Source organism: Ursus arctos, unplaced genomic scaffold (assembly GCF_023065955.2).
Source record: "Ursus arctos isolate Adak ecotype North America unplaced genomic scaffold, UrsArc2.0 scaffold_14, whole genome shotgun sequence".
Classification (NCBI taxonomy): domain Eukaryota; kingdom Metazoa; phylum Chordata; class Mammalia; order Carnivora; family Ursidae; genus Ursus; species Ursus arctos.
The window spans coordinates 3,357,867-3,464,787 of NW_026622808.1; the positions used below are offsets into that span (position 1 = coordinate 3,357,867).

General features: G+C 39.5%; 3 protein-coding genes and 2 long non-coding RNA genes across 11 annotated transcripts in view; 3 read left to right on the forward strand and 2 right to left on the reverse strand.

The window, feature by feature from the left end:
* Positions 1–4,876: 4,876 nt before the first annotated feature.
* ZNF624 (zinc finger protein 624) lies at positions 4,877–43,891 on the reverse strand. 6 transcript variants are annotated; one of them, XM_026521055.4, is made up of 6 exons: positions 43,812–43,891; positions 35,462–35,550; positions 32,907–32,972; positions 22,988–23,114; positions 22,168–22,263; positions 4,877–10,984 (listed from the first exon to the last, which is right to left on the reverse strand). In XM_026521055.4, exons 2-6 carry the CDS (start codon positions 35,546–35,548, stop codon positions 8,766–8,768), a joined length of 2,595 nt encoding a protein of 864 aa, XP_026376840.2. In that variant the 5' UTR covers positions 35,549–35,550; positions 43,812–43,891; the 3' UTR covers positions 4,877–8,765. The 6 variants fall into 6 exon arrangements, with proteins under 6 accessions (XP_026376840.2, XP_044247730.2, XP_057167288.1 ...); XM_044391795.3 differs by lacking the exons at positions 22,988–23,114; positions 43,812–43,891 and having other exon boundaries at positions 35,462–35,482; XM_057311305.1 differs by lacking the exons at positions 35,462–35,550; positions 43,812–43,891 and having other exon boundaries at positions 32,893–32,971.
* Positions 43,892–44,048: 157 nt separating this feature from the next.
* LOC113271248 (uncharacterized) lies at positions 44,049–69,059 on the forward strand. The gene is made up of 4 exons (XR_003322097.4): positions 44,049–44,265; positions 61,421–61,591; positions 65,998–66,183; positions 66,959–69,059. It is a non-coding gene; the product is annotated as an uncharacterized LOC113271248 (long non-coding RNA).
* ZNF286A (zinc finger protein 286A) lies at positions 67,230–85,508 on the reverse strand. Of its 2 annotated transcripts, XM_057311308.1 has the most exons (7): positions 85,448–85,508; positions 84,813–85,050; positions 83,557–83,645; positions 80,105–80,219; positions 78,831–78,923; positions 70,278–71,532; positions 67,230–69,376 (listed from the first exon to the last, which is right to left on the reverse strand). In XM_057311308.1, the coding sequence occupies exons 2-6, from the start codon at positions 84,847–84,849 to the stop codon at positions 70,301–70,303; spliced, it is 1,566 nt and encodes a 521-aa protein (XP_057167291.1). In that variant the 5' UTR covers positions 84,850–85,050; positions 85,448–85,508; the 3' UTR covers positions 67,230–69,376; positions 70,278–70,300. The 2 variants fall into 2 exon arrangements, with proteins under 2 accessions (XP_057167291.1, XP_026376838.1); XM_026521053.4 differs by having other exon boundaries at positions 67,230–71,532.
* Positions 85,509–99,217: 13,709 nt separating this feature from the next.
* LOC130543663 (uncharacterized) lies at positions 99,218–104,154 on the forward strand. Its single transcript, XR_008959163.1, has 3 exons — positions 99,218–99,306; positions 102,743–102,831; positions 103,815–104,154. It is a non-coding gene; the product is annotated as an uncharacterized LOC130543663 (long non-coding RNA).
* Positions 104,155–106,196: 2,042 nt separating this feature from the next.
* Positions 106,197–106,921, forward strand: part of LOC113271246 (zinc finger protein 501-like) — a 2,179-nt gene continuing 1,454 nt past the window's right edge. The window contains exon 1 of the mRNA XM_026521050.4: positions 106,197–106,921. This exon is cut by the window's right edge and continues 1,454 nt beyond it. Coding sequence (XP_026376835.3) covers positions 106,296–106,921 — 626 coding nt within the window. The 5' untranslated portion in view covers positions 106,197–106,295.

Genomic DNA, 106,921 nt, shown 5'->3' on the forward strand with positions numbered 1-106,921 from the left:
ACCTTAATCACATTTGCAAAATCCTTTCATACAATCACTGAGATTGGTGTTTAACTGAATATCTGGGAACTGCTTGTATATAAGGGGCTGGGCATCTGGGGACCATTTTAACAGTCTGCCTACCACACCATGAAAACACTAACCAAAACAAAATTGTTTTCACTATATTAATATCAGAAAAAGTAGAATTTATGGCAAAAAATTACTAGAGATAGAGAATGATATATAATATAAGGGTCAACTCAACAAGAAGATATAACAATGCTAAGTTTATATGTATTGAATAACATTAACTTCAAAATATATGTCAAACACTGATAGAAATAAAAGAAGAAAGAGATGAGCACAATCATAGTTAGAAATCTGAAGACAACATTCTTTTTTTTTAAGATTTTTATTTATATATTTGACAGAGAGAGAGACAACCAGCGAGAGAGGGAACACAAGCAGGGGGAGTGGGAGAGGAAGAAGGCAGGCTCCCAGCAGAGAAGCCTGATGTGGGGCTCGATCCCAGAACGCTGGGATCATGCCCTGAGCCGAAGGCAGATGCTTAACCGCTGTGCCACCCAGGCGCCCCCTGAAGACAGCATTCTTAGTAGCTGATACAACAAGCAGAAAAAGTCAGAATATAGAGTTGAAGAACACTACTAACCACCTTGATCTAATTAATATTTATAGAACATTATATCTAACTGCAGGAATTTCAAATGAAAAATACTTATTTCCACACAATTTTCATGTGATCATGGAGCCTTTGCCAAAATAGAGCACAGGCTGGGCCATAAAGTACCAACAAATTTCCAACAACTGAAATAATACAGTGTGCTCTTTAGTCACAGTGGAATTAAACTAGAAATCTAAAATAAACACATAAATAAACAAATAAATCCACAAATTCCTTAAAATTAAACAACACATTTATAAATAACCCAATTGTAAAGGCAGAAATTATACTGACGCTTACAAAATATTTTTAACTTAAGGATAATAAAAATACAACATAGCAAAATCTCTACACAGAAAAATTAATTCAAAATCAATCATAGGTCAATATATAAAATCTAAGTCATACAACTTCTAGAAGAAAACATTGGAGAAAAAGCTTAAGGACCTTAGGGTAAGTGAATATTTCTTACATAGGACCCAAGAAACATGGCCCATAAAAAAGAAATATTAAACTAATATCCTTCAAAAAATAATCTGATCTTCAAAAGATACCACTAAGAAAAATTAAAAGGGAAGCCAAAGGCTGGGAGAAAATATTTATGACACATATATCTGACACAGGACTTATATCTAGACTATATAATAATGATAATACTTATAACAACATTATTATTATTATAATAACAACCTAATTTAAATGGGTAAAAAGTTGGGGCACCTGGGTGGCTCAGTCAGTTGAAAAACCAACTCTTGATTTCAGCTCAGGTCATGACCTCAGGGTTCTGAGATCGAGCCTGGCATCGGGCTCTGAACTAGACCTGGAGCCTGCTTGGGATTCTCCCTCTCTCTCCGCCCCTCCCCCCTCCAAAAAATGGGTGAAAAGTTTAAACAAATACTTCACAAGAGAGAGATATGACCATTAAACACATGAAAGATGTTCAACACAATCATAGAAAAATGCAAACTAAGACCACCATCAAGTATTACTACACACATTAGAATCTGTAAAATTAAATAATGAAATCAAAATAAAATTAAAGAATGACAATGCCACAAGTCGGTAAGTCTAGGAGTAAACTGAAACACACATACATTGTTGGTGGCTTGCAAAGTGCTACCAAGTACTTGGGGAAACAACCTGGTGGTTTCTTATATAAAGATATACATACACTTACCATATGACCCAGCAATTCCAAACCTAGGTACTTATATAATAAAAATGAAAGTATGTTTACACAAAAACTTATGCATGAACGTTCATAGAAGGTTTATTCATAATCGTCTCAAACTGGAAACAATCCAAATGTTCATCAATGGGTACACAAATAGTGATATATTAGTACGATGGGATGCAACATAATACACAACATAAATAAATCTCAAAATTTAAAGCTGAGCAAAAGAAGGTAGGCACAGAATAGTACATACAAGGTAATTCCACTGGTACGAAATTCTAGAAAAGACAATTCTCATATACAGTGACAGAAAGCACATTAATGGTTTCTTGGAGTCAGAGATGGGGAGAATTGTCTGGGAAGGGATACAGGAAATTTTTGGGGTGATGAAAATGTTATACTTCTCGATTTTAATGGTAGTTCTATTAAGAGCGTATATTTACCCAGACTCATCAAAAATGTAAAGTTAAATTTAGTGCAACTTATTATATATGAATTATGTCTCAATAAAGGTGATAAAAACCTCTACTGGATGCAGTGAAATGGGTTCTTAAGAAAAATTTAGATTGTTAAAGAAAATTTTAGCCAAAAAAAAAGGTTGAAAAAATCAATTATCTAAGATTTAATTTCAAGAAGCTAGAAAAAACCCAGTGGATTAAATTCAAATAAAACAGATAGAGTGTTTCATGTGTTTAATGGTCATTTATAACTCTCTTTTGTGAAATATTTGTTTAAAAATTTTGATCATTTGGGGCGCCTGGGTGGCACAGCGCTTAAGCGTCTGCCTTTGGCTCAGGGCGTGATCCCGGCGTTATGGGATCGAGCCCCACATCAGGCTCCTCTGCTATGAGCCTGCTTCTTCCTCTCCCACTCCCCCTGCTTGTGTTCCCTCTCTCGCTGGCTGTCTCTATCTCTGTCAAATAAATAAATACAATCTTTAAAAAAATTTTTTTGATCATTTAAATTAGGTTGCTGTTATTATAAAAAGCATGAACCAGTGAAAAAGAAATCAGCTATATAGTAGTTAAGAGGTGTCCTTTTGAAAAGATTACTCGAGTGTTAAGTCCCTAGAATGCCTAATCAAGAAAACAAAGAAACTACACAAGTTACCAATAGCAAGACAGAAAAGAGAATATTGCTTTAGGTTCTCCAGATATTAAAAATACAACAAATGGAAACAAATTATTTAAAGGTAATAATTAGATATTTCAATGAAATGATATGGATAAATAAAAAAATACCAACCAAAATGGACACAGGAGAGAAAATATCAATAGTAGTATGTCTATCAAAGTAATTGAATCTATAATTTAAAATTTTCCTATACAGAAAACTCCTGATTCAGATAGTTTTACTGATTTTTTTTAAAGATTTTATTTATTTATTTGACAGAGATAGAGACAGCCAGCGAGAGAGGGAACACAAGCAGGGGGAGTGGGAGAGGAAGAAGCAGGCTCCCAGCGGAGGAACCTGATGTGGGGCTCGATCCCATAACACCGGGATCACGCCCTGAGCCGAAGGCAGACGCTTAACCGCTGTGCCACCCAGGCGCCCCTTTGCTGGTGATTTTTATAGGAAACACTTATGGAAAAATAATACCAATATGAATAATGCACAGTTTTACACACACTCTTCTGGAAACCTAGGACAGTCCTGCTCATAAACCCAACTACTTTGGCACAGAACGGTAGCTAGCCTATCCCTTGATGCGTTAAATCTTGGTACTTGCTTCTCTTTCTAGCAAATGTCCTTGGTGGCATTTTCTTCCCCCCAGAGTGGGACACTTTTGTCTGCGTTAAAAAACTTCTCCGGCTGATATTCTTTCTTCTCAATGATTTCCTTAATGTCTGGAAACTAATCTGCTGCTTCGTGGTGAGCAGAAGCTGCTTCTCCTGATGACATTGTAAAAGCCAAACCTCTAGAATTATCAAACCAGCCATTACTGGCATTAAATTCTCCAGCTAGATCCTTCATCTTCCTTTTTTCTTTTAATTTTTTTATTTTTAAAAGATTTTATTTATTTGACAGCCAGCCAGAGAGAGAGGGAGGACAAGCAGGGGGAGTGGGAGAGGAAGAAGCAGGCTCCCAGCGGAGCAGGGAGCCTGACGCGGGGCTCGATCCCAGGACCCTGGGATCAGGTCCTGAGCTGAAGGCAGATGCTTAACGACTGAGCCACCCAGGCACCCCCTTCCTTTTTCTTTTAAAGTTGCCATATAGACTTTGGTTTTTCTCAAATCATTGAAGTCTATAGGTATGCCTTACTTATAAAAGCTGCATTTTCAGTATGATAAAAAGGGTATTTCACAAAAAGTCCAAAGTTTTCACACCTGCTGGCTTAGGGGCAGTGGTGGCTTCATGAATTTTTTTTTTCTTTTTTCCAGTGATCCTTATACTGGATTCATTTATCTTGAAATGGCAAGCAACTGCAGCTGCAGACTTCAGTCTATGGTACATATCAAGCAATTCAACGTTTTTCTTATAATGTCATGACTTCTGTGCTTTTAGGGAGCACTTCCAGCATCATTAGTGGTACTTCATATGGGTCCCATGGTGTTATTTGAGGTTTACAGTATTTCACTAAACATGATGAAAAATACACAAACTGTGAGAGATGACTTTTTACTGTAATATACAATGTATCGGAGATGAACTTCTTAGTGACCACCAGTGTCATCACTGTCACACAGCATGTTAAGTGGCTACAACACTTGAACTTAAGACAGTAGCAGCAGGTGGCTACAAAATTATTACAGGAGTACAGGATGTACTATAGTTAATATACAGTTATCATTTACTGCTGCATCTTTTCCTTTACATTTGTCTCAAGTGCAAATGGTGTCATGTATGGTCTGCTTGTGTAAGTTTTGATAGATTTTAACTTTGTATAATAGATTTGTGTATATTTTACGGTAGTGATAAAAGAGACTATTTTCTACATGTATTTTGTGCATGCGTGATATACTTTGCTTAACTTTTCAATATTTCTAGCCTACATGGTTCATCTGTGAGTTTTTCAAATTGTCAAAAATCTTCAAAACATTTTCCGATATATTTATTGAAAACAAAAACGTGTGTAAGTGGACCTGCACAGTTCAAAACTGTGTTCCTCAAGGATCAACCGTATATATTTGATATATATTGGCAGAAATCTGTAAACTAAACCAGATAATAGCATTTACAACATCAAAACATTAAATACATAGGACTAAATAAAAATGTTCAAAATTTCTACATTGAAAAAATACAAAAATTGCTGATTAAAAGATGTATATAAATGAAAATGTGTAGCATGCCCATAGACTGGATGTCTCAATATTGTTAAAGTGTCCATTCTTCCAAAATTATATATTTGATGTAATGCCCATTAAAATCTCAACTTTTTGGTGTGAAACAATTGAAAAAACATCATTCAAAGATGTATATGAAAATGCCAAGGACCTAGAATTGCAGTGACAATTTTGAAAAAGAACAAAATTAGAAGACATATACCACCAGATGTCAAGAGTTACTCTAAATCTGTTTACCCTAAGAACATTGGGTGTTCAATGGAGTAACAGAATAGATAATTTAGACACAGACCCCCATATATGATTATCTGATTTATCATAAGAATACCACTACAACACAAGGGGGAGGGGAGAAGGTGGTCTTTTCAATTAAATGATGTTGAATAAATTGTATATTCATATGGAAAATATTAATTTGACCTCTACCTCACACCACACATAAAAATTAATTTCAGATGGATTGCAGACCTAAAAGTGAAAAGTAAAACAGTGGACATGCAGAAGAGAATGTAGGAAAATATCTTTATGACTTTGGATTAGGAAAACATTTCTTAAACTGGGCACAAAAAACACAAATCATAAAAGATTGATTAGCTGTTCATTAAAATTAAAGGCTTCTATTCATCAGAGGACATCAAGGCAAGCTGGAGATGGAGAGTTGATGTTTGTAACACAAGTATCTAAAAAGTACCTTGCACCCAGAATACAGAAAGAATCCTACAAATGAACAAAGAGTTCCCAATTAAAACACATGGGCAAAAGTCTCGAAAAGGCACTTCTCAAAAGAGGATATTAAAAAAGCCAATGAGCACCTGAAAGGAGATTCCATAACATTAGCCACAAAGGAAATACAAATTAAACCTATAATGAGACGCTGCCACACGCTAGAACCAGGCTTTGCCGCCTTTCCTCGCCATTGACATTGCTCTAGGAAAGGTGGCCGGTGTCATCGCCATCCCCTAACCCTGTGGACACTCTTCACTTATGTCATTTGAGCCTGCTGACCATGCTCTTCTTAAAGGCTTGGCTCTAAGGAAGGGAATAGGGTTTCATGTGTGGTGAGGGTTAGGAGGTAGAAAGGAGCAGCTAACAGGTAGACATCAAGTAGTGTCCACTCTTTAACAGCAGGGTCTTTTAAGGGTAGTATTTCGGGATTTAACTCTCAAATTTTCCAATCAGAAACTGGTATATTACATCCAAAGGAGGTGTGTCTCTTGGTAACAGGTCTTAAGTTCCACTAGTAAAATTCAACCAGAAATGGCCATTTTAAACGGTGTCAAATTATTCACTTGTAATGGGAGGGAGCTCATATCATTTGTCCAATATCCCCTTTCCAATATTAAATAGATACATATTCTAACATAATAGCTCCTGTCTTGTCCTTTTTGGGTATCAGGTCCATGGTCTGTTAGGGTCTTCTGGTATGAGGGCTGCAGCCTCAGTTCTCATTTTTGTTCCAGGACTCTTAGAATCGCCAGAACTTCCAAGACTTCATTTATGGACTTAGGTATCTTTGGCTCTTTCCCCTCTCTATAAGTCATCACGCAATGTTCTGTGAGGTTGTACATGGAACTTTTCACCATTGTGACCTTTTCTTCAGTGCCATGTTGAAGACAGAACTTCTCTTGAGGCTTGCAGACTTCTGGTCTATAGCTGGACACAAGTTCCGGATACTCTTGGGTATGTTTTTTGTCTCAAATTACTACCTCCTCCAAATGAAACCAAGAGAATACGGGGAATGAGGTGCTGGGTAACTTCTTTGGAATCTAGGCTGCATCAGAACCAATTAGATCCATGACTGCCTCTACCCTCCATGACTACCCTTACCCAAGGGTAATTCTTGGTACATAACAGATGTCCAGTAAATTACCTCCACAAATAAAATAGGTTTTTCCTGTTTATGTAAATATTACATGCTCACTGGAAAGAAAAACTTATGAAATACAGAAAAGTGCAGAAGTCAGACAAAAAATACCGGATACTCCACCAACTCTAAAACAATCATCAACTTTTTGGAGTCCATCCTTTCATTCATGGTTCTCAGAAGTTCACACAAATAGTTTTACATTGAGTTTTATACCATGCATGCTGCACTTACATAAAAAAAAAAAGAATTCCAGTCCTCTCCCCCACTTATCTCCCTATTTCTCTTCTCCCTCTCTTCAAGGGAACCAATAACAACAGCCTGGTATATATTCTTCTGGTATACATACTTGTTTCCATGCTCATCATATACACACATATATACATAAATGGGTGTGATCATTAACAAATGAAATCCTGTACACATAAAGCTCTGTTGTAAAGCAATTAGTTATTAAAAATTGTGGAAATACCTTGAGATCAACTAGTGTAGATACAACTAATTTTAAAAAATCACTCTCATGCTGTTCCATAGAATGGCTATATCACAATTTATTCAACCGTTCTCCCATTAATGGGCAGTCACTTTGTCTCCACGTGGTTTTCTACTTTGCCTCTACAAACAACGCTTCAACAAAACTCTTTATATTTTTATGCATTGATGATGTTATTTCTGTGGGGGCAGATTCCCCAAGTGAGACTGCTGGGTCAAAGTATTTTTATTTTAAAATTTTATTTAAAAACATTTAAATATATATTGCTGAACTGCTGGTGGAAATATAAGTTGATATAACCTTTTTGTAAAAGCAGATGGTTTCCCAAAACCTGCTAGCAAAAGATCTCTTAATTTTTGCCAACGCCACAAAGTGGAAGTGACATCTCATCGGTTGTTTTAATTTGCATTTCCCTGAGTACTTCTTAGGTTCCTAACACTTTCAGAGATTAATGGCCATTTACTCTCTATGACTAGCCATCTAGTCCAGACGGATTAAAGACTTTAATGTAAAAAATAATCAAAATCTTAAAAACAAATTTAGGAAACCATTGTATAAACCTAGGGATTAAGGAGACCCTTTTAACTAAGGGAGTAAATTAACAGTCCAAAAAGGAAAATATATAAATATCTTACTATGAAAAATTAAAACGTTAACTTCTTTTACTATAGAAAAAAGCATAAAGACAATCACCAGATAAAAAAATTTGCAACACACATGAAAAACGATTAATATTTCAAATATATAAAGAGCACCTCCAGATTTATAAGAAAGACAAACCAATAGAAAAATAGGCAAAAATATATATAGGCAATTCATTGAAGATGATTTGTTAAGCAAATAAAGTATGAAATCTGGATGAATACTTTCATTTGTCCATCATTTTTCGCTATTGTGAATTTTCTTAGAACTTCTAAGATTTAATGTGACGTATGCTTTACTACATTCTCATGTTTCTAAAGTATCTCTCTGTTTTTAAAAAGATTTTATTTATTTGAAAGAGAGCATGAGAAAGCACGAGCAGGGGGAGGGGCAGAGGGAGAATCGGGCTCCCTGCTCACCTGATGTGGGGCTCAATCCCAGGACCCTGGAATTATGACCTGAGCTGAAGGCAGATGCTTAACCAACTGAGCCACCCAGGCTCCCCCTCTAAAGTATCAATACAAAATAAAGTGTGTATTTTCTGGCGAATTGCTCCTGGAAGTTTTCTCACATTCATAAAAGACACAGTTTATGATTCTTTTGTGGAGTTGGCATCTGGATGAATGATTTATTAATCTTTATATTAGCTGAGTTTCTCTTTGATGTATTCTTTGATGTACAGTAAGGCTTGAGCTACTCCTAAAGGCTTTTCCACATTCATTACATTTATAGGGTTTTTCCCCAGTATGCATCCTCAGATGTACAGTAAAGTCTGAGTTGGTTCTGAAGGCTTTTCCACATTCTTCACATTTATAGGGCCTTTCCCCAGTATGAATTCTCTGATGGAGAGTCAGCTGCGATAGAGTAATACAACCTTTCCCACATTCCTTACATGTATAGGGTTTTTCTCCAGTATGTGTTCTCCAATGCACTGTAAGGTATGAACCCCTCCTGAAGGCTTTTCCGCAGACATCGCATTTATAGGGTTTCTCTCCACTGTGGATTTTCTGATGTTCTGTGACATGTACCATCTGGCTAAATGCTTTCCCACAGTCATTACACTTGAATGGTTTCTCTCCAGTATGTGTTCTCTGATGGGTATTAAAGCCTGAGTTACTTGTGAAAACCTTCCCACACTCATTACATTTATAGGGTTTTTCTCCAGTATGCCTTCTCTGATGTACAGTAAGTTGTGATGTATTAGTGAAAGCTTTCTCACATTCATTACACTTATAGGGTTTTTCTCCAGTATGTGTCCTTTGATGTACAATAAGGTATGACTTAGTCCTGAAAGATTTTTCACAATCATAGCATTTATAAGGTTTCACTCCAGTATGAATTTTCTGATGCTCTTTGAGATTTACCATTTTAGTAAATGCCCTCTCACAGTCAGTACATTTATATGGTTTCTCTCCGGTATGAATTCTCTGATGTACAGTTAAGTGTGATTTTATTCTGAAAGACTCTCCACATTCATTACAGAGATAAGGTTTCTCTTCAGTATGAATTCGCTGATGTATAATTAGGGAAGAAGAACGCATGAAGGCCTTTCCACATTCATTACATTTATAAGGTTTCTCTCCTGTATGCATTCTGTGGTGTACAGTAAGGCATGAATAATTAATGAATGCTTTTCCACATTCATTACATTTATAGGGTTTTTCTCCTGTGTGAATTCTTTGATGTTCTGTGAAATTTGCTATACGATTGAATGCTTTCCCACATTCATTACATTCATAGGGTTTCTCCCCAGTATGAGTTCTTATATGTACAATAAGGCTTGAATTGCTTCTGTAGGCTTTCCCACATTCATTACATCTAAAGGGTTTCTCTCCAGTATGAATTCTCTGATGGACATTAAAAATTGTGGTATTCTTGAAAGATTTCCCACACTCATTGCATTTGTATGGTTTCTCTTCAGTGTGGGTCTTCTGATGTACACTAAGATATGACTTGTTCCTAAAGGCTTTCCCACAGTCATTACATTTGTAGGGTTTCTCTCCATTGTGAGTTTCCTGATGTCTTGCAAGTTTTGATTTATCACTGAAAGCTTTCCCACATTCACTACATTTATAGGGTTTCTCTCCGCTTTGAATTCTCTGGTGTTGATTGAGGCGAGCACACTGGCTAAAAGATTTTCCACAGACATTGCACTGATAAGGTTTCTCCTTAGTATGAATTCTCTGATGTACCATAAGTGATGAAGAGGCGATGAAGGCCTTTCCACATTCATTACATTTATAGGGTTTTTCTCCAGTGTGAATTTTTTTATGTTGACTGAGATATGAAGGCTGGCTGAACATTTTCCCACATTCATTACATTCATAAGGTTTTTCTTTAGTGTGAGTTCTCTGATGTTGAATGAGTAGTGACCTATAACGAAAGGACTTTTCACATGTACTACATTTATAGGGTTTTTCTTTATTATTGTATTTTTTCCCTACAGTAAGTTCTGAAGTAGGCCTTATGGCTTTGCTGCCTTCTGTATCCTTGCAAGTTTTCTTCCCCAGATGGATATCTGTAATCAAATCTAAATTCTCAGTGAAATTTTCATGTGTTTGGCATTTGCTGTGGTGTTCTTCTGTGATAACTCCTGCTTCAGGAAAAAGAATAGATCCAAATCTAAAGCTTCTTTGACAAGAGGGAATTTTCTTGTGAGTAACTATTTTTTGATTCAAATGATTTTCCTGACTATTTTGCAATCTCAATATCCTTTCATTCCATTTCCATAATCCTCCCATTTTGGAGTTCCACAGGCCATTCTCTGTGAGTTTATCTATTATGGTCTCTTGTGATACATCTTCAGAAATACCCTCTGTTGATACAGCATTCTTGGTTGCAGGTTTGGTCTCCAACTCTGGGGGAAAAAAAGATAGAATCAAATCAAATGACTCCTATTTCCTAAGTTAGGAGGATCTCAGTAAACAGGATAATAAAAGGGAAACTTCAGCTGATAATGAATATAAAGATTTAACTGCTTGCAAATTGGCCTTGTTTTCTAAGAAGAAAGAGATAGGTTTGAGGGAGGCAGGTTGAGCCAAGAACCAAAGTAGTAAATTCATTTTTCCCCTACTAAAAAAATTCATTCATGGTAACCCTCCTAGAATCTAAATATCTCGAACACTTCTTTTCTCATTTCCTTTACAGTCAATTTTTTTTTCAGACCATTCTTCCTAAGTTGTGACTACTTTCTTGCTTCCCATTTACTCTACAAACCAGGCATTTGTTCCCAACCATATCTTCTCTTTGTTCTCATTCTTTGTTTGCTAGCTTTTTGAATGAGGGCGTTCTCAAATTTCCCTGTCAGAGTAGCTTATTCAAGTCTTTTTATGTACTTTCTAATCAAACGTTAATGGAAAAAAAACTTTGATTTTTCAGAAAGTAGACTGAACAGCAAATTAATCAAAATTAATATTTTTACTTATTAATATTTCAAATAGTGATAACAATTATCAAGGGTAGTTTTGCAACTTTTTATGTCTTAAAAACACCCTAAAAGTCTGCCCCCAAAAATTGGATCAAAACTTACACCTTGAATTTTAAAGTCATGAAACATTCCACTATCCACAAAAAGTTTTGCTCCAATTTGTTTTTAAACATTTAGAAATAACTGCCTGATGGGGCACCTGGGTGGCTCAGTCATTAAGCATCTGCCTTCGGCTCAGGGCGTGATCCCAGAGTCCTGGGATTGAGCCCTACATTGGGCTCCCTGCTCTGCTGGGAGCCTGTTTCTTCCTCTCCCACTCCCCCTGCTTGTGTTCCCTCTCTCGCTCTTTCTCTCTCTGTCAAATAAATAAATAAAATCTTAAAAAAAAAAAGAGAGAAAGAACTGTCTGAAAATTAATTAGAAATTTAAAACAAGTATAAAAGTGCAGAGCACCTGAGTGGCTCAGTCAGTTGAGCATCTGACTCTTGATCTCAGCTTGTGTTTTGATCTCAGGGTTGTGAGTTCAAACCCCACGTCAGGCTCCACGAGGAGCCTACTTAAAAAAAAAAAAAGTATAAAAGTGTTTAAGGGGCGCCTGGGTGGCTCAGCCGTTAAGTGTCTGCCTTCAGCTCAGGTCATGATCCCAAGGTTCTGGGATCGAGCATTGGGCTCCCTGCTCGGCGGGAAGCCTGCTTCTCCCTCTCACACTCCTCTTGCTTGTGTTCCCTCTCTCACTCTCTCTTTCAAATAAATAAAATCTTTAAAAAAAAGTGTTTTAAAAAGTAAAATATTGGGGTGCCTGGGTGGCAGAGTTTTAAGTGTCCAGCTCTTAGTTTCAGCTTAGGTCATGATCTCAGAGTTGTGAGATTGAGCCCTTAGTCAGTCTCTGTGCTGTGTGGAGTTTGCTTGAGAGTCTCTCTCCCTCTCCCACTTCCACTCATGTTCGCTCTCAAATAAATAAATAAATAAATAATTTTTAAAAAAGTAAAATATTGAGGGGCGCCTGGGTGGCGCAGTCGTTAAGCGTCTGCCTTCGGCTCAGGGCGTGATCCCGGTGTTCCGGGATCAAGTCCCACATCGGGCTCCTCCGCTGGGAGCCTGCTTCTTCCTCTCCCACTCCCCTGCTGTGTTCCCTCTCTCGCTGGCTGTCTCTCTGTCACATAAATAAATAAAATCTTTAAAAAAAAAAAAAAAGTAAAATATTGGGGCACCTGGGTGGCTCAGGTGGTGAGTGTCCGACTCTTGCTTTCGGCTCAGGTCATGATCTCATGGGTAGTGAGATCGAGCTGTGCATTGGGCTCTACACTCAGCGGACGGTCTGCTTGAGGATTCTCTCCCTCTGTCCCTCCCCCCAACCTGTGCATGCATGCTCACTCTCTCTCTAATAAATATATCTTTTTAAAAAGAGTAAAATATTAAATTGTATTTAAAGCAAGTTTTAAGACCACCACCCCACAGTGTAATCTTTTTTAAAAAGATCAAGATCTGAGGGGCGCCTGGCTGGCTCAGATGGTAAGCCATGCAACTCTTGATCTCAGGGTTGTAAGTTCAAGCCCCATGTTGGGTGTAGAGATTACTTAAAAATAAAACGTTAAAAAAAAAAAAAAAGGACAAAGATTTGAATTCAGGGACACCAAAGAGGACAACCCTAGAACCCAGTTCACTTAAATGTCTAACTGAATTAAGGTAACTGGGGACGGTTACAGCCTTTATCCTAGCAGTCCACCAAAGCAATTAATTCTCTATGAAAAAGATTACACAATCCAGAACCTCAAATTATTTTTACAGGTTCTCATATCGATGCTTGACAATGAAAAATAACAGGCATACAAGAAGACAAGTCTCATTAGAAAAAAGTCAAGAGAGGGGCACCTGGGTGGTGCAGTTGGTGAATATCTGATTCTTGGTTTCAGCTTGGGTCATGATCTCAGGGTTGTGAGACTGAGTCCTGTGTTGGGCTCCACACTGAGCCCAGAGTCTGCTTAAGTTTCTCTTTCCCTCCCTCAACCCTCCCCTGCTCTCTTTCTCTCTCAAATAGATAAATCTTAAAAAAGAGAGAGAGAGAGAAAAGAAAAAAAGAAAAAAAAGTCAAGAGAAAAAACAGATAATAGAAACAGATTTAAAAGGTATCCAGACAGTTAAGGTCTCAGACATAAACTTAAAATAATCCTGATTAGTACATTCAAGAAAATAAGACAAGACCAATAATTTCACTAAATAACTGGAAACTATAAAATAAGAACCAAATGGCAATTCTAGAACTGGAAAATAAGAACTCAAGGACTAACAGCACAGTAGATATGACACATGAGAGTGTTAACAAAATGGAAAATAGGTCAGTAGAAAATATGCATATTGAAATACAGAATGATGAAAAACTTGAAAAAATTATTTTAAAAAAACATCATAGAGACAAACAGGATAGAATGAAAAGGTCTATCACAGATGTAACAGTCCCAGAAGACTAGAAAGAGAAGTGAGACAGAATGAGATGAAATCAAATTCAAAGACATTAACACCAAAGCATTTTCCAAAACAGATAAAAAATATCAAGCCACAGATATTAGAAGCCAAATGAATCCCAAGTAGGAGAAATACAAAGGAAATATAAAAGAAATGGAAAGATTTCCATTAAGGGGCAAAAATCAGATCAAAGGTGCAAACTACAGCCAAATCTGTTCCACTACATGTTTACGTATGGCCAGTGAGACAAGAATATACAGTTTTTAATGGCTGAAAAATATATTAAGAAGATAATATATTGTGACGCATCAAAATTATATGAATTTCAAATTTCAGTGTCCATAAATAAGGTTTTAGTGGAGTATAACCACATTCTTTGGTGAACATTTTGTCTCTGGATGCTTTTTTTGCTTACAATTGCTAAATGGAATAGTTGCAATAGAGCTATCATGTTTCCACAATGCCTAAAATATCTACTGTCTTACCTTGTACAGAAAAGGTTTGCGGACTCCTGAATTAAACAGATGGTTGACTTGTCAACAGATTAGATGTAAGACAGAAAACAACGAATGATACCTTCACAATGCTGAAAGAATGCCAACCTAGAAGTCTGAACTTATCAAAAATATTATCCAAAAATGAAGATTAAAAATATTTTTCCATAAAAAGAAAAATGGAGGGAATAGGATATGGGCAGCTATGAATAAAATTAAATATTTAAGAGTATTCTTTAAGCAGAAGAAAAATAATCCTAGGTAGAAGCTTAGAAATGAAGAAAAAAATGAAAAGAAAATATAGGCAAAATTGGAGGTAAGTCTAAATGAATAGTGACTACACAGAACATAGTCTTATAAGATTTGACATATAACTAGGATTAAAATACATAATTTCAACAACATATAAGTTAGGTTAAATAAGTTGTTCCAAGATCTTTGTGCTGTTTGGGAAGAGAGAAAATCTAAGACTGCTGAATCAATGATGCATACTTTAATCTTAAAGTTAATCACTATGCAAATAATTTTAGAAATTTATAATTACCAAGTGATTAGAGGGGGAAATAGAAAAATAAAAGATAATAAATCTAAAGGCATAAATGGGGAAAAAGAGAATATAGAACAGGCAAGACACTTTACAGTTAGATGTAGATAACACTAGATCATAGATAAACATTATGTAATTGTATCATGTAAATATGAATTAAATACTCCAAAAGATACAGACTGTCCCTCAGATTATTTAGAAGTAATTTTGTACCATCTGGGTTACAAACAAAATCTGGTTAAGACAAAAATCTAACAATTGGTTAAAACAAAAATTCAACAATATGCTACTTATAAGAGAAACAGAATACAAGGATATATAAAAGATGACAGTGAACAGAATTAAAATGAGGTACCATATAAACAATAACCAAAAGAAAGATGCTATAGTGATATTTGTACGAGGCAAAATAGACTTCAAGGCAAAAATGATTACGGAGATAAAGAAGACACTTCAGAAGAATAAAAGATCCAATTTAACAGAAAGATATAACAGTTATCGAGCTGTACTACAAAGCTGTGATCACAAAGACAGCATGGTACTGGCACAAAAACAGACACATAGACCAATGGAACAGAATAGAGAGCCCAGAAATGGACCCTCGGCTCTTTGGGCAACTAATATTTGATAAAGCAGGAAAAAACATCCGGTGGGAAAAAGACAGTCTCTTCAATAAATGGTGCTGGGAAAATTGGACAGCTACATGCAAAAGAATGAAACTTGACCACTATCTCACACCATACACAAAAATAAACTCCAAATGGATGAAAGACCTCGATGTGAGACAGGAATCCATCAAAATTCTAGAGGAGAACATAGGCAACAACCTCTACGACATCGGCCAAAGCAACCTTTTTCATGACACATCCCCAAAGGCAAGAGAAACAAAAGATAAAATGAATTTATGGGACTTCATCAAGATTAAAAGTTTCTGCACAGCCAATGAAACAGTCAGAAAAACTAAGAGGCAGCCCACGGAATGGGAGAATATATTTGCAAATGACACTACAGATAAAGGACTGGTATCCAAGATCTACAAAGAACTTCTCAAACTCAATACAAGAGAAACAAATAAACAAATCAAAAAATGGGCAGAAGATATGAACAGACACTTTTCCAATGAAGACATACAAATGGCTAACAGACACATGAAAAAATGTTCAAAATCATTAGCCATCAGGGAAATTCAAATCAAAACCACACTGAGATACCACCTTACGCCAGTTAGAATGGCAAAAATAGACAAGGCAAGAAACAACAATTGTTGGAGAGGATGTGGAGAAAGGGGATCCCTCCTACATTGTTGGTGGGAATGCAAGTTGGTACAGCCACTCTGGAAAACAGTGTGGAGGTCCCTTAAAAAGTTAAAAATTGAGCTACCCTATGATCCAGCCATTGCACTACTGGGTGTTTACCCCAAAGATACAGACGTAGTGAAGAGAAGGGCCATATGCACCCCAATGTTCATAGCAGCAATGTCCACAATAGCTAAATCGTGGAAGGAGCCGAGATGCCCTTCAACAGATGACTGGATTAAGAAGTTGTGGTCCATATATACAATGGAATATTACTCAGCTGTCAGAAAGAACGAGTTCTCAACATTTGCTACAACATGGACGGCACTGGAGGAGATAATGCTAAGTGAAATAAGTCAAGCAGAGAAAGACAACTATCATATGATTTCTCTCATCTATGGAACATAAGAACTAGGATGATCGGTAGGGGAAGAAAGGGATAAAGAAAGGGGGGTAATCAGAAGGGGGAATGAAGCATGAGAGACTATGGACTATGAGAAACAAACTGAGGGCCTCAGAGGGGAGGGGGGTGGGGGAATGGGATAGACCGGTGATGGGTAGTAAGGAGGGCACGTATTGCATGGTGCACTGGGTGTTATACACAACTAATGAATCATCGAGCCTTACATCGGAAACCAGGGATGTACTGTATGGTGACTAACATAATACAATAAAAAATCATTAAAAAAAAGATATAACAGTTATAACTTTGCATTTACCTAATAACTCAGCCTCAAAATACATCAAGAAAATATTAAAGTAACTAAAATAAGAAACAGACAAATATACAGTCTTTGGGAAACATTAAAAAAATCTTTCTCAATAACTGACAGAATAAGCTGACAATCAATAAGTACTTAGATTTTAGCAACACAAAAAACTTGATATATGGGGGCGGCCTGGATGGCCCAGTCAGCTAAGCCTGTGACTCTTGGTTTTGGCTCAGGTCATGATCTCAGGGTTCTGACACTGAGACCCGCATCGGGCTCTGCACTTGACACAGTCTGCTTGAGATTCCACCCCCAACCCGCAACTTCCCTGTTCCCGTGCTCTCTCAAATAAACAAAATCTTAAAACAAAAACTTGATACATCTAACACTGCACTCAATACCTACAGGCTACACATTTTCCAAGTGCACACAAAATGCTTTCAAAATTGTCCATGTGGTGAAGCAAATTTTAAGAAATTTGTAAAGACTGAAATCATACACAGCACCTCTGACCACAGGAAAAATTAAGGTAACAAGATTACTAGAAAATCCCCAGATGGTACAAAATTAAGAAAAATACTTCTAAATAACCTGAGGGACAAAGACATCACAATGGACGTTACCAAATGCTTTGAACTCAATAATTATGAAGTTGCTACATAAAACAAAAGGGTGTGATGTCGGGTATTTTTGTTTGTTTGTTTGCTGTTGTTAAAAATTTTTTGGGTCTTTTATGGGTGTGGTGCAGTCTAGATAGCCTTAAATAAGTTATAAAAAAAGAATGGCTAAAAATCAATGATATAAGTATCCAACTCAGGAAGTTAAAAAAGATCAGCAAATTAAATGCTAAAAAGGTTAAAAACAATAAAATAAAGAGAAGAAAGTAATGACACAGAAATCAAACACACAAAAAAGATTCTTTAAAAGTCAAATAAGATTGATAAACCCTAGGCAAGACTGATTAAGATAAAAGACAGAAGACAAAAAAAAAAAAAATCAATGTCAGGAATGAAAAGGGAGACATCACTTCAGATCCACACAGACATTTAAAAGAGAGGATAGTATGCTAATAAATTTAAATTTTAGATAAAATGGATCAATTGGACCCACTGGATAAACATATCCAATTGGATAAACATAATTTACTAACCTGAAACAAAAGGAAATAAGAAGTATTAATAGTCCTATAACTACAGAAGGAACAGAAGTTATAAAACACCTTCCATAATAAAAGCATCAGGCCAACATGGCTTCCCCAAATGAAATCTATGTATCTTAAACCATGTATCTTTCCCTCTCTCCCAACTCTTTCTTCTCCTCATGGCCTTGCTTCATATTTTACCTTCAATTCAGACGCTGTTATAATAGAATGCCTTGACCATCCCATCACTGGTTGACCTATTACCTGCACCTGCCTTCTCCACCCCTCCTAGTGCTATAGCAGAAGAGGTGGCCTCTCTGCCTATCAATGGTAAATCCCACCTTTTCCTTTCTTGAGTTTATTCCCTTTAACCTTCTCACACACTTTAGTTTTAGTTTTCATTGATCCCATCTTGGTCTTGCAATGTCAATTTCTCCCTCTCCATTATGGCATCATTCTTACCAGCACTCAAATATGCCATAAAAACTCCCATCTCAAATATAAAATAAAAGAGTTTTGTTCTTCATTTAAGACTTTCCTGTAGCTACTGTCCCATTTCTCTTTCCCTCTTCATGGGGGGGGGGGCGCGCCTTCTCTAAAGAGTCATCTAAAACTCTCTAATATCTACTTTTCATTCACTTTTTAAAAAATACGTAATATTTTCAACATTCAGTGTTAATGAAAAGGACTAAAAATGACACAAACAAATGGAAAGATATTCCATGCTCATGGATTTGAAGAACCAATATTGTTAAAATGTCTATACTACCCAAAGCAATCTATAGATTCAATGTAATTCCTATCAACATACCAATAACATATTTCATAGAATTAGAAAAAATAATTCTAAAATTTATATGGAACCACAGAAGACCCCAAATAGCCAAAGCAGTCTTAAAAAAGAAGAACAGAGGTGCTTGGGTGGCTTAGTTGGTTAAGCTTCTTACTCATGATTTTGGCTCAGGTCATGATCTCTACCCCCTTTCTAAAAAAAAGAGAGAGAGAAGAACAAAGCTGGGAGTTTCACAATCTCAGATTTCATGATATATTACAATTTCATGATATATTACAGTAACCAAAACAATATAGTACTGGCACAAAAAGAGACATAAATCAATGGAACAGAATAGAACAGAGAGTCCAGAAATAAACCCATGCTTATATGGTTAATTAATTTATAACAAAGGAGGCAAGAATATACAATGGGGAAAAGACTGTCTCTTCAAAAACAGTGCTGGGAAAACTGGACAGCTACATGCAAAAGAATAAAACTGGACCACTTTCTTACACCATGCAGAAAAATAAACTCAAAATGGATTAAAAACCTAAATGTGAGAACTGAAACCATAAAATTCCTAGAAGAGAACATAGGCAGTGATTTCTTTGACACTGGGCATAGAAACATTTTTCTAGATATATCTCCTCAGGCAAGCAAATCAAAAGTAAAAGTAAACTACTGGGATCACACCAAACTAAAAAGCTTTCTGCATAGCAAAGGAAATCACCAACAAAACAAAAAGGCAACCTCTGAATGGGAGAAGATAATTGCAAATGTTATATCTGATAAGGGCTTAATATCCAAAATACATAAAGACTTAACACCCAAAAAACAAATAATCCAATTGAAAATGGGCAGAAAACCTGAAAAGACATTTTTCTGAAGACACACAGAACAGCTGACAGAGACATGGTAAGATGGTCATCACTACTCATCAGGAATATGCAAATTAAAACCACAATGAGATATCACCTCCCACCTGTCAGAAAGGCTGAAATAAAAAACACAACAAGTAAAAAATGTTGGTGAGGACGTGAAGAAAAAGGAACCCGCATTCATTGTTGGTGGGAATGTAAATTGGTGCAGCCACTGTAGAAAATAGTATGGAGGGGGCGCCTGGGTGGCACAGCGGTTAAGCGTCTGCCTTTGGCTCAGGGCGTGATCCCGGCATTATGGGATTGAGCCCCACATCAGGCTCTTCTGCTATGAGCCTGCTTCTTCCTCTCCCACTCCCCCTGCTTGTGTTCCCTCTCTCGCTGGCTGTCTCTATCTCTGTCGAATAAATAAATAAAATCTTAAAAAAAAAAAAAAAAGAAAACAGTATGGAGGTTCCTCAGAAAATTAAAAACAGAATTATCATATGACTCAGTAACTCCACTACTCAGTATTTACCCAAATAAAACAAATCTGAAAAGATGTATATACCCCTATGTTTATTGCAGCATTATTTACAATAGCCAAGATATGGAAGCCACCCGAGTGTCCACTGACACAATGGATAAAGGAGATGTGGTGTGTATATACAATGGAATATTACTTGGCCACAATAAAGAATGAAATCTTGCCATCTGCAACAACATGGATGGACCTAGAGGGTATTATGCAAAGTGAAATAAGTCAGTCAGAGTGTAATATAGGAAACAAAACAAATGAACAAAGAAAAAGAGAGATAAAAAAACAAAAAACAAAAAACAACCCAGACTCTTAAATATAGAGAACAAACTGGTGGTCACCAGAGGGGAAGTGGGTGGGGGATGGGTGAAATAGGTTAAAGGTTAAGAGTACACTTATCTTGATGAGCACTGAGTGATGAATATAATTCTTGAATCATTATATTGTACACCTGACTCACATAAAACTATGTTAATTATACTTGAATAAAAAAACCTATAATAATGACACATTAAAAGAATATATGTAATACATATTGACTTACAGATGGCATCATGATAAAATTCTCAACTGAACTAGAATCCATTTCTTTGATTCCCTCTCCACTATCAGCTTAACCAAAGTTATCATCTCTGCCTAGACTATTGTAACCACCTCATTACCTGGTTTAATGCCCTCACGTTCAATTTCCACACACAGAGTTATTTCCTAAAAATACTTGACTGAAGTCTTGTCAATGCCTTCACACTCACTCCGATTAAAATCCAAATAGTTACCATCACCTACAAAGCTCTGAGGAGATAGGCTGTTGTCTAACTCTGATCAGTCTCCCGGTCACTTAGGCTTCAGTCAGAGCAGCCCCCTTTTCATTTCTAGAATACATTTCATTCTTTTCTGTGTCCGGTCCTTTGCCTGGAATGCTTCTCCTTTCCTCTTCCCTTGGCTGGCTGCTTCTGAGTCTTCAAGGCTCAGCTTTAACGTCCCTCTTCAGAAGCCTTCCCTGACCATACTCTCCGAAGGAGGAACCTTCATCTCCATCCCAGTTACTCTTTCATATCCCCCAATTTATCTCATAACTGAAGGTTGTTACAACCATTATGTAGCTTTTTTATTTATATACTTGTTAATTTCTCAAAAATTTTAATCTTTGTGGTGGCAGGGACCTGGTCCATCTTACTCATTGCTGTAGCCCTAGTGCCTAACCCAGCACACAGAATACAGATGTCTAATAAATACCAATTAAATACATAAATAAATACTGCATTTTGATTCTCAACTAATTCCTTCTTTGTATTTTCAATTGGCAAAGAACCTGGAGGAGAAGAGGAGGGCTCCCCCAAAATTTCAGCAGGCTTTCAGGTGAAGAAAATTAAGTAATGAGTAAATAGGTTTGGCTTAAAAGAAATCAGTGGTGACCCTTAGGAAAGCATTTTCCAGAAAATTAATGAAGAACAGATGTCAGAAAATGGTTAAACAAATGAGAAAAATGTAAAGTTAACTGGAGAGGACAGAACTGAAAGGGGTGCTTCACGCATGTTTGAAGGAAGGACTAATTACGAAGATCATGTCCTTAAGAAAGCAAAGTAGGTTGAGATGGGAATCAAAAGTAGAGAATAGAGAGAGAAGGAGAAGCAACAGGAGAGGGAAAAGGAGAGAGAGAGCGAGGGAGGGAGAGAATCTCTTCTGAGATTGTTTTGAGCAAGGATACTACCCAAAATATTTCAGATGTTCTGCTCCAGCCATAACCTATGAACTTAAAATAAATCCAATCCTCCTGGTTCTTATTAACTCACCTGGATAGGGGGCTCTTGCAATTTCTCTCACTACCACCCATGGTCCTTTTCCATCCTCCAAATGAGATATCATGTCTGGTTTGGAAACTGCGAGCCCTGTTCAGAGAAAAATGAATAGGACTTGACTGTGTCTATGAGTAAGAACTATTGCCAAATTCAGTCTCAGCTCTTCATCTTCTGCGCAGAGTGGCTATTATGGGAAGTTCCAGAGATGCACTGTCCACTACGGCTGTCAAAAGCCACATGTGGCTATTTAAATTTGAGTTTAAATTAGTTAAAACTATATAAAATTTAAAATTCAGTTCTTCAGTTGGACGAGCCGGATTTCAAGTTCTCAGTAGCCTCAAGTGGCTAGTGCCAGCCATATGGGACAGAACATTCCCAGCACAACAGAACAGTCTATTGTACGGTGGTGTTACAGATGATTACAGAGGAGCTCAACACTATGATCCCAGATTTTCTGGGATAAGAGAACATGGCAGAATCTGAGTTTAGAAAGAAAATGAACGCATTTGTTCCCTTCTTTCTGGAGGTACTGATAACTCCCATTTAGAAAAGTGATCAGAAAAAACTTTAGTCCTAAATCTGGGGGACTGCCAACGATCTCCAAGATTCCAATGAAATATGTATTTCTTACTCTGCAATGGACGGGCCACTTAATTAAGAGCAAGGGATAGCATGACTTCCAACAACATCCCCCTAATATGAGACTTTAATGTCCAAACTCTAACCCCAAGTTCAGTTAAGTACTTTAGAGGCTCTATACCTTCAGCAAACCTGATCAAGTGGGTATATATGGGAACACAGACGTTATCCTTACCCAGGGAGACAAGATTCCTATAATTCTCTAGCATCACATCCTTGTGTAGGTTCCTCTGTGAAGGGTCCATCAACCTCCACTCTTCTAATGTGAAGTCTATAGCCACATCTTTAAATGTCACGGAATCCTAAAATAAATATACTGTGATCACCCAGGGACTATACAATGAGACCTGTTGGGGAGAATAATACATAAAAAACTGGAGGAATACTCCAGAAATCAGAATCATCAAATGACCACTTAAGTCAACCAGCAACCCTTAAAGGATGAGTGAATCTCTCCAGTGATAAGAACTTAAAACTACAAGAGGAAGCCCATTCCATTTCCTGAGTTTTACTGGAAGCAGGATTTTCTTTTCAGACTAATTCAAAGCTGGCTTTCTCTAACTTTGAAATATTGGTCTTACTATATTATCTGGAGTCAAACAGTGTGGTTTCCTCCTTCCCTAGAAAGGCTTAACATCTGATAACAGCTAGTGGTTTCTACTCAAATCATCCTTTCTCCCTCAAAACCCTGGCTTATCAATAATATCTGCTCTTCCTCAGTTCCAAATCTACAGAATATGACAATAAAAGATATAGTTATTCAATCAGACTGTGGATACAGAATATTGTAAGCTCTGTCTTTGAGCAAGAAAAATAAGAAATCATGGGGACTTTGGAGAACTTTTTTGGTCAGGATATGAATTATATATGTGCTCTTATAAAAAACGTAAGAATGAGCCATAAAATTCTTTTAGTGGTTACCTGTTAGAGGAAGGAGGGAATAGAGAGAGTGGAGAGGACTGGAATTAGAAGCTAGACTCTTTTGAGTATTTCTTGTTTTGTAGATTTTACTTTTTTTTTTTAAAGATTTTATTTATTTATTCGACAGAGATAGAGACAGCCAGCGAGAGAGGGAACACAAGGAGGGGGAGTGGGAGAGGAAGAAGCAGGCTCATAGCGGAGGAGCCTGATGTGGGACTCGATCCCATAACTCCGGATCACACCCTGAGCCGCAGGCAGACGCTTAACCGCTGTGCCACCCAGGCGCCCCTGTAGATTTTACTTTTGAACCATGTAAATGTATTAGGAGAAAAATTAAAATTTAAAAAAGTCATCCCTAAAATTTAAAAGAAAAATGAAACCACTTTGAAGCACAGACATTCATCAAAGATGAAATATTTTAACTGACTTTGAAACATAACATGTATATCCTTTGTGAAATATATACCCCAAGAAGAAAACGAACAGCAAAAACCAAAACCAATGTTTTCAATAAATAATCATACTGTTGCTGGTAGTGCTGTGTGTGTAGTGTTTGGTAAAGCAAATTAGTATACTGATGCCACTGAGAACAAATACATTTGGCATGACGGAAAGAAGATATAAATGTAATATTGATGAAATTATGCAATAACTCCATAGATCCAAATTTGAATTGGAAGTATCAGTATGAACTCATGAATTATTTTAGTTTTAAAGAAAAAAAAATATTTCCTAGCTTCATCCATGGAAAAGGCCTAAAAATAAAAACAATAACTAATAAGGTAACATTATACAAGCTAGACTGTGGCCTCTAAGTATTACTTTTCACTAAAAGGAACCAAGGCCTGGAACATTCTGTGATAGTAAAAGGCAAGGAAGCTATCAAAGACTACTAAGATCATATCTAAGACACAGGGGACAACTTGAAAAAACTCCCACTCGTTAATAATAATAAGACAATTTGAACATCAGTGAGGATAATAAATGCAATGGGTTTCAAAAACACACATTTAAATTCATGATTTCATAATACTACTATAAAAATACTCCTTGATTATTTTTGGAGGATGCCTGGAACCTGGTAGATAAATTGTTCCGATGTAAAACACATAAAGCTTGTATAGTAATCAAGTGTGATCACATAGTTGATGAACAGAGATTTCTCTTTATGGAAGGATCCCAGCTAATACATGAAAAGGAACAAAAAAATGAGAACATCATCGTTCTGCAACCTCAAACGAATTAAAGGGTCATCAGTGGCTGCTAATATACCAAGGAGGACTCGGCTAGGCATTATGTGCCTTCCGGTGGTATACACCAGGTATCGGAGACACTACGGCCAAAATCACTTTGAAAAGAATTAAATCAGAATCTAATTAAGCGTCTAGATCTAACCAACAATATACTGGACATACAGGAGACAGAGAAACATCTTAAATAACCCTTACTTAACAAACAATAAAATCCATGTTGAATGAAATTCTAAATCAATAGTGTCCAATGGAAGTATACTGCAAGTCACATATGTAATTTAACGTTTTCTAGTAGCCCCATTAAAAATAAAAGGAAACAAGGGGCGCCTGGGTGGCGTAGTCATTAAGCATCTGCCTTTGGCTCAGGGTGTGATCCCAGTGTTCTGGGATCAAGCCCCACATCGGGCTCCTCCGCTGGGAACCTGCTTCTTCCTCTCCCACTCCCCCTGCTTGTGTTCCCTCTCTTGCTGGCTGTCTCTCTGTCAAATAAATAAATAAAATCTTAAATAAATAAATAAATAAATAAATAAATAAATAAATAAATGGAAACAAGTGAAATTATCTTTAATATTATTTAGCCTAATATATATATGCAATATTATAATCTCAATATGCAATCAATGTAAAAATTATTAATGAGACACTATCTTTTGTACTAAGTCTTTGAAATATGACGTGCAGTTTAATTTTACAGGGCATCTCAGTTTGGACTACTTACATTTCAGGCGCTCAACAGCTACATGTGGCTAGTGGCTACTATACTGGGCAACACAGCCAGAAAGTAAAATAACTTGGGTTTCTTCAATGAATTATTACAAGGACAAAAAAAGAGGGAGGGGGCAAACTCTAGCCTAAAATTGACCTAAGAGACAATGTAACATATGAATCAACTGGGGAAACAAATACCAAGTCAACATTTGATGATATTAAGGCTTTCTGCTTGTTTTTAGCTGAAACCATGGTAATATATTCAACATTTAAAAAACATGTTATAGATATATAATATTTATAAATGAAATTATATAATATCTTGTATATGCTTCAAAATAATTAATGAGAGAGGGTAAGATTACAAATGAAGTATGATTATCCAGGGGCTGATAATTGTTGAACACAGGCATTAGGTACAAAGGGATTCATGAAACCACTCTCTGCTCTTTTGTATACATACAGAGCATAATATTTGCCAGGTACTGATCTAAGGCCTTGTAATGACTGAATCCGCACAATAAGGAAGGTGCTAATGAGAAAAGTGAGGCATGAAAACGTTCCATGTCTTGCCCAAGTTCTCAGAAAAGGTAAAGTCTAGATTCAAATTCAGGCAGTTTGACTCCAGAATTCGAACTCATAATCACTAAGTCTATGATCTAATAAACTAAAAATCCGATTAGCTGATCAGTCAAAGGTCTCAACTTAGATTATGTCTGGCTAAGATTTGCTCTATATGAGAAGAAACAGATTTCCTCTGGGGTGTTTTCCTGCCACACAGATATGTATACTTGTCAACTGTTTAAACCTCTTTATTTGTACCTGAAAGTCCATGAAGCAAACTTTTCATTCTGCTAATAATAAAATAAGCTAATATGGGAGATAATGACAGTACATAAACTTTATTGCTAATCACTTCACACGTCACTCCAATTATGATGAACTTACCAGGTTTTATTTTCTTTTTCCCACCAAGAGCTAAGCCCCAGGAAAAAATTAAGAAGGCCCTCAGCTCTCACCTTTGGCTTACCTTGAGGGTCTGTGAAAGCGAGAGCTGTAAACTCCTACTTAAAACTAGGAAGAGAAGGTATGCCCACCACATACAAAAACCTTTTGACAAATGCTAGAAGACCTGCTGGTTTAAGGCATTTAAGGAAATCTGTGTCCAGTCATTAACTAATTACTATGTTGACCAAGAGAGATTTCAGAGACTGCACAGGACAAAGAATACAAACGTTACTGAATTAGTCCAGAAAAGTCACTAAACGAACAGAACAGCGCAGCAGCATAAGCAGCAGCAACAAACCCTGGGGAATGCAGAATCTGATTTCCAGAGGTGCTGCATCCGTTTATTTAAAATATGTGTTTTGAAGAAAAGTTACAAGATACACAGAGAACCAAGAAAGCATGGGCCACGGTTAAAAAAAAAGTCAATGGGGGCGCCTGGGTGGCACAGCGGTTGGGCGTCTGCCTTCGGCTCAGGGCGTCATCCCAGCGATCTGGGATCGAGCCCCACATCAGGCTCCTCCGCTATGAGCCTGCTTCTTCCTCTCCCACTCCCCCTGCTTGTGTTCCCTCTCTCGCTGGCTGTCTCTATCTCTGTCAAATAAATAAAATCTTAAAAAAAAAAAAGTCAATGGAAAGTGTCCTTAAGGAAGCCAAGAAGTTGTACTTACTCAATGAGGACATTAAATGAATATTCTAAGTATATTCAAAGACCTAAAGAAAAGCAGATCGAAAGAATTAAAGGAAATTATGAAAATGGTATCTCACTAAACAGAAATTCTGTAGTTGAAAAATACAATAACTGAAATAAAAAATTCACTAGAGAGGTTCAATGAAAGGAAACAGCAAATTGCGCAGTGGTAGAGTGTGAATGTTTGTGTCTCCTCCCCCCCCCCTTTATATGTTGAAGTCATAATGCCCAATGTGATGACATTAGGAAGCGGGGCCTTTGGGAGATGCTAAGTCATGAAGGTGGAACCCTCATGAATGGAAGTAATGCCTTATAAAAGTGGCTCCAGAGAGATCCCTGGCTCCTTCTGCCATGTGAGATTACAATGAGAAGTCCGTGACCCAGAACAAAGCCTTCATCTGACCATGCTGGCACCCTGATTTCAGACATCCAGTCTCCAGAACTGTGAAAAATAAATTTCTGTTCTCTACAAGCCACCCAGTCTGTTCTATTTGTCTACAGAAGCCTGAACAGACTAAAGTAAGCAGGCAAAAAAATAAATAAATAAATAAATTTTAAAAAATTGGTAAACTTGAAAATAGATAAAATGACATTATCTAGACTGAGGAACAGAGCAAAAAAGAATGAAAAAAGTGAACGGAACTTCAGAGACCTATGGGACAATGAGCACACCAATATATGCATGATGGGAGTCCATGAAGGAGCGGGGGAAAAGAGGCAGAAAAAATATTTCAATAAATAATGCCTGGGCCACCTGGATGGTTCAGCTGGTTGAGCATCTGCCTTCTGCTCAGATTGTGATCCCAGCGTCCTGGGACACAGCCCTGCATTGGGCTCCCTGCTCAGTGGGGAGACTGCTTCTCCCTCTCCCTCTGCTCCTGTTCCCCACTCATGCTCTCTCAAATAAATAAAATAAATAATTTTTAAAAATAACGGTCAAAAAACTCCCCAGATTTGATGAACATTAATCTCCACATACAAGAAGCTCAATGAACAGCAAGTAGGATAAAATCAAAGACCCATGCCTATATATGTCGTAGTCAAACTGATGAAAGACAGAGAAAATCTTGAAAGAAGCAAAACAGAAGGGATTCCTTATATACAAGGGGTCCTCAGTAAAGATGTCAGTTGATTTCTTTTTTTCTTTTTAATGTTTTATTTATTTATTTGACAGAGATAGAGACAGCCAGCGAGAGAGGGACACAAGCAGGGGGAGTGGGAGAGGAAGAAGCAGACTCATAGCGGAGGAGCCTGATGTGGGGCTCGAACCCATAACGCTGGGATCACGCCCTGAGCCGAAGGCAGACGCTTAACCGCTGTGCCACCCAGGCGCCCCTGTCAGTTGATTTCTAATCACAAATCAATGAAGGTAGAGGCTATCTTATGACGTATTCAGAATGCTGGAAGAAAAAAAAGTCAACAAAGGATTCTACAGCCAGCAAAATTATCCTTCAAAAATGATATACAAAAAACGCAAGAATTCATTGCTAGCACATCTGGACTACAGGAAATTCTAAACAGTATCTTTCAAGTAAAATGAAAGTACACTAGACAGTAACACAAGTCCACATAAAGAAATAATAAACACCAGTAAACATAACTTTACAGATAAGAATATAAACATATTTTTATTTGTAACTTTTTCTTTCCTTTTTTATTTTTGAAAGATTCATTTATTTGAGAGACAGCATGGGTGTGGGGGTGGGAAGGGCAGAGGGAGGGAAAGAGAGAATCTCAAGCAGACTCCCCGCTGAGCACATGATTTCACAACCCTGAGATCATGACCTAGGTCAAAATCAAGAGTTGGGCACTTAACCAACTGAGCCGCCCAGGTGCCCCCTTTTTAATCTATTTTTTTTTAAAGATTTTATTTATTTATTCAACAGGAAAGAGACAGAAAGTGAGAGAGGGAACACAGCAGGAGAGTGGGAGAGGAAGAAAGAAGCAGGCTCCCAGCGGAGGAGCCCGATGTGGGACTCGATCCCCGAACACCGGGATCACGCCCTGAGCCGAAGGCAGATGCTTAACCGCTGCGCTACCCAGGCGCCCCTCCCTTTTTAATCTATTTTTAAAAGACAACTGCACAGAACAATAATCATAACATTCTGTCAATGGGCTCATAATGTATAAAAGGTATAATTTATTTTCGATTTTTTTAAAGATTTTTATTTATTTATTTTACAGAGAGAGAGTTGGGCAGGGCAGAGGGAGAGGGAGGAAGACTCAAGCAGACTCCGTGGTGAGCATGGAGCTTGATAAGGGGCTCGATCACACAACCCTGAGATCACTACCTGAGCCAAAACCAAGAGTAGGATGCTTAATTAACCACAACACTCAGGAACAACTGATTTTTTACAAGATTTTATATTTAAGTAGTCTCTACACCCGGGGCGCCTGGGTAGCGCAGTCGTTAGGCGTCTGCCTTCGGCTCAGGGCGTGATCCCTGCATTCCGGCATCGAGTCCCACATTGGGCTCCTCTGCTGGGAGCCTGCTTCTTCCTCTCCCACTCCCCCTGCTTGTGTTCCCTCTCTAGCTGGCTGTCTATCTCTGTCAAATAAATAAAATCTTAAAAAAAACAAAACAAAACAAACAAACATTGGTTCTGCTCAAATTGAAATTAAACAAAACTAGGGGCACCTGGGTGGCTCAGTCAGTTAAGTGTCTGACTCTTGATCCCAGCTCAGGTCTTGATCTCAGGGTCCTGAGTTCAAGCCCTGCACTGGGCTCCATCCTACTTAAAAAAAAAAAAAATTAAACAAAACTAAGCTCAGTACTTATAAACAGGATGTACAATTTAAGAAAGAGCCAGACAGAATTAATCTTCTGCCAAGGACTCCCTGTCAGAACAAAAATAAACCACATGAATTATTCACCATGTTAAAAATAATGATATTTTCCTATAGTTGATGATTCAAAGTCTGAAACTATTAATATTTTACCTTAAAATTTTTAAGTCTAAACTGTCATATTTAAAGGACAATTTTAAGAATGATTGGCCCAGAATTAAATTTCAAAAAGACTATATAAAAATTATGTGTAAGAGTCACAGAATGTATTTCTCATAGAAGCAAAAAGAAAAGCCCAGTTTTACATAGAACATTCTTGGAATAAAACCAACTTCCAAAGTGTAATTTTAAAAAACTTAAAAACAGAATTCTAAAAAAAAAATAGAGCTGAACTTCAACATAATCTTTTTTTAAACCATAATTATCTACAAGAGAGGAGGCAAGACTATAAATGGGGAAAAGATAGTCTCTTCAACAAATGGTGTTGGGAAAGCTTGACAGCTACATGCAAAAGAATGAAACTGGACCACTTTCTTATACCCCCCCCAAAAAATAAAGTAACAATGAATTAAAGACCTAAATGTAAGACCTGAAACCATAAAACACCTAAAAGAAAACAAAAGCAGTAAACTCTTGGACACTGGCCTTAGCAACAGTTTTCTGGATCTGTCTCCTCAGGCAAGGGAAACAAAAGCAAAAGTAAACAACTGGGACTATATCAAACTTAAAAGCTTTTGCACAGTGAAAGAAACCACAACACAAAAATGGGAGAAGGTATCTGCAAACGATATATCTGATAAGGGATTAATATCCAAAATATAAAAAGAACACATACGATTCAACAAAAACCCCAAATAATCCAATTAAAAATGGGCAGGGGACCTGAACAGACGTTTTTCCAAAGAGGACATACATATGGATAGCCAACAGATACATGAAAGGATGCTTAACATCATTAATTATCAGAGAAATGCAAATCAAAACCACAATGAGAAAATACAGTCATCAGAATGGCTAAAATCAAAAACACAAAAAATAATAAGAATTGGAAAGGGTGTGGAGAAACAGGGACTACTTGGGCAGTGTTGGTGGAAATGCAAGCAGGTGCAGCTGCTATGGAAAACAGTATGGAGGTTTCTCAAAACATTAAAAACAGAATTATCATATGATCCAGTAATTCCACTGCTATTTACCCAAAGAAAATGAAAACACTAATTCAAAAAGATATATGCACCCCCATGATTACTGCAGCATTATTTACAATAGCTAAGATATAGAAGCAATCCAAGTGTCTACCAACAGTTGAATGGATAAAGATGTGAGAGATATATATATATATATAACATATATGTAATACATATTACATGATATACATATTATATATTAGTATATATAATAGTATATACAGCCTTAAAAAAGAAAATAATCTTGTCATTCATCGTAATACTGATGGACCTAGAGGGTATTATGCTAAGTGAAATAAATCAAAGACGAATATTATATGATTTCACTTACATGTGAAATCTAAAACAAACAAAAAACAGAAAAAAACCCTAAATACAGAGAACAAACTGGTGGTTGCTAGGAGGGGAGGGGGATGAGTGAAATAGGTGAAGGGGATTAGGAGGTACAATTTCCAGTTATAAAATAAATAAGTCACAGAGATGAAAAGTATAGCACAGAGAGTATAGCCAATAATACTGTAATAACTTTTATGGTAACAGATGGTAACTACGCTTACCGTGGTGAGCACTGTGTAATGTATAGCTGCCCAATCACTATGCTATACACCTGAAACTAACAGAACATCATACGTCAACTATACCTCAACAAAAAATCTTAAAAAAAAAAAAAAATCTTAATCCTAAAAGTGTTGTCAACACATGCCAAAGATTGACTTAAGTCGTTAATGAGAGATCAGCTGCTTGACAAAGCTGGTTCAAAGGAGACACAAAAACAGCTTTCTACTGATAGCAGAAAAAAAGAATGCCAGAATAGGACATGTCTAATATGACACTGAAAGGGTATGCATTTATCTTTTGCCTTATTTCTTAGTTTTAGATCATTTTTCTTAACATAATCATAAATTTCTGATGTTGATTTTTTTTGAAAAATCTGGTGGATTCTGTACTCACAAATAAGAAAGCAAGCTTAACAAGGCAATAATGAAACACAAAAAAACTAAACTAATTTAAACACATCTTAAGAATGTTTCCACTCACGTTGATGCATTCTTGGCATTTTTTTAAAAGATTTTATTTATTTACTTGAGAGAGAGAGGGCATGTGAGACAGCATGAGCAGGGGAGAGGGGGAGAGAGAGGGGGAGGAGCAGATACCCTGCTAAGCAGGGAGCCTGATGTGGGACTCGAACCCAGGACCCTGAGATCATGCCCTGAGCCAAAGGCAGATGCTTAAATGACTGAACCACCCAGGTGCCCCATTCTTGGTATTTTTAATGATGCTGAGTCTTACAATGCTAAGCAAGAATCAGAGGATGTGACAGAGGATATTTTACCAATTAGCAGTAACAATGTGCTATCTGCCACATTAGGGCTGCCACCACTGAGAGAAAGGGAATCTGCCAAACTGATGGTGCCAGTCCGGGGATTACTGCCCTTATCAAGCAAGACGGTGTTCGCTGTAAACCTGCCATGAACTAGGAGCATTGAGAACCAGGGGCGGTGAAAGAGGCCCTTCTCTTTCCCTTACATACATGTTAAGTATTACCTTTACCAGCTCTGGCTCTTCTGCCTGAAAGTGAAGATCTTCATCTGGCTGGGAATCTTCAGGATTCTGAGGGGAGACAGGATAAGATCTTTCAGTGACAGGCTGCCCAGGACCTACAGCAGAGCCTCAACAAGCAACACCAGTCCACTGTGGATGTGGCACCTACGGGATAACCTCTTTTACTGTTTTATTTAGGGCTGAGATCAAGGTCCCATAGTAACATCCAATTATAATCTTCTCTGACCTTGTTTAAGACAAGGACAAGCATGAGGCTGAGAAAGACATACCTGCATGGTTTCTAAAGGAGGCTTCCTACAAAGAACCTATCACAACAAAAATAAATTCATAATAAGAGGCCTTCAGATGCTACATAATTTTCCCTGTTCATGTAGGGCTGAAATGTATTTTTCCAGAAAGTATCTATCTCACTCAAGGAAAGTACTCAAAACCTACTGACACTATGTATTTTCCACAGTTGAAAATCATTACAGTGTTGTGGGGGTCAGGGGGACCCTCCAAACCTTATAAACTATATCCCCATGAGGGCCTGATTTTATAGATGAAGTGATCTTTTATTCTATCTTTCTATTAGTATGTAACAATTTTAGGTTTTGTGTGTGCCATTTTAAAAACTATGGGTAATACAACTATCTGAAGTCCACTGAGAAAAAATATTATCTTAGTTCTCCCCTCCCAAGTTCTTATCTAAAAAATACAAATATTCTTGGGGCGCCTGGGTGGCACAGTGGTTAAGTGTCTGCCTTCGGCTCAGGGCGTGAATCCGGCGTTATGGGATCGAGCCCCACATCAGGCTCTTCCGCTATGAGGCTGCTTCTTCCTCTCCCACTCCCCCTGCTTGTGTTCCCTCTCTCGCTGGCTGTCTCTATCTCTGTCGAATAAATACATAAAATCTTTAAAAAAAAATAAATACAAAATACAAATATTCAGCTTCCAGAAAATGTGAACTTCAGCCTCTGGTAATCAGGGATAGATTTGACCATGTCAATGCTAGACAAGTACTTTGGATCTACTGATCAAGCACAACATTTTGGTTTTTATTTATCTTTTCTCTCTCTTTTTTTTTAAAGTAGGCTCATGTGGAGCCTCATTCAGGACCTGAACCCAAGATCTGAGCTGAGATCAAGAGTCAGACACTTGGGGCGCCGGGTGGCTCAGTCGATGAAGCATCTGCCTTCAGCTCAGGCCATGATCCCAGGGTCATGGGATTGTGCCCCACATTGGGCTCCCTGCTCAGCTAGGAGTCTGCTTCTCTCTTTCCCTCTGCCTGCTGCTCCCCCTGCTTGTGCCCTCTCCCTCTCTCTGTCAAATAAATAAATAAAATAAAATAAAATAAAATAAAATAAAATAAAATAAAATAAGAAGAGTCAGACGCTCAACCAACTGAACCACCCAGGCACCCCTTATTTATCTTTCAAGGGTATGTTTTAAGGACTATTTTCATTGTACATCCCAACTACAAAGAATAAAAGATCACTACTGCAGGTTACCGCAGATTATTACTAGAGGAAATCATATTTGTTGGTATTATCTTTCTTTGGGATCTCCTACTTCAGAAAGTCACTGCTAAAATGCAGCTTTTATCACATTAACTATCTCGAACACACTCTCACACACATACATATGTATACTTAAACGTCTTCAAGGAAACATTAAAAAATTCAGCTTAAATAGCTAATTCCCAGTCCTGTTTTCCATAACTTTCCAACTGGAATCACTAGCTCACCCCACTGTTCTCTGCCACAGAGCCTTGCCCTTGAACTCCCTTCGCACATGAAGCACGCTCACAAACTCTTGATGACAAATTAAATCCCACTTGTAACTGGGTACCACCTTAAGTCTAACTGTCCTCATGAGCTTTCTCATGGACTAATTTTGCCCATACTCATGTTTCATTTCTTTCTTTATCATATGGCTGAGGAACTATCATTCACCTAAATAAATTATGTAACTATTTCTTTTGTATGCCTTACCTCCCTCAATGAGACTGTCAGCTCCCTACAGCCAACCACTGTGTCTTAAACATCTTCTTTCTCTCCATGTCATCTATTAAGCTGGGTCACTTCTTAATGGGTAGAAAAGAAGAGACCACTGAGAGTGGGCACAAGGGGAATGGTCCCTCTTAATTAATTAAGAGGGTGTGTGTGTGTGTGTGTGTGTGTGTGTGTATTTTCCCCAAAATTTCCTAAACAAAATTTCCAATTTAAAATATTCTACTCTTCTACCCCATAACTGAAATTTCCTGGGAACAATACAAATTTAACATCAAAAGTAAATTTCCTAGACTGTCTATCTATCAAAAATAGCAAAAGTATTTTTTGAAAGATCATGTGTCTTGATATTTGGCTCAATATGTACGATGAATCTTTTTATAGATTACAAGCTTTACGACGATGAACCCAAATTTCATGGGTGAAACAGTTTGATTCAGTTACCAGAAGGGGTGTGGGTAAGGTAGGGAAGTCACAGGCTTCAGGAAAAAGTGACATGCTCTCAAACCAAGAGGCAGGTCAGGACCAGAGGAAACCCCAACTTACCAGAGGTCCAACTGAAAAAACTACAGCAGCCATAATCTCTTCCTCTGGGTTCCCCTCTCTGGCAAGAGTGGAGTCCTGCAAAGGCATATCTGAGAAAGAGAAATAAACCATGAAAACCCATCCTGCCTTGGAAATCTCAGACTTACCTAGTTGGAATCCTGACACTACAAGTAAGCATGACTTCCCTAAAGAACACAAGATTAACCCCCAAGATCAGTGAGAAAAAAAGATCCTTGCTCCTGGAGATCTTGACATTTTAATACCATTAAATGTAGTCACGGCTAGCAGGCCAGACATGGTGCTTTTAATTTGAACTTCACATCAATCCAATGGGAATTATATTCCCATTTGCACTGATCAGGAAAATGAAGCTTAGAGAAATTACACTATTTACCCAAGGCCATGTATGACCCCAAATCAGTCTAATTCCAATGCCCACAACTTTTCTATTAAATCAACTTGTGAAAGAAAATAATTCAATCATTCTTTGCCACAATCACCTATTTCTAAAAATGAAACATTCTAAGAATCTCTTCTTCCTGTCTTTCATGTGACGATAATTTGCTAAAATTTTCAGAGATTTCAGCTTCATGTAAAGAGAACACCACAACTTCCAAACTTAAAAGAAGCCCTGACATGCCTCTCTCGATCTCATATTCAAACAGATCTTTATCTACTCATTCTGTATGAGGCAAACCCAAATAAAAAGGAAGCAGAAAAAAAAAGAAAGAACATGGCCCTGCTAATGCTGAGTTTGGCTGCAAAACAAGAGACTGATGTTTGTAAACATTCTCTTAATAAGTGCATAGTTGCAGAATGATCCTGCAAGACATGTAAGAGGGCAGCGGCACAGTAAGAATTAAGCTTCCCAGATTTTGTGAAATTCTTTTTAATGACAGTTTCCTAGGAAGTTTGGTGCTCTCGCCACGCAGTAGGGCTTTTGGGGCCCAAAAGAATCTATGCAGGATTATGCTGAATCTGTCCCTGCCTTCCATAGACAATTTGCCTCCATCAAGAATTCACATCCAAGAGCTTTGTATTCAAAAGTGCAGTCCGAAGAACAGCAGCATAAACACTATCGGAGAGCTTGTGAAAAATGCAAAATCTGAGGTCCAACTCTAGAACTTATTGAATCAGAATCAGCTTTTTGATAAGATCTCTCGCTGATTCATATGCACACATTAAAGTTTAAGGCAATACGGATCTAAAAAAGATCATGCCAACGAATGGACAACCTAGAAGAAATGAGCAAATTCCTGAAACATACAACCTACCAAGACTGAATCACGAAGAAAGAGAAAATCTGACAGACTGATTATTATTAAGGAGATTGAATCAATAATAAAAAGTCTCTCAAAAAACAAAATCCAGGACTAGGTAGCTTCATTGGTGAATTCTATCAAACATTTAAGAAGAGTTAATACCAATCCTTCCTAAACTCTTCCAAAAAACATAGAAGAAGGAACACTTCCAAACTCATTTTATGAGGCCAGCATTATCATGATACCAAAACCAGGCAAGGACACCACAAGAAAAGAAAATTAGAAGTCAGTAACCCTCTTGAAAAGAGATGCAAAGTTCCTCAACAAAATAGTAGCAAACTGAGCTCAACAATACATCGAAAAGATCATACACAATGATCGAGTGGGATTTATTCCAGGGATGCAAGAACGGTTCAACATCTGCAACTCAATGTGATACACCACGTTAACAAAATGAGAAAAATCATATGATTGTCTCAATGGATGAGGAAAAAGCATTTGGCAAAATTCAGCATCCATTTATGATAACAACTCTCAACAAAGGCCATATATGACAAGACCACAGCTAACATACTCAATGGTGAAATAAAACTTTTTTTCTAAGATCAGGAACAGAACAAGACAAGGATGCCCATTCTCATCATTTATATTCAGCATAATACTGGAAGTCCTAGCCAGAGCAATTAGGCAAGAAAAAGAAATAAAAGGCATCCAAATTGGAAAAGAACTGTTACTATTTGCAGAGGACATAATATTATACATAGAAACCCCTAAAGACTCTATCAGAAAACTGTTAGGATAAACAAATTCAGTAGAGTTGCAGGATACAAAATCAACTTATAAAAATCAGTTGTGTTTCTATACACTAACAATGAACTATAAGAAAGAGCAATTAAGAAAATAACTCCATTTACAATTGCATCAAAAAGAATAAAATACCTAGGGATAAATTTAACCCAGGAGGTGAAAGATCTGTACAATGAAACCAGAAGACATTAAATGGAAAGATATTCTGTGCTCATGGATTAGAAGAACAAATATTGTTAAAATGTCCATACTACCCAAAGCAATTTACAGATTTAATACAATCCCTATAAAGGACCAACAAACATTTTTCACAAAACTAAACAAATCATACTAAAATTTCCCCAAAGTTTCCTCAAAAAATTAAAAATAGTACTACATTTTCCAGCAATTCCACTTCTGGGCATTTATCTGATGGAAATAAAAACACTAACTGAAAAAGATATCCACACCCATACGTTCACTGTAGCATTAATTAAAATAGCCAAGAATTGGACGTGTTTGTTGACAGATGAAAGGATAATGTGATGCACACACAGTAATATTATTCAGCCATAAAAAAGAAGGAAATCTTGCCGTTTGTGAAAACATGGATGGACCATGCTAGGTGAAACAACTCAGACAGATGTAGACAAATATCATCTCACTGTTATGTGGAATCTAAAAAAGAAACAAAACAAAAACCTCTCCAAACCTGAACTCATAAGATACAGAGAACAGACTGCAAGAGATGGTTGCCAGAGGCAGGGGTGAGCAGTGGGCGAGATGGGCAAAGGTGGTCAAAAGCTATAAACTTCCAAATATAAAATAAGTAAGTCCAGGAGATGTAATGTACAGAATGGTGACTATAGTTAATAATACTGTATTATATATTTTAAGTTGATAAGTGTAAATCCTAAAAGTTCTCTTCACAAGAAAAAAATTTGTAGCTATGCACAGTAATGGATAACTAGATTTGTGATGATCACTTTGCAATATATACATATACTGAATCATTATGTTGTATGCCCGAAACTAATATGTTATATGTCAATCATATTTCAATTAAAGAATGAAGTAATAAGTATCTTTGTGGATAAAAAAAAAGAAAGAAAGTTCTCACTATAAACACACACTCTAAAATAAATCATGTGGCAGGGGGGCAAGGGGGCAAGGGGATGGGGCAGGGGGGTCCTGGGTGGCTCAGTTGGTTGAGCGTGTCCAACTCTTGATTTTCGCTCAGGTCATGCTCTCAGGATCATGGGATTGAGGCTCACGTGGGGCTCTGTGCTCAGTGGGGAGTCTGCTTGAGGTTCCTTCTCTTCCTCTCCTTCTGTCCCTCCCCCCACGCTCATGTGCTCTCTCTCTCAAATAAAATACATAAAATATTAAAAGAAAGAAAGAAGAAACTGAATACATGACATTCTCTAACTATGGTGTGGTAGAACTACACATGTAAGTCTGGAGTGAGGGGGAAAAACCCAATCACCAGGGAATTAAAATAGACCCTCCTGGATACCTATTAAGTCAAACAGAGAAGTTCAATTTCCAGTGAATTAGAAAATGAGAGAATTATAAATTAAAAACTCATGGGTTGCCAAAACTTTTAAAACGATAAAATTTAGGGGTGCCTGGATGGCTCAGGTGGTTATGTGTCCGCTTTTGGCTCAGGTCATGATCCCAGGGTCCTGGGACAGAGCCCCACGTTGGGAGGGAGCCTGCTTCTCCGTCTCCCTCTCCCTCTGCCTCTCCCCCTGCTTGGTCTCTCTCTCAAATAAAATTAAAAAATCTTAAAAAAAAGATAAAATTTATATCCCTATATACATGCTACTAACATTTTTAAAAAGAATATAAATATTAAACATTCAACTAAGTAAGAAAAATAATTAACAAGGAAACCATAAAGAAGAAATAATAAAGAAACTAATAAGAAAACAAAACAGTTGACAAAGGCAGGAGCTGATTCTCTAAATAATGAAATATATATGCCACTGGCCAAAGAAGGAAAAATACCAATAAACTAAAAATAGAAATAAGAAAGGGGCTATAACATATAAATCATCTTAAAACTGTATGCCAATAAAAATAAAATTTCCCAAGAACAATTTTTGTTTAAAAATTTTCTAAGACTGGCTCAAGCAGCAGGAAACAAGTAGGCCAATGTAGCAGAGACTGTCAATTGCCTCCCAACATCCAGTCTCCCCTTCTGTATTGACAAAGGCTTGAAATCTCAGCGGACATAAGGCCATGAAGCTAGAGACATTTCCCAGCCACCACATAAGCAGGTGTGCCCATGTGACTAAATTATAGCAAATGGGATCTGAATAAGAGAGCTGATGTCACATCTTTAAAAGGGAGCTGCCTGACCTCCAGTTCTTCATTTCCCCTTCCAAAGGCCTGGAATGTAACGGGATGAGTGAGCCCCTTCTACCAGAGGAAAGACAACACCCCAAGAGGTGGAGAAGCAAAAAGATGACTGGAACCTACCCTTATCACAGCCTGCCACCTAACAACTCAGACTTTTATATGAGAAAGAAATAGGCTTTCTTGTTTAAACCACTTAGACTCCGCTAAAGCTGAAAAATTAACTTCCTAATTAGTAGAATGAATGGTCATGAAAGAAAAACATAAGTTCTCAGGTAAGCAGGGGAGAGTAGGGTTTAGTTAAATCAAGAAAACGTGATTGTCGGGGCACCTGGGTGGCTCAGTAGGTTAAGCATCCGACTCTTGGTTTTGGCCCAGGTTGCGATCTCAGGGTTATGAGATCAAGACCCCGAGTAGGGCTCTACACTCAGGGCGCAGTCTACTTCAGATTCTCTTCCTCTCTCCTTCTTCCTCTGCTCTCCCCCCCCCCCAACTCATGCTCTCTCTCAAATAAATAAAATCTTAAAAAAAAAGAAAAAGAATATGTGATTATCTTAGGACTGTAGAGGTTGCTTTTAGGCAACCAACTTGAACAATGGAAACCTGAGTGAGGTAGAAGGGCCCACAGTGAACACGAAGCTGAATACAAACAGGCCCATTAGGGGACCTACCTCAAAATATCCATAAGCCCTGGCTGACCAAGGGGTTACTTATATCTGGACACAGGCACCAAAAAAGGAAAATTCCGAATGTTCCCATGCCTCCTCACCTTCCCCCTTAACTCCAGCCCCCACCCCACTGCCTCCCTGTGGACAGTCTCTCCCTTGCTTGTCCCGCCCGCCACTCCTTTGCCGTGTAGTCAATAAACTTCTATCTCCTTTGTTCTGCCTTGGGTGACTTCTTTCACCACCCTTGCCACCGGCCTCTACCTGATTGGGTCACCCCACATTTGGTGGCCCCACTTCTGATCAGAAGACCCCCAAATGTAGTTTGTTCCATGACCCTGGGGCTTCACTATGCCTGATGAAAAGCTTTTGGTGAAAGAGAAATAAGAAGTTGAGGGAGGAAAAACACAGTGTAGTGTGAAGGTAAGACTGGAATAAAGAATGAATAATCTGAAAGGATTCTTATACTGAAGTCTCAAAAGTTACTAGTAAAAGTGCTTTTCCCATACACCAATGTTTCTCTACCTTGTTTTAGGTCATGGATTCCTTTGCAAATCTAAAGAAAATGACTCTCCCAGAAAACTCCTAAATGTAATTAGAAAACTCCCACATCTGGGATGCCTATGGCTCAGTCAGTTAAGTATCTGCCTTTGGCTCAGGTCATAATCTTAGGCTCCTGGGATCAGGTCCTGCATTGGGCTCCGTGTTCAGCAGGGAGCTTGCTTCTCCCTCTGCCTGCCCCTCCCCCTGCTTGTGCTCTCTCCGACGAGTAAATAAAATCTTAAAAAAAAAAAAAAAACACCAAAAAATTCCCACATCTTAAATCTGAGGACGCATAAAGCTCATTAGGCATGCTTTTTAATTATTTTATTTTATTATTCTATTTTTAGAGAGGGAGAGAGGGCACGTGAGTGGCGGGAAAGGTGGGGATGGAGGGGAGGGGCAGGCGGAGAGGGAGAGAACCTTAAGCAGGCTCTACACCAAGTGCAGAGCACAAGGCGGGGCTCCATCTCATGACCCTGAGATCATGACCTGAGCTGAAATCAAGGGTCAGACTCTTAACCGACTGAGCCACACAGGCACCCGTAGACGTGCTTTTTATGAAAAGGAAATTCTTTGGCTCCTTCCGAGATCTAAATTAGGATCTCTAAGTGTGAAACACAAAAATCTACATTGTCAAGAAGTACCTCAAGTTCATACTTTGGGATCTACATTGTCAAGAAGTACCTCAAGTTCATACTTTGGGAATATAGTTCTAAAGTTAACTCCTGAACCCCAAATTAAAGACTCTTCTTTTCACACGGGAAAATCTAATTAAAATATGTTTTACAAGACGATTCTAGAGCCCAGGCAAAGCTGGCCCTATTATTAGCTCCCTTAGCTGAGTTTCTGCTTCAAGCCTGTTACTTTTTGACTCACTCTTCATTTCACAGTTTAGAAACAACACTTGTGGCCAGTTCAAACACAATTTAAAACAATAATCGAAACTGTTCTGGGAAGCTTGGGTGGCTTAGTCAGTTAAGCGTCTAATTTCGACTCAGGTCATGATCTCAGCGTTATGAGATCAAGTCCCACCTCAGGCTCTGCACTGGGCGTGAAGCCTGCTTACAATTCTCTCTCCCTCTTCAAAAAAAGAAAAGAAAAGAAAGAAAGGGTTCTAACAAATAGTAACAATGACTGCATGTCAATGCCAGTAGGAGTTACAGATCTATTTCAGAATTTGACCTTGTCCACAGAATAATGCCCATGCGTGTGATGTTGCATATTATTTCAGGGAGTTTGAAGATTGACTTTCACTTTCCCCAACCCATACACTCACCCTCAAGTCAAGAAATCCAGTTTTACAAGGTTGGAAGGAAAAAAAAAAGGGCTAAGAGAAATAATAAATAAAACCATTTTTTCCAAACACACAAGTGGACTTACAAAGAGTGACGGAAGACATTTTCAATTCCAAAGAACTACAGTAATGGTTTTCTGCATCTTTAAAAACTTATTAACAATGGACTGAGTCATTATTTCTTTTTAAATTTGTAAAGATTAATAAACTCCTCCCTGGCAATATGCCTATATAGATAATGCTAGCCAAGTATAATACCAAACTGTGCCATAAACATCTTTTAAAATTTTATAATCAGAATAACCAACGCTATTTAAAATTCAATATATTCAGCCTGATCTCAATTATGTAAAAATAATGCATAGAGACAAAGACAGCAAGTGAATGAGCCAAAACTCCACTGTAACCTCTGAGCGCTGGGCCTATGATGTTTACACTTCCTTCTACTTTTCTACACTTTCCACGTAGACAATAAGAAGGACCTATATATACACAGGAGTCTGGTGTAGGGATAAAATTCCACAGTGGCTGTCCACACCCCCCGCTTCTAACTTTGGTTTGGCTACTGTGGAAATATGTCCACAGACAAACCACTTCAACACAAGGCAAATCACTTGCGCAGTTTCTCCTTTCGCCTCCGACATTACACATAAGATATCTAGGCCAGTACTTCTCCAAAGTCATAATTTTCTAGATATTTTTTTTCGGGATATTGTGACTTCACCCAAGCCCTGTCTTTCCAAGCACTGCGGAAGTATCAAGGGCTTGAGACATTTCTCTTGCTGTGGATCTTAAGCCAGCCAGCTTTGTTATTTTAAAATAACTCAGGGGACCATGTTCTTGAGAACTTCAGCGCCATGGACCAGTCCAGCATTTCCCAAACCAAGCAATGATGCCATTATCACGTCAGGGACAGACAAGTGATTTAAAAGTGATTATCTGAAATACCATAAAATGAGGCAGGGGGAAACTGCCTCGGGTACCGAAAGACAGGAGTTCATCCACCTGTCAGTTCACCAGGTGTGAAACCGTTCCATCCCCGCCGGTTCAGAAGCCGGGAGGGAGACTCCTTCCTCCAGCCTCGCCCCTTTTCCTAGGAGCGCATCGCGGGTCCCTCTCCTCCCTCCATAAAAGGCGCGGGACTGGGAACAGGCGGCCAGCCCCAGTGGAACCCTACCAGCCGGGGCTCCGCTCCCGGCACTCCCCGCCCCCAGCGCCGCGCCCGCCGCCGAGAGCACCGACGGCGCCCGAGCCAGGCCAGGGGGACACCGAGCCGACGGCCAGGCAGGAGGCCCAGCCCCAGTCGCCTCTCGGGTGGGCGTGTCGGCTCAGGGACAGGGGCTCTGGAGGGACCGGCCACGCCCCGGACGCCACCAGGAGCCAAGCGCCGAGGGAGGGGTGGCAGGGAACCGGGGCCTGGCGCCGGGGGCAACGAGTACCTGGCTGCCGAACTGAGGACAACTGAGGGCACTCGCAGAGCAGGGCGGGAACGCTTCCAGCAATGGCGCCGGCTTGGCGGGGCCGGCCTCCAGGCCAGCCAGTGCGCCTGCGCAGCCGGGGCCCTCGAACTACAGTGCCCAGAACCCTCAGCGCGGAGCTTTTTTCTTCTTCTTTTTCTCTCTTCTTTTTCTTTTTCTTCTCCTCTTTTGTCTGCATTTAAGAGGGAATTGGCTGTGTTTATCGACAATTCGGATGACTTAAAAAATCCAATCAAATTGAACAAACTTGTATTGAGAGGCCACAACTATGTTAGGCATTAGCACGAGTGACGCAGAAAAGAATGACACTACCCCTTGACGCTGAACATTTCAGTGTGCCTAAAGAAATAAAGTCAATGACAGAAGACACGGGCCTTCTGTAAATTAGCTAAAGCCTCGGATGCCAGTAGAGTTGGTAAGTGCGTGTGCACACTTTTGCTTGTCTTTCAGGTTCTTGACCGAAAAATCGATATTGCTTTCATTATAATGTCTTCGAAGGTATACTATAAAAAGTACTACACATTTAAGACTACCTGGAAATTATTTCCACATGATTGTTACCAGCGTTAAAAAAAATCATAGAAATTGTATTTTGCTTTGGTGTTCTAACAGATCTCATTGGAAAAAATAATGTGGCAATCCTCAGCCACTGTTCCTTTCTGGAGTATTTCCTTACTTTTGTTAATGACGTACATGTATATATACCATGTCCAACCTCTTTTATGCCTATCCAGAACCTTGTTTCCAACTCTTTTGTGTAGCACCAGGATTTCAGGAGTAAGAAAGTGGGAGAAATTTATTTTAAAAAGATCTTTCTGTACTTCGACTGAAATTGGAATTAAAAATTATGTTTTTATAGCTTTATTTGCGTAATTTTTTCTTTCTTTTTTTTCTTAAAAGATTTTATTTATTCGACAGAGAGAGAGACAGCCAGCGAGAGAGGGAACACAAGCAGGGGGAGTGGGAGAGGAAGAAGCAGGCTCATAGCGGAGGAGCCTGATGTGGGGCTTGATCCCATAACGCCGGGATCACGCCCTGAGCCGAAGGCAAACGCTTAACCGCTGTGCCACCCAGGCGCCCCTGCATAATTTTTTTCTTACTCAGCATCACTGTTGCTGTTGAACTTAAATGAACAGGACTCTTGAACATAATAAAAATAGTCTCTAAGAATTCCATATTTTCCTAGAGGGTTAGAATGAGATCATTTTAAGTTAAATTAGTTCTTGGCCTAATACAAACAGCAGCTGCCTTAAGGCATAATGTAACTTAAAAATAACCTTTTGTGTGCTGAGCATTACTATGATGTCCAGTTATTGACTTAATATGGATCTAAGAGGTTAGGGGAGGTAATACTGAGGATGATTTTAAATGAATTTTTCTTTTTAAAAAAAGCACAGACATTATAAATGTTTCTTAAATGAAATACAAATTTTCATCTTCAAATGTGTGTCTATATATTTCATAAATTTGTTTGCCTGTATTGAGCTTTTGTTCTAGATGGAAGAGCATGAGAAAAATCTTTAAACTTAGTGCTTTGTCTAGTCTTTATCTTCCTCAGTGTGGACATTGTTTTGACTTATTTATTTTTGCTTGAAAGCTATTTGAGATGTCACTGTTATTTTTTTAAAAGATTTTATTTATTTGAGAAAGAGCATGAGTTGGGGGAAGGGGAGAGGGAGAGGGGCAGAAGGAGAATCAGGCTCTCTGCGGAGCAAGGAGCCCAACTTGCGGACTCAATGCGAGGACTTCAGGATCAGATCTGAGCCAAAGGCAAACAGTTAACCGACTGAGCCACCCAGGTGCCCCTTACTTAGTCAAAATATTTCTAAAGATAATAGATTCTGGGGAAAACAACAACAACAACAACACCCTTCTGAAGAGTAACTGGAGCAGAATGTTAAAATGAAAATATTGGTGAAAACCCCAAGATGACAGTAGGTGGCTGAGAATGAATTAGATGGCTTCTAAATTTTTTCTCTCCATTAAGGGCATAATCTGGAGAATACAAAAAGACTTTTGAAGATCTCTTGGCAGTATTTGATATGCATTCTCTGCAGCTGGTCTGACCACTGAAGAAATCCAAAGGCTAAGAAATTAGGTGTCTAACTGCTAATATGTAGAGAGAAGTGATTGCATGAGTGCCTTGCACTTGGAGTTCCTTAAGACAAAGTGTACATACCATGAACATGTGAGAGATGGCAATGGCGTCATCTTGAATCCTATCTCTGAGATGAGAGGTGGAGTAGATGGGCTTTTAGCAGAAGCAGCTGAAGTTACTACCAGCTTCCTAAGAACTGAGGAAGGTATAAGCAATTAGTGCTCATGCATTAGCACATACTAGAATTCCAGAAAGATGGGAAGATTGCTAAAGAGCCCATGGAAGTGTTGAGTCACCTTTACACCTCTGCAAAGTCCAAAAAGCACAAGACCATCCTATAACAGTACCAGCCAAGGGCTTTTCTTACCCCTCTTCCCTCTCCTAGCTCCAACCCTGGAAGAGTTGTAGCAGCTTTTATTGAGATTAAGAGGAGAAAATCGATTATGCCGTCCTCTTGCACCTACAGGTATGCAACCCTGTATGAAACAAAGAGCAGAAGAAGGGGAGTTTAACTTTAAGAACAAGTTCACACTGGAGGGGCGTCCGAGTGGTGCAGTCTTGATTAAGCGTCACATGGTCTTCCAACTGAACCAGCCAGATGCCCCCCATCTGTGTAATAAGATTAAAACTACAAAACGTGTGTATAAAAATAAAGCTCAGAATAAACATGTTATATTACTTATTTCTGGATGGCAAGATTTAGGTTGTTTACTTAACATTTTTCTCTATTTTTACACTTATTAGAATAAGAATGTTATTTCTACAATAAAACACAAGGCTATTTTAATTTTAAAAAAGACTTGAAATAAGCAAAAATTATAAAGTGATTATTAGGGTGATTGGATTATAGGAAATGTTCTTTTTTTTTTCTATACTTCCTTAGTATCTAGCAATATAATAACATAGGTTTTGTAAGATAAAATTAATTTTTAAAATTTTGCACATCTTATTTTCTTTCTGTGCTAGATTATACGTGTTACTGATTTTCTACCCAAGTTTTTATTTTGCTAATTAACATAATCCTTTAAGAGACTGATGAGCCAGGGCCTTTAATTTTTCAATTTTAAGTTGAATACTTACTTTCACAGTTCACTCTCCTACATTTGTTATGCTATGCAATTGATTTCCAAAATGTTTTCCAAGGTATTCACTGAAAACTGAAAGAATGGTATTTGGAAGAAAAAAATTCCCTGCCAATTATGGTTCATCTATTAACTCTAAATTTTCTGATAAGCCACAAAGCTCGATATATAATTAATTTCCCGTGTTTGTTATAGTTGTAAGTTTTCACTCTCCAGAATTTTTTCGATAAATAGGAGTTGTAAATAATTGCTGAAGATTTTCCTTCCCATATTCATTACATGTATATAATTTATTTCAGCATGTATTCTCTGGGAACTGACACTGTATGAGATCTTGTATTCCTTATATTCATACTCTTTGCTGTGTTCTCTGATGTATGGTAAGGCTTGAGCTATATCTGAAAGCTTTTCCACGTTCATTTATAAGGCTTTTCTCTAGTATGTACTCTCTAATGTACAGTAAAGTCAGAATTACTCCTGAAGGTGTTCCCACATTCCTTCCATGCATTAGGCCTTCTCACTGGTATGAATTCTCCAACGAAGGGTAAGCTGTGATACACTGATAAAACTTTCCCGATATTCCTTCTGTCTGGTATGTGTTCTCAGGTGCACAGCAGGGTAAGAAGCTCTTCTGAAGGCCTTTCTGCATTCATCACATTTATGGGGTTTCTCCCCCCATAAGAGTAACTGGAGAATTCTCTGATGTTCTATAACATATATCATCTTGCTGAATGCACTTCCCATAGTCATTACGTATAAGTGGTTTCTCCCCCGAATGTATTATTTGATGGGCATTGGGGCCTGCATTACTGGGTGAAGACTTTTTCACATTTATTACATTTGTAAGGTTTCTCACCAGTAGGAAGTAATTTATGCAGACTGGGCTGTGACATGTTAGCAAAAAATTTCCTACATTCATTACATTTGTGTTTTTTCTTCATTATGGGTCTTCTGACGTACAATTACTCCCAAAAGATTTCCCACAATAGGTACACTGACATGACTTCAATCCAACATGAATTTTCTCACGTTGTGTGAGACTTACCATTTGAGTGAATACTTTCTCACATTCAGTACACTGATATGGTTTCTCCCCAGTATGGATTCTGCGGTGAACAATTAGGTGTGATTTTAGCCTGAATGATTCCTTGCATTCATTACTCCCATAAGATTTCTCCTTTGTATGAATTCACTGATGAATAATAAGAGATAAGAAATGCAAGACGGCCTTTCTACATCCACTGCATGTATACGGTTTGTCTCTAGTATGAATTCTTTCATGTACAATAAGGCTTGATTTATTTCTAAAGGCTCCCCCACATTCATTACATGTATATGGCTTCTCCCTTGTATGAATTCTCTGATGTGCTATGAGGTTTTGTGTACAACTAAATGATTTGCCACATTCATTACATTCATAGGGTTCTCTCCAGTACGCACTCTAACATGCAGAGTAAGGCTTGAGTTACTTCTGAAGGCTTTCCCACATCATTACATCTATAGGGTTTCTCCCCAGTATGAATTCTCAGAAGCTGGGTAAGGTGTGCATATTAGCTGAAGGCTTTTCCGCAGACAGTGTACTCCTGAAGTTTGTCTTTAGCATGAATTTGCTGATGTGCAATTAAAGTCGAAGAAACAATGAAGGCTTTCCCACATTTGTTACATTTACAGGGTTTTCTCCACTGTGAATTTTCTTATGTTGATTAAGGTATGCAGGTTGACTGAAAACTTTCCCACATTTATCACATTCAGAGTCATATGGTTTCTCTTTAGTATGAATTCTCTGGTGTTGAGTAAGTGATGACCTAAAACTAAAAGCTTTTCCACATGCATTACATTTATAAGGTTTCTGTTTACCATTAATTATCTCATCTATTTTAAGTTGGGAGGCCTGCCTCACATCTCTGTTTCCTTTAGTAGTTTTGAAAATTGTCTTGCCCAAGTTGGTTCCTGTTTGAATAATTAGCTCAGGGACTTCTTGACAACTTTGTCCTTATAGATCCCTTTGGTCATGCCTATCTTCTGTGAGAATTCTCTGTTCTTTAAAGAGAATAGACTTCCACAAGAAGTAACTTTCTCCAGTGAGAGTTTTTTCATGGGTAATTATTCTCTCATTCAAAATTTCCCAACTATTTTGTCTCAATAACATGTTATCTCTGTTCTGGGATTCTCCTGAACTAGGGTGCTGTGGGTCATTTGTAATGAATCTTCCTACTGTGGTCCCCTGGCAAGTTTCTTCTTCAGAAATATCTGCTGTAGTTGCAGGTTGCTTAGTTTCAGGTTTCAGCTTCTAGTCTGAAAGAGATGGAAAAAGCAGGTTATTTCCAATGCAAAGGAGAAAGTTAACTGCTCTAGTGTAAATATGATGGGGAAAGTGAAAAGGATCAGCTTTGTACTACACAATTATTAACTGAAATTATTTCCAATCATTTGTTTAAAGCATGCAAACATCACAATGAGTTTTCATTTTATTAGCTTTTCTTCCCATGTCTATCTACACATGGAATATTATATAGCCACAAAATATTTTTAAAAAATATAAGTATTGGGGGCGCCTGTGTGGCTCAGTCGTTAAGTGTCTGCCTTTGGCTCAGGGCATGATCCCAGCATTCTGGGATTGAGCCCCACATCAGGCTCCCTGCTCCGTTAGGAGCCTGCTTCTTCCTCTCCCACTCCCTCTGCTTGTGTTCCCTCTCTCACTGACTGTCTCTCTGTCAAATAAATAAAATCTTTAAAAAAAATAAAAAAATAAAAGATAAGTATTATACTACATATTTTAAGGTTTTAAAAAATAAGGTAAAAGCAATATATAAAGGTACATAAAATAGAATCCCATTTCTATAAAACAATGACCAGTATCCCCAAATGTCAATATATATGTATATATATGTGTGTGCATTTGACTACAGAGAAAAATATGTGAAGATGCACGTGTTTGTTAACATGGGTCACCTGAGGTGGAGAGGGGGGAACAGAGGGAGGGCACATCAAAAGAGAAAAAGAAAATGAAAGACTCCACTAAATACAAATAGTAAATGATTCATGCATTTATTATTATTTTTTTAAAGATTTTATGTATTTGGGGCGCCTGGGTGGCTCAGTCGTTAAGCATCTGCCTTTGGCTCAGGGCGTGATCCCAGAGTTCTGGGATCGAGCCCCGCATTGGGCTCCTCCACTAGGAGCCTGCTTCTTCCTCTCCCACTCCCCCTGCTTGTGTTCCCTCTCTCGCTGGCTCTCTCTCTGCTAAATAAACAAAAAAAATCTTAAAAAAAAAAGATTTTATGTATTTGACAGAGACAGCAGAGAGGGAGTGGGAGAGGGAGGAGCATGCAGGGCTCGATCCCAAGACCCTGGGATCATGACCTGAGCCAAAGGCAGACACTTAATGACTGAGCCACCCAGGCACCCATCATGCATTTATTTAAAATTAAGTATATTTATGGAAATAAGTTAAGGGTTTAAAAAAATTAAATTTATTTTTAGCAAATAAAACTTACTTTCCAATATAGCTATTTAAGCCATATTTTGACAATATATTTATTTTACATTTTAGCAGATTTTGTTAACTTTAAGCATAAAATCCCCTGCTTTACTCTTTTTTTGATACAACTCATATATCAAAATTACAGCTACAATGAAAAGCATTTATAACTATAATATAGATTTAGGATACAAGGGAAAGAAATGGATTATTTATTATTTATTTATTAAATTACTTATTTATTAAAAATATTGATATTTTAAAATTATCCAACTTAGAAAAGAAAAAAAATTAATGCATGAAAGGTTATAAAGTTAACTAGAGTCCATAAAAGTTATCATATATGAACTAATGATTGGGAACATTTTTTTCCTAAATAATTTGCTTTATGACAATTCCCTCAAAGTTGAAAGAGACAAAAATTCATGATCATAGTGCCAGTTAAGCAGAACAGATATAAATGCTTGAAAATAGGAAATTTTAAAAAGCAAAAATTCTTCAAAATGCAAAAATAAGCTTTTTAAAGACTGATAAAAAGTTAAAGAAATTCTCCACAATCCATACAAAATGACAGTTCTTAAAATACAATGACTGAAAATATTCATTTACAACAAATTTATTTATTCAAGGGCTGTTCACCGACAAGCTGTAGTAAGATTTATTTACTTTCTGTTTTCCCTACCAAAGAGGAAATCTTGAGAACAGAAACTATGTGTCATGGAATTTATTATCATTGCTGACTACTTGGCAAAGGGCTTGTATAGTAAATAATAATAAGAATGAATTATTTTAACCCCTCTTCCCAGTATATTCTCACATATAAAAATGCACAGGGAATGAGGCAGATCCTCAAAGGAGAGTGGTATCAGAGAGTAAACAACAGATTTTTTCACACAAGACTGCAATAAAAAAGGGTTTGCCATGAAAAAGATTTTTAAGAATATTTCTTTAAGACATTCTGAGATCAGAAACTCAGCAAATGCAAATCTGTGGCAGCCTCACTTCTCTTGTTTCTGGGAGACAAAGATCAGCTAAATACAAGCCCATGATTTAAAAAATCACAGAACAAACAAGGAAACAAGCCACTGTGAGTGAAAGGCAGAAACACTAACCTACAGAAAATATATCCTCCAAAACTTCAGATCTAGAGCTTATCTGTTACAAAATTTTAAATAACTTCGTTGAAAATGTTTAAAATATAAAAGACAAAATGAAAAACATTAGAAAGGAACAACAGGATATTAAAAACCACCAAGAATATTTTAAATAAAATCATATAGGGGCGCCTGGGTGGCTCAGTCAGTTGAGCACCCAACTCTTGATCTCAGCTCAGGTCTTGATCTTGAGGTTGTGAGTTGAAGCCCTGCATTGGGCGCAGAGCCTACTTTAAAAAAAAAAAAAAAAGATTTTATTTATTCATTTGACAGACAGAGAGCCAGTGAGAGAGGGCACACAAGCAGGGGGAGTGGGAGAGGAAGAAGCAGGCTCCCAGCGGAGGAGGGAGCCCAGTGCGGGGCTCGATCCCAGGACCCCAGGATCACGCCCTGAGCCGAAGGCAGACGCTTAGCAACTGAGCCACCCAGGTGCCCCTGGAGCCTACTTTTTTAAAAAAAGAATCGTACAGATCTTTTAAAAATAACATAATTAAGAGAGAACATTAAATGTCATAGATGAGTCACATACACAGTTACATTAAGTACCACATGAGGAAATAACATATTTATTTAAAAAAATTTTTCTTAAAAGATTTGCTGTCTTTTAGATTTCTAGTGGAAATCACCTAGTATCTTCTGTATGAGCGAGGTGTCCCATATATGTGACTATTTCTTTTAACCAAGAAAAGCCAGGGTCTCATTTTCCTATTATGAGGAAGACAAAGAATTCAAATCCATAGGTTAAAAAAATGGCTCGGTAGAAGCAGAAAAGATATAATTTAGAGACTGTAGAAACTCTATACATGTAGGTGACTTCCACTAGCAATTTTTGGAAGTCCTAGACCAAATACAATTTGGAAAAAAAGTCCCTCAGAATGTGTGACCTGCATGGAGAGAGATCAGAGGAATACAGAAATGTCTGTAGCTGAAAAAATTTTGAAGGAAAAGTTAATCATGTGGCATAGGATGGATAGGAAAGCAGAAAAATATTTAGTTACTCAGGAAACCATATGTAGTATATAATGTGAAAAAAACATTTCAAAAATGAAAGGTGCGCTTCCATACTTCGTATCACGATTCTACTGGGAGTCAAAGACCCAGTCAAAGACCCAAAAGAAATCCCAGAAAGCAGCATGGGATGACATGAGATACAGACAACAAGCAAAGCATATCAAAGATCAAAAGATGGGTCCTTTTCCTGTGAAACCTCTTTGACAAGAGTTATCTTAAATTTTTTTTTCAAAAGATAATTTTTCAACACTAACTGAGGGTATCACTTGCAATGAAACCTAACATCCTAGTTCTCATTTATTTACCTGGATAGAGGTTTCTTGAAATCTATCTCACCACCATCCAAGGTTCTCTTCCTGCTTCCAACTAGGAAGTCATGTCTGGTTTGGAAAGTGCAAGCCCTGTTCAGGAAAGGAATGAAAATTTGTTGGTGACAAAAAGCCATTCCAGAATTCAGTGAGGTCATCAATCTCTTGGAAGGTGTGGCCAGTATAAGGAGTTCCATTTCATTACAGAGGTACCTGGGGAGGGCTCAAATCTATGCTCCCAGGGATGCTGAAATACTGTCACAGAATGAATATAGGTCGACTCCCCCTACTCCCTGAAAAAGGCAGAATGGAAGTATCTTACGAGAGATTCTAGAAGAGATAATCCTAAATTTCAGGATTATTTTCAGGTGTGGCTTTCAAGGTAAGTCACAGAAAATATAAATTTTTCACTCTATGAAGAACAGAGTTTTTACTTGGAAATGGGGATAGAATAACTCCATAGAGGGTCCTTAAGAAATCCTAAAGCCCTGGACCCTAAGCTCCATTTGGTCCAGTAGAAAGATGGAGAGTCACAGAGGAGAAAATGTTCTTATCCAGAGAGACCAGGTTCCTGTAGTTCTCCAGCATTATGTCCCTGTGTAGACTCCTTTGTGTGGTGTCCATTAACTTCCATCCTTCCCAGGTGATGTCTACTGCCACATCCCTGAATGTCATTGATTCCTAAACATCAAGTACACTATAATAATATAGAACTATCCATTTTATAACCTATTGGGAAGAAAAATACATAGAGTATTGATAGGGAGATTCATGTAAACAGAAGATCCTTAATTTGGAAGGGAGCTTGCAGGTCATTTAGTCCAGTTCCTAAGAGGATATTTCAATGTCCTCAGCAAGTAGTCACCCAATCTCTGCCTGGACTGCTCCAAGGATTAAAACTTATTCTTTTACAAGGCAAGCCTACTCCATTCTCAGAAGATTTTCATGGTTAGCATACATTTTTATAATTTAAATAAAAATCTGCCTTCAAGTAACATTTAACCACTGTCTTATGATCTGGAACCAGAAATCATAAGTTTCTTCCTTCACTAGAGAGTTCTTAAGAAGTTTAAAATTTTGTTAAATATATAATACACAAAAGAATGTCTATAAAAATCACTATAAACTGAACAACAGTGTATCCCTACCCAGCTTAAAAAATAAAACATTACCAGTACATTTGAAATCACCTGTGTGTCCTTCCTGGATTTTATCCTTGTAGGAATAATAACCTATCCTAAATCTTGTGTTAAACGTTTCCTTGCTTTTCTTTATAGTTTTACCAAATGTATATGTATCTCTAAACACTATACTGATTAACTTTGCTTCTATCTGAATAGTACATAAATCAATTGTATATATCAAACTTAAGTGACCATCAACTTAATATACACTACTATACACATACGGTGTTATATATAAACCTAATGATAACCATAAATCAAAAAGCAGTAATAGATATGCAAAAAATAAAGAGAGAGGAATCCAAGTATATCACTAACGAGAGCCAGCAAACCGTCAGAAGAGAGCAAGAGAAGAAAGGAACAGAGAAGAACTACAAAAACAAACATAACAAGTAACAAAATGTACATATCTATCAATAATTACTTTGAATGTAAATGAATTTACTGCTCCAATCAAAACACACAGGGTGACGGAGTGGATAAAAAAAACAAGACCCATCTATATACTGCCTACGAGAGACTCATTTCAGACTGAAAGACATATGCAGATTGATAGTGAAGGGATGGAAAAACATTTATCATGCAAATGGATGTGAAAAGAAAGCCAGGGTAGCAATATTTATGTCAGACAAAACAGACTTTATAACAAAGACTGTAACAAGAGACAAAGAAGGACACTTCATAATCATAAAGGAACAACCCAACAAGAAGATTAAACAATTGTAAATATTTATGCATCCAACATGGGACCACCCAGATATATGTAAAGTAGCTATTAACAAACATAAAGGGAGTAATCGATAATAATACAATAATAGTAGGGGACTCCACACGTCAATGGATAGATCATCCAAAGAGAAGATCAACAAGCAAACAATAGCTTTGAATGACACATTGGACCAGATGAATCTAACAGATATACTTAAAACATTCCATCCTAAAACAGCAGAATACATGTTCTTTTCAAGTGCCCATGGAACATTCTCCAGAATAGATCACATGTTAGGCCACAAAACAGGTCTCAACAAGTAAAAAAAAAAAAAAGACTGAAGTCGTACAATGCATCTTTTCCAACCACAATGCTGTGAAACTAGAAATCAACCACAAGAAAAAAAATCTGGAGAAAACACAAAAAACACATGGAGGTTAAATAACACGATACTGCACAATAAATGGGTCAACCAAGAAATCAAAGAGGAAATAAAAAAATACACGGAGGCAAATGAAAATGAAAACACAATGATGCAAAATCTTTAGGATTTTGCTAAAAATCCTAAAAACTGTGCTAAGAGGGAAGTTTATTGCAATACAGGCCTACCTCAAGTAGCAAGAAACATCTCAAATAAACAACCTAAACTTATACCTAAGGGAGCTAGAAACAGAAGAACAAACAAAACCCCAAATCAGTAGAAGAAAATAATAAAGATTAGGGCAGAAATAAATGAAATAGAAACTAAAAGGGGATGCCTGGGTGGCTCAGTTAAGCTATTGGGACTACATCAAAATAAAAAGCTTCTGCACAGCAAAGGAAACAATCAACAAAACTAAAAGACAATCTACTGAATGGGAGAAGATATTTGCAAATGATGTATGCAATAAGGAGTTGGTATCCAAAATACATAAAGATCTGATATAACTCAACACCCAAAAAACCCACATAATCTTATTAAAAATGGGCAGAAGACAAGAACAGATATTTCTCCAAAAAAGACATTCAAATGGCCAATAGACACACGAAAAGATGCTCACCATCAGTAATCATCAGGGAAATGCAAATCAAAACCACAATGAGATATCATCTCACACCAGTCAGAATGGCTAAAATCAAAAACACAAGAAACAACAAGTGCTGGCAAGGATGTGGAGAAAAAGGAATCCTACTGCACAGATGGTGGGAATGCAAACTGGTGCATCCCCTGTGGAAAACAGTATGCAAGTTCCTCACAAAATTAAAAACAGAATTACCATTGACCCAGTAATTCCACTACTGGGTTTTTACTCAAAAAAATATGAAAACACTAATTTGAAAAGATATATGCACCCCTATGTTTGTTGTAACATTATTTACAATAGCCAAATTATAGAAGCAACCCAAGTGTCCAACAGGTGAATGGATAAAGATGTGGTATATATAATAGAATATTATTCAGCCATACAGAAGTGAAATCTTGCCATCAGCAACAATCAGGACGTATCTAGACAGTATTATGCCAAGTGAAATAAGTCAGTCAGCAAAAGACAAATACCGTATAATTTCACTTGTTTGTGGAATTTAAGAAACAAAACAAAGAAAGACAAATAAAAAACCAGATTCTTAACTATAGAGAACAAAATGATGGTCATCAGAGGGGAGGTGGGTGGGGGGCATGGGTGAAATAGGTGAAGGGGATTAAGAGCACACTTCTCTTGATGAGCACTGAGTAATGAAGAGACTTGCTGAGTCACTATATTGTATACCTGAAACTAATATAATACAGTATGTGAATTATACTGGAATTAAAAAAATTAAAAAACATATCTACTTTATAGCTCTGCCTGAAGAGGACTAGATGTGAGTGCTACCCAATAGCAATGAATACTCCTGGCACCCAGGAAAGCAGGAAGATATACATAAAATTCCCAATTTATATTAGCAGTAGCCATTCTAAAAATGAATTTTTAGAAAGATCAAATTTCTACAGGTACAGAAACTATAAAAAAATAGCAAAAAATCTTAAGATTTATATAAAGAAAGCTACGAGACTTTTTAAAAGGACATTAAAAACTTAAGCTCTCTCTTTCCTTTTCTCCACCATTGTGGTGTGTGTGGTTGACTGGTCTTCGCCATGTCTTCTCAAAAGACTTTTAGTATCAAGTGCTTCCTGGTCAAGGAATGAGAGCAGAATTGTCCCATTCCACAGTGGATTCAGATGAAAACTGGTAATAAAATCAGGTACAACTCCAAGAGGAGGCATTGGAGAACTGTTGCCATCACAGGCAGGGTTTGAGGAGATGGACTCCAATTCTGATAGTTCTACTGTGCGTAAAATGGTATCAAATAGTATCACATGTCACAAAGAAATTGTGAAAGGAAGAGTCAACCTATGTAGTCAACTTCATTGTCTTATTTTGAGAAATTTCTCAGCCATCCCAACCTTCAGCAACCACCACCCTGACCAGTCAGCAGTCATCAGCACTGAGGCAAGAACCTCCATCAGCAAAATATTAGGACTTGCTGAAAGCTCAGATGATGGTTATGTGCCTTGCTTTTTTGGACATAATGCTATTGCACATTTAATAGACTACGGTATAGTATAAACATAAATTTTATATGTACTCATAAGGCTAATTTCTAGTTGTCTTTTCTCAGTGCTATGATTTAGCAGTAAGTTCCAGTTGTAAAACTATTTTGTAAAATTCTAAAAATATATACTCTAGTGTCAACAGTGGTTCCACTGAGGAAGATGAGGAAATGATCTTAAGGTTTGTGATCAAAGGAGTCTTTAGATTTACCTATGATGCTTGGGGTTTTGTTTTTATTTAATTGAAAATCGATTTATGTTTTATTTGTATCTTGTATAAAATTTAAGAATTAAAGAAAAATGGGCAAAAAGTAGGCAATTTCACGACAGGAAATGCAATGTCCAATAAACATGAAAAGATAGCATCAGCAATCATCAGTGAAATAAAAATGAATCAATTTCATTAATTCATTAATAGAAAAGTGATACAATGAAAAGTTCTTACAATACCAAATATGGCAGAATGTGGGGAAACATTGCCAGTGAATATAGGCATTAATAAAGAAAAAAACCATAAAATGGTATAACCACTGTAAGGACAATTTGGTGGTAAATATTTATGTAAAGTAAGTTAAATATTTATGTAAAATAAGTTTAAAATCTTTTGCTCTTTAATTCGGTGTCTTGATTATGCCAATGCCTGGAAGGGTGACTTGGGGAACAATTTCCTTCAGTTTCTGGGCTTTGGTTAACTTATTTATTTATTTTTTTTTTAAAGATTTTATTTATTTATTTGACAGAGAGAGAGACAGCCAGCGAGAGAGGGAACACAAGCAGGGGGAGTGGGAGAGGAAGAAGCAGGCTCATAGCAGAGGAGCCTGATATGGGGCTCGATCCCATAACGCCGGGATCACGCCCTGAGCCGAAGGCAGACGCTTAACCGCTGTGCTACCCAGGCGCCCCTGGTTAACTTATTTTAAATGGGGCAAACCATTCTATGTTTCTCTCCATCTAACAGGAAGAGTCCTATGCCAATCACTGGCTGGTCATTACCAGCTACTTCCTGCTCCTTGTGTCAGATCCTATTCCCAGGATATTTTAGGGTGTTGTAACTTTACAAGTCTTAATCTCCCAAAGCAAGATGACCAAGATTAGGTGATGCATAAGCAGCCTGGGTATTTTATCGGGAAGAAATTTCTTACGTCGTGATTCCTAAACCTGCATTGCTATGTAAAATACAAGAGATCATCCCTGTGTGATCTTCATGGCCACAGCCCAATCCAGCAACCCCCAATTTAGGCAATCATAATATGTCAGGGAATAGAGATTTAAAAAGGAGTATCTGAACTGCCTGTGCATTAAAATGAGCTTACAAAAAAGTGACTCGATTCAGGCCAGGGAGGAGAATGCCCACTTGTTGGGTAGCACAGGTCTGGACATGTGAAACTCAGAGGGCAACCACTCACCATCATCCGCACTTTTCAGAGGACCCTGCGAGATTCTCCTGTCAGCCTCCTCCTTCCCGGGTCTAGGAGGCGACCTGGGGGCGAGGGGTCCATACAGTCAAGGGCCGGCACGCCTGGCCCTCCGGGGACTAGACTCCTGGCCCGGGACTCGAATGTGGAGACACACCAAGTCGTTGGGCCTTGACGCCTCCACAGGAGTCGGTGATACTCCCGCACTAGCGCCTCAACCCCGCTGTAATTTCAGGAGCCGGCTAACCCAAGGCAAGAGGCCCACCCGGGCCCCACGTGAGTTTGCGTCCGTGCCCGCGGGTATAGACAGCGGAGGGAACGTCAAGTTCGTCACAATGGGGCTGGCGGGTTGCGGAGACGCTCAGTGCGCATGCGCCCCTCAGCACCGCACTCCCGCATGCGCATAGGGCTTGGCTTTGCTTCCGGTTTAGGTGACCCGCTGCTCATCAGCTGGTCCCGCTATTCCAGTGTGGTGCTGGGTGCTGCTGGGCGTGGGAAGCGCCGAGGAAATCGACGTAGACTTCAAGAGCGACTATAAAAGTATGACTGAGAAGCACAAGGGAGACTCTGGCGCACGGGCAGGACAGGCGGGCCTTTGTAACTTAGGTAAACCCTTCGATTCTGCGCAGGGGTGGCCTGGCCTCAGCTCGTCCTTCCTGCAGATCGTGGAATGAAAACCCTTCCCTCATCCCGCGCTCTGCAACGGGACTTCCCTTTCTCGGCTGTTGGGCCACATAGTCCTCCTGGCGCTGCCACACTTTTGTTCTCAATACCCAGAAAAGTATTTTCCAGCACCTTGGTTGAGTTGAGGACTTTCGGATTCTTTGAAGCTGCTCTCCTTAAGCAGGAGAAGGTTCTCCCTCTAGACTGTTCCTTCTCCAGCCTGGGGGCTATAGGGTCTCCTGCTTTCATGGTCGCTCGGGTCTGATACCTCTTTTGGACCCACTTCTCGCGGTGTAAAAGCAGTCTCTGTGGTGGTCTCTTTTGTTCTCTTCCTTGCATGTTATCAACAGCCATTAACATGTAGATAACTGCCTTGTTGCTATGTGTAGTTCACACTAGAGAGCTCTAGATACATCATCATGATTAACGTGTATAGAATTTGTTATAGACCAGGCAGTTCTAAGCAGTTGACATACACTAATTCATTCACTTCTCACAACAACCTATCAAGTATGTATGTGTTATCATTCCATTTTTCAGATGAGGTAGTACAGAGACGTTACCTGACCTGCCCAGGGCCCCTCTAAACACCTCAAACTGAACCTGTCCCACATTGAACTTACTGTCTTCTGCTGTCACACAGGCTACCCTCATTCTAATCATTTCAATGATATTAGCCTCTTTGGGTTTGTAGGAAACTTGTTTTTATATGGATGCACCTGCTAGATGCTGCATTCTGAGATAGTTACAAACATTGTTGCTTGCAGGCTAGGTTCTGGAGTCACAGAAAAGTTTTTCACATTTATTAAATTTGCAACGATTTTCTTCTCTGTTTTCTTTATAAACCATCTATTTTCTTTATACATAGAAAAACAATTCTGTGTTGTCTATACAGTTTCTGTATTAGTCAGGGTTCTCCAGAGAAACACAACCACTAGGATGTGAAACAATTCCAATAGGAATACAGAGAGGGGCGCCTGGCTGGCTCAGTCAGTAAAGCATGTGACTCTTGATTTTGGGGCTGTGAATTCAAGTCCCATGTTGGTGTGGAGATTACTTAAAAATCTATTTTAAAAAAGGAATAGAGAGATTGATTATAAAAAATTGGCTCACACAACTATGGAAGCTGATAAGTCCCGAGATCTAGAGTTGGCAAGCAAAGAGTCCCTGGCTGAGTCTGAAGGCCTGAGAACCAGGACAGTCAATGGTTCAAGTTCCCATCTGAAAATTGGCAGGCTTGAGACCCAAGGAGAGCTGATGTTTCCATCCAGCTGTGAAGGCCAGCAAAGACCGGTGTTCCAGCTCAACGTCAGGGAGGAGGAGTTCCCTCTTACTCAGCCTTTTTGTTCAGTTCAGATCTTCAGTGGATTGAATGAGGCCCACCCACTCTAGAGACAGCAATCTCTACTCAGTGTGTAGATTCAAGTACTCATTTCACCCAGAAACATCCTCACAGACACACCCAGGATAATGTTTGACCCAAAAGTCTGGACACCCATGACCTAGTAAGTTGACACATAAAATTAACTGTCACATTTTCTCTTTAGTGCAAATATTCTTATATAAAATAAAGTGTTAGTGCTGGTCTGTGGTTCTTTAACATTGATTAAAACTATCTTTCTGAAGTAACTTTTCAATGGATGATTAAGTCAGACTTCTTCATTTCATGTGCATTCATATGTGGACTCTCCTGAAGGCTCTGTAGTAAAATAAAGATAAACTTCAATCTGAAGCCTCTTTTCCAGTTTGAGGTATCTTGTGAAAAAAGTCAACTTTCCATCAGATGATACCCCTTGTTATCTTGCTCCTTTTTAATAAGTCTTCATGTTCCTAGGATTTTTTCCACAGTGGACTGTTGATAGCATTGAAAGTCTTCCCATTCTTGCCCCGTAGGTTTTTTTCTGCTTTAGAAAATTCCTCAGATCTCTGTGATGGGGAATGAACCTATTCTCTGATGTGTGGGAGAAGACAGAAAATCTGGTTTGTTTGTATGTGACTTCATACAACTCCAGAAAATGTCCCCTATCCACCAAAAACGAGAACAGTTCCATGAGACCTACACAGGTGAGCTTTTATATTGTTTACTTTTGACTTGTGGTTAAGGTTGGTGAAATGAACCTGCAAGGTATCTGTGTATCTGTTTCATTTACAGAGACATTGACCTTTATCTTACTGTGTGTTTTTCAAATACTTCCCTACAGTTCGAGGGGATTAATAAATTAGGTTATAAAGACTTAAGGTAAAGGATTTCTTATTAATTTATAGAGAATAGTAGGAGTTTTTTTTATAAATGTAGTATAAGGAAACTCTAGGATTCCCAGAGAAGAGACTGGACTTCTAATTCTCTGAATACGGCCTTTTTAGAAAAAAAAAACAAAAACAAAAACAAAAACAAAAAACAACTTCTCGTAGAAACACTAGTTTAGAGGGATTTTTATGTAAGAATCCAAGTGCCCCTAATCAAGGTGGCTCTGTAAACAAATCAGACTGGCTTGATGATTTTGGTTTAAAAAGAGCCAGATGTTTCTTCCTGAGTTGTATCATTACGGAATATACCGTAAGCATGCATTCTCTGTTTTTTAAGATTTGGTATGTCTCTGATTCTAGTATGTGGGGTTTTTTTGTTTTTGTTTTTTGTATACATCCAAGCAATTCTTAGACACCAGGTGGGTGTCCTATAATTTAACTCAATTCTGATATGATTACCTGGAGATAGCCTCAGATTCCAGAGGCTAAGGGCTCAATCCTATAGGACTGCCGCCCCCACCCCGCTCCAGTTCTCAATCACAAATCCAGGCTGTCACCTGTGCTTCTCACCAACCCACCATAGATTGGAGGTTTCAATGACCCCCTCCTTGGGTTCAATTAATTTACTAGAGCCGCTCACAGAACTCAGAGAAACATTTCACTTATTAGATCACCAGTTTATTATAAAAGGATATAACTCAAAACAGCCAGATGGAAGAGGGCAAGGGGTGGGGAAAGGGTGTAGAGCTTCCATATCCCCTCTAAGCACACCATCTTCCCCAAAACTTCCCATTTCCACCAATCTGGGTTTGGGTTTTTATGGAGGCTTTCTTACATAGGTGCAATCGATTAAATCATTGGCCACTGATGACTGATTCAATCCCTAGCCCTTGTTCCCTTCCCAAGGTCAAGGGGGGGGGGGCAACAGTTCCAACGCTTTAACCACCTGGATGGTTCTCCTGGCAACCAGCCCCCATCCTTAGGTGCTGTCCCAAAGTCATTAACACAACAAAAGACTGTTATCACTCTCATCCCTTAGGAAATTCCAACGGTTTTAGGAACTCTGCCAGAAATGAGGACAAAGACCAAATAGATATTTTTTTTTTTAAGATTTTATTTATTTATTCAACAGAGATAGAGACAGCCAGCGAGAGAGGGAACACAAGCAGGGGGAGTGGGAGAGGAAGAAGCAGGCTCCCAGCGGAGGAGCCTGATGTGGGGCTCCATCCCAGAACGCCGGGATCACGCCCTGAGCCAAAGGCAGACGCTTAACCACTGTGCCACCCAGGCGCCCCCCTCAAATAGATATTTCTTATTCTAAATCACAGTATCACACTTGGGTTTGCTTTCTCACAGAGGGCTTAGTTGATCTAAACTTACGGTTTTACCTATCTGCTAAGTTATATTACTTCCACATGTTAAAGATTATGAAAAACTTAATGCTGGTGTTCACTTCCATTGAATTATACTTGCGACAGACTTTTTGGTATCAACAGTAACTGTGTTGCTCTGTAGTCAGCTTAGAAATAATTTCCAAAGGACCTTCACCGTAGTTAACTTTAAAGCCTGGAACTGATAATAAAATGAATTGGATTTTGTAGCACGTATGCGTGTACACACATACACACATGCACACTGTTGCTGAACTACTGACTCAGCGCATTGGCACGAAGCAGAAGCTGGACCTGCACTTGCTTTGTCTTCCTTTGGATTTTTCCTTCAGTTTCTCTGATTGCTGGGATGCAGGTGTGTGTTCAGCTCCAGGATGAAGGGCCCTGCCTTCTTCAGGACGCCCTGATTCCCGAGGTCAGAGGCAAGAACGGACACAGGTTTCAGTCTGTCTGTATGAGGTCCTAGCTCACGTGATCAGGCTGTGGACTCAAGCATCAGACATGGAGACTGTGACTATATTCAGTCTCCACAATTCCCAGAGCAGGTCTCTTTTCAGATACTAACCAGGGCTCTCCAGGAGAGGATCCATGACTTTCTGGCTGACAGCAGATTTCCCATTACATCCAGGAAGGGTCATTGCTGGGATCCAGGGAATACACATGGGCTTGTCTTGATGGCCCACTGTGGCAACCACTACAGTCATAATTATGCCCTCTCTGTGATACTGGAACATAAAAATTCTTTTCTGATTACAAGATCACAGGAACTAATGAAAGAAAAACCTGAAATGAGAATTTGATAGCCTGTGCTTCTAAGAAATATAATGTTTTACACAGGTAATGAAGAAGACATGACTTTTCTGATGTCTCTACTAATTGTCACAGGACTCTTACATGAAAGTTTCATTGATGGGTGTGGATAGCTAGCTCAACCTTCAACTAAAAGATTACAGATTCAGCAAACTGTAAACATAATTGTGCTTTTTCTACACTCAAACAACATTATATCAGATAGTTGTGGATGTTCAAAAATATATATTTATGTATTTGTAAATACAAGCTGTATAACTGAAACGCTCCTTGGGGTGACTATTCTTCATAAAATGGAAATGATAAGAGATTGCGAAGTCTCATAATTTACCTTATTTGTCCTAATAGTAAACATGTATTCAAATGCGTTTATTGATGTATAACATGCATAGCAAAAAGCACAGCCGTAAATCACAACTCTGATACTCACTGAGGTGTCAGAGTGACTATGCCCATGTAACTACAACAGAGTTCAAGGAAATAAAACTAGCAACCCAGAAGCCCATCCCCTGGTAGTCCCCAACCACTATCCATTCTATCTTGCCAGAGCAAACCATCATCTGTTTTCTAACACCACCGATTCGTACTGCCTGTTTTTATAAATTTGTGTATTTAGAAGCATACAGCAGGAATTATTCTGCGTCTGACTTCTTTTGCTCAGCATTATATTTGTGACACTCCTCCGTGTGGTTTCATGGAGCAATTCATTCATTCTCACTGCAGTGTATTCTTTTTATGAATGTACCAGTGATCAGTTCTGCTGTTGATGGACATCCGGTTTGTTTCCAAGCTGGGGCTATTAGCAATGATGCAACCATGACCATTCTTGTTGGGTTTCTTTTGGTGCACATGCAGTCGACATCTTAGTTAAGTATGGACCAACCTATGAAATTGCTTGGTCTGAGTCCCTGCCTATATTCAAATTACACGTCACTCAACAGTTTTCCATAGGTGTTTGACCAGTATGCAACTCAACGACCAATTTAAGAGTTCTAATTATTACATATCTTCTTGTTTTGATGGCCATAGTAGAAATCATGATAGGCATAGCTATTCCTTCTACACAATATTGGAAATTATGTGATTGTATCAGTCTTTCTCATTTTAGCTATTCTGGTTAGTAGGTGGTGGTATTTCATCTTTATTTTGATCATTTAATTATTAAAAGATCTGAGCATAGGGGCGCCTGGGTGGCACAGCGGTTGAGTGTCTGCCTTCAGCTCAGGGTGTGTTCCCAGCATTATGGGATCGAGCCCCACATCAGGCTCCTCTGCTATGAGCCTGCTTCTTCCTCTCCCACTCCTCCTGCTTGTGTTCCCTTTCTTGCTGCCTGTCTCTATCTCTGTCGAATAAATAAATAAAATCTTTAAAAAAAAAAAAGATCTGAGCATATTCTTTGTTTCTTGAAAATTTATATATACTGTTTTTAAGGGTCTGTGCAAATTTTCTGCACATTTTTTTCTACTGTGCTGTTACACTTTCTAAACGATTTTGAAGAATTAAAAAAATACTGAGTCTTTTTTTCAGTTAAATATGAAAGTATCTTCTCCCATTCAAAAATTTATTAATAGATAATCTTTGGATACTTAGGTTTTAAGTAAGATACAAACGTCTTTTAACATATTTGCATTGTGTATACTTTTGCCTTTTATTTATATATGTTATAGCAAGGGTCTGATTTCAGGTCCTGTTAATGTATCTGTCTACTTAAAATGCTTTTACTTGGAAATAATCTGTAACTTACAGAAGTTGTGTTAGAAATACAAAGGATATCCATGTTCCCTTTAGTCAGATTCACTTATTAACATTTTATCCTATTTCTTTTCTCATTTACTCTCTCTATATATACATATTTTTTCTGAATCATTTGAGAGCAAGTGCATGCATTACGCTTTATCCCCCGATGTACTTCAATGTGCATTTCCCAATAAGATTATTTTACATAACTATGGTATAGTTATCAGCTTCAATAAACCTAACATGGATGTAATACTTTTATCCACTCTACTGCTTGTATTCCAGTTTGAAAAATTGAACCAATAATGTTCAGTCATCAATCAGCATGATCTCAAGCAAAGCTGAGAGATAGCCTTGGAGATTTTGCTGGAGCTATTTAGAAAGAAGTATTCTCCTTGGGATTGTAAATGCTCAGAGGCATACTAACCTGGAGTTGCCAGTAGATGTATCTGTCATCACTGGAAAAGACCGGTAAGAATATAGCCCATACAGAAAAACACGGCAGAGGTGGAGAAATAGTCCTTGATCAAGGAATCCCTGAGTCTCTAGTTTGACTCTTGATTCCTCAGACATGTGAACTTTCTTGACATCATAGTAATATTTGTGGGTGAACTGGGGGGAGTGAGTGAAGTATACACATTTTATGTATAGTCAACTCAATCTACGGGCAAATTATCTGGTTTTTGTAATAACAGAGGTTACATTGTAAAAAATTTAAAGACAATTCAATGAAAACATCTGATTTTTTGAGCACATCAATTAGAACTACAAGGTGACCCATAGATGTCGTGTTATACGTATTACCGCAGGGGTACACACGCTTCCCTCTTGCCAATACAACCTATGGTGAGGGACAGCACATGTGGTTCTGGATCCAAGACTCCCCATTGCAACCTAAAAAGGATTAGGTAAGGAAAGGGAGAAAGCAGGGACAAAGAGCTTCCAACTTGAGTCTTGTTGTGATATTAAAAAGTGAAAACTCATCTAGGAAGATAAAGTTATTAGAAACTTTTAATAGACAGTTGAACTAGTCAGTTGCTGACTAATTTGAATACTGTTTGGTGTTCTTATACAGTACTATTGTTTTAATACTTTGGGTGATGTAATATTGTCCTCCCAAAAGCCAGATGTAATTTAAAACTTACACTGTATCAGTCTACCTGATCCCTTCTAGTTGTAATGGTACTTTTTATAGTAGTCCCTGCTAAATGAGTGGTGCCTTTTTCCCCCATTACCTCCTCTTAAGTGAGTGGCGCCTGCACTTGGCCTGAGGACTCAACACCATTCGGTAGAAACAGCCTTCTTCTACTCTTTAAACTTCTTGCAGAGACATGGGCTGTGGAGGGAATTCCCCAAACCACGTCTTCAGAAGTTGAGAAGCCCAGACGAACAATTCAAAATGTGACTGGTTTCCGGAATGGTATGGAGATAGTTTATGGCTGGTCTATCTTTGCCTCTTAAACTATGCTTAAATTAGGAAACTTCAGAAGCGATTTACAGAAGTTTCTGAGAATAAATAGATAAACAACATCTTTATTGACATTGGACCAATAAGAGCAGCCAAATTTAGTTAGTTTATAGGTAACCAAAAACATTTGAAAAGCAGAACATTAAAACTTCCAAGATTCACGTTGGAGTACAAATACAGTCATATTGAACATCAAACATAAACAGAACAAATACTGAAATGTCAAGGGCCAGATTTCCCAGTAGAACTAACTCAGAGCAAGTCTCTTAACACTACTTAAACTGCAATTATTACAAACTTGAGTCTCTGAAACTATCAGAGAGTTCCTGGTTAAGTGGTACTTAGAAGAGAATAAAGTAGATTCCCCAAGGTCTAAAGGAGGCTGTGTAGGGAGCAGCACCAGATGGAAGCAAGAGCAGGAGAAAGCCCTTCTCTATGATGCACTAGAAAGTAGGATGGTGACAGTTCTTGATCGGTAAACAAAAGGTGTGGAAGACACATTCATTCTTAAGTAATTTCTACCTCACTGATGCTTAGCCACTTACTGCAGACTGAGTTTATATCTCCCCAAATTTATCTTGAAACATAATCCCCAGAGTGATGGTACTAGGAGATGGGGCCTTTGGAAGGTGAATAGGTCATGAGGGCAGAACTCTCAGGAATAGGGTTAGTTGCCCTTACAGAAGAGGCCCGAGCCCCGTTACCCTTTCACCATGCAAAGACATAATAAAAAGATGGTGGTCTCTGAACCAGAAAATAGGTCCTCACCAGACACTGAACCTGGTGGGGCCTTGATCTTGGGACTCCTGTCTCCAGAACTGCCAGCATGTTGTTTCTAAAACCACTCAGTCTGTGGTGAGTTTTTTTGTTCTAACAGCCCAAATGGACTGACGTTTCCTTAAAATCCACATGTATGTATATATTTACAAACATATACATAAAGAGGCTGTTTAATTTGTGAGCCAGGTCTTTTACATGCATTGTCTTATTTAATCCTCACAACCTTACCAGAGAGGTAAGTTTTATTTCCATCTTACAGATGAAGACCCTGAGACCTAGAGACAGCAAGTAGTAAGGTCACATAAAAGCTAAGCGGAGGTGGAGGAGTTCAAACTTGGCTCTGAAAAGCCCAAGTGGGTCTTACTCTGTGAGTCAAAGTTTGGTCCCCAAATGATGAATTTATTTTCACTCAAGTGTTTGTTCCACAGAGAAATACCAAGTTATTTTAGGCTTTGGGGGGAACATACAGTCTCTACCACAACCACTCAACTCTGACATTGCAGCACGAACACATGTAAATGAACGAGTGTGGTCGAGATCCAGCTAAACATTTAGAGACGCAGGCAGAAGGCCGGACTTGGTTGTGGGTCCAGGTCATAACCTGTCAGTTCCTACTTCTGAACATGAATACTGAGTATTAAGGTGAAGAGAGCTGAGCGCCTTTTCCCTTACCCTCTTCCTGTGTCAGCCTCCTACCCTGACTCTCAGACCCTGAGCCCTCCCACCCACCTCCACCCCCGATGTGTTTTTGGTTCTTTCCAAACCTCTTCCCACTCCTTTCAGCTGCATTTCCTATCGTTTTCTTTAATTTCCATCACGGCTGGATTTAACCCATTCATCCTTAATGATCTTGCTCTAAACTCTATTCCTCTAGTTCTCCTTAATAATACAACTAAGGTTTACAGAGAAGGAATTATGAAAAATAACAGAGATAATGTGGAGAAGGCAAGAGCATGGACTGGTTGTTGAATGTTCATGAAGGATAGAATTTAGGAGAAGTCAGAAAACTGTAACTATTTTCCTTCTATCTTTTCTATACTCTTCTTTTCATACAATAGAGTAACAATAAAAACTGACATCTGTATAGTGTTTTCCTAAATATTTATGTGAACTTTTGCTTCTGCGATCCCAATCCCACCACTGGTTTTTGGTCACCCATGTAACTTCTGTGGTTTCATGCCCCTTCTATCTTCTTTAGGGCTCTGGGATATAGCCCAACAAACATATAGGGAGAACAATAAAAACAACAAAAAATGTGGGTAGACATGAAAGCCAGAGAAATGGCAACCTCTTCTTCATGGAGGGAAGCTGCTATCCTCCAGTGAGTCACTGTCCTGTGAACTACTTTCCATATTTGACAGGAAGGTGTGTCCTGGTGTCTCAGAGTTGTTTCAGTTCTCCTTCTTGACTGGGACCCTAAATATAATAACACATTGAACTCATCAATTTTTCAGGCCCTCAACATCCTAGGGGCTTTTTCTCAAAGTGACAGAATAACTGTCAATGAATGAGTTGGAAATGAAATATCCCTAACTCTTTGATTATAGAAAAACCAAGGACTCATTCAATGCCACGGATAAGAAAAGAGGCATTTGACTGAAAACTGCAGTTAAGATTTTGAACCACACTTAACTTCAGGGAAATTCCAAGGAAGTAGAAAATGAAATCTACAGAGCAAAGGGTAAACAAGGACCTAAACTTATGACCAGCATAATCCAAGTGAACATAACTTAGAATCTGCAATACATTCTATTTATGTTCGTCAAATTAGACAGTAGCTTTTGGGCGAGGGAATCCAAAGCATATGTCAACTCTTAACCTTTACATTTTATAGCTAATGTAAAAGAAGTAACCCTCCCTGGAAAAAATGACACCTGTACATCTGGAGATCTACTTTGGCTCCAAAGAGGAACAACTCTGTCTTCCTGATGATAAAGATAGGAGTCCACTACCTACGTTTACAAATAAGAATTTCCTTAAGGAGCAAGAAGCTATAACAAGGCTTTCATGTGACAGAGGGAGGAACCACATTTCACAATGATTATACTGCTATCCACGCCCAAGGATTTCTTGAATTTCCATCAAAGGGTATTTGGCAGTGGTGGTGGGTAGGGGGTGGGGATCAAAATTTGAGATCCCTGGCCAGAAGCTTTCATGATGATCAAATCAACAGATATAAGGAACATTCTATCTATGGCTCAAAACTACATGTGATGCAAGTAAAAGCAGACGCATACAGAATTGGTCCTCAAGCAGCATTTTACGGGTGTTCCACCTAAACACTCAGGTATTTAACACAGTGATAAAGCCAACTTACTTTTCTTCACATTCAGTAATTTTTCAGAGTCGCTCTTCAGTATGAATTCTTTGATGTCTGATGAGGGATGAACTGCACTTAAAGCTTTTCCCACATTCATCACATCTGTAGGGCTTCTCTCCAGTATGAGTTCTCTGGTGTTGAATAAGAGCTGATGAATGAATGAAGGCTTTTCCACATTCATTACATTTGTATGGTTTCTTTCCAATATGAATTCTTTGATGTTTAGCGAAATTTGAGCTCCGGCTGAAGGTTTTCCCACATTCGTTACATTCGTAGGGTTTCTCTCCAGTATGAATTCTCTGATGCTGAACAAGATGTGTGCTCTGACTAAAGGTTTTTCCACATTCGCTACATTCATATGGCTTTTCTCCAGTATGAACTCTCTGATGTTTAGTCAGGGATGAGCAATGGCTGAAGGCTTTCCCGCATTCCTGACATTTATAGGGTTTCTCTCCAGTATGAGTTCTTTGATGTTTAATGAGAGCCGACGAATGAATGAAAGCTTTATCACATTCATTACATGCATAAGGCTTCACTCCAGTATGAATCAGCTGATGCTGCACAAGATGTGTACTTCGATTAAAACCTTTTCCACATTCATTGCATTCATACGGTCTCTCTCCAATGTGAATTCGCTGATGTATCGCAAGGGATGAGCTTTCTGTGAAGGCTTTCTTGCACTCACTGCATTCAAAGAGAATTCGAGTATGAGTTCTCTGATGTTTAGTTAAATTAGCTCTGTGGCTAAAAGATTTTCCACACTCGCTGCAGCTATAGGGCTTCTCTCCAGTATGGACTCTCTGGTGTCGAATAAGCACTGAATGGTAAGTGAAGAGTTCACCGCAATCGTTACATTTATGAGGTTTTTTCTCTTTACAGGTTCTTTGCTTTTTAATTAAGTTTGATTTCTGTTTCAACCTTTTTTCAAGTGTATGGAAGGCATAGGATCCTTTGGGAACTCTGTCTTGAGTGAGAAGAACAGACTTCTGACTAAAGTTTTTCCAATATACATCATGCTCGTGAGCTCTTTCTTCAGCGAGTGAATTCACGTGGGTGAACATTTCTCTCAAGTGCCTCTCCTCATTTCCTTGCTGATTCTCTAACCAATTTTCACATTCAAGAGCTGTTTCCAGATTGGAGTCATAGACACTATTCCTTGTCAGTCTGTCTATTATTGCAGCCTGGCATGATTCGTCTTTGGAAATATCTTGCACTGAAGTTGAATCTTTGCCCTCAGGTTTAGTCTCCAGGTCTGAAAGAAATTGGAAATGCAAATTTCCTTTGTTTTCCGTGCTCAATAAAAGACCGTTCTGTAACAGCTAATCAAGATGAAAAGCATGCTTCGGAGGAGTAAGTGGATTTGACTTTTTAAGATGACTTGCAAAGAGAAGCAAATGGAAGGAAACAAATGCACAATAATATATGTGGAGAAAATGAGTAGACCTTATCCAGGATAGTCAAAAGGGGGAAAAGATGACCAGAAATACAGAAGGAGAGGCGCAGATGAGGCAGTGTATCACTGGATGAGTAGGAATGAGCACATAGATCAGAAGAGGGAAGAAACAAATTCTTATTGAATACCTACTGCAGTAATAAATATGCAGTTATCACTTTAGTGTAGAGGACATTATGATCTCTAGGTTTCCAGGCACCCAGTCCTACTCATGTCCAAATATGCATTCCATTTCCAGTTTAATCTTCCCTAACAATGTTTTTATAATACATCTCTGATCAGAAATCTCCTATGATCTCCCACAGATATAATGGCAAATACATGAGATATTTTATGTACACACGGCTACTTATTGTAACACCTACGGCGATAGCGAAACACTGGTAACATCTCAACATCGATTATAGAGACCTGTTTAAATACACTATGATGTAGACATAAAATGGAGTACTATGCAACTTTTTAAAACGTCAGAAAGATCTCATATATAGATATGAAGTTATCTCCAGGATACATTAAATAATTTTTTTCAAACACCAGCAAGCTGCAAATAAGTGTGTATAGTTTGCTCCTCTTTATGTAGAAAAAATGGGGGAGGGAGATACATATGTATGTACATATTTGGTTATATTAGAAAAAACCAAGGACGGACAAGTGAAATACTAATAAAAATGGTTGCCTACAGGGAAAGTATCAGAATAGAGGAAAGAGGACAGGCAGGGATGGAAGCCAGAGCTCTCTAAATATATCTAATATATTAGAATTTTTACGTCTAAAATAAAAATACTTTATAAAGCCACAGTATTTTAAAGAGAGTGGTGGGTCAAAGGAATAGACAGTTCACTGAAACAGAACAGGAACTTCAGAAAGTTGAGCATTACAATTAATACAAACGTGATATTTTAGTCAACAAAGGATCGTTTGTTTTCCAACAAATGGTGCTATGACAACTGATTACACATTTAGAAGAAAATTAAGTCAGATCTATCCCTCATTCTATACAGCCAAATGAATTCTATTCCTTCACCAAGCAACCCTTCTATCCCTTTATTCAAGTTATCCACTGAATATCTACCCCATGCTAGGCTCTGTGTTAGGCACTGGGGAAAGACGCACGCATATGAGGGGAGAGAGAATTTGGTCTAACATTCGCAAGTGTATATAAAAATGCACCTGTAGTGATTAAGTACTGAGGAATAAAAGGCAAATGACACTATGAAAAAATGTAAGAGGGGAAATCTAGGGAGATGAGGGGAGACTACTCTGAGGAAGTAAATCACGGGGCTGAAATGAAAGTGGGGTTGGAGTTCAGGTGAGTGTCGCAGGTAATCGGTACAAAAGTACAGAGGTGAGCGTTCCAGGGAGAGGGAATGGTATGAACCAAAGCGCCACGGTGAGAGGGACATACAAGGAAAGCACAGTGGTTGAGAGCATGGACTCTGGAATCAGAATGCATGAAGATAATCCCAGCTCTGCCACTTACATGACCTGGGCAAATTATTTAAGCTCTCTATTTCAGTTTCCTTATGCATAAGATGGGCAGTAACAGTACCTATTTCATGAGGAATAATGACAACACCCACCTTAATAAGCATGAAAGGAATATAAACCACTAAAAACTCTGACAGAGCCTAAGTGCTAGTAATTTGATCTAAGGCTGGTGCAGGGGCGTAGGTAGAAAACTCAAAGTATGGTCCATGAACCCCTGGGAAGCCAGAAGTTCAGAACTATGATCAAGATAATGTTTAGATAGTATTTGTCTCTTTCACTGTCTTGTCATTTGCACTGTTACAAAAGTAATCAGGGTAAAACTGCTTCTGACTTAGCACAAATCAGGACAAGGACAACAAATTTACTAGCAGCTGTAGCCTTCCCTGCCATGTACTATCAGTTAAGAAAAAAAGGAGCCAGTTTCACTTAAAAATGTCTTAGGAAACAGTAAACACTATTGATTTTACTAAATTTCAAGCCTTGAGTATATGCCTTTTTAAAATTCTGAACTGATGAAATAGGAAATAATTCATAAAGCAATTCTGTTCATATCAAAGTATGCTGGTTGTCCTGAAGAAAACCACTTGTGGGATCATTTGAGCTGTGAGCTCGACTAGCCACTTTTTTCACGGACCACAATTTTTACTTGGGAGAGTGACTGACAGACAAAATATGTTACTCAAGTTGAGTATTTGACAGATATTTTCTCAAAAATGAACAAAATTGGGGCACCTGGGTGGCTCAGTCATTAAGCATCTGCCTTCGGCTCAGGACGTGATCCCAGAGTCCTGGGATCGAGCCCCACATCGGGCTCCCTGCTCTGCTGGGAGCCTTTTTCTTCCTTTCCCACTCCCCCTGCTTGTGTTCCCTCTCTTGCTGGCTATCTCTCTGTCAAATAAATAAATAAAATCTTAAAAAAAATATGAACAAAATGAGCTTGTCACTTCAAGGGAAACTATCAATAGTATTCAATAAAATTTCAGCTTTTGGGCAGAAATTAGAATTTTGGAAAACCTGTATCAGCTCTTGAGAGCTTGGTAGCTTCTTAGTCCTTAAAGACTTTTCTGATAAGGTCAGTGGTGATAGCAAAAGTTGTGATTTACAAAATACTGCATAATGTAATGTGTCAATACTCAGAAGGTCTATGTAACTCACTGAACTGGTATTTTCCAAAAGATCAATAGATTTTAACAAAAGAGTATAAAAAATTCATGGATCTGGTCCCAGGTGCCACATTATATCTGATCTTTAAGAAAGTAACACTTGCCCAGGGGCACCTGGGTGATTCAGCTGGTTAAACGTTGATTTCGGCTCAGGTCACGATCTCAGGGTCCCGGGATTGAGCCCCATGTTGGGCTCTGCACTCAGTGGGGAGTCTGCTTGAGGATTCTCTTCCTCTGCCCCTCCCCCGCTCACAGGCACACATGCATGCTCTCTCTCAAATAATTAAATAAATCTTAAAAAAAAAAAAAGAAACGAAACTAACACTTATCCAGTTTTGGTGTAGTTATCACAATAGCCACACTTACCTAAAACAGCTATAAAATACTTCTCCCTTTTCCAACTATATATTGGTGTGAGGCTCGGTTTCCTTCACACAAGTCAACCAAAACAACATATCACAACAAACTGCATTCAGAAACAGGAGTGAGAAAATAGATTTGCAAAAATGTAAAACAATGCATTCTTGTCGAAATTTTTTTGCAGCCAATAGGTGTTTTTATAAAATTTATATTATTTGTGTTAACATGTAATGAGTTTTGTTATTTTTTAATGAATTATTTAATAGTTTAAAAATTTTTTCAATATTCACTTCTAATACAGTAAGTATTGATAAATATAACCCAAACATAAAATTTAAGAGTACTTAAAAAAAAAAAAAAAAGCTCTTTAGGGTCCTCAGTAATTTTAAACTTGGTCCTTTGATGCCAAAGTACTTAAGAACCACTAGTTAGAGTACAAAAACAGAGGAAGAGTCGGTATGAGATTAGGTTGTAATAATGAGTAAAAGCCAGATTTTATGACTGTGTAGGACTGAAGGATTTTGGCTGCTACCCTAAAAGCAATGGGAAGACATTGGAATGTTTTAAGCAAAAGGACGACACCATCAGATTTGTACTTTGAAAATATCACTCTCGCTGTGATATAACGACTGGTGTAAATCTATGGGGACAAAGGGAGACTCGAGATTATCACAGTGGTCCAGGCAAACAAGAGAGAGACGGAGGGATGTTAACAATGAAAAAATATTTACAGAATGGTTGGATAAATGCAAAGTTGAAATGGATAAAGGAGAGATGGAAGTGTAAAAACTGTTCATAGATTTCTGGCTTGTGCAATTTGATAAGATGGTGAGTGTCATTAAGACACTAAGTGGAAAAGGATCCTAGTGAGAGGATGGAGAATTTGGGCCTACATCAGGCACTCAGTTTTATTGGGTTTTTTTTTAGAGAGAACGCACATGAGTGGCAGGGGGCAGAGAGGGAGAGGAGGAATCCTAAGCAGGCTCTACACTGGGCTGGATCTCACAACCATGAGATCATGACCTGAGCAGAAATCAAGAGTTGTAGGTTTAACCAACAGCCACCTAGTTGTCCCTAGGCCATCAGTTGTAAGCATGCTGTATTGAGAAGACTTGAACATAAGCACATGGAGACATCAAATACTAACACAAAGGTTTAGAACAGGAGGCCGAAGGAGAGATCTGGGCTGGAAACACAAATTGGGGATTCGCCTAGATAGAGCTGATAATTTGGTTATGGGAGAAAGCAGAGGCTGCAAACAGGTGACCAGTGGGACAAATGTGACCCTCAGACATGTTTTGTTTGGCCCACACTGTTTACGCAAATTTTTGAGATTAGTGACAACATTTAAAAATGGGGAGAGTTCACACAGAAATTCAAATTTGGGGTTTCTCTTGGAGGAAAAAAAAAAGAGAAGCATATTGCATGACAACAACCAACTGGAGCAAAGACTGGCAACTACAGCTCGCCGCTGTTTTTCTAGATAAAGTTTTATTGGAACACAACCATACCCATTCAGTTTTGAACTGTCTGTAACTGCTCTCCACGCTACCATGATAGACTGAGGGCTTGCAGCGGACTGCATGTCTCCCAAGATAAATTGTTCACTATAGAGCCCTTCACATAAGAAAATTTGCCAGCTCCTGAGCTAGAGGTAATGGAGTAATGGCTACTCCTTTCAGTTGAGGTGTGTGTTCTCCCAGTTTATCAGTCCCACCCTGCTTACCCTGCTTGCTTCACTCAGGTATGTTACCTGCTGTCCCATGTAGACACTCAAGTTTATGATTCCAAGTATACAGAAGGACGAGAGATTAAAACCAAGCCTGGAGCATTTCAAACATTCAACTGTTCAGAAAAGAAAGCTAAAGAAGATACAACGAGAGAAGAGGTGATTCCAAATGATTAAAGGACAAATATAATAGAAGAGAACAGAAGCAAATATTTTTTCATCTTGGAGGGAGAACTTTCAAAGCACTCATCAAAAATCAGAAAACATAGAAGATTGCAATGGATTAAATTTGTACATTAAAAGGCACAGCAAAGCCGAACAGCAGAAACTAGAAAAAATGTCTCACAAGGAATAAATGCCTAATGTATGATGAGTTCTAGAACATTCAGAAAATGGCAATATCTCCCACATAAGAAGGGAGAAGGGTGGTGAATAGGCAAGTCACAAAAACTGACAGGCCTGCAAGGGGAAACAGACCTACATATAATCACGGGGGAAGATTTTAAAACTCAGTATTCCAAAGAACAAGAAGGTTTTTAAAAGCAGAATATTAAAGCAAGATTTCCTTTTAGGGAAATACATACTATAAAGTATAATAATTCAAACAATGTGTCACTGCAGCACAGATAGACAAGTAAACCAGAGGGCCTAGAAACAGACCGATATATATATGGGACCAGAATTTACCAGAATTCGTGTTACAGATCTGTGATAAAACATAGATTTTTTTCAATAAAGGATGCTGGACTATCAGCTTTAAGCATGGGAAAAAGATAAAAGTAGTTCCTTGGGGCGCCTGGGTGGCACAGCGGTTGAGCGTCTGCCTTCGGCTCAGGGCGTGATCCCAGTGAAGTTTAAAAAAACTGGATTACAAAATAAAAAGTGTAACGTAACACTATACGCACGTAATTGTTTCTTGACATGTGTATATGTGTATGTGTGTACACACACACACGCACACACATTAGAATGATTCACCCCAACTAGTTATTTCTAGGGAGAAAGCAAATAAAAGGACTTTAAATCTATAACATTTTCTTCTTTTTTTTTTTAAGAAACTTTTTTTTTTTTTTTACGATTTTATTTATTTATTTATTTTAGAGAGAGTGGGAGCAGAAGTGGGGATGGGGCAGAGGGGGAAGGAGAGAATCTCAAGCAGACTTCCCGCTGAGCACAGAGCCCGACATGGGGCTCAATCTCGCGACCCTGAGATCATGACCTGAACCGAAATCAAGAGTTGGATACTTAATCAACTGTGCCACCCAGGCGCCTCATGGTTAGCATTTTTTTTTTTAAAGATTTTATTTATTTATTCGACAGAGATAGAGACAGCCAGCGAGAGAGGGAACACAAGCAGGGGGAGTGGGAGAGGAAGAAGCAGACTCATAGCGGAAGAGCCTGATGTGGGGCTCGATCCTACAACGCCGGGATCACGCCCTGAGCCGAAGGCAGACACCCAACCGCTGTGCCACCCAGGCGCCCCTCATGGTTAGCATTTTTTAACAATATGTTTTAATTAAAGTATGTACATTGTTTTTTTTAGACATGATGGTATTATACACTTAGCAGGCTACAGCATCATATAAACATAATTTTTACATGCAACGGGAAACCAAAAAATTCATTTGGCTTCCTTTATTGCAACACTTGCTTCACTCTGGTGTTCTGGAACCAAACCCACACTATCTCCAAGGTATGCCTGTATGTGTTTGCCCCAAGACATGGAAAACATACATAGCGGCACTCTTCATACAGCCCCAATCTGGAAACCTCCCCAGATGCCCATCTCCAGAGAATGGATAAACTGGTATATTTACATAATGAAAGACTGTACAAACAAACAGAATGAACTACAATTACAAGCAATGACTGGCTGCATCTCACAGTAATGTTCAGTGAAGAAAGCCAGACGTTGGAACATAGTCTGTACGAAGTTCGAGAATAGTCAAAACTAATCTATGGTGTTAGAAGTTAGGACAAGGTCACCCTCGGAAGGAATGAAGTGACGAGAGTACTTCTAGGCTGGTAAGGTTGCTTCTTCATCTGGGCACCAGTTACAGGAATGTGTTCCTTTGTGAAAATTCACAGAACTGTGCGGTTAAGATGTTTTTAGTTTATATTGCCAAACAGAGAAAGAAACAAAGGCAAAAGAAGCAAAATATTACCATATGTTTGATTCTGACAGTGAATGCATATGTGTTACTTTTTTATTACTTAAAATGCTCTATCATTTAAAATAAGACGTTTAAAAAAATAAAAGCACATAGGCATTTCTAATATTCTTACTTAAGCACTGAAAAGCGCTCCCTTTTCACCGTCCTAGGGGGCTATTATTTCTCCTGTATCTGACTCACCCGGATAGCTGCTTTTGGGGGCTTTTCTCTCAAGCATCAGTGGTTCTTTTCCGTTCTCCAAATTGTAGTTCTCAGGTCTGGAAACTGGAAGCCCTGCTCGTTTAAAAAAGAAAGAACAATAAAAAGAAACAGGACTTAAGTATTTGTGATGGGTACAAAGCATAGACCCAACTCTGTGATCGACAAGGACAGGATGTTACAGCAAGATCAGGAATGAGGGAGGATGGGCCTCTGAATGCAGCTTAAAATATCTGCGGCAAGAGTCAGGGTCTGGTAAGGAGCTTATATGCATTGGAAAAGGCAAGTGTTTTTGCCTGTCAAAAAGAAGAGAACTTTTCAGGGCGCCTGGCAGGCTCAGTCCACAGAGCATGTGACCCTTGATCTCAGGGTCGTGAGTTCAAGCCTCACGTTGGGCATAGAGCTTACTTTAAAAAAGAGAGAGAGAGAAGAGAATTTCTCTTTGTTTCTCTACTGAGGAAGTTCCAGGGAGACACTGCAGGTGAGTCCTTGGCTTCGGGAAGAAATGGAGAAAGTGGGACCTCCGTGGCAGCACCAAAAAGGTGTGACTGGTGACTAGAGTTTTTGTCTTCTAATGGTTTTTCCCCTTCTTCCTTCTTCAGTTACCAGAACCCACTTTCTCAGGGAATTCATTACACAAGCACAAAATTAATTTAAGGCAAAAAGCATTCAACTGGAAAATGATGGCAACAAATTAAGGGTCCAGATCTAACTTATAACGTTCATGTGTAAATATCACTGGGAAGAGTTATCATAGTTTCTTCCACCGCCACGTGAACACATACATGTGCACGTGTGCATATGCACACCCCCCAGAGAGGTGACCACACTGGCTAGAGAGTATTCTCTCTAACTGGAAGAACCATGTAACCTCAGAGCTGCCAATGGCCGTCTTTGCCACATGGGGAAATCCTAAGAATAAAGCTAATACAGGGCAAAGCCAAGCCACGTGTTTAAAAAAATAAATAAAGGAAATTTCTGTCAATACACATGATTCCCTGAATCAAGATTTTTTTATCCCCTTTAAGCAGTGTGAATTAGGTTTCTGTCATTCGAATCCAAAGAATTTTGATACGAAACAAGCACAAACATTTCACCAAGAACTAGGGCAGGAACAGATTTTCTCTGGGCCCAAAGGGATCAATACTTTATGATTTCTGAATGTAAAAGGGAGCTTCGTTAAGCTACTTCATTTCAATAATGTAGTGATGTCCCCAGACGCAGATTCCAGAGTCACGGTGAGAAACCATCCTTACAAAGCGAGACCAGGTTCCTATAGTTCTCCAGCATGACCTCCCTTTGTGTAGGATCCAGCTTCCCCCACTCCTCTGGGGTAAAGTCCATGGCCACGTCCTTGAATGTCACTGATGCCTAAGACACAAACATACTTTGGTTCACCATCTCTCACTCGACAGATTCAATTTCACCCCCCAGTTTCTGCTGGCCCTAGACTAGATGCAGGACGAGAAATGATTGTGGTAAACGACGAGCATTCGAATGTATTCAGATTTGGAATACTCTATGTGAAGTCACTAGGTATCAATTATGTGCCAGGCACGCTGTGCTGGATCCAGTATGAGAGCCAAAAGAAGACAGACTATGGTTTCTCTGTTGAGACTGTCATCTTTCTGGGGAACAAAGAGTTAAAACATGAACCAACGGGTCAACAATGCAATTTGGCGAAGTAAACAAAATTTGGGCAGAGGAAAAAGGCATGCCTGAGTCATTCTCTTTGTGAGTCCCCAGTAAAAACTTAAAGAATCAATCTAGCCAAAAAGAAGATGATTTGAAATATGGAACTTGGAAATGAAGAAGTCATGCAATGAAAAGATTGGCAGCGAGCGCCAAATCCAGTCAAACACGGGATTCAAGGCAAAAAGCATTAAACGGGGGGGGGGGGGGGGTGCCTGGGTGGCACAGCAGTTGAGCATCTGCCTTCGGCTCAGGGCGTGATCCCGGCGTTATGGGATCGAGCCCCACATCAGGCTCCTCCGCTATGAGCCTGCTTCTTCCTCTCCCACTCCCCCTGCTTGTGTTCCCTCTCTCGCTGGCTGTCTCTATCTCTGTCAAATAAATAAATAAAATCTTTAAAAAAAAAAAAAAAAAGCATTAAACGGGAAACTAACAGGAACAAATTAACTGAAGGTACAGATATAACTTATAAATGTTCCTGTGTAACCATCATAGGACCAAGTTTATATAACAAATTTCTTCGGGAAATCAAAATATATAAAAGCTGTAATAAATTATAATAAGTGAAGTAAATATTAACTTTTGGAGACTCTGAATGGAGAGTATACAAAAAATCTTTTTACTATTTACAACATTTATTTAAGTCTAAAATTACTTCAAAATAAAGTTTCCAAAGTGGAAATAATCTGAGATTGAAATAACAAGAACAAAACAAGCCAAGAATTATCCTTGGAAAATAAAATAAAATCTAAAAATCATTAAGGAGCCACTAAGTAGGCAAGATATTATGAGGAAAAAATGACCTTGATCCTATAATCTACATATCTATAGCTAAAATGACACTCAATACGCATCAATTTGCAAACCATGAAAACAAAAAACCAGAACAAAAAATGCAAACAATGGCACAAAAAGAAAATAAAAAAGAATAAAGAAAGCATAATAAACAAATTATAAAAATCATGTGGCAAGAAAAATTTGAAACATAAAAGTAATTCATGTGAATTAGTTCATTTACCTTACAAAAACTTTTTTTTTTTAAAAAAAAAACCCCACATCCTATCTACAGAAAGGACACTCAAACGAAAATCCCAAAGTTGGGGATGAGAGGGAAGTGGAAAGAGATACACACCAAACTGTTATGCTCAGTAGGGAGAGGGGGAGGGCTGAATTTGGGGGAGCAAGTAATATTGTCTTTTTATTTATATATGTCTGTGCTGTTCACCTGGTAACAGTGAGCAAGAATTAACACTTTAATATTTTTAGAAATCTATTAAGTTAAAAATAAAAAAAAAAAATAGCTCAGGCAAATTCTAGTAAGAAAAGTAGTTGTTAGCATCAAACAAAATCTAATGCAAGGCAAAAGACAGGTTTTTTTTTTTTTTATTTCCATAAAAGGTTTAATCCACCTTGAAGCTGGAACAGTCTTGAATCCATTACCAAATGCTGAAATGTATAAAGCATCCACCCTTCCTGTTACCTACACCCCGATTCTCCTCTGGCCACTATGCCTGGCTACTGTTAGTATAGTTCAGGTTATACTGATTCCATCCCTGACTCATGGGTGGGGTGTGTGCTTGGATGAATGTGTGCAGGTATATTTCCGACATCTAACCAATTAACTAGAGAATTACAATTTTATTTGGCCAATAGTGGTGCCAGAACGTACCTAATACCCGCTCAAGAGTTCATTCCAGGACTTGGGCTAGAAAGACTAGGAGAGAAGATGTCTTTTTTTCTCTGGTCTTCAACACAGGAAGATGTAAGCCTAAATTTGTTGGGAACAGGCACTAGGAAAAAAAGCCTGTTTGAGAGCAAAACCCAGTGGTGGGGGGGACCTCAATGAAATGGAGAGAATACGTGCTAATAATATTACTGTTTGGGTTCTATTTCTAGCCACACCTGGATTTTTCAGTCATGTTACTCAATAACTTTTTGCTTAAGCCAGTCTGAATTTTCATGAGCTGCAACTTAAAACTTCTTGACTGATAAGTCTTCAATACTCATGTACGGCAGTTGAGAAACCAACAGAAATAAGCAAGTAAATAAGGATCCCGAGAAGGGGCGCCTGGCTGGCTTGCTCGGGAGAGCATATGACTCTTGATCTTGGGGTCGTGAGTTCGAGCCCCATGTTGGGTGTGGAGATTGCTTAAATAAATAAAAAAACTTGAAAAAAATTAAAAAAAAAAAAAAAAAGGATCCTGAGAAGTCACTTCTCAAACAGTACCAATATGTAATGTCTACTTTCTACACTCTGGATTAGAGTAGCAGAAAGACAGGCTAACGGAGGTATGGCACACACATCATGGAGAGCTCTTTTCTCCTACCCAACTTCTTTCCATGAAAACTTACAAATATACAAAAAAATTGGGAGACTAACACACTATGCACCCATACAGTACAACCACCACTCAAAGTCAACGAGTCTTGATATATTCTCTTGGGGAGGGGGGACTGGAAAGCAAGCTGCAGATGTAACACTTCACCTCTAAAACACTTCAGTGTTCATCATCTTGGAGGGCTGAATTCTAACTCTTTAAATTAAACCTTCCACAGACTTTCCCTTTCTAGCACTTCCTTGAACTATCTGAATACTTGTTTTCATAATTCGCTTCAGCATTTAAGGTACTTTTTAAAAATTTCTATTTAACAGTCATATGTATGTTGTTTCCCCTAGACAGACATGTATTTTAATAGGTACATACCACATTTTCTTTTAAAATAGTTTCCTATGTCATTCAAGCACAGAAATAAGCATTAAAGTTCAAAGAAGGGCGATGCTTTCTACATGCCTATTGATAATGACAACAGATACTAGGTGGAGAAGTTACTATGAGTACGGAGAAGACATTTTCTACTGAGTCCATTAGATACCCAAGCAGTCTCTTAGAACTGGAACTTAGCTCTCTATACTGGCTCTAGCGGACAAAGAAACTCCACATCAAAGACAAGGGAGTGCATCTGTACTCCGAGAAATAGGGGGTATTTTTAATAATCAGTAGACACTCACACTCACCTGGGATCTGGCTGTGAGGCGCAGAGCTGCCACTTCTCCCTCTTCCGTGCTCTGCTCTTGCGAAAAGGGAGAATCCTGGGAAGACAGAGCTAAGGGCAAGAAAGCAGTAATGACGGGGCCTACATCCATCTTGTGACTCAGATTTACAAGTCTAAAATTCCCTCCACCATACTAATGGTGTTCCCTACAAACACTGTAACAGAAGGGAGCCCCAAACAACCCAGGATCCCGGGATCGCGGAGAAATGCCCAGAAGTGTTGCTACTCAGGACTCAAATTCACTCGTTTGCTATAATTCTAACACATTCTGGAAAGATGGACTCTCTGATTTAGAAATAAAACCTAGTCAGTTTTCTCCCTGAGCTTAATGTCCATACCAGACAAACAGGCTCAATAGGTTTCAAAAATCACCATGTAAGCTTATTTAAAACGAAGACTGCTATATCCCACCTCCAAATAATTATCATTAGTTGAGTCTATGGTGCAATCTAGAAATCTAACAGGCGCTCAGGAAGGGTAATTCGATGTAGGAGGTCATAGGCCAAACTTCAACCAAGACTGCTCTAGTAAACTGAAAGTCAGTCACTGACTTCTAGGCCCGTTTTCACCTATATAACAAAAGATGATTTGCTTTTTGGGGCGCCTGGCTGGCTCAGTCGGTTAATCCGTCTGCCTTCAGCTCGGGTCATGACCTGAGGGTCCCGGGACGGAGCCCCGCCTGGCCTGGGGCTCCCTGCTCAGCGGGAAGCGTGCTTCTCCCTCTTCCTCTGCCTCTCTCTCCGCTCATGCTCTCTCTCTAAAATAAATTTTAAAAATCTTTTAAAAAATGATTTGCTTATTGAAATCACATGGTAATCTTGCTAAGTGGCATAAAACGTGTGGAAAATATTTTTGCCAACCAAAAAGCTAAATTCCCAGACCCATGATTGAAGCTAGGATGGCAGAATCATCTGGGAGGAAGAACGTGGGAGAAAAAGTAATCGAGGCTCTGCTCACGCCTTAGAAGCTAACCTTCCGCTCGGATTTTGAGGGTGGCTTTGAAGGGTCCATTGTGCAACCAGGTGGAGAAGCGAGAGGGGTGGATCCCATACCAAGCCCTTCGTGCACTCTCCAAGAGCCCATCGGTCCCCCAGACAAAGGAGCCGGACAGCACTCTCCGCCAAGAGCCACCTCCTGCGACGCAACTGATTTCCCTTCAGGAGGAAAGAATTTCGCCCTTCCACAACACAAGTTCAGCAACACTTGAGCAACTCTTACCTCTCTTCTCCGGCATGTCGGCCAAGTCGGTCTCCATGATCACCACCTGCTCCCCGTTCTGAATATTCCGATCTCCGCCCCAGTTCAGACTTCTCCCGGCAGCACAGTGAGAAGCCCCCTCGGCCTCGGCGTCCTCCTTCCTGCCTTTCCTCCGGGGGCTCTGCTGGAAGGCTCCGATCAGGGCGGGTCGGGTTTCTTCCTCACTCTCGAGCCTGGCTCGGTCCTACGAGGCCGGAACCTGGAAACCCAGGGACAGCATCCCTGAGGCTGGGTGCCAGGTGCCTGTCCCTGCCGCCTGCAGCTGTCCCTGGGGGCACCGAGCGGCTGCAAGGGACCAGCCAGGTACCAAGCGCGCAGACAAATCCTGCCGCGCTCCGGGCTCTCCCCGAAGCCCCGCGACGGCCCCGCGCCCCGCCCCTCGCGCACCAGCCGGCACCGCGCTCGCACCCGCGTCTCGGGGAGGCGGTAGCCGCCGGAGGGATTCGGGCCGGAGCGCAAAGGGATGGGGTTCATGGTCCGCCCTCGAGGTCCCTTCCACAAACGCCTACTCCAGCCCCGACTCGGCACGAACTGATGCCCCAGGGGCCACCACCCAGGCTGAGCGGAGAAGAGCGCCATGGGAACATCCAACTCACCTCCCATCCCAGGCCTGACAAAGGCTACGAACTTCTTGGGCCAGCTCGGAGTCGCGCATGCGTCAGAAAGAGCGGGGCAAGGCTGGCAGGCCTCAGCCAGCCCCGGAACTACCAATCCCAGAAGCCCCTGGGAGCTGCCAGACTCCGCTTCTCTGCAGGTGGGAGCACACGTGGCGCGGTTGGGAGAATCGATGGAGCTGTGGTCTCCTTCCCTCTCGCGAGAGTATCGGGCCGCATCGCTGGTGTCGGATTCACCCAGGAGAGAGCGCGAACGCCCGAGAGACTGAGCAGAGTTGGTATCGGTACCCGAGCTTTGTCTGCTCGTGGGACTGCAGCGCAGTGCTTAGGGCCCTACTGCTGAGGAGTTCAACCCTAATGACAAACTCTAAGCTATATTAGAGTATATGGCTTTTCCCATATTTTTGTCCTCCCCAAACTCATCCTTTGCCTTTAAGCAACGTGAAAGGTGTAGTTTTGGAGAACAGCAGGTTGTCTACCCAAGGCGATGTTCGTGCATTCATAAGACTGCTTTGTGATACTGAAAATTAACTTGTGTGAAATAGATGAGTTGAAAAGACTCAGTCAGTTTAAACAAATTGGAGCAGCAGATTCTTTGCAGCCGTAAAAAGTTATTCAAATTTATCAAAAGAGGTTGTTTGTTCAATGGACCGTGGTTCGTCTCTAATACTGCTCTTCCACTAACCTACCCACCCCAAACTCCAAAACATCTAAGCTGCTCTTCCTCTTCTCAGTGAATGGTTTTCACTGTCCACAAACCCATCTGCAAAAGCCGGACCCAGAAAATCCTCAACTCTTCCTTTTCACTATTTTTCTCCAAGTTCCTATTCATTATATTTTTAAACAACTCTCCAATTTGACCATCGCTATTCTCACTGGCATTACCTTATTTCTGGCCACCACCATTTCACTAGGATTACACTCAGTCTCCTGAGTGATTTCCGTGACTCCAGTTTTCTCTCCCACTGGTCCACTCTCCACACTTCCTGGCTAGTGATCATTCTAGAGCAAGAATATAATGTGATTTTACTGCTTACAACTTTTGAAATGGTTTTCAAAACCTTTGGGGAAAGATGGTTTTTAGTCCCCATGAGAAGACACCCCTTCTCTGGCTCCCATTATCTAATGTGGCTCTCACCTTTGTGTAATTCCCTCTTCTTGTGTAATCCCCTCTTCTTGAGTGTGAGTAGGACCTGTGACTCACTGTTAAACAATTGAACACACCAAAGGTGACAAGTCTAATGCTTCTTGGTTGGAAACTCCTTGCTGGCTTTGATGAAGCAGGGGTTGATGTTGGGGGGACTCACGTGACAAGGAACTGTGGTTGGACTTCAGCCAATAGCTAGTAAGAACCTAAACCCTGTCAACAACCTCGTGGTGCTTGGAAGTGAATCATTTCTGGTAGAGTCTTCACATGAGAACCCAGTCCTGGCTGACACCTTAATAGCTGGCTGCAGAGGACCCAGTTAGGCTGTGCTCAGACCTCACCCACAGATACGGTGTGATAGTAAATGTATGCTGTTTCGAGCTACTAAGTATATAGTAATATTGCTATGCAAAGAAATATTACTAATACAGCATCCTAAGGTAAATGGCTAGCTCCTTTCCCAAAACCCAACCTGAATATCCTTTGGAAGGAGGGAGGTTGTTGAATTTGAGAAACTATTGAAAAACTGATTGGAAGCCCTCTGGAAGATAGATGGCTACAGTTGGTCCTAGGGGTGTGTGTGTGTGTGTGTGTGTGTAGGTGGGGAGGGAATGGCAGCAGCAATGAAAGACAGATGCCACAAGGAGACTGAAAGGAGATGCTATAGGGAGTGGGGGTGCTTTTTGGTGTTTTGTTGTGCTCCTTTCCATCTACTCCCACATTGCCCTGGGTAATTCTTTGCCGGCTCCTTCCCCTAGAGGTGGGCTGGGAGAAGAGTGGATATTAATAGATGCAAGCATATCCGCCTCAAATGGTTTTATTGAGCCTTCTCCCACCCTGACACACACACACAAACACACAAAATGAACCAGGCAATTACTGTAAAAAAAAAAAAAAAAAAGGTAGAGATAGAGAGTTTCTCTGAGGGATAAGATCATCTGGTAGGAAGAAAGTAGTAAATGCAGAGTGGTCTTGCCCAAATTTTAATGCCAGAGATTCTCTGCTTTTAAAATACCACAAATCCCCCTAAGTACCTCTTGCCCTGTCCACATACAAACATTTGATCTACAGCTTGGGCCCTTCCTGGTGAGTTGCAGAAGATCTAGGAAACACTCCAGGGCTTGGTTCCCTTCCCTTCCTGTACTACCAGCTTATAACCTGGGCCTGGAGAGTATGGGTTTACAGGGGGAAAAAATACCTGAAGAACTCTGTTGCTGTAAAAAGAAAACAAACTGAACAATTTATAGACGATAAAGCAGAATTAGTGGACTATTTAGGATAAAATATATGTAATTTTAAAAAGCTATCCTAAAAGATAAAGGAGGACATAAGAAATGTTTAGCAAGAACTTATCATAAAAACAAAACCATGTGTGAAGAATAAATGGGTGAAATAAAATACTATTTTATTGAATAGCAAAATATGTAAAACCAGAGTGAACTTTAAAGCTGGACTCTACTCTTCCATAAGAAATCAGAAAGGGATGAAAAGTTGAAAAATATGAAAGAAATTTTAAGCAACATGGAGACTGACTAGTTATTTATATAATAAGAGTCCTAGAAGGAAAGAAAGAATAAACAGAAAATATTTCAAGAAATAATAACCAAGGGGCACCGGGGTGGCTCAGTCAATTGGGCGTCTGCCTTTGGCCCGGGCCTGGGATCGAACCCTGCATTGGGCTCCTTGCTCAGCGGGGAGCCTGCTTCTCCCTATCCTTCTGCCTGCTGCTCCCCCTGCTTGTACTCTCTCTCTCTGTCAAATAAATAAATAAAATCTTTAAAAAAAAAAGAGAAGAAGAATAAATAATAAACAAGAATTATGGAGAAATGAAAGTCAAAGAACTTAAATTGAAAGTGCTTCTAGAAAGGCAAATAGGAAAAACAGGAAGAGACACCACAGGGGCACCTGGGTGGCTCAGTCATTAAGCATCTGCCTTTGGCTCAGGTCACAATCCCAGGGTCCTGGGATCAATTCCTGCCTCAGGTTCTCCCTCTCCCTCTGTCTGCCGCTCCCCCTGCTTGTGCTCGCTCTCTGTCAAATAAAATCTTTTAAAAAAGGAAAAAACACCACATATTATAATGAAATGTAACAACATAAATATTGGTTTGCAGCCTTGAGATTTCCCAAGGTGAAATTTGAAACTGGCCCCCATATATGGAGGGCAAGGAGAGACTGAAGAAAGAGGCAGACTACTCCGGGTTGGTAGGCAGCAATTTTAATAAACAAGGGAACTTAAATACCAGGGTCTCTTTTTAAGAGACAAGTTGATCTCTGCACCCGCCCATGAGAATCTTTAAAGTTTCTATATAGGCTTAACTGGGTTCAGTCACATATTCAATCCACATGGTCTCAATAACACATTACTCTCTCAAGACCATATCTCCCAAATGACTACTACTGTGGGAATGCTGGGCAGAATATATATTTCCAAGGCCCGGGGTGGGGTGTGGGGGTGGGGGGGTGGGGTTGGTGGTGGTGAGGAGCCTCCCATTGCTTGGGTCTAGCTCACAGGTCAACTGGCAGTCACTCTTCATGACCTCTTTCACAATAAATAACAAAGAAGAAATTCTAAAAACTCCCAGAGACAAAACAAATCACCTACAAGACAAAGTCCAATGCTAAATCCTCAGTGTCAAAAACAGTGCCTGGCATTTTGTGGTCCTTTAATAAGTAATGATTGAATGAATAAATCTGATTAATCAATAATAGTAGTACTAACTACAGAAGAAAGTGTAAGGATATTTTCAAATTGTAAAAGATAAAACTTTGGATCTAGAATTTTATATTTTAATTAAGTATCATGTAAATGAGTCAAAATAAGGATACTCTTATGCATACAAGACCTTGGAAATTTTCTTGGAGAAACTATGCTGCAAGAAGGAAAAGGATTCAGGAAGATGCTTTAGGATATAAAGACAGTAAGGGCAAAATAAAATTTAGTAAAGAGTTTATTATCATCTTAAAGGAACAGAGGCAGTGAAACAGGGTGACACCAACTACATGTACATGACAATTCCAATGAAATTTTAATACCATTGGGGATGAGGTTGGAAGTAGAAATGCACAAATGAGGTAACTGAGTTACTTGTCCTGATTAGAGGGAGGATATACATATTCACAAGCTTGATAAATGGATGGGATGGGGGGAAGAAACATAGGTGTGAGTTTTAATAAGTTAGGTACAAGTACCATGAGAGTAAAAGGAGATGTATAACATTCAAACCAGAACAGAACTGATTATTTAATGGAAACCCAAACAAGAGGAAAACAAGAAATAACTATAAAGTATGGTCAAGGGAAAAGACAGAATAAGACCTGTTACATAATTTATTACAAAAAATTGTAAATGAGTCAAACCCATCCATCTAAAGGCAGAGATTCTCTGTTTGAATTAAAAACAAAACAGAAGGGGTGCCTGGGTGGCTCAGTCATTAAGCATCTGCCTTCGGCTGGTCATGATCTCAGCGTGCTGGGATTGAGCCCCACATCAGTCTCCCTGCTCAGCAGGATGCCTGCGTCTCCCTATCCCACTCCCCCTGCTTGTGTTCCCTCTCTCGCTGTGTCTCTCTCTGTCAAATAAATAAAATCTTAAAAAAAAAAAAACACCCAAAAAACAAAAAACTGGGACACCTGGGTGACTCAGTCAGTTAAGCATCTGTCTTCAGCTCAGGTCATGATCCCAGGGTCCTGGGATTGAGCCCTGCACTGGGCTCCCTGCTCAGTGGAGAACCTGCTTCTCCCTCTCCCTCTGCCCCCCTCCATGCTCTCTCTCTGAAATAAATAAAACCTTAAAAAAAAAAAAAAAACTAACACAAACCCCAAGATGCAGCAATATATTCTTTACAAAATATACATTGGAAACTAAGCAGCACAGAAAAATTAATAACAAAGTGATGGCAAAGGATATACCAGGCAAATATGAACTTAAAGAGTACCCTGATAAAATGTTATTAATAAAATTAGGTTCAAGATAAAAGCATCATAATGGACAAAAGAAAGACCTATATACTTGTAAATCTCATGAGGAGAAGTATAATCTATTGTATTTGCCTAAACATTGTTCTTTCTTTTATGATGTTCTACGAGTCCTTGCTATATCATTTTTTCACCTCTTTTTTTTTTTTTAAGATTTTATTTATTTCGAGCCCTGCATCAGACTCTCTGCTCAGTGGGAAGCCTGCTTCTCCCTCTCCCACTCTCCCTGCTTGTGTTCTGTCTCTCGATGTGTCTCTCTCTGTCAAATAAATAAAATCTTTTAAAAAAAGTAAAATGCATTAAATAAATATATTTACTTAACCCAGTATATCCAATATATTTAACTTTTTTTTTTTAAGATTTTATTTATTTATTTGACAGAGAGAGAGACAGCCAGTGAGAGAGGGAACACAAGCAGGGGGAGTGGGAGACAAAGAAGCAGGCTCCCAGTGGAGCGTGGAGACTGATGTGGGGCTCTATCCCAGGACCCTGGGATCATGCCCTGAGCCAAAGGCAGACGCTTAATGACTGAGCCGCCCAGGTGCCCCCCAATATATTGAACTTTTAATGAATATCAAACTTATTAATAAGACACTTTACATTTTTGTGCTGAGTCATCAAAATCTGTATGTATTGTACACTGAAAGTACATCTCAATTCAGATTAGGCACATTTCAAGTTCTCTGTATCCACATATGGCTATTGGCTACCATATTGGATAGCACAGATCTATCTTCTTTGACTGTATGCAATAAAATGGAAATAAAAAATGAAAAGAGAGCTGAAAATTCTCTTTCTGAATAGTAAAAGCAAAATGAAATATAGTACTGAATAAATTTTGGGTTAAAGAGGAAAGAGTGAAAGAAATAAGGGAATGCAATGAAAAAATTCATTCAAAATTTGTGGGACACAACCAGAGGAGTACTTAAGGGAATACACATAATTTCAAACACACTTTAGAAAAATAGGAAACATGTGGGCTAAGGAGTCCATTCAAAGAGCTAAAAAGAAGGACAGATTAAGCAAAAGAAATAAGAAGTATAGAAATAATAAAGGATTAAAGTCAATGAAGTAGCAAACCCCAAAGCCCATGGAGAAGATAAAACCATGGGGTGCCTGGGTGGCGCAGTCGTTAAGCGTCTGCCTTCGGCTCAGGGCACGATCCCGGCATTCCGGGATCGAGCCCCACATCAGGCTCCTCCGCTATGAGCCTGCTTCTTCCTCTCCCACTCCCCCTGCCTGTGTTCCCTCTCTCACTGGTTGTCTCTATCTCTGTCAAATAGATAAATAAAATCTTAAAAAAAAAAAAAAAGAAGAAGAAGATAAAACCTAAAGCTGGTTCAATGAATAAATTAATTAAGTTACACAAACCTGTGGTGACAGTAATGAATCTCCGGAAGCAGACAGATGAAATAAGACAAAATGGAGACACAACAGAGATTATTAAACAACATTTGAAAACATAGATAAATTTAAGAAAATACACATTGAGGGGCGCCTGGGTAGCGCAGTCGTTAAAGCGTCTGCCTTCCACTCAGGGCGTGATCCCGGCGTTTCGGGATCAAGTCCCACATCGGGCTCCTCTGCCGGGAGCCTGCTGCTTCCTCTCCCACTCCCCCTGCCGTGTTCCCTCTCTCGCTGGCTGTTTCTCTGTCACATAAATAAATAAAATCTTAAAAAAAAAAAAAAAAAGAAAATACACATTGAAAAAAATCAGTGCAAAATTAAATTGAAAACTTTAACAGAGCAATTACCATAAAAGAAATTGAAATAAGAGAGCAGACTCCAAATTCTACCAAACTTTCAAAGAAAAAAACTCTATCTTACATAAGATGTTCTAAAAACAGGAAAATAAAAAGAGATAAAGCTGCCACATTTGTTTTAGTAACTCAGTACAACCTTGGTCCTTAAAATGGATAAGGACACTACATGGAATAAGAAAATTATAAACTAATTCTACCTTTAGATCTAGTTGCAAAAGTCCTAAATAGACATGGACGGCACTGGAGGAGATAATGCTAAGTGAAATAAGTCAAGCAGAGAAAGGCAATTATCATATGATTTCTCTCATCTATGGAACATAAGAACTAGGAAGATCGGTAGGGGAAGAAAGGGATAAAGAAAGGGGGGTAATCAGAAGGGGGAATGAAGCATGAGAGACTATGGACTCTGAGAAACAAACTGAGGGCTTCAGAGGGGAGGGGGTGGGGGAATGGGATAGGCCGGTGATGGGTAGTAAGGAGGGCACGTATTGCATGGTGCACTGGGTGTTATACGCAACTAATGAATCATCGAACTTTACATCAGAAACTAGGGATGTACTGTATGGTGACTAACATAATATAATAAAAAAACATTTAAAAAATCCTAAATAGAATGTTAGGTAACTGAATTTAATTGATACTATGATCATATAGAGTTTAACATCAGGAAATCTAGCTATGAAATTTGCTACATTGGAACGCCTGGGGGGCTCAGTTGGTTAACAGTCTGCCTTCAGCTCAGCTCATGATCCCAGGGTTTTGGGATCGAGTCCCACATCAGGGTCCTTGCTCAGCAGAGAGTCTGCTTCTCCCTCTGCCTGCTGCTTCCCCTGCTTGTGCTCTCTCTGACAGATAAATAAATAAAATCTTATTAAAAAATGTGCTACATTAATGGACTCAAAAAGGATAAAAATAAAATGATGAAATCAACAGAAATGGAAATATCATTTGATAAAGTTTAATATCTAATAATGATTAGGTTAAAAACTCAGATAATCTTTCTTAACGTGATAAAATCTATATTCCAAAAGCCTAGAGCAAATGTGAATTTAACAGAGGCGATTAGGAGTATTCCCTAGCAGACTGGGAATGAGACAAGAATGTTATCACGTTGATGTTGAATATAGTAGAAGAGGGAATACAGTACTGTCCAATACAGGAAGGGGGGGAAGAGGGGAGGGGCTGGTTAGGATACTGGAAGAGACAAAATTTGAATGGCAATTACTTATATTCATAGAAGTTAAGATCACAGACCCTAGATTCAAACTACCAGGTTTCAAATTTAAAATCTTGGCTCTGCTGCATATTATATGGCCCCAGGCACATTCCTTAGCGTCTCTATATCTCAGTTCTCTTTTTGTAGAATGAGGACAATAAATAATACCTACTTCATTGGTGGTTGTGAAAATGAAATGAGTTATATAAGTGAGGATTAAATGAGTTCATATTAAACGAACTCATATGTATTTTATTTAGTTATTTGCCGATGATATAACAGGATATGAGTATCAATAGAGAAAACCTAAAAGAATCAACAAATCATTAAAGCTATAAAAAATAAAGTTTAGCCTATTTTCTAAATTCAGTCTGTTTACTAATGTCAATCACATTCCTCTGCACCAACTGTAACAGAAAGTAACATACCGTTGGCAATATGTCTTAAACTGGTAGTAGATATATGGGCATGGTTTACTATTATTTTAAGCATTATGTATTCTTTTGCATGTGTGCTCTTTATATCATAAGTTTTAAAAAAGGATTTTTTTGTCTTGATTTCTAACAACATCAAAATAATTTGTGGACCTCAGGGGTTCTGTCATTTAGATAAATCTTTGCTCTACAAAATTCACTTTCCCCACACATTATACATTTACATTTTATTTATTAATGGGGGCTAATTAATGAATATGCAGAATACAGGGATCATAAGCCAAAGATATCTATCTATGTAAACCTATGTGTGCATATAATATACACATTAAAATCTACCAAAAAGTTTCAGATCTTCCCAATCTGAAGATACAACATTATACCATGGTACAATTGATAATCTCAAATTGCTGCTCTTGCCTTCTGTTCATGCACTCCTTGCAAGGTCACCCCAGGCATTTCTGGAATTATGCAATGAGGCTCCAGAAGCTACACAGGCATAGGCCAGACTTTGGGGGCCGCCTTGTTCTTCTGTTCTTGCTGTGGCTCCCCTGGAAAACATTTGTGGGCTGCTCAAATGTCGAAGGAGCCTCATTATTGCCGGTACCAAAGAAAACTGCTTTACCTCTTGGTACTCTCAAGCTGTCAATCTTCATAGGGTTAGAAGGTTCTAGGTTCATGAAGAGGTGGGGAAGGATGGCTTTACCTTTACCTATGTAAACAAGATGTAGAGGGTTCTCTTACTGCTTTCCCATAAAATCTCTCAACAAAACAGCTCTTCTGACTGCTGGCCTTCACCATCTAATCACTAAATCCCAGGTACCATTCTATCCCACTATATATATATTTTTTAAAAAAAGATTTTATTTATTTATTTGACTGAGAGAGAGACAGCCAGTGAGAGAGGGAACACAAGCAGGGGGAGTGGGAGAGGAAGAAGCAGGCTCCTAGTGGAGGAGCCTGATGTGGGGCTCGATCCCAGAGCACTGGGATCACGCCCTGAGCCGAAGGCAGACGTTTAACAACTGCGCCACCCAGGCACCCCTATCCCACTATATTATATTCAGGCTCCTCTCTCCCTAAAGCCTTTTCCTTCCCTCTGCTGTTAGAAAATAAAATTTCCTACACAAATCAATTAGCTAATATTTATTGAACATTACCTATATGCCGGGAATCATTCTAAGAGCTCTATGTTATTGCATTCAATCCTAATAATAAACTGCTGAGTTCGATGCTACCATTATTTCCGTCTTACAGATGAGAAAAACCAAGACACAGAAAGATTAATTAATAGTGGAGCCCACATTCCAGTGCAAGCTTTCAGATTCTACAACCCTTGCTCTTAATCACTCCCAGTAGCGCCTCTCATTCCCAAAAATAATTTCTGGAGGCAGCTGAAGGGGATTTTACATGAGCGGTAGCTCAACCGGACCAAGTAGTTTGATGTATAATTATATCTCCATCAGAAAATGATCATCTCTTCTCAATTAGGCAGCATATAGTAAACATGTCGCAGGACTGGTGAATTAAATGATACCTGGCTCTTGACTTGAATGTCATTTTCTGCTGGTGTGACTTTGGACTATTCACTGTAACTCCCTGAGCCTTCATTTCATTGTCTTTAAAGGAGATGATGATTACTATCTTTAACATGGGAACATTCTGGGTCACCTGCCTGGCGTGGTCAGAAGAGCATGAGACTCTTGATCTGGGGGTCATGAGCTCGAGCCCCATGTTGGGTGTAGAGATTACTTAAATAAATAAAACTTAAAAAATAAAAATAAAATAGGAATACGCTTTTAGAGTTAATAAGATAATGTATATAAAGCAACCAGCAGGTGTGCGGAGCACATGGAAGGCAGGGACTCAGCATTAATTTATTCTTTTCCTATCCAGGAAATAAGTAAACCATAAGCTAATATGCTTCACTGTGTTTCTTCTAGGTAGATTCCTTTTGTAAAATAGAGCTCAAGATGATGAAGATGCTCTTTTTTGTTTGTTTGTTTAAGATTTTTATGAGAGAGAGAGCACGGGGGTGGGGGGCAGAGGGAGAAGCAGACTCCCCCTGGCCAACCAGGAAGCCTGAGATGGGACTCGATCCCGGGACCCTGGGATCATGACCTGAGCCAAAGGCAGATGCCTAACGACTGAGCCACCCAGGCGCCCAACAAAGATGGCCTTACTCAAGATTCTATATGCTGTTCACAATAAAACAATTTTCTTCTGTAAACTACCAGTGAAAATTAAAACAATTCCATGCTATACTAGTTGCAATACTGATTGTTTTTTTCTCCTGGGGTGGGTAAGGTGATCTGTAGAACAGTTAAATAATCTACAATGAATACAATACTTCCCTTTGGCAAAATACTAAAAGCTGCTAGCAAGGGCTCTATAATTTATGTAATCATTTTTTGTGTTGCTATATTAAAATATATTGTATTTACTTAATCATTTCAGTACCATGATTATATTTGAAGTTCAGTGAATAATCATTTTTAAATGGTTGCTAGAATGCCTAATTCTCGAATTCTAAGAATGCATACAAACACGTCTTAGCCTGTTTGGACTGCTATAACAGAATACAATGGGTCGCTTATGGACAACAGAAATTAATTTCTCATAGTTCTGGAGGCCGGAAGTCCACGATCAGGGTGCCAGCGTGGTCGAGTTCTGGCGACGACCCTCTTGCAGGTTACAGACTGTGGACTTTTTGCTGTGTCCTCACATGGTGGAAGGGTAAACATGGTAAGAGATCAGTCGAAGCTCAACAAAAGTACCTAGGAGTTAACCTAATAAAGAATGAACAGGACAGGGGCAGGCGCCTGGGTGGTGCAGTCATTAAGCGTCTGCCTTCGGCTCAGGGCGTGATCCTGGCGTTCTGGGATCAAGCCCCGCATCAGGCTACTCCGCTAGGAGCCTGCTTCTTCCTCTCCCGCTCCCTCTGCTTGTGTTCCCTCTCTTGCTGGCTGTCTCTCTGTCACATAAATAAATAAAATCTTTAAATTAAATAAAATAAAAAATAAAAAAATAAATAAAATCTTAAAAAAAAAAAAAAGAATGAACAGGACAATACACATACTTATTAAGTGTTTGCTTCAGATACAACATTGGCCAAAACAGAGGAGCTTCTATTTGGAGTGGAGAGAGGAAAATAGTAAACAGATAAACATAAATATACATCAAGTAGAGAAAAGCATCATTAAGAAATTACAAAAGTGGATAAGGGAGGTGGTGAATGGCATTATTGGCTCCCGTATTTTGTCTATGGTGTTGAGGGAAGACACTGGTGTTAAAGATGACATTCAAACAGGATTTGAAAAAGGTGAGTGAGTGAGAGCTATGTGGATATCTGGGGATAGAGTTTGGCATGTTGATGAATGGCCAGGAGACTGGAGTGGGTTGAGGATGCGGATGGAGGGTAAAATAGTGGTAAGGGACGAGGGAGACAGATATGAGGTTGGAGATTGGATCACTAGAGCAATAATTTTCAAACTCTTGATCTGACCCACAGAAAACACACAAACACACATGCACACACTACATCGTAACCAAGTATGCACAAACACAGAACAGAAAGAAAAGTGCATTGAAACAAGACATATTATTACATGTAATGAACACTAGTGTGTTTTTCTTCTTTTCTGTTCTATTTCACTCTCTAAAAATGCTGATTGTGTGGCACTAAACTGATTACAAGGACCCTTAATAGTATGAACTTCAGATTTTGTTCTGTAGTGTGAAGCCAACCAAGAATTCTGAGCGTAGGAGACAGATGATCTAATAGGCTTTATTTTTTAAGTTAATTTGCATTGTTAAAATTTACTTTATGGAAATTTCAAACACACAAAAGTTGAAGTAGTAACATAATGAACACTCATTTATCTATCACCCAATGTCAATAATCATCAACAATTTGCCATTCCTGTTGCATCTATCACCTTACACATTTAAAATAAACCATTAGACTGCTAGGGGCTATGGGATTTGGGGGGGGGGGGTAGTGTGGAGAAGGGGGAGTCCAGCTGGTAGAGCGTTCCATGGGATTTACCTACTGAATCCAAAACTGTAGAGGCCTCAGCATTCCTTCTGAAATCCTGGCATAAGGATCTCATGGTTGAGGTTTTGCTTTCTCTACAATAGCATTTTTGTGATGCCCAGTGCATTCTGTGTAGAAAAGTGCATAGAAAGACAGGATCCAGGGTATGAGGACTGGATAGGCTGGATTTATATAGAGGTTCTCCTCCTCAGGGGTGGGGTGGGTGGTAGAGGTGGTGGTAAGCCTGGGGGTTTGTCCTAGAAGTTGGGACACCCTCTCAACACCTCCTGCTTCTGGAAGTGATAAAGAAGACACCAACAACTCAACTGTCTTCTGTCCTGTCGCAGTAGAACCGTGTAGAAGTACATTCAGATGGGCCCATTAAGGAGAGTTGGCTGTAGAATGTACCCCCAAAAGGTTAAATTAACTGAACCTAGATGCATATAAAATCAATCACTAAGGAATCCGGAGGACTGTCACGCATATGGAAATGGCTAGCAAACAGGAAGTAATAGGAACAATGCAGCATTCTTTTGGACTGAGACACGTAAACATCAAGGTTGCTAAGAAGAGTGGTACAGTAGATGTGTTCATCGCTCGGAGTGGGCCCTACGTCTCCACGTCTCAGATTACTACACCTCGGTGACAGAAACCCAAAAGGCCGTCAAAGGACCCAGGTTCTGGGCTGAGGGTGCAGGAGCGTGGGAACCGGTGAAGATCTGTCCCAGAATGTGAAAGCACAGGGCATCCGCCCGGATTGCTGGAAAGATGCGGAACCTCAAGCGTGGTTGTGGGACTGTCGTGGTGGGCTTTCTGAAGCAGTGCTGCAGATCCGCTTATTCTATGAAGAGTGACCAGAGGGACTAGCTCACCGGAGACCTCCGCTCTCCAGACCCCACCCACACCATCCCCCAAACATTCTAGACAGTCCTTGATGGTTTAGTAAACGCCCCCAATGGTTCCCGTCCACTTTCGCCGGGCTGCCAACGTTAACCTCTCTTTTTAGGGCTACTCGGTGGCTTGCTTCTCAGGGCAGAACAAGCGGGAGTCGGGGAGGTCAGGGCCGGGTTTCAACTCAGCCCCACTCGTGCTTTTCCGAGTCCAGGCGCCGGGCCGGGCCGAACTACATTTCCCAGGAGTCTCGGCGCGCACTTCCGCTTCCGGCTCCTTTGTGTGGGCGCGCTCCGCTCGCGGCTAGTCTGTTCTTCTGGTCCCACCTACAGTGACCGGCTCGGTGTCTCGACCGGGGAGGAGCAGACGTTGGACAGGGGTGTGTGTCCAGCAGGGGACTGTCAGGCTTGGGGGTCTGGCCGCGCGTCCCACTGGGGATCTCCCTGGGCCCGCTGACCTGACTGTAATCCCTCCTGCTGGAGCTGGGGAGCTGTCTGTCAGGGCTCGGCCACCTTGACCCTGCCCCTCTGCTCTGGGTTTTGTGTGAACGTGATGGTGGTGTGTACGTGTGTTTAAGTCTGAGGCACGTCCAGGCCCTTTGCTCGGAAACGGGCTGAGGGCCCGCACAGCCTGAAGCGCTTGGCTGGAAGGTGAGGCAGGTAGGGCTCAAGGCTGTCCATGCTCCCAGGTCAGAGACCAACGCGCACCTGCGCTTGTGACCTTGCAACCCACACCGTGGTGGATCCATTGTATAGACTCAGATGATGTTAACGCGGGAGGGCGTGGGTGTAAGAGAGCCATTTGTCTACATCTCGAGAAAGCGGTTATTGCTCGGTGATGTGCCCGTAGGCAAGTTACTGAACGTTGCCTCTCCTGTTCCTTATCTGTAAAGTGAAGTTTATTGTCCCTACCTTACGTGGTGATTGTGAGGATTCAGTGGAAATTTGATATGAAACAGTTGACCCAGTGCCAGGCACTAAGTAAGGGCTCCATCAGTGGTAGCCATCACGAATGGTAGGTATCCACCTCCCCATTTGTACATAAAAAGCAACAAACCCAGATAGGAAAAGTTACTTGTTCTGGGTCACCTAGCCATCTGGTACACAGGAATGAGAACCCAGGTGCCTTCATTCTCAGCGGGGCACTTGCCACTATGGCCTGCACTTGTGTATCCTTCAAGCATGTTGGTAACAATATCTTTACCTGTTGTCTGTGATTATCTATGTTCTTGGGCGTCTGTCTCTGCAGGGCCCTGGGGGAAAGGTTTTATTGAGACTTCCCTGTGAATGGGCTTCCCGAAGCCCGAGGGACGCTGAACTTCCTGACTTTAGTGTTAGCTCAAAATATACTGCTTCAGACTCCCTGATTACTGTTATGAGTGGGGTCTCAGCGAATGAAAGAAGAAGTACAATGAAAAGAAGAATTCAATCCAGAATCTCTTGCTAGAGTTTCTGGGAGAATGTTGGTAACCCCAGGAAGAGACATGGAGGATTTGGGTGAAGTTGCTTTACCCAAACGGTGCAAAGGCTGTGGTTATGGAGGGTCAGAGCCACAAACTCCAGAAAAGAGGTAAGAAACACAAGTGAGAGAGGCTTCTGCTGTTAGCTGGGCACCTACAGTGTGCACACAATAATCTCATTTTCGTTTTTCTTTACAGCAGCCTTGTAAAATGTGTGTGGGCAGCTCTGAGACCTTGGGCAAGTCATCAATTTCCTCATTTGTAACAAGTGATTTATGGAAAGCAACTGGTACATGGTGAATGCTCCAGAAGTAGTAGTAACTTTACTGATATCATTCCCTTTTTGCTTGAAGCTCTAAAAAGTAACACATCTCACTGTCCCCACTCTGTTATACCAGATGCCTCTCCAAAGGATGAGAGGGGTCAAGTCAGACTCCTTGGATAGAGAAAAGGAAATGGACATGGAGAAGCAGGTGATCTGATCTGGCATTCTAGCACATGGGAGAGGTCAAGTGCAGAGTTGGGGCCTGCATCTGCAGGGTCCATTGCCCAATTCTGGTGGGATTGAGAACTTCTCCTGACTTCCTTTCAATCTCTTTTAAGAAGTATTCTCTCTTAAGGACATACAAAAAGGGGTGGCCCAGATGAGAAGAGGCTTCCATGGTCTAGCTTCAGTCCGTTGGGTTTTCCCAGACATCCGGCCCTCAGCCCCTCTGATTGCCCAAGGTCCTGAAATTTACGAGTTCCCATCTTTACTCCATCCTTCACTGATTGTCAGAGTTCAGTACAGGGAGCCGACAGGCATCTTGTGGGGAAGTAGGGGCTTTGGGTATGACCATATACATTGATGATGCCTTTAGTTTTCATAAAACAAAGGATAGAAAGAAAATCCTATAAAATTTTGGTTAGTGGTGATATGCAGAAAATAGTAAGAATAAGAATTAACTGATAAATGACATTTACTGAATGCTCATTCTGCATCAGGTACTGATGTGGGCCCTTTATATACATTAATGCACAAATGCTTTAAGGTAGGTACCATTGTTATTCCCATTTCTCCAATGAGAAAGCTGAAGCACAGAAGAAACTTGCCCTACAGCCGTGCAGAGCCAGGATTTAAAAGCAGGGAGGCAGCCTCCAGAGCCAGTGTTCTAGTGAGAAAGCGTTGTAGGAGACCTAGATTTGTTTTTTAAATCGTGAAACTCTGTACTGTTTATAAGGATAAGAGCTTGAAATTCCTACTTCTTCCCCAAGCAAATCCACAAGAGACTTTTTGTTTAATAAAAAGATTTATCTACTTATTGGATCGAGAGTGCTTGAGTGTGCAGGGAGGGTCAGGGAGAGAGGGTAAGGGAGAGAGAAAATCTCCAGCAGACTCCCTGCTGAGCCGGGAGCCCGACATGGGGCTTGAGCCCACAACCCTGAGATCACGACCTGAGCCAAAATCGAGAGTCCGAAGCTTAACTGACTGAACCACACAGGCGCCCCCGCCACAAGGGACTTTAAGTATTGCTTTTTGGTGGTGGGGGAGAGTGAGAGTTAAAGAAATAATAAACTAGACTATTAGGAAAACAATTATATATAGAATAAAATAAATGGCATATAACCCTACCACCCAAAGATAAGCTCAAAGAAGTGCTCAAAGTTAGTATTATCGGTTCTCTCCCAGTAGGCAAAAAAAAAAAAAAAAAAAAAAAAAATCAAAATGGGAAAGGAAATTGTTAGCAGAAGTTTGCTCGATGGGCACGGAGTCAAAGGACTTAGAGGGATCACAAATTCATTCTCAACACCCACGCTGGGTGCCTGGGATGCAGGGGAGTAGGAGATGACGGACTACGATTTAGTGGATCACGTGTGTGGTGGGATGAACCTAGGATGGCTGCAGACTTAGCGGGGGCCTGGGATACTCATGATCTGGTGGCTCATGATTCCTGTGAAACTGCCGGGATGGGTACCGTTGCCCTTTGCCTCTGTGGCTCCTTTTTCTTGTTCTATGAAGTTGGAAAGTTTTTCCATTTGTGAATAAAGGAGTTGAGGCAGGAGGTCTGGAAGCTTCCTGCTAACCCTAACAGTATATGGGTTTTTGTTGTTGTTGTTGTCACAAGGATCCTCATTCTCAGAGCACAGGCTCAGGCTTATCCTGAACCCAGTTAATGATCATACCTGTCCCTGACTAAGTTTACATTCAGTTTACTCTCTGAGGTTATCTTGGAAGCCTCATTACATAGGTGTCTGTGGGATCCACCATACGACAGCCAAGTCAAATGCACTTTTTGTCACGAGTGGCTATTTCTAATATAACAGGTCGGAGACACATATTAATAAACTGGATTCCTTTATTATTCTTCCCTTCCAGTTGTGCCATCTCGGGAGGCTACCCTTTTCCAAAAGGGGTATCTTGAGGAGGAGAATATGGCTGCCCTTCTCCAGGCAGCAAAGTCCCAGGTGAGTTGGGGATTTTCCTCTCATCCCTAAAATCTCATTTTCATTCCCGAAGTGAATAAATTTCTCTCTCATTGCGTGAAGCTCGTCAGCCCTGGTAGCGTCAGCAGTTTTCAAAGATAGGATCAGGAGGGTGGGAGGGACTGCCAACAACATGGCGCCTGGGTGTTCCTTATTGTGTGGAAGTAGCAGTGAAGATGGGGCTTGGCAGTCTCTCCTATCAGTTGGCAATAGAGGACAGACGACCGAGAGCGTGGTTGGGAGAGAGTCTACTTGAGGCCTTTGGCTTAGATCAGCAAAAACACATGAGATATCTGTTGTATCCATCTCCGTGTGGCACAAATCAGCAAATTTACTGACACCCTACTTAATAAAGTGCTTTAGGGAAAATATTATATGATTTCAGAGGAGAGTGAGCAAGCGTGTCTGGCTGAGAGAGGTTTGGGAAGGCTTCATTCATTCAGCCAGCATCTTTAAGCCCTTTTAAGGAGCCCTGAGCTAATAGAAGCAGTGAGATTTGAAGTGGGCCCTGAAGGGCGCCTGGGTGGCAGAGCGGTTAAGCGCCTGCCTTTGGCTCAGGGCGTGATCCCGGCGTTATGGGATCGAGCCCCACATCAGGCTCCTCTGCTGTGAGCCTGCTTCTTCCTCTCCCACTCCCCCTGCTTGTGTTCCCTCTCTCGCTGGCTGTCTCTATCTCTGTCAAGTAATTAAATAAAATCTTTAAAAAGAAAAAAAAAAAAAAAAGAAAGAAAGAAGGAAGGAAGAAAAAGGAAGAAAGAAAGGAGGCTTTGGTCAACATTTTCCTCCAGAATCCAGAGCAGATCTTTAAACTGTTTCTCACCCTACTTTGGTAGAAAATGTATAATTGTTTTTGACAGTTAGTTATCTTGCTTTCTGCTCTTGAAGACACAAGAGTGGTACTGAAAATGGAGTGGTCCTTTGTCTTGGAAACTGACAATCACATTCTATTTCTTTCCCTTGAGTAGGGTTTCCATTTTCTAAACCTGGTATCATCTCCCAATTGGAACAAGCAGTGAACCCACGGACGCAGGAGAGAGAAGTGCTAAGAAGCAGCTGCACACGTAAGTAAGAACCAGACAGACAACATCTTTTGAAATATGAGTTAGGGGTTCTTCCCCAAATCCTCCAGGCCTGTAGAAAATGTTAAGGCCCCCTCTAAGTCTCATCTTCATTTGGACATATCAGTCTCATTAGCCTAACTCTGCTTCTTCCCAGAATTAAGGAAGGTACTTCCTCTTTAAAGTTCTAACCCGACACTTGATCCAGAGACCACTGTTGTGCCTCACTGTGGCATTTGATGAGCTCATTCCTTTCCTCTCTAGTAGCTGGAGTCTCTCCTTCATTTACTTTGTCTTCGTTGTGCCTAGTTTTTTCCTACCTCAAAAGTAAGAAGAGAATGGAAGAATTTGAATGTGAGTTTGAGTGTGATCTTACATCCAATTTTAAGGTTGTAAAATTGATAGAATTTGCTGACTATATGTGGGCAGTGAGGGAGAAACAGACAAAGATAATTACCAGGTTTCTGGCTTGGCTGTGTAAGTAGATGGACAGTTTCTTCCCTGAGATGGGAAAACACGGGAGAAATGGCACGTTTGGGGGGAGGGAGTGGAAGATGAGTTCTGTTTATTCTAAGTTGTTCGCAGAGTCTATAACAGGTCTAAATCAGTGGTTATCAAACAGGGGTGATTTTGCCCCCAGGGGACACGTCTGAAGACTGGGAGGGTGCTATGGGCATCTAACGGGTCAAGGCCAAAGACGCTGGTAAGTACCCTACCATGCACAGGACAGCTCTTTCCACAAAGGCTTGTCTTGACAAAATGTCAGTAGTGCTGCAGTTGAGAAACTCTGGTCTAAGTAGGGGTGTCTGGAAGATAGATGAATATAAGGAGGAGATGTCAAATGGATCTTGGTGGAGGAAAGAGATCATTACTGGTGGTACAACTTTGAGAATCATCTGAGAATAGATGGTAATTAAAGCCATGGGAGTGGATGAAACATGAAAATAGAGAAATAGAGCATAGAAAGAGTTGCAAGAAAACTTAGAAGGCCAATGAACATACACATTTAAGTATCTGCTAGCTGTCTGTCTATATCTGTATGTATCACTTGTGTACTTAAAAAAAAACACATGGGGGAAAATGGTGTCAAAATAATAAAATAGTAATAATTTCTAATAATGGGTGATGGCAGTAGAGGTATGTTATGCAAATTTTATCAATATAAATGAAGGAAAGGGAATCCAGAAAGGATACTAAGAAAGGGTGGTCAGAGTAGAAGGAAACCAGGTCAGGTCATTGTCATGGAAGCCAACAGAAAAGATCATTTCAAGGAGGGGAGGTGCACATAGTGATATATGCTAGTAAAGACCTGAAGAGTGTCCATTGGACTGAACAGGTTGTTCCCTCTTTTTTTGCTAAAGATAGTGAATTAGTCCCCCTGCTACCGTTTCTCTCCCCTGCTTAGCTTATGTTGCCTTCTTTTAACTTTCAAAGGTTACCTTGAAAATAGTCCAGCTTGCAAAACACATGTGCTGTTTTGCCTTACCCTTCATAAGGCTGAAAGACTACTTACAAGATCCCCAGTTACGAAGTCCCAACTGTACAACAATTAAAATGTATGTCATGTGTAGTTTACCCATAAGAAAGCTGAACTAGGACTAGCAGTAAGCCTAATCCCCTGATCCTCCTAAAATTTCTGCATTCTCCTGAGCTTTGACCCTCTTTGTCTTTGATGGGGTGTGTATGTGTATATTTTGGGAGGCCCAGGGAGAGGGAAAAAAGTGAAAGCTGAAGGAAATCTCTGGCAAATGATAACATTCAGGGTAGCAAAGGAAAATACTGTTAATGATCTTATTGACTCCAGCAGCAACCTCAGGCATAATCAAGCAGAGTTCCTGGGGAACTGTGCAAGTGGGAAGGAAGATGTAGGTATTGAAGGATGACCCTAGCTGGAGTGAACTCCAGACAGGGGACACAGGGGGCTGCCGGTGGTGGTGGTATTGTAAGCAAGGGAAGATTCTAGTGGTTCAACGGCTAGGGGCAGCTCTCATTCCTATGTTCAGTACCGATCATTTTGCAATTAAAATCTCCCTGACACATTATTTTACAGCATTTATCATTCTTGAAATTATTTGATTAATACTTATCTTCCCCAAAAGACTGTAAATCTCAAAAGAGCTGGTACTATATCTGCTTCATTTATCATTGAATCCTAGCACATAACACAGTGCCTAGCCCATAATACGTGTTCAATAAATTATCTGTTGACTACTTGACTTATATTTGTGACTAATGGTATTTATGCCGTTTCATTATCTCATTCCTGCTTTAGTCATTTCCTTCTTCTAGTACAGGGAACATTTTTACTTTTCCCCTCCAGATTTGGAAATCAGAAAGTCAAACCCACAGGAGTTATTTTCTGGAAAAGAATCGTACCAGGGGATAAATATGGAGAGAAGGGCAGGGGTTGATGAAAGGACTTCCAGTTTGAAGGAAGCCTGGGGATATGAAGAGATCAAAGAGAATGCTCAAGATAGACTCTGGAAAGAAGCAACAGTTACCTGCAAGAAAAGAACTTCTATAGCTGATAGTAACACCAAATGTATTGAATCTGGTAGATATGTTAGTCTGAAGTCAGACTTTGTTATACAATCAAGACACCCTGAAGAAGAGAGACCTTATACATCTGATGCTCAGGGAAAGAGCTTTAAACAGAATTCAAAATTAATAAGGCATCAGAAAGATAGCACAAATGAGAAAGCTCTTAAGTGTAATATATGTAGTAAAATATTCCATGATCGCTCAGTTTATGTTCAACATTGTATAGCTCATGATGGAGAAAAAAATTTGGAATATAATCAGCATGGGAAGACTGTTGGTCACAGTATACACCTCACTTCACATCGGAAAACTAATAATGGAGAGAAGTCTTGTGAAGATAGGAAAGGCTATACCTGGAACTCAGACCTTACCAAACATTATCAGCGTGTTCATGGTGGGAAGGAATATAATGTGCATGAAAGAGCCTTAATTCAGAATGCACCATTTATTCAACATCAGAGAACCCAACATGG

Excerpts from the sequence above, each read along its gene's own strand:
- ZNF286A (XM_057311308.1), bottom strand. The coding sequence starts at position 84,849 with ATGGAGACCGACTTGGCCGACATGCCGGAGAAGAGAG. Across the intron at positions 83,646-84,812 it reads CGACATGCCGGAGAAGAGAG|CTCTGTCTTCCCAGGATTCT; the intron begins GTAAGAGTTGCT and ends TCTTGCCCTTAG. Across the intron at positions 78,924-80,104 it reads TAGGAACCTGGTCTCGCTTT|GGCTTCCAGTTTCCAGACCT; the intron begins GTAAGGATGGTT and ends TTAAACGAGCAG.
- ZNF624 (XM_026521055.4), bottom strand. The coding sequence starts at position 35,548 with ATGCCTTTGCAGGACTCCACTCTTGCCAGAGAGGGGAACCCAGAGGAA. Across the intron at positions 22,264-22,987 it reads TAGGAATCTTGTCTCCCTGG|GGCTCGCAGTTTCCAAACCA; the intron begins GTAAGGATAACG and ends TTCTCTGAACAG. Across the intron at positions 10,985-22,167 it reads TGCAAGAGCCCCCTATCCAG|AGTTGGAGACCAAACCTGCA; the intron begins GTGAGTTAATAA and ends TTTTTCCCCCAG.